Source organism: Chenopodium album, chromosome 17 (assembly GCF_948465745.1).
Source record: "Chenopodium album chromosome 17, dcCheAlbu1.1, whole genome shotgun sequence".
Lineage (NCBI taxonomy): Eukaryota > Viridiplantae > Streptophyta > Magnoliopsida > Caryophyllales > Amaranthaceae > Chenopodium > Chenopodium album.
The window spans coordinates 122,328-243,436 of record NC_137850.1 but is presented as its reverse complement, the minus strand read 5'-3'; the positions used below and the strand labels follow the sequence as shown (position 1 = coordinate 243,436).

At 36.9% G+C, this 121,109-nt stretch overlaps 4 protein-coding genes and 1 non-coding gene across 5 annotated transcripts; 4 read left to right on the top strand and 1 right to left on the bottom strand.

The window, feature by feature from the left end:
* Nucleotides 1-3,710: 3,710 nt before the first annotated feature.
* Nucleotides 3,711-8,307, bottom strand: LOC145587270 (transcription elongation factor SPT4 homolog 2-like). Its single transcript, XM_081644007.1, has 5 exons — nucleotides 8,145-8,307; nucleotides 7,947-8,038; nucleotides 7,248-7,303; nucleotides 5,007-5,068; nucleotides 3,711-4,049 (listed from the first exon to the last, which is right to left on the bottom strand). Exons 1-5 carry the CDS (start codon nucleotides 8,232-8,234, stop codon nucleotides 3,996-3,998), a joined length of 354 nt encoding a protein of 117 aa, XP_081500133.1. The 5' UTR covers nucleotides 8,235-8,307; the 3' UTR covers nucleotides 3,711-3,995.
* A 7,028-nt stretch (nucleotides 8,308-15,335) lies between these two features.
* Nucleotides 15,336-40,015, top strand: LOC145587269 (uncharacterized). Its single transcript, XM_081644006.1, has 6 exons — nucleotides 15,336-15,516; nucleotides 15,645-15,676; nucleotides 17,176-17,367; nucleotides 38,779-38,829; nucleotides 39,623-39,687; nucleotides 39,779-40,015. The coding sequence occupies exons 1-6, from the start codon at nucleotides 15,449-15,451 to the stop codon at nucleotides 39,857-39,859; spliced, it is 489 nt and encodes a 162-aa protein (XP_081500132.1). The 5' UTR covers nucleotides 15,336-15,448; the 3' UTR covers nucleotides 39,860-40,015.
* A 4,474-nt stretch (nucleotides 40,016-44,489) lies between these two features.
* Nucleotides 44,490-45,086, top strand: LOC145590183 (putative mitochondrial protein AtMg01250). Its single transcript, XM_081646938.1, has one exon. The coding sequence runs from the start codon at nucleotides 44,490-44,492 to the stop codon at nucleotides 45,084-45,086; it is 597 nt and encodes a 198-aa protein (XP_081503064.1).
* Nucleotides 45,087-57,081: 11,995 nt separating this feature from the next.
* LOC145590182 (uncharacterized) lies at nucleotides 57,082-58,624 on the top strand. Its single transcript, XM_081646937.1, has 2 exons — nucleotides 57,082-57,168; nucleotides 58,160-58,624. Exons 1-2 carry the CDS (start codon nucleotides 57,082-57,084, stop codon nucleotides 58,622-58,624), a joined length of 552 nt encoding a protein of 183 aa, XP_081503063.1.
* A 13,266-nt stretch (nucleotides 58,625-71,890) lies between these two features.
* On the top strand, nucleotides 71,891-71,997 carry LOC145590323 (small nucleolar RNA R71). The gene has a single exon (XR_014101950.1). It is a non-coding gene; the product is annotated as a small nucleolar RNA R71 (small nucleolar RNA).
* Nucleotides 71,998-121,109: the final 49,112 nt, after the last annotated feature.

Below are 121,109 nucleotides of genomic sequence, written 5' to 3'. Positions count from 1 at the left end.
AGTTCTTTCTTTTTGGTACCTAAACATGATACTACTTACAACGAAGTAGACATGTACGTACCTCGTATAAACAATCCTTTTGTGCCACTTTTAATCACTTAAAAGTCTCCTAGGGAATAATCACTTCCTAGAAAACAACCAATAACAATAAATTAATACTCAACCAAATTTCCAACAACTTAAATTTACTTTAGACTATTTAAAAAAAAATCTGAAAATTATTTAAAAACCCCTAATTAAACTCCTTTTTAATGGGTAATCACACCCTTTCATTAAAATCACAATTATACTACTTTAAATAAAATTCCAGCATTTTAAACTAATCAAAAACCCTTTAAACTCAAGGATAAAATTTAAAGCATAAAAAAAAAACTTCGTTAAAAATCAAAAACTGCCCGAAAATCATATTTAGAGGCTGAATTTGGCCACGAGAGGGTGGTGCTCACTACCATAAGTAGTGAGTCTTTCTTAAAGCATTGTTTCCACATGGAAAACACTACTTTTTTTTTTATCAAAATCGGATGAGTTCAGAACCTAATCGGGATTAAAACGGGATTAATATTAACGAATGGAAGTCTAAGAATTAAAACACGAATTTACGTGTTCAAAATATTATGGGATTAAGTTAAACTAATCAGTAGTTATAATCACCAAAATTTCAAACATCATTACTATAAAAGCCCTAAATCAATTGTTTGTAAAAACCCTAAAATCGTGATTTTCAATAATTAAAAACCCTAGGTTATAAACTTTACAAAATCTGAAAATTATGACATTTATAAAATCTGAAATTATAAATTTTAATCATCAAAATACAATTTGATACTAATTAAATTAATTTCAAACAATAAAATCAAAACCCATAAATCAATAATTATAATTACACAAATTAATAAAATAAAGGAGAAAATAAGACTAACCTTTTGCGTGGGGAAAATTTTGGGGATGTATGGGGTATTTATAGGGGGGAGAGTTGTAGGGTAAGTAGGAGTATTGGGCCTCATAAAATTAATGGGCCAATTAGGTAAATGAAATGGACTAGGCTTTGTTTGTATGGCATAGATTGTAGAATGAAAGCTCATAAAATAATTTGTACTAAAATAATTTTCGACCCAAATTAATAATTGGAAACTTTTTAAAATAAAATCCGGAAAAATACAAATAAATATTATAAATAAAATAAATTTTCATTTATAAAATATTTAAAAATACGGGGGATTACAGTACTAGACTAATCCTTTATTTACAATAAATGTAACTAATTTAATCCATATTTGTATTTTATCACATAATTTTTATTATAAAAACCTCATTTATAATATACATATAATGACTCGGGGCGTTTTCCGGGCCAAAAACTACTTTAAGTTCTAATTCCTATGTTTCTTACTTGTAATATTTACATCGACTTATGCATTATTCACATACTCTCTTTGAAACTTTATAATTATAATGAAATAAAGTTAATTTTATTGTATAATACGTAGTATATTATTGGATTAATTACAATGCCTACGAGTCTATTGTCTGTTCTATCTAGAAGGGGAAGAAATTCCTTCTTTTAAATCTTCACCTATTGCCTATCCCTAGCCAAGAGGTGTATGGTCTAATGCTATGGAGAACATATACATATATATATATATATATATATATATATATATATATATATATATATATATATATATACACTCAAAATTATGTGGGTGTTACTCGTAACTTTGTAAGTATTAACACATTCTCTCACGCAAAAGAAAAAGTAAAGATAATAAGCATATACGGTTAATGCCATGTTTTTATAGGACACCATTGTTAGTTGTGAATTTGTGATTGACTTTTTTAAAAGTAAAGAGAAGTGTGATCAAACTCAACTAGGGATGTCAGTGGGACGGGTCAAGTAGGAGACCCGCCCCATCCCCGTCCCACTTGGGTCTCGGTTTAACGGGTGATGGGGCGGGGATGAGAATAAAAACCATATCCATCATGGGTGATGGGGCGGGGATGGATTTTAAGTTGTACCCGCCCCATCTCCGCCCCGCCTCACCCGCCCCACTTCATACCCGCCCTATCCCCACCTCATACTCACATCTATATATTTTTAAAAGCAAAATTATATACTTTTATACTATTTTATAAAATAATTATATGAAATAAAATATTGATTATAATACTTTGTACTACACTTATATTATAAACAAAAATGTGTGTCATATTAAGAATGATTTATTATTATTATTATTATTATTATTATTATTATTATTATTATTATTATTATTATTATTATTATTATTATTATTATTATTATAATCCGTATTAATCATGTAGGATTGTATATTTGAGAGACGGAAATTAGGTGGGTCTTGGGTGGGGATTAGACGGGTTTTTGGTGGGAATTAGGTGGGGATGGATATCCAAGTTGGGGGTGGGGCGGGAATGGTTTTAGAGTTGTACCAGTCGGGGCGGGGATAGGGATGAATATTAGACCCACCGCGGGGATGGAGATGAAAATGTTAGATGGGGATGGAGATGGGAAGGCCAACATCCGCCCCATTCACATCCCTAAACCCAATCACTTCAAAGTATATCAAGTGTTGCTTGATTAATCGTGAATTCGTGATTGATTGAAGTACAAATGAGAAAAAACAAGTGGCCTATGAGTTTGTTGGCCTTGTGCCTCACGTGCACCACTTCTCCAACCATAGAGCATATATATATATATATATATATATATATATATATATATATATATATATATATATATATATATATATATATATATATATATATATATATATATATATATATATATATATATATATATATTATTTTTATTTTATTTTTTTTGAGAAAAAAAGAGCATCTATATTTTGGCATATACCTTATCTAAAAACTAAAAATTAAAATTATAGATTATAAATAATAATAATAATAATAATAATAATAATAATAATAATAATAATAATAATAATAATAATAATAATAATAATAATAATAATAATAATAATATTAGGCCCCGTTCACTTCACCTTATTTTACTGAAACAAAATTATATTTGCTGAATGTAAATTAATTTTACTGAATTGAAATTATTTTTACTGATTTTCTATTATAATTCTTCTTTTAGAAAACTGAATTTTACTGAACTGAACTTATTTTTACTGAACTGAATTAATTTTACTGAACTCATATTAATTTTATTGAACTGAACTTATTTTTACTAAACTGAAATTATTTTTACTTAATATTATTTTTTTAAAGTGTAGAGACTTACTCCGTAATTATTAATAATATGGCTCTTCACCTTCCAATCAAACTTTACCAAATATCTCTTTCAGCCTTTAACATCCTAACTCCTAAGTGGGCTAAGACTGTGAGAGGCTTAAAGTAGCTATCAACTGAAAGATCAAATGCACCAGAATATTCATTTATACATCCGTTTTGATCTTTCTTCTCCTCCATAATCCATACTAGTATACTAAACTAGGGATTTTTTTTTTTAAAAGTAAAGAGAAAGTGTTTTACCGGATCAGAGCCTCTCACAGGCAAGGCCCCTGGAACTGGTGGTGGTGGGGGGTGGCCTCTACTGGGGATTGATCCACAACCTCATGTTTGTGAGGTTACAATCCTTTCCACTAGAGCACTTCTACTCCTCTTTCCATGTATAATTGTCACAATGAGGCGGAAGGCGGCTATTCAATTATGACAAACAAAAATAGTAGGCTTGATTAATCCCATATACGCATACCATATTGACTTGAACCAATAAACAATAGTAATAGTTTTTCAAAGCCCCAACTTTATAAATTTCAACACATTTACCTACGCCATGGAACCTTCCACATTCAAACAAGTACAATTAAAAAGTATACATTTTAATTAGAAAGTTATGACACTAATCTTCCCAAACATTAGTTAAGTGACTGAGTTTGTAGCTTAGCGCTAGCTTGTGTACAACAGTCATTGCAACATCATCATTGCCATATCCACAAATATATAGCCTAAGACTTTTGCTTCGGAGGCACATATTGAACACGCTCATCTTCACAAATAGCCTGCAAAAGAGATGAGAAATCTATCAGTTCCTTAATATGGTCCTTGAACAAGTTACAGTGAAGAGACGGGGAAAACGGCAGGACTGTAGGAGTCAAGAATACATATTACTAAGACAGACTGATTGTTGCAATTGATTCAAAATGTATACTTTTTACTCGTTCACATCAAAATTCTATGTACACAACAATAGCTAAATTGCACACGTCATACAGGAAGGGACAAAAGGCACCCCTGATGTGAGTAAACAAACATGCTCTCTCTATCTTTGACTTTGAGTAAATTTCATGTCGAAATCTTTCACAATAACGCAAACATGACTAGAACCCACAAGCTCCTTCAAAAATATACAGATCCATTTCAGGAGATGAAAAGAGGTCATTTCACTATTTCACCTATTAAGATGCTTGCTTAACAGCTAAAGTTTAGTTCACACTAAAGCATCTCATTCCAGAAAGCATGGTTTCTGAAATAGCATATAGTCCAAGCTAGTTGTCAAACATAAAATCATATTTCAGAGGATAGAGACGTAAAATCATACAATAACATAAGAAAAAGGAAGTCAAACAGTAACCAATGTGGACAGTTGAGAGCATTGAACTAAAAGGGTGACATCAGAACCACCAAAAAGGAGAGGGTTGCATAAGAGGGTCAGAGGTACAGTATAACATGACAACCAGAAAGAGGGTGAAAGCCAATTTTTTATGACTTTTCTGAAAGGGAACAAAGAATTGTGTCCTCCTCAATTCATGTTTTACCTAAAGAACCTTAAAAGACCAAAGCTTAAATACTTGCACCAAAAAATCCAATAATAATCACACACACACACACACACAAAGAGGGGGGGGGAAGCTTATTAATTTCCATTTCACAAACATTGACAATTTTTCAACATAATTATCAGCATAAGTGTTCCAGGTAGAGGCTAATAGTTGCCAGGTGTAAACATCAATATGCACCTGGAATTCCTCAGGAAGTGCCTCTGATACAGCAAGGGTGTAGCATCCAGGAACAAATCTTCCTGAAAAACAGGAAAAACATCGTCATATTGTGCTCCACATCTTTTAAAACGATTAGATAGGGAAAATTGGAGGGCATGAGAGGGATTCAATATCCCTTGTTTGGATGTGACACTTCATTTTCAAAACCCTCAATTTCTTCCAACATTGAAAACCATATTTCCTTTTGGTATGTGTGTGTGTGTGTGTAGGGGGGGGGCGGGGGGGGGGGGGGGAGAGGGGGGGACAAATGAAAGAATTTCAACACAATTAAAAACATAAATAGACATCATGCAGAATATTTCTATTAAATTGTCTTTAATCACCCTTGAAGCACTTGTTACTTCAGAAATACATTACACTTTTTCCCTTTGATTTGTGCTGGTGCATAGCCATTCTATGATATGCTGTGTGGAACATGTGTAAACTATCCCCTAACAAGGCTACCATCCTAACTATTTTATAATGTGGACCACATTCAGATACAACAGATGTGAAGAAAGAAACCCAAGCAGACGACAATAATACAATGTGGTTACACAATCCCCCCCCCCCCCCCCCCCACCCCCCAAAAAAAAAAAAGAAAAAAAGACAAAAGATATAAAAGCACAAACCCGAGACTTTGAAGGAGGTAATATAGCAAGTATGACACTTCTGAGTTCTAAAGAACATTTAGACCCAATCAGCCTAATAGATCCACTTTTGAAGTTAGCTTCCTAATAGATAAAGGCATAAAGAAGTTTAAAATAAAGCTCATTCCAAATTATGTGAGACAAAACCGAATATTCCTTCAATTTCACAAATGACAGCTATGTAGAGCCCACAAATCAAGTACAAATTCTTAAAGAGCTTAAAAGAAATGCGAGTGGAAGATCCATTAATTTCAATAACTAAAATGATCAAGAAAAAGGAGGGGGTCGCTCCTAATGTAATGCCTGTCTGTTGAAAAAAGGCAGAATTTCCTACAATAATTGGTTTTCATCAAAGAAAAAAAGAATCAACTAGCACTAATCAAATTTTACAAGTAAAAAACCAATTTAGTTCGATTAGAAATCAGTAAGTTCATATAACAATACAACAATGGATCAAATCAATTTAAATCAGTAACAATAATAGTATAAATTGGTTGTTTTTACTTCCTCCGGTTCGAATTAGATGCATCACTTTAAAGCCCTAACATTTTTAGCAAAGTGATGCATCTTTTTTGAAACAGAGGAAGTAGTAAAAACCAATTTTATAAAAAATAAGGCGAAGAAAACAAGCCCTAAGCCTCTAGACATTGAAGACATGGTGCATTATAACGAGGATCCTATAGCACCATTTTATGTTACAAGATTCATGTTCTTGGCAACCTCCACTCTATAGTTTCAAGCAAGGACAAATAGTTATACTCATAAAGGAAGAATTAAATTGGCTAGGCCAAAATCTCACAGACACGTGCACCATAAGGAATCACTATTTAAAAATATCTTTATGAACTAATTGTGTATATAAGCCTAGAACAAGCAGAAAGTCAATGTCACATTATGGATAGAAATCAATGTAAGTTAGTGAATGAAAGAAAAGACCAAATCACTTATATTAAAGAGGAAGCAAAGAAAACTCTGAAGACAGAAAGGACAATTTATAATAGTTAGGGCAGCTTCCTAAAGATTAAGAGGAAAACAGATAGGAATTCATAGAACTGCTAGATCGAGACTGACCAAGCCCAGGTGATATAGCAGTAAAGAAGACAGACAATAAGCATGCCCTTCTCACAACATAAATATCACGTCATTATACCACATGGACTGTTTTGTTACACCATCACCTTTATGCTAATTCATTACCCAATCCTGTGGACAGTCTTCTTCAGAGTCCATACATAGTGTGTTACCCACCTAAACCTCAATCCCTCCCAATTCGTTACTGGAACACCCAAAACTCCATTCAAAAATTGCTCCTAACATCATTAAAGGTGCCCGATGATGGAAAATTTATCCACTCAATGTGCAGGGTTTAATTATTATTCATGAACACACACAAATGAGCCACTGGTAGTCCAATGAATCCGTATATTGTCTTCATATATATATATGAAGACAATAGGTCAATACTCAATAGGTATGGTTTTGAAGAAAAATCTTGTTTCAACATCAAAGAAATAACAAGGAACCCAAAAAAAAAAAAAAAGGAAGAGCACAAATGCAACAAGTGACATACCAATGCGTAGCCAGCGAGCAGCCCAGCTCCGACTTGGATCCATAACAGAAATTATCCTAGAAAAATATGATTCTGGAAAATCAGGAGTTGCACAAGGGAGTTTCTAACAAGTAGCACTACATGCACAAGTGCACAACACAACTCTAGTATGAATATAAAATGCCTTTTTCAATTCGAACATGAGATAGATGATAGAATCTTATCGAGTCCAACACTTTCAACTTTCAAGGGATGAATATAATCTACAAGAATCCACCTATCCATATAGCCTAAACAACTCTAAATGATTCTGTATGGCAAAGGCCTAATAGATAAATCGAAGAGCATAGTTGATCTTTGGTGCCTCAATGAGCAAACAATATTTTCCAGACGTTGCTGTAGTACTTTGAGTGGGTTACTAAAGCTTAATGTATCATTCACATAGAAGGAAATCCGGAAATGCAATTACTTGACATTAACAAAATTTAAAAACTGAGACAGACAGGAGCACTACTTCAGCAGGCAAGACCGAAATTGCAGCTTCTTGAAATCAACAAAATCAAGAAAAATGAAAGGGAAAAAAAAGGCATTGATATGGTATACAATTTGCAAATTCTAACCCCGAAGTTCGAAAACTATACCCAGAAACCCTTAATTCAACGCCCCCCCCCCCCCCCCCCCCCAAAAAAAAAAAAAAAAAAGTTTTAAAAAGGAACATACCCAGTGAAATTAGGAGTAGTACACTCAACAACACGCTCATGATCTTTATCCAAGCCAAAGAAGGGGCAATTTTCGCATCCTGATTCCCTAAACTGTAAAAAATCAAATTGGTGATAAACCCTAAGAATTCAAAAATAATATAGGAGAAACAAAGAATGAAAGAAGCCTGGAAATAGAAAAGAAAGAAAAAGAGAGAACCTGATCGTAGGTTTTGACAAGTCTGCAGCGAAGGCAAGCTCTAAGCTCATGTCCAAAGCTGGTGGGTATTTGTGCCACCACGCTTCCCATTTTCTCTCTCTCTACGTTGCCTGCCAATGGAATGAGTACTTACCTCCCGAATTCACAACAATGGAATGGAGTTACGACGAAATAGGAGGAGGTGTTCCAAATAGAGGGTTGTGAGACAATGAAATTATGTCTCGTAAGGGCAATGTAGGTATTTCCGACGTCATTTTAGAGATGTCACATTAAGCTGTCAAATAATACCACTAGAACTTCATTTGTATAAAATGCACTCTTACTAGTATAAAATTTTCACATTTACTGAATTGAGCTGAAATGAATTGAAGTGAACTGATTGGAGCTGAACTGAACTGATTGGAGCTGAACTGAACTGAGCTGAAATGAATATATTATGAGAGAGGAAAATTAGGAGCTGAAGTGAACTGAATAGAACTGAACTGATTAGAGCTGAATTGAAACTGAACTGATTGGAGCTGAGTTGAAACTGAACTGAAATTAAGTAAATGTGAACAGGCCCGTAGTCTTAGTGGTACTTAAAAAAAATTCAACTAGAATTTCAATAGAACAAAATATAGACTTAATGGTAGTGGTCTGACAGGCTAAAGTCGTATCTCTTAATCAAAAGTATTACCTAAGTCCTCTAACTAATGTAGATAGGGAAGTAGGGTCGAATTCACAGGGAAACAAGTCTTTCTATTCCTAATTAATTAATATAATCTAGATTATCAAGTAACCAAAATTGTTGTTGTTAAGGGAACTAAACTAAAGAGATCAAGAGTTGGGAGAAATCAATAATAAAAGGCCTAGGGTCATAGGTTCACCAATAATTAATATTCCGGGATAAAACATAACAATCAACAATTAACATTGCACATATAACATGATTAATAGGCTCTCGCAATTTATTAATCAACATAGATCTAACAGGCTCTCGCAATTTATTAGATCTAAGTTCCTATTGAAGCCTTTAATATCAAATTAACATCTGCTCGATTCATCAATTCAATATTGCTATACTTTTACAAGCAAATCACATCTGCTCGATTCATAATCTGGTTGTAAAGCGTTAAAACAATTCAATAAGAAATTATCATGCAATATCAATAATCAATAATAACAAATTATCCCTTTATATTAATTATGGATCCCTCAAAACCCTAGAATTAAACTACTCACACATAATTAAATCTAAACTAATCAAAGCAATTAAATAAGACATGATCAAAGCAAGAGATTAAATTACTGAGAGTAAAGGAGAAGAAATCGTTATCAAAGTTAAGGGAAATAAAGGATGGAATTAAACCAAGAGTTGTAGAGAGAGAAACAAGAGAGAAAGTAATACTAAGAGTTTAATTAAGAGGAGAAAGAGAGAGAAAAGTTAGAGAGAGAAAGAGAAAAGAAAACTAAAACTAAAACTAAAACAAATTAATAAAACTAAAACTAATACTAATGAAAAACAAAACAAATAAATCTAACTAAAACTCCCTCCCTACGTACTCCTACTCCATCCTTTTATAAGGAATGATGGCTAATCCCACTAACACTCAAACTCCTATCAACCAAATCCTAACAAAATCAAGACGCACGAATTCGGAGTAAGGCCCAAGGATTTGCAGGCCCAATCTCTGAAATAACCTGCTGAATATATCCGCCCGACCGGGCCAGGCCTCGCCCGATCGGGCCCGGTCAGCTAGAGCTCCGAAATGGGCCTCATGTCTTCGTTTGCTTTGGGCCATTACTTCTTTCCTTCATACTTGGTCCACAACACTTGATTGGTCCATGATAATAATATAACTTTGAAACTTTGGACCTCTTTACTTAATCGAGCCCTTAATCACCGAACTAAATTCCTTTAACTCGGTATTGGGCTTAAAATATTTGGTCGTAAAATACGATCCAACTCCAATATCTTTGTAGTGGTTCAATGAGCTCGGGAATCGTCATAATTCTGCAAATTCCTACAAAATAATACCAACTCTACAAAAATACTAGAAAACGTATATTAGTAATAAAAATAGCTCCACAAAGCTCAAATAAGCACAAATATGATCGTGGGATGGGGAATAAAATATATATAAAATAGACTTATCATGGTCCCAATAAATTTTTGTTCGTTTTGCACGTGAAGTGGGGCCCACACCACCTTTTCACTCTTCGTATCTCTCTCCTCATTTCTCTCTTTTCATTATACCTTTTTTATTTTTTTAATAGTTGTGAGACATTTCACTATTATGTCTCACAACATTCCATTTATACTTCCTTCGGAGTACTAGTATCGGTGTACAACATCCATCTTATGGTTTTAAAGAGTCGTTTGGTTGAATTAATTGGAATGGCTTGAAAATTTGGAATGGAGTTAGAATCCACTCTATCTAATGTATGTATAGTTGAGTTTTTTAGTAATGGAATCTCATACTTAAGGAGTTCTAAGTTAGAAAGGATTGGTAATTTGGTATGGATCCTCATACTTAGGTGAGTATGGATTCTATATCCCATATCAATCTAAAGTTGTTTGGTTTATTCATGGAATGAATTCTCATACTTAAGTTGTAATACCCAAATATTTAATGATTTTATATAATATATTTGATAAAAAAATTATTTATTTATTAAATAACTTTCCTAATTCAATCTCATATTTTATTTTAGAGTATGGAAAGTTTTAAACCCTATTAATATCTAGTAGGACTCTCTATTAACGAAACTACAAATATTATTTATACCCTAATTATTTTCAGCTTTGCCTCCATGTACTCTAGCTTTATCCTCTGTTGCTAATCGAATTTTCAAAAAAAATAAATTCTTTCGTGAACTTTTTGTATGTTTTGTGAAGCAAATCATCAATCATATTATCTAAAATCAAAGTCAACTCCTTTTTTTTATGCATGAGTATGCATCTCATATTCATGAAATTGTATAGTACGAGTAAAGGGATTGGGCGGCCTGCTCCTCGGCAAACAAAATCTTGGGTTTTTATTGTTTGAGATTTTAAATCCGTGAAAGGTAATCACACGATATGCTACCTTGGAGTTGTTTGTATAATTGTTTTATATAATTATTGTATGATATATTATTCATATGTATAATTCATGTATATAATTATATGATTTGATCAGATTTAATTGTCTTGTTACTATTGTTATATATGATTGATTGTTTAATTATTTCTAGGGTTTTTAGTGTTGTTGGTATAGAGAGTATTGTTTTATTGAGGTTTTATGGTTGCTAGTACGAAGTATTATTTTTTGGGTTGAGATTTGATTATATTTGGGTTATTAGTATTATTTCCCTAAGAGTTGAGATATTTATCAATCGAATTGTTATGTTATTGAATTTGGGAACTGTGTCATTATTGAGATATTATTTATTATCATGTGAAAGATTATTTGATCAATGTATGAGATCAAAAGGTTGAGCATATTATTTTGTTCTTGGTGTGAGGCTCGGCGTTATATACCTTAGTCATTGGCATGTTGGTAAGAGGATGATAATCATGAGTTAAGAATGAGGTACAATCTTTATTTATATTTTTCTATGGTCCCCTACAGTGGGATTTGACCTATATGTGGTCTGGTTCAAGGTGTTTTCTGGTTATTGAGAGTATTCAAGTTTTTATACTTGTTGGTTTATTTATTCGAATTACTCATGTCCAAGGCTAGGTATAGAACAAAGAGCATGACACACTTATTGGTTATGATGAGTTAATTGAGTGGAGGATTGTAGTATTATTCGAGGTTGAGTTGATAAAGGTTATTTTTAGAGTATAATGTGTGATGTAGTTCTAAACTACATTGTTTACGTGAGCTAGTAATATTAATTATTCTATTTTTCTCTGTATTCTGATATGTGATGATTACTCAGCTTTTTGCTGACGTGTGTGTTGTTTGTTTTGTTGTGCTATTTGTGTTTGCGGCCATGTCTTTTTCTTACAGTGGCCTTGCGACGATCTATTTTGGAATTTGTCCTTAATGGTGAGCAGTCAAGCTTGTATAAGCAGGTTTGATCAAGTGATCGTAGCTAAAGGAGCTCAAGTGTTTCGATTAATATGCTATAATGAGCTTGTAAAGTTGTATAAATAGCTCACCTAGTTTATTGGGTTGTAATTATTAGAATTTTGTAAGTCTTAACACTTGACAGGTTGTTGAGTGTGGCGGTAATACCTCCGATTTAAGTGTATGCTTCCGCGATTTTATTTAAAGTTGTTTATTTTCCTTTAATTCTTATTTATTATTAGTTAGTAAATCGGGATGTTACATAAGTGGTAGTATAGATTATGAATCATTAAGTGGGAGGTGGATATGAGGTACCAATGGAATGAGGTGGAGTTAGAATTCCTCATATATGAGATTCCATACTTTAAAAGCCCAACCAAACAAATAAAACTATGGAGTGGATTCTAAATCCATTCCAACCCATTCCAAGAAGTTCAACCAAATAGCCATTTAATGAAGTATATGGTTCATTATAACATTGAAACCAAAAAACTTTAGACTAGTATGAGTTTTGGAATTCAAACTTCTCTAGTATGAGATTTCATACCAGTCCATTCTAATATAATGAACCAAACATCTCCTTGTTTAATTGTGGTTATATTCACTATTCTTTTCGCAGTTGAGATCCAACAACAACAACCCTAATCGTCGTCACCTGAGAAGCCTGCGAGGCCGCGAGCAAGGCTGGCTATGGCCCTGTGCAAGCTAGTCCTTAGCACAGGGTCTCAATGGCCCAATTTATTTTAAGGACCCTAAATTGAAATAGATAGTATAATTAACACATTTGTAGTTATAATATGATCAACCTCGTTGATAGCTGGGTGGTAAAATAGATAAACAATGGTAATTGGTTACTTTAGATTTGAGGTTCGAACCTTATGTAAGACGAAGTATGATCTTTTTTTGGTTTTTTCGGCCTTCTTTGCGAATGATTTTTCTCATTTTTCTTTCTTTCGTCCCTCTTCTTTACTAAGGGTCTGTTCTGATTAACTGAAAATAATTAAACTGAACTGAACTAAACTGATTAGGGTTGAACTGAACTGAATTGAATTGAACTGAACAAAACTGAATAAAGCTGAAATGAATTGTTTATGAGAGAAGGAAATTAGGAACTGAACTGAAATTAAGTTGAGTTTTGTGAAAACATTCATGCCGTCATATTTTTCACTCTTTTAATTTAATAAAATATAAAAAAATTATCATGCATCTTTTGCCATTTTCGTACAATTTACTCAAAATATACTCAAAATAAATTATAAACTAGATGATTTTTTTCATAACAATATAAAGTTACAACATTATCTACGTCTTACATGTATACCACATACAAAGTTACATAGTATATGATTGTATTTGTATACCATAAATTCTCTATTTAATTTTTTTTTCATTTTCTTTTCATTGATACCGATATGTTAATTAAACTCTAAAACATTATAATAAAAATAGCACAAGGCCCCTAATTTGTATAGAATGGCCATGGCCGCGAGCCTTATACCTCCAAGTAGAGATGGGCATGGGCCGAGCCAGCCCCGCGGGCTGCACGGGCCCGACATGAAAAGGTACGGCACGACACGAGCACGCCAGCGGCACGATGACCGAGAAGTGGGCCGTGGGCCGTGTCGTGAACACAATTTCGAAAATTTGGCATGGGCACGGCACGAACTCGCGGGTGGCACGGTACTTTGGCCCGCGAGCACGCCACGTTCGCACGACACATGGAACGGCATGGCCCATGCAAAACGACTACTCATTCGCTGCTTCAAATAAATTAATAATAAAAATAACATAAATAATAAAGAACTATAATAATATAATAATAAAATAACCTACACATAAATTAATTAAATTATTTAAAAATTGTATCCATTTTAAAAGTTGTTCAAAAATATATCGATTTTTTTAAATAAAAAATAAACATGGGCGGCACGGTGACCGGTCCGGCACGGCACGCCAGGCACATGGGCCGTGCCGTGGGCTGGGGTGTGCGAAATGGTGGCCCGGCTCGCCAAAATGCAGGCTCGGCACGGCACGAGCCACGGACCGCGATGGCCCGGCACGGCACGATGCCCACCTCTACATCCAAACCTTCTTACCTTCAGCATACAACCTTTGTGGTTATTTGTTTTTTATCAAACTCAAAGGGACAACACAGTACTGCCATGTGTCACAAACGGAGTAAATTAACTACAAAATGTCGTTACTTTACACTAGTTAAAACATCTATAATATTATTAAAACTCAAAGGGACAACATGGTACTGCCATGTGTCACCCTTCTTTCTATATGACTTGGTGCCACATGAGCACTATGTGTCAACTTATGTGTCATTATTCAAATCACCCTAAAACTCTTCATATGTATAACCTTTGTACTTAATTTTCCCATAGAATGTAACTCCTAAATAATTATACATTATGACATTAATCACACACTAATTGTCTAATTTTGTGTTGATTCCTTGGATGCGAATTTCCTAAATTCAATACCAGTAAAACACTTATACAAAGTACTCCGTGATATTTACATAAGTTATTATTTTTTGATGGAAGTTATTCTTATATTTTATTCATTTATAAATATTGTTGAATACTTAGGGTTCGTTTGGCATTGCTGTGGTTTTTTGTTTTTTGTTTTTTTGTTTTTTTAAAGCATATGATATATGTCCCATAATGAATCAAAAATTATTTAAACTTATTAAAATCATGATAATTTTGAAAACTGACAATAGAAAAGTGGAAACACCTTTTTCTTGTTTTCTGTTTTTGGTTTTCAAAAAAACATGAAACTGAAAACCATAAATGATGCCAAATAAGCCCTTACCTTTAAAATTTTTGTTTTTATCAAACTTGCAAATTTATAGTGATCCGGAGCATCGCACGGGCCAATAACTAATTAGGGTCTGTTCTCATTGACTGAAATGAGATGAAATGAACTGAACTTATTAGAGGTGAACTGAACTGAATATTTTATAAGAGAAGAAAATTAAGAGCTGAATTGAACTTATTAGAGCTGAATTGATCTGAAAATGATGGCCAGGGCCTTAGTTTCTTTAATTCCCAATAAATCCTTGCTATCCTATGACAAAGTACGATGATACCCATGATAAACAATCCTCCGTGACACATAGTGGCGAACTGTATCTGGTTGAGTGAGAGTGTGAACAGAAAAGGCTCCAATTTGCGACTTATTTTTGGCAATCTACACTCTACAATTTACACAGAGGCGGCGGAAGGAAAAGAAAGGGGGGAAAATCGGGAAATAATAATGCTGGAAAACCCACCCGATAACACTCTTTCTGCTCCAATCAAGAGATATGCACCTCCCAATCAGAGGTATCATCATCTTCTTCGTTATCTCGTTTATTTTATTTATTATTATTATTATTATTATTATTATTTTTTTTTTATTTTTTTTATTTTTATTTATGAATCAAGCTCACTAATTTTCGATATGAATGCAGGAATCGTAGTCTCAACCGGCGCAAATCTGGAGGTAATTCTTGCAATTTCTTATTTGATCTATGTCAATTATTTTTTCTTAATAAATTAATCAAGCTGTTATGGAATCCATGATTTTCTTATGAGAAAAGATCTCATTAAAATGCTTGTTGCTGTTGCTGATGATGCCATCTAAGTGTATCTATCAACCTAACCATTTCTTTAAAAAACCTAGTTTTGTATTTGATCTATAACAGGCATCCTCAACTGGAACTGTTACCATTTACAGATTTACTATCATAGTATCACTAATTCTAGCATTGTCGTTCCCATATGTCTTTTCTAATGCATCTTAATTGTCATTAGGACTAACACAATTCATGTAAATATAAAACATTATGATAGATAGCAATACTGGCAAGGAATAGATCATAGGAGAGAATCCAAGGAATAGAAAAGAGCTAACACAATTTTGTTGGGTTCAATTTCTGAAATTAAACCCTATTTGTTTATTTTCTAGTCAGGTTCGGGTTGACCTTATTAGCCCTTTTTTTTTTTTTTTTTTTTTTTTTATCTCATGAAAACTCTAACCATTTAACATATCATTTTTGGGTAGACTTGAAGCCACTGAGTTGTACGAACTTGAAAAAAAAAGCTAATGAACTTGAAAAAATAGCAAATGAGCTAAATTGCCGGTATTGAATAAATAAAGTTAGAAAGAAAAGCTGAAAAAATAGGGTAGTCGGAATTGATAAATAGGGTAGTCGGAATTGAAAAATATGGTTGTTGATTTTAACCCTCTCTAGTTTCCCTAGTTGGGATAAGATTGATTTTCTAAGTGCAGTTGGGATGGGAATAATTTTATTAGGCTAGTTTGATGAGTTTATATGGGTCAAAAGGACATTTATTAGGTTGCCTCTCATTTCGAATTATAAGGTTAGGTGTCGTTTAATCCAACCTGTTTAAATATCTCGGGCTACATAGATCATTTTTGGTTGAAACTCTAACCTAAGCCATTTAATTTTAGGTCGGGTTTGGGTTGATCCATTTAATAAATTGGGTTAAAAAGCTCAACCGGTCAACCCAAACCCATTATAATGTCCGCGGTGGAGTGGCACAAAAGTAGTCTTATTGGATATATTTAATATTTGAGTTTGAATGTAATATGATCTATTTTATATAGGTAAATTATTAATTCATCCGGTAATTTTCTAGAAATTTAGGGTTTAATGTGCAGCTACATAGAGCCACACGATGTAAATATCAGACAAAGTTGGATGAATTAATTAAATTACTTTTGCTGAGTTTTTTCTATCATAGATGTATGGAGTTAAACCAAACATAAAACCAAAATTTTTGTGCATCTTGTTTATTACGATTGATAAGAATATGTTTTTGCTAGTGTTTTGCTAGTGTTTCTTGTCAATCGTGTGTGTTTGTGTGTGTGTGTGTGTGTTTGGGTATATGATATTTGTCGCTATGATCTCTATTGGTAGTTTCAAGTTAGAAGCTAAATTAACTCTTTTGCAATATGTGTTCTTGTTCTTACTCCAGATCGATCTGAAAAAACAAGCAATCTCCACTCAACTGATGGGGATAAGAACTTGGGCATTGGTTTGCAGAGTGCTTCGAGTATAGATCATTCTGATAGTGGGAGCAGCAAATGTGTATATGAGAGTTATCGTCCAAAGTTGATAGCCCTGAATGGTTGTTGTAGAAGTGAAGCTTCTCAGCTATTGCATGAACGTATGTGTCTTTATGTGTTTCCATATATTTTATATTCTTGCTCTATCCTATTTGTTGATCATGTAGGCATAATTTAGTTCTTTGAGGTTATGCGTAATGCACCTGTATGCTATAGCATTTTTATTATCTTTATTACTTGAGCTTTTCGTATTCCTAAAGTTTAAAGAAAGGGCAAAAGGACATTGATAAGACAATTGATCTTTGCACAGATAAATAAAAATTCGTGTTGGGCATATGGGTAGAAGAAACAGATTGAAATTTTGGATAAGTCTTGCTTTGCTACTAGAATTTAAAAGTATATTTTTTGTAGGAAGCACACGCAATGCCATACTTGGCACATTGTCACAGTAGATAAATTTGTTTATTGTTACATGTAATGTGTGTTTCGTGGAAATTAATTAATCTCACCCATGAAAAGCGATGTTAATTTCAAGAATTGGAAAGTATATTTAAGCATCATTGTCATAGAATTTGATTATCTATATCTTAAAAAAAATTTCTTAGAAAGTTATGTGATCATTTATAATTACCTAAGGACTCATATGTATTACCTTTTGTAAGGAACTTTGTTTTTTAGAAAACCTCACTAAAGTTATATGACAATAAATGAAAGGGAAGTCCTTAAGTCCATGCATAAGAAGCATAGTCTTCAATGAATGAATATTGTTGTTGCACAATTTTATTTTATTTTATTTTTATTTATTTATTTATTTTCTTTTTAAGTAAGTAGTTTTATTGCTCCAAAACTATTTTACAAACCAGTCCCTAACAAGGGAGCAGAACTTACTGGCAGAACAACTGCCTAAAACTCAGAGGAAGCCTATACAAATTGCTCTTGTAACCAATCCCTATCTACACTATTGATTCTTTTCGACTTTAAAGTTAACAATCTATCTCTAATTTCTATTTTTACAAACTTTATAACTGTATGTATGCACAGCACCTTAGACTCCCAAAACGCAGTATTCCTAGCCTTCTATATCCAATATACAGCTGCTAAAGTGTAGACTCTCAGTAGACATTGCTTGAATCCATCAGCATTCTGGAGACTATAACCTCTGCTCGAAGCACCAATCCAGCTACTAATCTCATCCCAGATTCTTCTACTATACAAGCAGTCAAAGAATAAATGAGCATGAGACTCAGTTTGAGCACCACATAGCAGACACTCACCAAACTGCTGCAATCTGTCCTTAGTCAGTAATCTGCCCTGGATAGCCAGCCATGCTATAAATTGATGCTTTGGGGTAGCCAATCTTTCCCAAATTAACTTGTCCCATCTGCATCTTCCAGCATGCATCAGCTCCTTTTAAAAGATATCCTTTTAAAAGATTGACATAATATTAGGGCTGACAAACAGGTCGGGTTGGGTTCAGGTCGACCTGTTTACATAAACAGGTCAGGACCCCCCAACCTGAACCCGACCTGTTTACTTAAACATGTCAGAAAATCCAACCCGTACCCGACCTGTTTATAAATGGGTTGACCTGAACCCGACCTGCCTTAACCTGATTTTATTTTATTTTATTTAAATAATCTTGTAATTTGCTTAACCTGTAATCTTTTTAAAGAAACCATTAAACCTGTAATTTTTTTAAAATTAACCTGTAATTCTTTTTTTAAAATAAAAAGTAACATTCAACAACATAAAAATATGAAATGCAAATCCAAACTTCAAAGCCACAAGCTTACAACAATAAAAAGTTCCAAAGTTCCAAAATACATCCAAAGTTCCAAGTCTTCCAACAGTTCCAAAATACTTCCAAAGTTCCAAACTTCCACATATTTGGCAAGTAAAGGTTTAAGCTAAACTCAAAACATGTCCAAAAGACCACCAAAATACTACATAAAACAACAACTATTTTTCAATAAATAAACACTACAAATCAGGTTTGACTCCCCATGGCAGCTGCTGGACTTTCAGGTGCACTTTCTGGAGGACTTGGGGTATCACCCGCATCATCATTGACTTTCATTGACATAATTTTTCCACTAAGATCTTGTAATTGCGGATCCATATTAGCTACAACCAAAAGAATATGTACAAAATTGATTTCAGCCTTAAGCATAAATAAAATATTACACAAAAGAAACAAATAAATGTAATTATTAATACATAAACTATTTTCATACCTTCACCAAAAGTCCAATCTTTGAGGCAAATGATAGCTTCTGCAGTGTTTGGTTTCAGCGAGCTTCTATAACAGTTGAAAACTCGACCACTTCTGAAGCTACTGTTGAAATAGGGATTTAGTATGTCCCTTTCCATCTTTGAAAGAATTGGATACCTCATAGCATTTGTTTTCCAATGATATAGGATGTTTATGTTGGTTGCACGAGGAATCAATGGCTCTTCCAAGTACATTTGCAAGTCAGATTTAGCAGCATCATTTGATTTGCTAGAAGAGAAGTTATCAAAGTCCTAAAAGATGTTCAAAAAAAAAAAAAATTACCAACAAAGCATACAAAAACAGAATTTAAAAAGTAGATTATCAAAACAAAAAGTGAAGTCTTAGAGTTACCATCATAAAAGAATCCAAAGCCACATCAACATGCCCATCATTAGGCTGTCTAGAAGAAGAACGAAGCCTTGATGATGGTGTTGTTGTGGAAGACTCGGTCACATAAGCAGCATACAAGCAACATACAAATAATCCAACCTTTCCTTGAACTTAACCAACTCATTTGTACCCTTTATTTCCCCATACACCTTCTTAAAAGCCCACTCCACAAATTCATATTTAAATCGAGGGTCTAAAACAACAGCCACAGCCATAATTATGCTAAAGTTGGTCCAATATTTAGCAAATTTCTCATTCATTCTTGCTGCCATCTTATGCTTGAAGTTATCAGAATTCTCGAGTTCCTCTTTCAAGAGCAAACGGATTTTCAACACATCTGGGAAGTATACATTAGCGGTAGGATAATTAGTACCCGAAAAAACATTTGTCACATCAAAAAAGACCTTCAAAAATCTGAATAACTTCTCTATTCTCCCCCACTCCTCATTACTTGGACAATGAATATAATTTGCATCAACCTTTTGAAAATGAAGAAAAGCCTTTTTGTAGTACAAAACATTCTCTAACATCAAATAGGTTGAGTTTTATCTAGTAGGGACATCTTGTCTCAATCCTTTACTTGAATCTAGTTCAACATGTGCCACACAAGTCAAAAAACGCTGCTTCCTAGCCTGAGATCCTTTACAATACTTCAGCCTCATTAATCTCTTTTAAACCATCTTCCACAATTAAGTTTAGGATATGTGCAAACACTTCACATGGAAATAATCCCCCCCACATATCAAATCAAGTTCATTTTTAATTACATCAGCAAACGCATCATTAGATGAAGCATTATCAAGAGTAATACACATGATTCTCTTTTGGATACCCCAATCTTTAAGCAAATCATAAACATGGTCACACATATGGACACCGGTGTGAGGTGGAGGCAAAAAACGAAATTTCAGAATTCTTTTTTGCAAAGTCCATTGATTATCAACAAAATGGGCAGTCAAAGACATGTAACCATCGGTAGTAATAGAAGTCCAACAATCAGATGTAAGAGAAATCGTACCCCGAACTACACTTAACTCCTCCTTAAGTTTCTCTTTTTCCCTCTTAAACATTTTAAGAACATCACCCTTCAAAGTATTTCGAGACACAAGTTTAACTTCAGGATTTATGTAATTAATCAACTTCCTAGGAGCACTATATTCAGCAAACTATTCAGTAAACAGAAAAGGCAAATCATGTTTCACCACAGCAATAGACAACATCTCACGAAAAACATCATAATCAATAGTAGGAAGCCTATTCATCATAGAACCAGAATTGCTTGAATCTTGAATCTATAATCATCTGACCTACATCTTTAAAGGTCCTTTTTTTACATTTCTTAATGTGTAACGGACTCAATGCTCAACAAGGGTCATGATTTGATTACTTATTCAAGAAGGAGAAGGAAGGGTCAGCAAAATAGAATGTCAGAGAATGAACAACAAGGCAGCCCCCAAGCCACCAATCAGAGGAGAGCTTTGACAGCTGCTACAACAACTTTTGTTGTTTTCTTCTTTTTGGCAGATTATGTATATATAAGAAAGGGAGGGTGGGATGTGCTAGACAGGCAAGATCATAGTAATTTCTAGAGCTAGAGAGTGGTGCCCTAAAGGTGCTAAATCAGAGACTAGTAGCCTCAAGCTACTCTTGTTTTGTTTCTTCCATTTTCATATTAATCAAAAGCTGCCCATTTTCCTCAAAAATCAAGTCTTTATTGCATAACTTAATATTAATACAAGTGAGTAACCACTAGAGTGTTACAAGTGGTATCAGAGCGGCGGTCCTGCGCCTGCCGGTACCGGAAACCACCACTCCGTACTCTGTTCTCAAAAAAAAAAAAAAAAGGTCACATCTGCAACACAGAGGTGCGATAACCTGGATGAGCAAATGGCTGGAGTTCAAGCTCGGTTGGAAGCAATGGAGGCGGCGATGAAAACACAAGAGGAAACACTCAAGAAGACCTTGAGTGAGGCCAGTGAGAAGCTTGATAATCAATTTGAGCTGCTACGGCAGCAGCAAGAAGCTCAGACCGCCGCGAACGCCACCACACAAGCCCAGTTTTTCGAAGAGCTGCGGAACTTGGTGAACCAGAGGCATCACGAACAAGGGTTAGGCTACAACCATGAGAATCACAACCTGAACGGCAGTGGTGTCTATCATTGGAGGCCGAGGAAGCTTGATATGCCCATATTCGAAGGTGCGGACCCGGATGGATGGATCCTTAAAGGGGAAAAGTATTTTCTCCACTACCATCTCACGGAGGAGCAAAAATTGCAGGCGGCTGTCTCGGCGTTGGAAGGGGACGCACTAAGGTGGTTCCAGTGGGAAAATCGAAGGAGGCCTATTGTGACGTGGGAGAGCATGAAAGCGCGGATTTTGCGTCAATTCCGGCCAACTCACGCCGGGAGCCTCCACGAGCAGTGGGTGGCCGCAAGCCAGGAGACGACAGTAATGGAGTATCGAAAGAAGTTCATCGAACTTTCAGCGCCGTTGGAGGACATCCCTGAAACAATCATGATGGGTCATTTTATACAAGGACTCAAAGATGACATCAAGGCTGACGTCAGACTCATAAACCCGTTTAACCTAGAACAGGCCATGGAGATCGCGGGTCGGGTCGAAGAGAGAAATCGGGTCGGCGGGTTAAGGAAACCACCCGGGTATTTCGATTCGGGTCGACCCACTACCAGTACAGCTGGATCATCCGGATCCAAAGCACCAGTCGGGTCGGGCCTAATTAACACTTTTGGTACCCCTGCCCAACATGCCACGACCTTCAAAGGGTGGCCTAAAGCTCCGATTATCACCCCCGAGTCTCAGGCCTCCGTTAACCTTCCCCGATCTACCACCAGCTCAACGGCGAGGTCCGGGGAGCCGCGGCGGCTGACCGATTTCGAGCACCAAGAGCGCAAAGCCAGAGGGCTTTGTTTTAGGTGCGATGAGCGGTGGAGCGTGGGCCACCGCTGCAATAACCGCGAGCTTAGTGTGCTGCTGCTCGGCGGCGAAGAAGACGTCGGAGCTGGGCCGTCCAAACCGCCAGAACTAGACTCCAGCGACGATGAGGTGGTGGCCGGAGCCACCCTCTGCTCCTTGGTGGGAATCTCGAGGCCGAAAACCATGAAATTGGAAGGGAAGGTCAATCCGAAGTCGGTGGTGATATTGGTGGACCCCGGAGCCACACATAATTTTGTTTCGGAGGTGTTAGTGGCGGAGGTGGGAATTCCGGTGAGCGGTGACCGCGAATTTGGAGTGTCACTTGGGAATGGAGATGTGATCGTGGGAAAAGGGAGATGTACAGGGGTAAGGGTGGTCTTGAATGGAGGTTTCTTGGTGGTGGATAACTTCCTGCCTTTGAAACTGGGGAGTGCTGACATGATTTTGGGAATTGAATGGTTAGAGAAGTTGGGGTCGGTCACGCATAATTGGAAGACACATATCATGAGTTTTATGGTGGGTGTTCGGAGAGTGACCTTGGTGGGGAATCCCGCGTTAGAGCACTCTAAGGTGTCGCTCAGGGCAATGTTGAAAGCCTTGAGGCACAAAGGAGGAGGTTTATGGGTAGAGATCAACCATGTGGAGATGAATTCGAGTGCAGAGAGAGCCGAGCCACTGGTGGCAGCACCACCCACGTGGTTGAGGGACGTAATGGAGGAATTTCAAAGTGTCTTTGCCGAACCTAAGGGGTTACCGCCCAAGAGGGGACATGAACACTCAATCGTGTTGAAAGAGGGAAGCAACTCGGCGAGTGTAAGACCCTACCGGTACCCCCAATTTCAAAAAGATGAGATTGAAAGGATGATTAGGGAGATGTTAATGGCCGGAATCATCAAGCCTTCGGTGAGCCCCTTTTCAAGCCCGGTTTTGTTGGTTAAAAAAAAAGATGGTTCGTGCGCTTTTGCGTAGACTATCGCGCTTTGAACCGGGAAACAATTCCGGACAAATACCCCATTCCCATCATCGATGAGCTCTTGGATGAGCTTCATGGGGCTGCCATCTTTTCCAAGCTCGACCTCAAGTCGGGCTATCACCAAATCTTAGTAAGGGAGGAGGATACACCCAAGACCGCCTTCCGAACCCATGAGGGCCACTACGAGTTTTTGGTAATGCCTTTTGGGCTTACTAACGCTCCCGCCACCTTTCAAGCCTTGATGAATGAGGTGTTCCGACCTCATTTGAGAAAATTCGTGTTAGTTTTCTTCGATGACATCTTGATTTATAGCCCCAACATAGAGAGTCATCGTGAGCACATGAGGGTAGTGTTGGAGTTGCTCAAGGAACTGGTGGTGAATGTCAAGAAATGCGAGTTTGGGCAGCAGCAAGTTGCTTATGTGGGTCACGTGGTGTCCAAAAGTGGAGTGGCGGTGGACATGGAGAAAGTCAAGGCCATGGTGGAGTGGCCTACTCCAAAAAATTTGAAGGAGTTGCGGGGTTTCTTGGGGCTAACCGGCTATTATCGCAAATTCATTATGGGGTATGCTCAAATAGCTAGGCCCTTGACCGAACAACTTAAGAGAGATAATTTTGGGTGGTCAACCGAGGCAACTAAGGCATTGGAGCACCTCAAGGCTGCCATGGTGGCTGCCCCTGTGCTGGTAATGCCGAATTTCAGCAAGTTGTTTGTGGTGGAGGCCGATGCCTCGGGCTACGGTTTAGGAGCGGTGCTAATGCAAGACTCTAGGCCTATAGCATTTTACAGCAAGTTATTGGGCCCTAAATCGCAAGCAAAGGCCACCTATGAGAAGGAACTAATGGCAATTTGCCTAGCCATTGTTAAGTGGCGCCATTACCTCCTAGGCCGTCACTTTGTGGTGAGAACGGATCAACAAAGCTTGAAGTATTTGATGGAGCAAAGAGAAGTGGGGGGAGATTATCAAAAATGGGTGCGCAAATTATTGGGTTTCGACTTTGAAATCCAATTCAAACCGGGGGCTAGCAATAGAGTGGTGGATGCCCTCTCTAGAAGAGGTGGCTCGGAGTTGGAAATGGCAGCCATGGTTTCTGTCCAGGGAATTAAGTGGGAAGATTTGGAAAGAGAGGTCGAAGAGGATAGCCTCTTGGGAAAAATAGCAGCAGCAGTGCAACAAGGGGAAGGGTCGTATGTGGGGTATACCATTGAGAATGGTAGGTTGTTATTTAAGGGGAGGGTGGCAATACCCAAGTCATCCACCTTGATTCCCAAGCTCTTGCGAGAGTATCATGATAGCCCCATTGGAGGACATCAAGGAGAGACTAAAACATACTTGAGAATTGCTTCGGAGTGGTATTGGATTGGGATGAGAAAGGATGTCGGGGAGCATGTGCAACGCTGCCCCATCTGTCAGCAAGCAAAGCACTCTCAAATGCATCCCGCGGGACTCTTGCAACCCCTACCCATTCCCGAAGCCATATGGGAGGACATATCAATGGACTTCATTGAAGGCCTTCCCAATTCGATGGGGATGAATTCTACCTTGGTTGTGGTGGATAGACTCTCCAAATATGCTCATCTTGTTGGGCTAAAACACCCATATAGTGCTGCCACAGTAGCTGCCATTTTTGTTAAGGAAGTGGTCAAGCTTCATGGGTTTCCTAGCTCTATAGTTTCGGATCGGGATCGCATATTCATGAGTATTTTTTGGCGAGAGTTGTTTAAGCTACAAGGCACGGAACTTAAGAGAAGCACCGCGTACCACCCCCAAACCGATGGTCAAACGGAAATAGTCAATAAGACCTTGGAAACATATCTAAGATGCTTCGTGAATGGGCAGCCCAAATCTTGGGGAAAATGGTTACATTGGGCTGAATTTGCTTACAATACAGCCCACCATGAGTCAATCGGGTTTACCCCATTTCGAGTGGTTTATGGAAGGGATCCCCCGACGCTAATTAAGGTGGGGAAAGGCCAAACTCCGGTAGATAGCTTGGAAGTTTGGTTACAAGAAAGGGATTGGGTGCTTGAGGATTTGAAGATGAACTTGCTTCGTGCACAGCAAAGGATGAAAGCAAATGCGGATTTAAAGAGACGAGAGGTCGAATTTCAGGTGGGAGATTATGTCTACCTTAAGCTTCAGCCATATAGACAAAAGTCTCTTGCTAAGAGGCCTAATGAGAAGCTCTCTCCGCGTTTTTATGGACCATTTCTGGTGGAGCAACGCGTGGGAAATGTGGCCTACAAGCTGAGTTTGCCTGATTCTTGCCGCGTACACCCTGTGTTCCATGTCTCTCAATTGAAGAAGGCACTTGGCAGCCAAGAAGTGAGCCCTACCATACCAACTCAGTTGACAGCAGAACTGGAGTTGCTGGCAGAACCAGAGCAGGTGCTTGCTGTCAGAAAATCCAGCAGCTCTCCCTCTCATTTGGAGGTGTTGGTTAAGTGGGAAAATTTACCCATGATGGAGGCCACCTGGGAAGAAGCTTCTCTCATCAACGAGCGTTTTCCTTCCTTTCACCTTGAGGACAAGGTGAGTCTTCTAGGGGGAGGGAATGTAACGGACTCAATGCTCAACAAGGGTCATGATTTGATTACTTATTCAAGAAGGAAAAGGAAGGGTCAGCAAAATAGAATGTCAGAGAATGAACAACAAGGCAGCCCCCAAGCAGAGAGCAGTCACCAAGCAGAGCAGCATCATCCAATCAGAGGAGAGCTTTGACAGCTGCTACAACAACTTTTGTTGTTTTCTTCTTTTTGGCAGATTATGTATATATAAGAAAGGGAGGGTGGGATGTGCTAGTCAGGCAAGATCATAGTAATTTCTAGAGCTAGAGAGTGGTGCCCTAAAGGTGCTAAATCAGAGACTAGTAGCCTCAAGCTACTCTTGTTTTGTTTCTTCCATTTTCATATTAATCAAAAGCTGCCCATTTTCCTCAAAAATCAAGTCTTTATTGCATAACTTAATATTAATACAAGTGAGTAACCACTAGAGTGTTACATAATGTGGCGTTTCAAATTAGCAGTTCCTTGCCTACTTTCACCATTATATTTCTGGCCGCATTTTTTACACTTGCAAAGAATATTACCTTGTTCATCGGGTTCATCAATAAATTCAAAATTTGCCCACACATCTGAAGTGAGCTTTCGTTGGCGCTTGAAATGAATGCCGGGCTTATTCAACGAGGTGCCATTAGAGTTTTTCTTCTTTGCATCCATTTGATGAGAATCAGTAACTTCATCATCTGATTCGGAATCCGGAAGATCAATGGGTTCAGCAGGATTAGAGCTAGGGCTATCAGCCATCTGTGATTAGGAATAAATTAAATAAATAATCAAACTCATGACAAATGCAGACTTAGAATCGCATAATCAGATGAAGAAATCAAATAAATTCGCATAACCTCACTCATAAACTCGTGAAAAACAGTGGTATAAACAAGTAATCAGATTAAATCTCACTCATAAACAAGTAAACAGTGGTATAAATAGACTTTTAGTCGCAAAATCTCACTCATAAACAGTCAAACAGACTTAAGAATTGCATGTTCAATCAGTTTACCAGGAACAGGGCTATCAGATTAAGAATAAACTAATTAAAGGGCTAACTCTACAAAAATGCAGACTAAGAAAATAACACATGCAGAAATAAATCACAAACGAACAGCATAAAATCGTATAAACAAATCATAAATAACAGCATAAAATCGCATAAACAAACCATACATAACAGCAAAAAATCGCATAAATAAATCAAAGAAATCATAAAATCGCATAATCAAATCAAAGAAATTGCATAAACAAATGAACTCATGAACAAACGAACTCATAAAAAAATCGAATAATAGAGCAACAAACAGCAAAAAAACACAATGAATGAATTGAAAAAATACAAAAATAACATTCAAACTCAACTAAAGAGAATGAAATTACCTTGAGAATGTTCGAGATAAAGCTTCAAGCAATTTTAATGGCAAAAGATTGAAAATAAGAGAGAGAAGAGAGAAGAGAGAGAAAGACTGAAAGTTTGAGGCTGAAAGCGGCGAGAGAAAGAGTGAGAAAGGTTTAAGTGTTTTTGCCGTTTAGGGTTTTAGGCTTAGGTAGTTTGGGCTTGGCCCATATTTTAAAATTAGGGTTTAAGTTAAGCGGGTTGGGTTCGGGTTGACCCGACCTGAAACTGACCCAATTAATTAAACGGGTTTAGGCGGGTTGGTTTCGGGTTGGGATTTCCAACCTGAACCCGACCCATTTAACTTGGTTCGGGTTGACCAAATTACATAAACGGGTTAAAAATCTCTTTCAAAACCCGTTTATTTCGGGTTGGGTTCGGGTCGGGTTGTCGGGTCGGGTCAGCTTTTGCCGGCCCTACATAATATACACTCTTGAGATTATCTTTCACATTACAGATCTTCCTCCAATACCAACTAGAATCCATACTAGGCTTATATTTATCCATTTTACCCAAAGGTTCTCTTTTCCTTATTGCCAAACATACTTCCCCGAGCTATATTCCGGGTCTCAGCATCCTTTGGGCCTAAACCTCCCTCCCTCTGCTTTCTTCCTGCAGACTTTATCCCGAGCAACATAACCAGGTTTCTGAACCAAGCTCTCATGCCATAGAAAGTTTCTACAGATTCCATTAATCTTCTCAAACACAGCTGATACTCATTAAGACAGAATTCACCAAGACTGATCTAGCAGCAAAGGACATATGTTTGGATCCCCAAATTCTAATTCTTGCACACATTTTATCTACCACGTGCTCATACTCAACAACAGTTAACCTTTTAGAACAAATGGGAACCCCCAAGTATTTAAAAGGAAGGCTGCCTTTACTAAACCCTGTTATCCCCGGATTTCCTGTAGAACAGTCATTCCAACACAGTACACTGCTGTTTTCTCAGGGCTAGCCTCCTGTAAACCAGTAGCTCTGGAGAAAGCATTAAACCCTCTCATCATTAACTTCACTGAATTCAGCTTACCTCTACAACATAAAATCAGATTATCAGCAAAACAAAGGTGAGTAAGACCAGCAGCCTTACACCTTAGGTGAAACTTGAAATTGGATTTAGTGCTCATCACTTTCAGAATCCTAGACAAGTATTCAATGCAAAGAACAAACAGCAAAGGAGAAAGGGGATCTCCTTGCCTAAGCCCTCTTTTTGCATTGAAAAAACCATGCATAGATCCATTAATTTTCAGTGAAAATTTATTTAGGAGTTCTGCATGACCAGCATAGTAAATGCCTAGGGAAACCCAAAGCATTCAACATTTCTTCCAGGAAGTCCCATTGTCATATGCTTTCTTCAAATCCAACTTGATAAGACAACTAGGCGCTGTAGAAGCTCTCCCATATTGTCTTACTAGATCTTGACAAACCATGATGTTATGCACAATGTATCTGTGTAAAAAGGCACTTTGGTTCTCTGTAATGATATCACGCAGCACCATCCTCAATCTGTCACACAAAACCTTTGAAATGCATTTGTAAATCACATTACAACATGCTGTTGGCCTGAACTATGTCACATTCTCAGGGCAATTCACCTTTGGCACCAATGTAATGGCAGTGTTGTTTATTTCTTTCAACATTTTCCCAGTTTGGAGAAAATTAAGGACTGCTTCACAAACTTCATTGCCAATTATATACCTGACCTTATAGAAATTGCTTCCTAATCCATCTGGAGCTTTATTTTCATTTATTGCAAACATTGCTTTTTTCACTTCATCCTGAGTAAAGAGAGCAATTAAAAGGGAACCTAGGTCCTCAGAAATCACAGGCCGGTCTGAATAACAGCAGCATGAGCAGGGATCATATTATCAGCATTTGTTCCCAACAAGAGATTATAATACTCCAAGAAAGCTTTTGGGACTTCACTTATATCAACCCTGTCCCCATTAAGGGTCTTTATAGTGTACACCTTGTTCTGCATGTTCCTTTTCCGGAGAGCTCTATGAAATAGAGCTGTATTTTGATCCCCATCAGCAATCCAGTCAGACTTTGCCTTTTGTCTCAGAAAAGAGCAATACACTTCTCTAGCACTCTGTTCCCTACTTACTAAATCACCGGGGTTAATATGCAAAGTATGCAAAGCACTCTTCTGGCAAAATCACCAGGGCAAGAATCCAGCTTTTGTTTAGCTAGATTATATTGAATTTCAACATTTTTACATCCAAATTTATTCAGCTCAATCAAACTTTTCTTCACATTCTTCAGTTTCCTCACAACTCTATACATAGGTGTCCCTTCCACACCATTCTGCCAAGCTTCAAGCACCACTAAATTCAAGTCTTTTACTCCACATATTAAAGTACGTGAAAGGTTTCTTCCCCATTTGTTGCTGAGGATACACATGAACAATACCAGGACAGTGATCAAAATCCTCTTCATTACTGAAAAACATCTCAGGTACAAATCACACCATTTATTGTTCACTAAACCCCTATCCAACTTAGAGAATATCCTGGCTTCATATCAGCCAAGTCACAATCTTTAATACAATTTCTAAAATCAGCCATTTCATTCCAAGAGACAGGAGCTCCGATTCTTTCTTCTACTTCCAGAACACAATTAAAATCCCAAGGACAATCCAAGGACTATCAATTGAAATGCTGACAGTCCTAAGATCATTCCAAAGAGCCATCCTTTCAGAATTAGTATTAAAAGCATAAATGAAAGTGCAATGAAAACTCTCACTTCTGCTTTTAACACTAACATAGCAGTGAATCAATTGACTAGTGCATAGCAATATGCTTACATACTAAGCCACAATTATTAGCAACGATGAATTGCTTAATCTTCTTTTGTTTACTGGCTAAGTTGGCTCCCCTAACATTTCAAGAGAGAATACTATCCATGACTGTGAGAGACCCTCTGTACCATGAACATGTTAAACTTCTTCCTGACCTATACCATCCAAGACAGCAAAAGCATTTTGAGTTACCACTTTTCCCACCTTATCTGGACTCTTCCTAGCAGATCTGACAGGTTTCTGGAATGCTTTATTCTGGTTTGGTTCAACCTCATTGACCTCCTTCTGCTCCTGAGCTCCAGCCTTAACAGGAACTATTGCAATACTAGCCACTTCCACCTTCTCATGATGAACAATTTTTGGGATCCATTTTTGTGTCTTCTTCCTCCTACACTTCTCAGCTGTATGCCCAAGCTTCATGCAAGTGAAACATACCACTGATCTCCATTCATACTTCACTTGAACCTCAATTCTAACTCCATTCTCATTAATGAAGGATATATTATTAGGCAGTTTCTGATCAAACCCCACCTCAATCATAACTCTAGCATATTGCAGCTTCTCCCTTCCTGCACTTGCATTATCCATTTTCACCCAATTCCCTAGTTTCCCAACTATTTTTTCATCGATTTTCTCACCCCAATACTTCAAATCTAGGTTACTGAGTTGAACCCAGATAGGAGTCACCTTTAATTCTTCCTGAGTTATAACCAAATCAGCAGACCAAGGTTTCAAAAATATTAGTTTATTATCAAAGAACAATTTTTGCCCATTCAATACCTTTTCTCTGTTTTCCATGGTAGTGAATCTAACCAAGAAAATTCGCTTATCTTTCTACGAGACCTTATTAACCCCCATATTCCTCCAAACCCTCCTATAGAAACCCTCCATTACGGCTAAAGGTGGGTTAGCACTGCGAACAACAGACGAGAAATCAATTTCTTCCTGAATATCATCCAAATCAATTTTAATGCAATTAGAATCATCAGAATTAACTCCAATTTCATTATTATCCACAATTTCCAATTCATCATCAAATTTCTGCTGCAGATTTTTAGAAGCAAAAATCGCATGCAAAACAGGGGTTTGAGTATCTGGGTTACCTTGCAATTGCGACAAAATCTTTGTACTCCCCTTTACTGCACTCACCCTGTCAGAAAAAGTTTGCCTTACCCTTTCCCTTTGCTCCAAATCCTCCATTGAAGCTCGAGGTGAGAGAATTTGCTCTTCCATGAACTTCTCAATTTCTGGATCTTCGATTCCACCATCTTCAATCTCTTCTATTCAATGCTTTTCTTTATTCTTCGTCCTATTTTTAAGTTTTTGTGAGAATTTCTGCTTGTTTTGACCAATTTCCAAGGAAGATTGAGTACGAGTACCCACTGCAATGGCCGCCAAGGTCGCACGCGCCTTAGAGAGAAACCACGCGCTCAATCCTCATTGTGTTTTTCCTGCTGCACAAATCTTAAGGAGGTTGAAATCGCAAAAGTAATACATGAGCAAGTTATATACTGTCCATGAGCTAGTAGCTTAATAGAAAAGTGAAAATTATTGCTTAATTTCTCAAATTCTTTGCAAGTGAATAAACAAGTAAATCAAATTGCTATGTACTTCGTTAATTTCGAGGGCTTTCTAGTGAGGTGATGAAAATAATGAAAAATCGATTTCTATGAGTGGATGAATGATTTTTTTCCCCTTAACTTAATAGGGTGTAGACACAATGCCTAATTGTTCAGAGTCTTGAGACTTATTCTACTTTAGTTCGATAAGGATACTAAGAATTATATCGTGTGATTGAGTTGTAGAATTGTGATATTCTAATTTTTGATGATATAATTTTCAATATAATAATATAATTCATATATCAGCCTAAGTACTAAATGTTTACTCATAAACTTCATATTTCAGTTCATCATATAAGTACTCCTAGATTGCTTGGATTTAGGAGCAATAATTCAATTGCAAATCATACACAAGAACAATAAACAACAAACAATAAGAGCCTTAATCCCTATAACGGGGTTGGTTACATGAACCAATAATTTATCTTCTGTACTCGCTAACCATAATCCTCCCCTTCCATTCCCTTATGTCCAATGTTATAATCTCCTACAAATCCATCTTTTGTGTGTGCTTCTTAACACCTTCCATATAAGTCATATTTGGTCATCCTTTGTCTCATCTAAGATCCCTTTGATCCCAACTCTCAACTTTCCTTTAAGACAATACTAGCTTAAGGTCTGTGCCATGCACGGTAAGTCTAATTTTTGTAAGAAAATTAGTTATATTCAACAAATAAAATTTGATAAAACATACAAATCAAATACGGAGTATATAGAAATTATAATGTCATAATCTATATTAATAGGCAAAACAAAAAATTATCTAAAAATGGATTTTTTAGGCTGCCAAACTTGAGAATGCGGGACTTGGTTTGATCAGGTCTAGTGGCCATATTAGTAAATACTTATTAATAAATGTATTTTTAATAAACACCAAAAATCAATCAAACAACAAACTAAAATCTCCACTAAAACTGTTAGCAAATTAAAAGTGCAAATATACACAAAATTACAAATACTATATCCCCTTTTATATCTAAAAAATCATTTGTCAAACACAACTTTTATTTTATAGCTATACGCCTATTCTATACTCTATAAATCCTTAATTTGTGATAGTATGTACATATGGTATTAAAATTTCGAAAACGAGATTGCAATTAACTAAAATATATAGTTATATTAAATTGAAATTGAAATAAAATATTAGCTAGTTGAGGTAATGGAAAAAAAAAAAATTTAAGTGATGTTTTAAAGTAATTTCTATAACATCTATTATATGAATCAATTTATTATTACTTTTTTTGACAAAATCTAATAATACTCCATTTGAAAGATAATTAAAAAGGAGTTGAAATAATTATTTAGGTAAGTGTATATAGAATAATTATGAACACCAAATAAAAAGGAATATATATTTGTCATAAACATAATATAAAAGATTTGGAATGATATTATTATAGAATCATATATCAACCCAAAAAAGAAAAGAAGGTTAAATAGGGAAGGAGAGTTTTGAAGGGAAAAAACATCAGGATGTGACACGTGTCATTTGTTTTAGTATTTAGTTATTGATTATTGTTGGTTCAGGGTTGGGTTTCTTGCTTCCATGTTGCCAATATATCTATGTTTTGATCAAGCCCTTCGGGATTTATAGATTACTTTTAGCTTGTCGAGCCTCTAGAAAACGAATTTTCGGTCTTTAGAAACGAGATTTGGAAGCTTTTTCCTTTGCTCTTGCTTCTTTCTCTTCTTCGACCTTTACAATTTTGTAAGAAGATATGTTCAATTTCTTTTAATTTACCTATTAGCAGATAATTACCCCCCTTCTAATTTTACTGGTCATTTAAACCCCCATTATATATACATATATATATATATATATATATATATATATATATATATATATATATATATATATATATTCCGAAAAAAAAACCACTTGATTACATATAATAATTATGACCAAAGTTGCGCCTCATATCCAAAAGGTGTGTACGGAGGTTCCAAGGACCGCCTTTCATGGCTTAGAACACAACAATAGGAAAATGAGGCATGTAATAGGTGTATGGCTTTGTTAGTGCCTCAGGAACTCCGTGATGATTCTCCGTTGCTACATTCTCATTTCCATCTCACAAAAACTTTAAATTTCTCTTAGGAACTTAATTTTAGGGGTATTGGTGGCGGGGTTTTGTTGAATATAAGAGAAAAAGTATAGGTAGTGGGTCTTGTTTATTGTTTTTAAATAGAGGTTAGAGAAAGTGGGCCTATAATGCTTAATGGAGTGAGGAAATTAAAGTAAAAAAAAAAAAAATTAGTAGATCAAATTCAAGTGAGAAATCAGGAGTTTATATATTGGACAAGCATTTCAAGAGATTTGGGAAGTTTTTGTGGGACAAAGGGAGTATGTTATGTGGGGAGTTTGGAGCAGTAGGACTGTAGGAGAAGTTGTAAAGGAGAAATGTTGTGATGGTTGTTTTGTGGTGCGTCTAGTTAGAATGGTAATGTATTTATTGTGTGATTCGTTTTGAGATAAAGTATCATTTTTAGCTTCCTTACAGGCTCATACAATTGGAGAATTTGCAAGTGTGTCATGTGTGCTAACTTATGTCAATATCTTCATGGACTCCCTACCCCCATTTTAAAAGTGCAAATCAACAAGCCTCCTTGAAACTTTCCTCCATTTTTGGCCAATAAATATCTCTCTATCCTCTTCACACCACCATATATTGTAAGCTTGAGTGATGTCACAAAGTTTGTTAGTCAAGCTGACAGCCAGACAACCAAACAAACTTCCTTGAAAGTTTCCTTCATTTTTGCACTATATTTCTATGTTCTTCGTACCACCATCCATTGTTTTTGACCCTTAAGCTTGAGTGATGTCACAAAGTTTGCTTATCAGGCTGAAAGCCTGGTATTACCCTTGCAGAAACTACCAAAAATGATTCTCATTAACTTCTCTCTGCTCTTACTAATCCATAGTTAGCCTTTCGGCTCTTTGCTACTTGTCTTGTTGCCACCTCTGTTTTCTTCCATTTCGACTATAATCATCGCCAACTATGTCACCAGCATGTGACCTATGCTACTGCGCATTTATCACTCTCCATTTTCTCTCTCCTCCACTCCTTTTTCAAGTTGCTTTCCTGGATTGATCTGGTAGAATATAAATGATAATCATATCATGTGCATCTAGGAAACCAAGCAAATGATGTTTATTTGTTGACCTTACACTTGTTGGATATTGGTTTAATTATTCTAAGGAATCTGATGATGTTGTTCTTTCACTTATTTATTTGATATTCAAGCTGATTGTTTAATTTTGTTATTATCACTATTCAAAAATCATGCTATGGCAGGATGAGTGGGTGATGAATTAACTGATGTTCATTGATAGGGCTTATAATCTGTGTGAATTTAATTGGATTCTTATTTTATATAAGTCTGTGTACTAATTTTAGGGCTTGTCCCAGTTTATCTCCTAGGGGTAAATTCGTAATTTTTGGTGTAAAATAAAGGATATATGAATATATCTGTAATTTTCACTCTAGTCATCTTCTTCCTCCTCCTTTCTCAGTTCATCTTTTTCCTCATCCTTACTTTACCCACCTCCATCTACTTTATGGATCTCTCCCTTTTCCTTCCTTCACTCACCTCCATCCTCTTCATCTATTTTTTGCCTTCGATTTTCACTCACCTCCGTCTCCTTCTTCAAGCTATTTCAATGGAGATTTCTGTTTTTGGTGGCGAAATAAATTAAACGAAAATCAACATTCGGCGGCAAAGTTAAACGAAAATAACCATTTCCAACAATTAATTAAACGAAAACCCTAAGTAAAAAGGGAGAAAGAAGAGTATGGTTAACCCAAAGGGTAGTAGAGCTTTTCCTCTCCATTGATTTCACCATTAAAATTGATATTGGTTGCTAGCTTCTCCATTGATGGTGAACCAATTAATTTTTTTTTTTTCATTTTTTTTTTCTAGATGTATTAAGGTGAGAAATCTATTTTTTTTATTATTGTTGCACAAATATCAAGACAAGAGATATTTCTTAAAAAAAAAAAAAAATCAAGACAAGAGATAAACTTGTAATGGTTATCTTGGAGATAAACTTGATTTTTCTCCTAATTTTATTATTGTTGTCATTTGAATATGATTGATATTTTTCATCTATTATCTATTTGATAACACGCATGCACACCCACGTGTGCAACTTACACTAGATAAAGGTAACAAGGCATTCCTATTTTTGGTCCGAAAATTGCCTTAGCATATTTTGAGTGAAATTACCCAACCACTGATGAAAGCAGTAATGCTCTCTCAGGTCTCACCTTTTCCATTATGACATTTTCATAAACTTGCAATTTAAATCTAGTTCACAATTTCTTTACTTTTTAAAGCGATTTACTATTAATTATTTTTCTCTACATTTAAATCAAATGAACAAAAACTTGTCTAAAACATTATTTTATCAAAGAAAATTAAAATTGTTGTTGTCATTGCTGCCTTTGGATGATTATTAATTGTTTTCTACTTGTCAAATATAAAAAAATGAGAGTTGTATGATTGGATGTTTACTATTGAATCAATAAATTTAATTTTCCATCCTATTCTGTGACAATAGTTGATGTTGATCCATGTACAGACAAGTTTTGGTTTCTGTCATTTACAAAGGGACATGCAGAGCCAGCAAACCTTTTGGTCTCTGTTATTGTCAAACAATAGAACACATCTAAGGCCTCGTTCTTTAGAGTTGCTCTGCTCTCTGAAATCTGCTCTGCTTTGCTCTGCTGAAATTTGCTCTGCTGTGCTTCAATCTGCTCTGCTGTGCCTGCTCTGCTCTGCTTAAAATTAATACTTAATATTGAATTATTATAATAATAATGTATATTTAATAAAAATAATAATAAATAATTAATACTTAATGATAATAATAATTAATATTTAATAATAATAAATAAATAAATAATATTTATTAATAATAATTAATATTTATTAATAATAATTAATATTTATTAATAATAATACTTCCTCCGTTTTCTTTTACTTGCAACACAGCCTTGTGGCACGTGTTTTGAGCTCTGGTTTATGTAATGTAAATGGACAAATTTTTCATTATAATTTTTACAAATGATACTTAACTCTATTCTAATTTTCGTGTAAAAATTATATTGATAAAATCGCTCGTTTACCCTCACTAATCATCTCCTAAAACTGCGTGCTTAAAAGGTGTGTTGCAAGTAAAAGAAAACGGAGGAAGTATATGATTAATATTTAATAATATAATTAATATTTAATAATAATATAATTAATATTTAATAATAATAATATTAATAATAATATAATTAATATTTAATAATAATAATATTAATAATAATAATATTAATAATAATATAATTAATATTTAATAATAATATAATTAATATTTAATAATAATATAATTAATATTTAATAATATTAATATTATTAATAATAATTAATTTTTAATAGTAAAATTTAATGATTATAATAATAGTAGTAGTAGTTGTAGTAGTAGTAGTAGTAGTAATAATAATAATAATAATATTTAATATTTAATAACAATAATAAAGTATTACAATTATTATTATAGTATTAGTAGTAGTAGTAGTAGTAATAATAATAATAATAATAATAGTAATAATAACAATATTAGTAATAATAATAATAATAATAATGATAATAATAATAATAATAATGAAATCTGCTCTGCTCGGCTCTGCTTTGCTCTGCTTCAATCTGCTCTGCTTGCTTTGCTGAAATCTGCTCTGCTCTGCTCTGCTTTGCTCTGCTGAAATCTGCTCTGCTCTGCCAGAAGCTCAAAAGAACAGGGCCTAAGTTGTTGATTCATATACAGACAAGCAGCTTCATCATATGATTATGTCAGTATGTAATTTTCCTTGAGAGAAGGAAACTTGATTTATATCCCAATGTAGTGTTACTAGGAGCCAAGTAAGTGGATATTTAGGATTGAAATTCTTCTCTTCAATGGCCTTAGGTCTTAGCATACAAAGTGAGATGTACTCTTGTAACAAATTAATACTACTGACAATAAAATTAAGTAGACTAATAGTTTGAAATAGAGCAGAATAATATTGATTCACAGACTACAGAATTAAAGCAGACTAATATTTTGATCTGAGGAGCAAGAGTTTTTTAGAGTTTTTTTTTTTTTTTTTATTGATTGATTGATTGACTGAGATAGATTAATTACATGTAGTGGCGTGCGGCCACATTATGACCTTTGACTTAATTTCTTTGCTTTTAAAAGAGGGAGTTATCTGTGACACTGGATGTACAAGATCTAACAATTAGGATTTTGCCTTTAGAGAAATAATTTCCTACTCTGTATTTGTTTTAGCTTAATAAGAGCCAAATAAATCAAGCTAGTGGATAACTAGGATGATTTTAATCCTTCCCTTTCCCGTCCTTGGCTCACAAAGTGAGAAGGTATCTGCAACACTGATGTATAGGATCTAAGGGTTAAACTCTGCCCTACGTATTGATGCTTTGTCTGTTTGTATTATGGTTGCTTTGATATTTTGTTCCTTTATGCTTTCGGACCGAAATTGCTATTCTAACTAAGTAACTATCCTGACTGTACTATATTGCAGGTTGGAAGGGAGCTATACATTGCTATAGTGATCCTACTGTAGATTTATCTGGTGAGTGATAGATAACTTCTTCTCTTCCCCCTTTTTTAGGGGAAAATGATTTTTGAAAAAGAGTTCAAAACTGCACCTTTTAGAGGTTAACTTAAAATCAGATGTTGAAAATAGGTTATTGAATCCCGTTTTATTTGTGGTCACCCTACATTAAGGCTTTCAAAATAGAATCCTCATTGTAAATCATGCCCCTTTTGACTTTCTCGTTGATGTTTGGAAGTATAATAATAGTAGTAACATGTACTCCCTCCGTCCCTTATTTAGTGGCCTATTTGGTTTTTTTTCACGAGAATAAAAAGTTGTAGATTCCTTACAAAAAGGTAGTTGGTGATTATTGAATAGAAGGAGAAAGTGTTGGGAAATGATGTCAAAAGTACATAAAAATAAAAGAAAAATGATGACAACTTATCGAAAGAGTGTTATTTGTCATAAAGTACACTCTGTAAATTGAAATAGGCCACTAATTTTGGCTACACAAAAATGGAATACATGCCACTAAATAAGGGACGGAGGGAGTACTAAAACTATGAAAGACTCAGGAAAAATCATACAAATAGGGCACTAATTTTTGCTGTTGTTGATGTTAGTAATACCACGTATTGAAATTATACAAGACTGGCAGCTTATTTCATTGTTTGGATCACCTTTTTCTGCTGTTAATATTCCTAGTGTAGGAACGTGTTTGATGATAAGTTTTGATTGGTTTTACTTTTGGTTATGTATTGTACGAATGTCATTTAGGTTGTATATTTCGTAATCCTTGAAAATGATTCTCTGATATATTTGCTTGCAGAACGACCAGTCATGTACACAGGAAGTGCTGCATCAGCTTGGGGAAACTTTAGACTTCCTCATCAGGTTTATGCTAATTATGGCATGTGTTTGTGTTCACCAACTTTAGGTGCTCTGGCATAGTGCTAATGTAATTTTTTTCCCCTTATTTCGGCAGTTAATGGCTCCCCCGCAGATGGATTTCATGGCGGAACTTCAACATGCTATCAATAATAATAGTTCAAGCTTGATGAACTAAATGGCTCTTGAGATGCTAGTCATGCACTCATGCTATAACATAATATCCGGTGATTTTACATCTTTAACCTGACTTATTAGATATTATTGACAAATGTTATATTAGATGTATATTTGAAGGTCTATCATGAGTTGAAGTGTTTCATCTTGCTTATTATTGCTTACTATTTTGGGCCATAGATTTTCTCGCTACCTAGAAGTTTGTTTATTTCGCTTTATAGAATACAAGTATATTGATTGAATCTTGGATCGGGCAGGCTGTCGGCTCTTTTCTAACTACCTTCGTTTTTTTAGTTGACACCGTTTGACTTTTACACTATTCACACACTACACTTTGACTCGATTTTGTGATTTATAGATACGATAAAATATAATCATGTAGGATCTTATTTGAATTGTATCGATATATATTTTATCAATATCCGCTTTTTATAATTTTACAATGTTGATAATTAGAGATATTAAGCGTTTAAAACATGCGTTGGCAAGCATGATAATAGAAAGGTGTCAATTAAATAAAAACGGAGTAGTATATTTTTATTTGGATCTGTTAAGGAAGCAACAAGTCAGAATAGAATGGAAATTGGCCTATTGTTGCACTGTGTTTGTAGTGTTTCCAGTTGTTAACTAGGGTAAGAACTAAAAACTTGTGTAAAGCACAATGAAGCGAAGATAATAGGGAAAAAAAAGCCTAAATAACAATAGTACTCCGTAATAGTATTGTTACTAGATTTAGTTCCATGTCACGCATAATGTTAATTCAAAATCTATGAAAAAATAATCCTTATATTTTTAAATGAAATTGAAAAAGTTTGAATCTTAATTTATATCTAGAATTGAGTTTTGAATCCAAAAGTAAAAAATATAAAATAATATTTTATAAAATAAAAGATTTGGAAAATAGGTGAATATTTTTGTAGGAAGTGAATATTACAATTATATGATTTGATAAATATTTTTTTTAAGAAAGTGAATCACAATTATATAAAAATTGAATTTTTTTTAAGTGAATTTAAAAAAAATAAAGAAAAAAAGTTTTGAAGGGAAAATACAACACCAAAAAGTGACACGTTTAATCCTTGGTGCTTGCTTTAGTATTATGTCATTGATTGATTGAAAAAAAAAAAAAGGTTTTTGATATTATCCTAATTCGATAACAGCTGAATAATCACTATAATCATTTAATTTTGTACTTTGTATAATAGTTCCTTTGCTCCAAAATGATATTCATGTTTAGACTTTGCATAGTGTCAAAGATGTTTGACCATTAATATATCTAAGGAAATTTGGCTTAAAATAATACTTCGTATAATTTTATTCATGATAATTTTTTAAAAATAATAATCTCATGTGTTGCTCTGATATATTTTTTTTAATCCTATGTAGTGATTTTAAAAAATTAATCTATGGCATATAATCGTATTGTAGCGTTATAAAATTATAAATTTTACGTGACGCTTTTTTTATTATAATCCTACGTACCGCTTTAAAAAAACTAATCATATACATAACTCTCATAATATACTAATTCTACATTACGCTATAATAATTTTAAAACAATTAAATCATTTGTGGCTCTCTAAAATCTTTGGAAAAAACTGCCCTTTATATAAATACAAGTTTTGTGCCCCGGGTGATGCCCAGGTTGTTTATTGAATTTTCGGATAAACATTTTTAGCTTGAATATTATATATGGTCATATAATCACTTTTGATTAGGCATGCGATGTCATACTTAAATTATTTTTAAAAGTATTTTTACCGATTAAAAATTATTTTTACTAATTCTCTATTATTTAAATATATACTCCCTCCTTCCCAAAAGTTCGACCCTTTTAGCCTAATTTTAGTCCCAAAATGATCGATCCATTTGCATTAAAATACCCACCAATTTACAACAATATTTGTGCAAAATTAGCTTTCCCATATAAAATTTTGTTTTTTCAGGTATTTTTAAATTTTAATACTTTCTCTCTCTACTTTTTTATAAAGCTCATGTAAATTTATTTTTCCAATATACTTTTACTTCTTTTTATTTAACTTTCTTAATATCTCGTTCTTTCCGGGATGGAGGGAGTATTATTTTCTATCTCGACTTTTTTGTAAACCCCATATAAACTTATCTTTTCAATGTACTTTTATTAGCTTCCCCATACAATTATACTTTCAACTTAAGTTTTTTAATACCCGTGAAAACTCCCCAAAAAGGTCGTTCTTTTAGGGACGGTGGGTGTACTAGCTTTGTGCCCCGTGCGATGCCCGGGTTATTTATTGAATTTTAAGATAAATTTTTGATCTATACATCAAATTTTAAAATATATCATTGATACCAAATTAGTTAGGAATTGATGTGCTTTTGTTACGATTTTCTATCTAGTAGGCATGTAATCACTAATAATAATGTTGGTGGAAATGTTCGATTTAATACATTAAAAAAATAAAAATTAGCAAAAAATAAATTAAATACATGTGCAAAGCCCGTTGGGTTGACCCGAACCCAAAACTTTGGACAACGGTTGAACATTTCTTGACTCGTAACCTGAAGTGATCCAATCCGAATGACTCATGATCCGACCCTAATTGACAGGTCTACATAGTAATAAAATCTATTAGATTGTGAAGTATATTATTTTAACCGATTGGTATATATTATAAAAGTATGTTTTACGCTTTGAATTACTTCCTTCGCTTCAAAAAATATTATGATATAAAAACTAAATTTATATGATAATTTTTGAAAATTATATTCTAATAATTTTTTTGAATAAAATTATAATTCAATTTGTACATATGAAATATTGGTATTTTATCGAAAATAAAACTCTAAATTAACAATTTTATCCTAAAATTCTATCCAAATAGAATTCTAAATTAACTTTTTTATCCTATGAAGTCTATTTAAATCTATCCAACGTGGCACTACACTTGGCGAAAAGCTGGAACGCCAAGTGTCGCTGTCTCGTGACCTGGCTAAAAGTTTAGCTTTATATATTAGTATATGATTATAAATGGATCTTATTTTAAAGAACTTTTTAAAAAGAATTTGATGATGGAAATAGAAACGAGTTATAGGATATTTATTAAAAGTTATGATTAATTTTGTATAGATGAATATTAGAATTGTATCGATAATAAAACCATATACAACAATTATATCTAAATAAATCTATCCAAAAATCTATTACATGATAATACCTATTTATCGCTTACGTGGCGCGACATTTGGCGAAAAACTGGAATGTCAAGTGTCGCTGTCTCGTGACCTGGTTGCGAGACTGACTTTATGTATTAATGATATGATATATATAAGTCTATATAGGTTAGAATCCGGTGAGAAGCCCATGTACATTGTAAATACATTGGAGATACATTGATGGCATACTACAAATACATTCGAAATACATTAAAAATACATCAATTCCCTTTCTTTTTAAAAATGAATCTGGGCAATTAAGGGCCTGTTCACATTTACTGAATTAAGCTGAACTGAACTGAACTGATTGAACCTGAACTGAACTGATTGGAGCTGAATTGAATTGAAATGAACTGAACTGAATTAAGCTGAATTGAATATTTTATGAGAGAGGGAAATTAGGAGCTGAACTGAACTGATTGGAGCTGAACTGAACTGAACTGATTGGAGTTGAGCTGAACTGAACTGAAATTAAGTAAATGTGAACAAGCCCTACATGTAGTCAACCTTTTTCTCTAAATCAAAGTGCACCATTTTTTTTGTTATTTTATCAAATCAAACCTCCATTAACGCAATCCTGCACTACCTTAGCTCTACAATTAGCAATACATTGAGAAACCAAGATAGATACATCAACTTAATACATTCAAATACATCAAGTTTTAATTATGGATACATTAATTAATAATTAAGATCAATTAAACAAAATTCAGATACAGAAAAAAGTGATATCATCAACCTAAGCTAATATGTTAGTTTGTACGACAATCGAATAGTTGAAGAAAAACATAACGATCTAAGCTTAAAGTTTGTTATACCGTTCGATTATCATCAATAATATCACAGAGATAAGTTTAATTGATGCCAGAGGAGAAGAAGTAGATGAATTCACGAACGAATTTCCAACGATGAATTAATAAGGAGGTGTCAATTTCATCGCCGCCGTCGGGTTTAACTGTTTAAGGTGGTAGCGAGGGCTTGATGTCGAGAATGAAGTAGAGCATGTTCAAGATATGCTTGCTGAAGGAGTAATAATTAAAGAAACAATAGAAGTAGAGATACTTTTAATCTTGACCGTAGAATCCTATATCTAAGCTCCTGGCTCCGACGGATTTCAAGCTTTATTTTATAAAAAAACCTGGGATATCGTGGCCAATTCTGTGTACGAAACGATACTGCCAATTCTTGATGGTAAAGGATTTCCAGAATCCTTCAATAAAACCTTCATTGCTCTCTTACCAAAGCTTGAAAAACCGGAGTTAGCATCCCAATTTCGCCCAATAGGATTATGTAATGTAGCTTACAAAATCCTAACCAAAGTCATCATCAATCATCTAAAGCCTATCCTGCCGAGTTTGATTTCAAACACTCAGGCTAGCTTTGTTCCAGGCCGCCGAATAACAGATAACATTGTGATTATGCAAGAGGTTATTCATACGATGCGTCGAAAGCAGGGTGTGAAAGGTTTTATGGCCATTAAAATCGATTTTGAAAAGGCCTATGATAGGCTTCGTTGGTCTTTCATCCGAGACACGCTCTTCCAAATGAATCTTCCTCTTTCCATGATTGGTGTGATTATGGAGTGCATATCAATAGCTTCTCTTCAAGTCTTATGGAACGGTGAACCTACTCAAAGTTTTGCTTCAAGTAGGGGAATACGTCAAGGTGATCCTTTGTCTCCATATTTATTTGTAATGTGTATGGAGAGGTTCTATCAAGTTATTGAAGAAGCAATTGTTGGTGGTCATTGGAAACCGATCAAGGCAAGTAGAGATGGTCCTTTACTGTCGAACCCATTTTTTGCCGATGACATAGTGCTCTTTGCCGAAGCTACTGTGCAGCAAGCTGAACTAATTAGCAAATGCTTGAAACGCTTCTGTGATGCATCTGGGGAGAAAGTAAGTCCACCTAAATCTCGAGTTTATTTTTCCAGCAATGTCGAGATTGAGATTCAGGGTCAGATTAGCTCGGCTTTAGGAATGGATGTGACGCAAGACTTGGGTATGTATCTTGGTATGCCTACTCTTAATACATGATCTGTACACCCGGGTGTACCATGCACATGGTACACCCGGTCACAAAAAGAACATCAAGATATGTTGCACTGAACATAGTACATCAAGATATGTTGCAGTGAACATAGTACATCAAGATATGTTGCAATGAACATGCTCACATAAAAGAACATTAGTAGTAAGAGGAAGAACGCGAGCTTCATTCCCTTAATTTTAGAAAAGATACTTTACCCCGCATTAATTGTCAAATCTTTTCAATAGTTTAGTTTTCCAAATATTTTTCTCTATCTAAAATTATTTTTTCCAAAATTAATTCAAGATTTCATTTTTAAAATTCAAATTCAAAATTTTATTTTCATTTTCAAATATAAGTTACCAAGATATTTTATTTTAAATTATTTTCTCTTTAAAAAACCTCTACAAAAATCATTCATATTATTTCAACAAAAAAATATCTTTATATTTACTTATAATATTCGTTTTAAGGATAGTCATATGTATATCTTGTGATGTTCTTTATATGATTAACAATGTTCTTTATTTGAATACATAATATACTTTATACTCCGTATTTGTTTATAATGTACAATTAATTATTAACACTATTTTTATTCTATATGTTCAGTATTATATAATACAATGATAATTATTATGGAGTTTATCTTTTGATAAATTATATTTTAAATGTCCATCATGTTCTTTAATCGTAATAATAATGTACTTTGTTGTCATATAATGTTCATTGCTTATTGTGTAATGTCCTTTGAATTTTATCTTTGAACCATGCAGCCATGCTAGTTAAATTTAAGTGATGTTCATTACATAATATTATCTTGTTTTTTTTTTATTAATATCATGGATGTTTTTTGGATCTAAAAATCAAACATCAATAGGGAGCTCCTAAAAGAATATGGTCATCAACCTTCATGATCCTGATTTAAAAAAAAAACAATTATTAGATGATAATTAATATATAAAAAAAAAATACATGAATAATAAATAATATTTAAGATGAATCTATAATTAATACTAAAGTAGCAACCGCTGACATCATTCTATTTTAAAATTGAACAGATGTCATGTTGTCATAGAAAATTTCCCTCCAAAATTATATATGATGTCATCATTTTGTTTATTCTATTTTATTAAAATAATAATTCTAATCAGCTAAATTATTATTAATATCAAATTCTAAAAAACGATCTATTCTTTTTAACAATAGTAATTTAATTTTTCTTCTTTAGGTACCCTTTTCATCATTTAATTTTTATATGAGCTCTATTTTTTTTTTGAATATTAGTTTTCGGAATATTTTTGTTTTAAATTTTGGTATGAAAGAATAAACAAATTTAGAAAATTTTATTTGATCAATTCGTGCATCGCACGAGACTAATCTAGTATTATAATATTTAAAAATGAAGTTTATAACTAATTTTAATATGACATGTTTATAACAAAAATTTGCATCACTCAATACCTCGAAAAACATAAGGATCAAAATCAAAAAACATAATGGATCGATCCTAAAAAACATACAAAATTAACAAAAAGAACAAGAAATCAAATAACATAAGGGTTACAATAAACAAAAATGAACATAAAAGAATATAATATTCAAGTAAAAGAACATAATTCGTATTATTGAGATCCAAAGAACAATTTTAATTAGCAAAATTCAAAGAACATGAGTTGTAACGTAAAGAACATGTAGTTCATATTCAAAAAATATATTTCATTCAAATCAAAAAAATAAATATTTTATGTCCATTAATGAATAAATAAATCAACAAACAATTAAAATTTCAATAAATTACAAAATGTTCCTTATAAAGTGACTACATTAGTGTTCACAACAAAAAGGTGACTACCTCAAAATTACGTTAAAAAGAATATGACTAATACAATCAATGAACATACTATATAAAAATACACAACATTCATTTCAAAGCCAACAAAAAAAAGCAACGAACATAAGGGTCACATAAAAAGAACTTCATCATCAACCTTCAATCCAATGTAAATAAAAATCTACAACATAAATACTTAAATATAAGGAATTAATACATACAATAAACATAAACATAAACATAAACATAATCTGATTCAATTCAGATCTTAAAATAACAATAATGAAATTAAGTTAACATAATAAGCAAAATTCTGAAATGAAAATCATATAAAAAAAAATTAAATTACCTTTTAGGTTACAATAATGTCCTCAAATTTACCACTATTGTGGATATCATCACTATCTTGAGTATCATTAACAAATCTCGTATATCATGGCGAAATTTAGAATAGTATGACATTATTTTGCTCTGTATTTCTTTTTCTATAAAATTCTCCATAAACTTCCCTCTAAATTCAAAAATGAAAAAATAGTTAAAATTGATTTTTTTTTCTTTTTTTGACATTTTTTTTTAAAATATTTGAAAAGCTGATATCATGCAACACATCGTTTAATTTAGGATGTACCATGCTCATGGTACATCCTGGTGTACTATGTAATTTTCAACTCTAACTAGCAGGGTCACTAAAGACACTTATAGTCCTATTTGTGAGAAAATTGATCGAAGGCTTTCGAGTTGGAAGTCTAAATACTTGTCTCTTGCGGGGCGTATTACACTTGCAAAATCTACCATTTCAACCATGGCTTTATACTTTATGCAAACGGCCAAAATCCCACGTTCGATTTTTGATGATATTGATAAAAAAACGCGAAGGTTTATTAGGGGTGGAGATGAAGACAAGAAAAAAGTCCATCTACTCTCTTGGGAAGTAATTCAAAAACCAAAGGAGCATGGAGGCTTGGGAATTCATTCGGCAAAGCAAGCGAATTCTGATTTTCTCACAAAATTGGGGTGGCGTATGCTAACCGAACCACATGCTTTGCGGTCAAGGGTGCTTCGTGCCAAGTATTGCAAGGGCCGTTGTGATGTGGATATGTTCGAACCCAAGGCTGGAATGTCCAATGTGTGGAGCGGTATAACAGCAAATTCAAAGGTTTTAGGAGCAGGAATCAAGTCTGCCATAGGTAATGGGTTATCGAAATTATTCCGGGATCACGTTTGGGTGACAGATCAACCATTAAGCAACCTTGTAAATCAACCCTTGCCTTTTGAAATTGCTGGAGCTACTGTTGCAGAAATGTGGGAAGAAAATTTCGGTTGGAGGTGGAATGTGTTCAGCCCGAGAATAATGTTTTGAAGTTAATTCAAAACCATGAAGTGAGGGCAGACCCGAATATTGGTGACCATGTTTATTGGAAAGCTAATTCGAGGGGTAAGTTCACCATTAAATCAGCATTGAACATTAAAGGGACAACACTGATTCTTTAGATAAAGAATGCTGGAACGCAATTTGGAAGTCCCCTGTTCAGCAACGTGTTTGCGCTTTTCTTTGGTTATCCTGCCATGACAGATTACTAGGGAACCTTAATAGGTTCAAGCGCAATATGACTGATAGCCCAAGGTGTTATTTATGTGGAGCCGAGGTGGAAAGCACACTTCATATCTTACGAGATTGTGCTGCTGCTAGGATGGTGTGGCGCAAACACCTTGATCAATCAATGCTACAACCATTTTTCACAGGATCTTTGAGATATTGGATTACAAAAAATATCAAGGACAAAACTACTTCAAGTCCTGAGAGTTGGCCGACTTATTTTGAGACTACTTTATTGTAATCCCCCGTATTTTAAAATAATTTATAAATGAAATTTTATTTTATTTATAATATTTATTTGTATTTTTTTTTCCAAATTTAATTTCAAAAGTTTCAAATTATTAATTTGGGTCGAAAATTATTTTAATATAAATTATTATATGTACCTTTCATTCTCTATTTATACCCATACAAACAAAGCCTAGTCCATTTTATTTCCTAATTGGGCCATTATATTCATGAGGCCTAATCTTCCTACTTACCCTGCAATATTCTCTCCTATAAATACCCCATTAATCCCCAAATTTTTCCCACATAAAAGGTTAGTTCCAATTTTCCTTCTCCTTTATTTTTATTTTCTTTTCCTTTATTTTCTTTTCCTTTTCTTTTCTTTTTTTTCCCCTTACTTCTTACGTGAGCTACTACTCACTTTGCAGCCACCGCAACTTAGCTTCTACTGCCACCTGTGCTCGCCGGAAACCGGCGCTGGCCTCCCTTGACCGCCGGCGATCAACCATGAGCCCGGCCTCCCACCGTGGCTGGTCTTCCTCTTCTTCCTTTCCCCTTGTTTCTACTCCTGTTTGCATAATTATATAATTATTGTTTTGGGTTTGATTAAATTGTTTGAAATTAATTTATTTAGTATCAATTCATGATTTTGATGGTTTAAACTTATAATTTCAGATTTATACTTGTGTTATAATTTTCAGATTTTATGAATTCTAAAACCTAGGGTTTTATTTATTAAAATTGGGATTTTAGGGTTCTTAGAATCAATTAAATTGGGGCTTTTGTTCCTATTGAATTTCTATTGATTAATTGAGCATAGAAACCTGTTTTTAAGGAAGTTTTAAATCAAGTTATATTGTTGTAAATTTGGTTGTTTGGGTATTGATTGAGATTTTGTTGTTTGATGTAGGAGAGGACCTAATAGAAGGTGTTTTTAGTTGGAAAAACGGTTTACCAATTTGTTTATTCAAGGTATGTACAAGTTACGAAATCTTGCCTTTAGAAGCATGATTAGGGATGTATCGAGAACTTAGTGTCATGTATAGAGAAGACTGAGCTTAATTGTTTGGTTATACATTGTGATTTCCGTATATTGTGTATGAGACATGTTTGAGATATAAGTATATGACTACGGTTGTGGGTGATGTATAAGTGATTTTCTTATCAATTGGATATGTTATGGTTGTCTATAAGTGGAATTAATTCAGATAATGGTTCCATGAGGTTAATTTTTAATACTCTTTCATGGATTAATTATGATTTGAGTAGAGGGAGTTTATTAAAGTCTTATAAGACGAGGTTAAGATTGTGGGGTGCTTTATGCACTCAAGGTGTTTATATACCGAGGTAGTTAAAGGAATAAATAATAAATATTGCTTGTCACTAATAAATCAAGAACTGAAATTGGAAACTTGCTTTACTTGATTGAATTGATATTGGATTGATTGTATTGTTTGCATATGAGTCATCACTAAGTCTAAACTTGTAAATCACGTAAAGTGCAAGATGGATGAGCAATAAAACTTTGGATTTGTGCACATCTGGAGTAATGACAATCAGGGGTTGGGGTACACGGGGTATTAGCCGTGCACTTTTCTAGAGGCCGTCTGATCTACGAGTCTCTTATTTCAAATACTTTTCAAAAACTAGGAGTTAGATGAGATCTCATACTAGCTACGGTCATGGAGTCGCGCCCGTGGTCGATAGATGTTTTATTGATGTTTCCGAAAGGAGGCATGGGGTTTTTCTTTTATTGATGTTCCAAATAGAGCATGGGATGGACAACCTTGTCTATTGCTTAATCCGAAGAATAAATGAAATGATTTAACTACTATTAACTAGTGAGGTCTTAGTAAAATTGACTATTGAGTTGTGTGTTGAGTCTATGATTTAATTGTGTGTGATGATTGAATATTAGTAGCATGTTAGGGATTTCTTATTATATTTCGCAGCTTGTATGTACTCAGCCTTGCTGATTGCATGCTTTGTGTGTCTTTCTTTGGTCATGGCTTTCTTCTTTCAATGACCCTGTGACGATCCAATTTTTACACTTGTAATATTGGGGAGCAGATTAACTACAGGTTCTTACACATGCAACATTCACATCTAGGTGGTGGGATTTTGAGTGGAGTGTTGGTTGCTTTTCACAATTTATCTTGCTACTTACTTTTGAATCTGTTTAAACTCAGTTTCATTTTATACTACTTTCACTAATTTGGGTTTTGAATAAGGGCCTTAATGGTTCCAAGTTGTAAGACTTAATTTGGTTTTGTTTATTAGTTTGAAACTTATTTATAACTGAATTAGTTTTTCCGCTGCTAATTTCTGAAATAGCCTTAACGTTTGAACATGTGGCGGTAGCATGTAGTAATTCTCTTGGATTTTGTTCAGGGTACACACAAATTTAAAGGGAGAATTATTGGGGTGTGATGGGGCTGGTATACCTTGAACTGTGATGAGGCTGCGAAGGGCAGTCCAGGTGCAGCAGGGGAGGGGGTATAATTCGTGACCATCTTGGACACTTAGTGACAGCTTTTCACGCAAATTTTGGGCATTTTACTGCATTTAGAGCTGAGATGGGCACTTGCGCGTGGTATTGAGTTAGCTCATAGCCTGCAGATTGATCAATTGGAGATTAAATTGGATAACCTTGCGTGTATTCAAATTTTACAGAAGGGTGAAGCAGGAAGGGGTGAATGCGCTCACGAGATTAATTTTTGTCTCAACAAGATCAGAGAGGACGGCTGGATGGAAGATCAAGGTTGCACAAATCTATAGGGAAGGAAATCGCGTGGCGGATTGGTTGGCCAACCGCGGAGTCATTCATGACACAAAATTTGTTTTAACTCGTTCGGTTCGGTTGATCTTAGTAGTATTATAGCGGAGGATGCTAGGGGAGTGGCCTTACCACGTCCCTCCTTAGTTTTGTTTAGTTTAGTTTGTTTTGTTTTGGTTTTGTGTTTTGTTTGTTTTATTTTTGTTTGTTCTTCTTTTATTTGGAATACATTTCCTCTTTTGGATAAAAAAACATAAGTTGTACTTCTCACATGAGATATACTACGTATATATAATAAATTTGGTCAATAATATATTGGTAATTTAATTTACAGTCGTTTTCCTAGGATTTTTTTTTTTTTTTTTTTTTGCACACGAGGAGCTGATCTCCACTGTTTTCCTAGCTAATTATTATCAATGTAATTGTAATCACTTTTAATTAATCTTATTGTATTTCTTTTGAATAATAATCATACCTAGTAGAAAAAAAAAACTACAACATTTCTTAAACATATATCAAAATAACTTAAATATGCCAATATTTTTTTTTATCTACTATAAAATATAAACTCATGCACAAACCAACAAAATTTGACCATGCTTTTTGGTCCACAGCGAGCTTTTCAGGTTGAGTTGGAATATTGGCGATGATTTGAGGTTGTTCAAAAATGCGTTTTTTACATGGGTTTGATCGTCCTAGCCAGGCAGGATATTTATGATCACCTCTAGACTAATTAATTTATACATTTTTTTACGGTCCTTTAATTAATATCTTTTATATTATTGACAATGTCTATTTATTCAATTAACTTTTCTATCATTGTTTTAGATTGTGGCAATTTGTGATTACATAAAGTCGATCATGAGCTATATTGCCTATATAGCTAATTAAATTAAATTAAGGTATTTAATGTTCTTACAAAAATCTATATCTATCTATTCTTAGTATTTACAAACATAAACCACAAATCATTCATATGCCACATCTCATTACATGTCACCCCACTCAATCTTTCAATTTTTGTATTCACTTTTTAATATAAAAAAAAAATTAAAATAAAAATTTTAGTAAGAAAATGAAGTATTTCATTTTCACCATAATAAAATAAAGTTGAACTTGTTTAGTGTAAAAATACACCCCAACACGTGGTCCAATCTTATAGTGACACGTGGCCCCATCAAGGGGTGACACGTGTCGCTATAAGAAAATGACGCGTGTCAGCTCTAAAAGAGCACCTGAAAAGAGAGTAAAGGGCCTTCTTACATTAGGAGGCCCAAATCCCAAGAATGTCGTGAAACGGCGCCCCCATCTGACATGTGTCGTCAGCTGATTGCGCAGCCAATCAGGGCACAAAAATTTAGGGTACAAGCCCTAAAGGGGCACAATTTCCCACTCCTATAAATACCCCAATCATTTATGATGGGAAGAGTGGATTGTGACATAACCTTAAAAAACAGCACAAAAAGCTCCAACTTCTCTCTCTAGTTTATTCCGTTTTCCGGTAACTTACCTGATCTTCGAAGGCGGATCTCCGATAAACCAGAGTTCTGTTGTTTTGCAGGTGTCTGAGTCTACTTACCGGCAGAGCATGACAAGTATCCCGAGGGATTCCAAAAATACCCTGAAACATTTGGTGCCGTCTGTGGGGATACTCGTCTGTTATGGCAATAGATGGTCAGACACCGGCCCTAGTCAGGACAACCATGTAGAAGACATTGTCATAACGATTCATTCTAGTGAACCTCTGACCGCCTTATTCCATGAGACCGAGGATCCTCCAGTTACTGCTGCTTCCCTAAAGGTCGCTCTGAACAAACTTCGAAAGGAGCTTGAGAGTAAAAGGGCATCTACCTCAAGACAGCCGTCCAGAAGTGATGAAGAAGGCGTCTCGAGGAAAAATCAGAGCAAGGCAACCAATGCTATGGATGCTGGGAACACCCCCCATTCCGACGACAATATGAAAGATCTCCCAGGGTGCCACGAACGAACCTGTCTAGGCTCCTTGAGAAAACACAGTCGGTTGGGGGGCAGACTTGACAACCGACCTCAAAGGGAGAACCTGAGCCGTCTCGGCGCTGGAGAGATGCAAGGGAATATATCCGGCACAAGAAACGGGAGCGGGCGGCCTACTCGAACACAACCTCTACTCCAACAATGCCGGATGAATTCACTAACCAATCTCTTTCCAAACATACCAGCTCGGCCAATACCAGTAGGAGTCAAGCTGTTCGTACTCCAATTTCTATTCCAGTTCAACCGTTTTAGTATCAGACCTCCTAGAATTTCAATCCTATTCTGCCGCCTAGGCCCCCTGTCTTTGGACAGTACGGGCAATATGGCCAGTCGTTTGATCAGACAGCTTACCTGGTCGGATCGGTCGCACCACCTCAGCCTATTGATTGGCAAATGCGCTTATTGAATATAAGTGACAAGTCACCTCCGTTTTCTCAAGAGATTCTTAACTCTCCTTAACCAGCAAAGGTTAAAAGTGTACTTGTGGGTGCCTATGATGGTACAAGCAACCCAGAAGAACACGTCACTTCGTACAGAAATCTGATGTATTTGCAAAGTGTGGACGATGCCACGTGGTGCAGGTGCTTTTCGGCCACCCTTAAGGGCGTGGAACAGGACTGGTTTAACAGTCTGCCGGCCGGGTACATCAATTGTTTTACCACTCTCAGTCTACTGTTTGCTGGAAACTTCTCATACAACATTTCCCCAAGGAAGACTAGCTTAAACTTGGCAACAATCGTCTAATGGAAGGATGAAGGTTTGCGTTCGTACATTCAGAGGTTCAGTCAAGAAAAGCCCAAATTCATAATCTGCTAGATGAAATGGCTTATTCGGAATTTCTTCGGGTATTAAGGCATTGTGGTTTCAAGTTTGATCTGGTCAGGAAATAAGTCCGGACATACGCAGGAGTTCTGTGGGAAGCTGAGGCCTATATTGAAGCAGCTGATTTCTGTTCACTCACAAAACCTGAAGTACTGGCCAAGGGGGTTGAGAATAAACAATCTTCTCAGCAAGACTCGACCGGGAAAAAGAAAGAAGGAAAGAACAAAAGAAAAGAAGTCTTGGTGGCCGACGGCCAGCAGACAACTGATTTCTGTTCACTCACAAAACCTGAAGTACCGGCCAAGAGGGCTGAGAATAAACAATCTTCTCAGCAAGACTCGGCCGCGAAAAAAGAAAGAAGGAAAAATCAAAAGAAAAGAAGTATGGGTGGCCGACGGCCAGCAGACAAAGTCTAAAAAGACCAAGACGTACGAGCATCAGTATGTGTTCAACAAGGATTGTTACTCAATCATGATGGAAATTAAGGATAAATTTGAGTTTGAAAAGCTCCAACTGTTGAGAGGTTCGACCTAGTACCGTAACAAAAACAAATACTGTCATTACCACAAGGACGTGGGACATGACACGAATGAATGCATCAACCTGAAAATATTGCTGGATAAACTGGCCGAAAAGGGCATGTTGAATTCGTACGTCTTGAAATCAAAATTCACTTACACTCGGATAGACAACAAATCCGAGAAGAAAAAGCAAAATGACAAGGAAGATGATGGAAATAGCACCGATTCTTGTTTAGTGGATGTTATATAAGGCGGCTTTGCTGCAGGTGGCCCTACCATGAAAGGAATCAAGCAAGACGCTTGGAAATTTGGCAAAGTAATGCATGCTGAAGGGGTGAAGGTCGAGCCTTTCCCCAAAGTGACGGTCAGTGAGGAGGACCGAGGTGAGGTCAAATCCCTACACAATGATCCCATGGTATTTCTTATGAAAATAGCCAATTTGAAAGTTATTAATAGATATGGGTAGCTCGTCCGATATTATCAACTTGGCCGCCCTGAAAAATTTGAGGTTCTCTGAGGACGCTCTCAAGGACATTTCCCACCCGTTGGTTGGGTTTGGGGGGTACATCATACATCCAGTCGGACAGAAAATGGCTAAGTAGTGTAACTAGCTAGCGGTAAAACCAACAGTACGCGGACGAGGAAAGCTATCCAAGCCAAAAACCGAAGAAGATCACTCCAAACATACCAGGTCGGCCAGAAGCACAAGTCGGCCATGGCCGACCAGGCATAGCAGTTAATGACCGTCGGCCGCCCAAAAGAGTTGAGGCCCCAGTCGGCCGACGATCACCAAGATATAGTGCTTGACCCAGATCAACCTGATCGGACGGTCAAGGTAGGCACTATAGCTGTGGGTCTGCTTGAAAACGATCTAGTAAGGATGCTGAGAGAATTAAAGATGTGTTTGCATTTGAAGTTAGTGAAATTCCAGGTATTAGCCCAGACCTGGTCGTGCATAAGATGGCCGTGAATCTAGTAATTAAACCCGTTCGACAGAAGAAAAGAAACCACGGGGAAGAAAAGAATCAAGCGGCCGCAGCAGAAGTAAGGAAGCTGTTGGACGCTAGTTTCATTCGGCAATGTTACTACCCTGACTGGGTAGCCAATTAATCCTTGTGAAAAAGCCGAATGGAACTTGGAGAATGTGTGTAGATTACACTGATCTGAACAAGGCATTCCCTAAGGAAAGCTTTCCCTTGCCCAAGATCGACCGCTTGGTTGATTTTACGGTCGGACATGCCCTTATGAGCTTCATGGATGCATACTCCGGATTCCATCAGATCCCTTTATGGGAAGAAGATCAAGAAAAACCGCATTTGTGACTGAGCAGGGGCTGTACTGCTACAAAGTCATGCTGTTCAACTTGAAGAATGCCCTTGCCACTTTCCAAAGATTGGTCAATACGGTCATTAGAGATCAGATCGGCCGGAACATGGAAGCATACATTGATGACATGATCGTCAAATCAAAAGAGCCGGCCGACCATCTAAATGATATCCGAGAAACATTCACCGAACTCAGGCGGCATAAGATGATGTTAAATCGAAAGAAGTTTGTCTTTGGGGTTGAGTCCGACAAATTTCTCGGATTTTTGAACGATCAACACGGAATTGAGGCCAATCCTGAAAAAATTCAAGCTGTCTTGGACATGAAGTCGGCAAGGACAATCAAAGAAGTACAAAGATTGACCACCTGTTTAGCTGCACTCGGTCGATTTTTGTTAAGGTCAGGGGATAAGTGCCGATACTTCTTTCAGACTATTAAGAAGAAAGCCATGTTCGAGTGGATAGAGGAGGCCGAGGACGCATTCGTATAATTAAAAAGCCATCTGCATACATTGGCTCGCCTCATGAGTCCACTCAAGGATGAAAAGCTATACATGTACCTTGCCATTTCAGAACACTCCTTAAGTGCCGTCCTGCTTGTTGAAAGGGACGACCACCAGATCCCAGTCTATTTTATCAGCCGCGTACTGCATAATGCCGAGCTTAGGTATCCACCCATTGAGAAGTTCGGCCTAGCCTTGTTTATGGCGTCATTTTCTAGCCCATTTAATAGTGGTCTTTAAAGACCAACAATTAAAGAAGCCGTTTGCTACTTTTGAGGTCAATGGCTGGATGCTCAAGTGGGCCTTAGAGATGAGGGGGTTTGACATTACGTTCGAGCCCAGGAAAGCGATTAAGGGGCAAGCCTTTGTTGATTTTTGGCTGAAATGACTCAGCCAGACTTGCAGCTGGTAGGGGACCAGATCTGGAAGGTTTATGTGGATGGTAGTGAAACAGCGACTGGAGCGATGCTGGTATCATTTGTCAATCTCCTGAACGAGATAAGTTTGAATACGCAATGAGATTTCAGTTCCAAGCCTCCAATAACGAGGCCGAATACGAAGCCTTACTGGCTGGCCTTAGAATGTGTAAGGCGGCCGGGGCAACAAAAATGATGCAAGTTCGGACTCTCAACTGATAGTCAGCCAAGTGAAAGGCGACTATAAGGCCAAAGAGCTGGCCATGATGAAATATCTACAGATGGTAAAGGATGAGGCCGAGGGCCGAGAGCATTTCTCGATGCAGCAAGTCCCCCGTTCAGAAAATCATCAAACGGACGCCCTCTCTAAGTTAGCATCCTCGGCATCATGTGATACTCCTAGATCAGTATTTTGGGAGGTAAAAGAAAAGAGGTGTATTGATGCCGAGCCCGTGCAGATCATTGATAGAGACTCTACTTTGATGGACGGAATCATCTCCTACTTAAGGGATGGGATACTTCCGGCCGATCTGAAAGAGAGTTGGCTGATGAAGAAAAGAGTGGCCTGGTTTGAAATGAAGAGAGAGGAATTATTCAAGAAAGCTTTTGTGAAACCATATTTGAAATGTATCACCCCGGAAAGAGGACATGATGTGTTGGACGACCTCCACCAAGGGCAATGTGGATCCCACATAGGTGGATGGGCCTTAGCGGAAAAGGCTACCCATCTAGGGTACTACTGGCCGAGTAAGAATTCGGACTCCATGAAAATGGTGAAAAAATGTAACAAGTGCTAGAGGTTTGCCACCCTTATTTACCGATCTGCAAATAGCTTGTCGGCCATAAGTAGTCCACTTCCCTTTGCCAAATGGGGCATGGACATCTTGGGGCCGTATACTCCTGCGTCTGGGCAGAGGCGATATGTGTTAGTAGTAGTAGACTACTTCACCAAATGGGTTGAAGCTGAGGTCGTCCGAGGAATAAAGTGGACGGATGTGTCCGCCTTTATCTGGAAAAGTATAATCACTTTCTATGGTGTGCCACAGTCAATGGTGTTCGATAATGGACCCCAATTTGAAACGCCCCAACTCAAAAATTGGCTAAGTGACAAGGGCATCACTCATTGTTTTGCCTCGGTTGGACGTCCGCAGGCTAACGGCCAAGTTGAGGCCTATAACAAGATGATTTCTAATGGCATCAAGCGCAAGCTTAAAAAAGCAGGCGAGCTATGGGCAGATGAGTTGGTCAATGTCTTATGGTCCATACGTACAACTGCGAAAAGTTCAACGGGAGAAACCCCATTTTTCCTGGTCTATGGTGCTGAGGCTGTGCTCACAACTGAAATGTACGAGCCTACTCTCCGAGTAATGTTATATGATGAGAACGCCAATTGGGAAGCTATGAAGACTGCCCTGGATTTCCTTCTAGAGAGAAGGGGCAATGCAGCGCTTAGACATGAAATTTATCGTCTCAGAATGACGAGATCTTATAATCGCCGAGTGTCTAAGTAGCCGCTAAAGATGAAAGACTTGGTCTTAAGAAAAATGGAAGCGGTAGGCCGTGCCAATGAGGATGGAAAGTTAACCCCAAACTGGGAAGGGCCCTACCGAATTAGAGAAGAAGTCCGAGATGGCACTTATCGTCTTGAAGCCTTAGATGGCCGTCCTATTTCTTGTACTTGGAACAAGGATAATTTGAAGAAATACTATGTTTAAAGTTTTCTTTTACTTAGCCAAAAAGCTGTATATACAGCTAGGTCTAGATGACCGAGCATTGTAATTAAAGCCATACGGCCCTAACAATGTAATTTTGACAAATTTATGAAAAAAGTCAAGCATTGTTATCTTATTTGTTTATGTCTATTTATTATTTAGAAGAAATGCCGAGTGAAAGTAATAACGATGCTGCTTGCAACATAGCCGCTCGGCCGCAAAAGAGACTAAACAAAAGACCGAATAAAAATGATAACGAAGTTACTTGCGATTTAGCAGCTCGGCCGCAAAGAGTACAACCAAGAGGCCGTGCAATTGCTTAGCAAGGGCATCCTTAAGTTAATTAATTCGGCCAGACTGAAAGGCCAAAGGAAGCGTCTGACCTCAACTAGGTTGGACGACCAGGCACTAGGTAGCTTAAATTTGCCTCAGGCATTTATTCCCAAAAAGGGGCAAGGGAATACCTAGGCATTCTAACCCAGCCAAAACTTAGAAGTTTTTAAGTTGAAATATTACTTGAAATTTCCTGATTATGTTCGAGCGATAGTTTCAATGGACGACTCATATAAAGTTAGCCAAGCGGCCGTATACCTAGTGTTGATTCGGCGATTTACCTAGTCCAAGGGCAATTATTACTATGATTTGATTAACTTACTAGTTGTCATACCTTCCAATCTAGGAAGGCATTGAGCTTGAGAAAAAGCTGCATGCGGACATAAAGAGTTAGTAAAAGCAAAATTGTGAAAAATATTCTAAGTATGGAATTTAAGACGGCAGAAACTACTAATGGTTACCTTGGCGCTGCAGTTAATCATAGGGACGAGGAAACCCTCATTTATTCCCCTAAGCTTATCGCGCTGCACTTGAGGAATGACCCGGACCATGGCTTCTCTCATGGCCTTTCGGTCAGCGCTAGTAAGTGACTGGCCGGGCAGCTTGATGTTCATCTCCTCCGCAATATCTACACGCGGCCATGAATGGCGTTAAATGAGTAAAATGGGCTTGTAAAAAAAATATTGTTGTAATACAAAAAAATTCTAACTAACCGTCTGAGAAGCTATGAGGAGAAGGAAAGTTGAATGGAGGGGTCGGCAGCGGCTCGTCACCTCCTTCGTTGATGCGGCTAGGTTGCTTTCCAGTTAGATGAGTGGCAGTTGCTTGTCAATCAGATTTGTTCACTTTCTCGACATGCGGAGTCGAGACAGGGCTGGTCAGTTTTGCTGGGGACGACTTACCCCCATCGTCCGCTTTCACGGACTCATCATGGACCGACTCAATTGTCAGATCCGCGGACTTGAAGTCCTCGCTTGGTGACGGCCGGGGTGGCTCTCCTTTGGACTGCTTAGGAGCAGTCCGCGACTTTGTCCTGGTCACCAGGTCAGAAGGGGTTTTAGATGCACCCGTCTTCTTAGTCTTAGACGCCTGACCGTCCTTGGAGGCAGTGGCTGACTTTTTTTGTTTTGTTCTGGGAGTAGGAGTGGCCAACTTAAAAAAAAAGAAGTTAGTATGAAACAAGAAACGAAAAAATGAATCAAAATCCGTGCAAAAAAAGAAAGGGGTCTCTTCCTAACATACCAACATGGACGAAAAAATGAATCAGCATCCGTGCAAAAACAGGAAGGAGTCTCTTCCCAACATACCAACATGGACGAAAAGTTACTGGCTTGAGTTAATTGACCGTACCTCCTTGGTTTGCTCGTACAGTTGCTGCCGAGCCTTATATTGTGCCAAGTCTAGCTCGGACATGTCAAATTCTCCCTTTTGCTCCTTGTTCAGCATGGCGAAGACTCTTTCTGCATAGGGAAAGAAGAAAAAGATTTAGAAGAATTTTCAATAAAAAGCTAGCATGCGAACGATAAAAGTTTCAAAGCCCTACCTTGGGGAATGTTCTGGTATAGGCCGCATGCCGACATAAATAACGGGTTCCGAAGCCAGCCGGCCAAAGGAATCAGTTCTTTGGCACGACCACCGTCTTGCCGCCCCTTCGTACCTTCTTGACACCAAAGTAGTCAAGTTGGTAAGCCTAGCTAGGGTGGACGGGTGGTTTGTATGGTTTGTGTTGCCCCCGACCAAGCTGGATCGACTTAGCATTAAACCGATTCATCCGCAAGTTAAATTCAACGTCCTTTCTCTTGATGCGGTAGAATCGGTTCTTCCAATCTCGCCATTTTGACACACGGTCCATCACCACCAAATAATCTCTAGTGGTTCTAAGGATGAACCTGCCGTTCTTGTGTTTCTCCAGGCGAGTCATGGAGTGCATCTCACAAAACACCCGAAAGTCAGGCTTGAAGGCCTTCCGGATGCATGTCACCAGGTAGCCAAAGATATTCAACCAGTTATTCGGCATCAGCTGGAAGAGAGCAATTTTATACTCGTCCAGGACGGTGCGGATGAAGGGATGAAGGGGGAAGCGAAGTCCAACATCAAAAGTAGCACGATAGACGCTGAAAGACGTTTGACGCGGCCGCTCATCTTCCCAGGCGGCCACAGAAAGAGAGCGCTTGGGTGCTTTCAGCTTAAAACCTTCTCCCAGTTGGAGGAATTTCCTATACTCCTCCAACCCATCATGAAGGTAGCCCAAGGCCGTGCTACCAACCGTAGAGGCGTACGGGTCCTTTAAATTATCAATATTGGCGACGGTCTCCTCCGCCGCTGCCTCATTCTCCGCCTCATTATATGCCTTCTCTTCATTAGGGTGAGGGGCAGCTCCAAACTCAGAGGACAAGACATTGTCCAATTCAGCGGCCTCGGCCGAGCTCCTGCTCTTGGAGCCCTGGCCGCCTCCAGAAACTATGACGCCCTCAGGTGCCAAGGGACCTTTGCCCTTATCTTTGCTTGCGCCCGCCTGATTTCCCGAAGGATGAGTGCTATGAGGGGGCAAGTCGGACAGTTCGACAATCATAATTCAAGTTCTAGGTCTGTCCGACCTTCTATGTTGGTGATAGGGTTGTTTAGGAATTGGGACGGACAGTCCAGTGTCCGCCCGAGAAGAGGAAGGAGGCTTCTCCTGAGATAGCAACTCGACCGTATCCATAACCGAGTTGGAAAATTGGGGGAACCTTAGTTTCGGAGTTTGCCTAGATGTCCCTCTAACAGAAGAGGCGCCTTGTGTTCTTTGGCGCTCTTCAAAAGAAGTGGTCACTTCGACCACAGAACACTCAGTGCCACTAGTTGTGGCCGTATAGGTGGTCGACTCAGTCTCTGCGTTCGTGTTGTTTAGGTCATAAGGGACCCTTGGGTTTACCAAACTGTCGTCCGGATTTCTAACGGCGTGCTTGTCGTACGTTTGCATCTTCCGGGCCATTTGCGATTGCAGGGATAGAGAAGAGTAGGTGGATGAGATTTAGTACACACTAGAAATGGACCCACTCATTGAAGGATAAATCTCGTCCCCGTCCACTCTAGACTCCTTAGCCCCAAGCGAATGTCCGGCCTCATGAAGAGAAACGGATGATGCCGAGTGTTGAGCCAGGTTTAAGCAAAAAGAAAAACTAAGGCAAATAAAAAGAGAAGTAAAAAGAGCAGGCGACTTACCTCTGTATGTGTATAAAACTTTGGAAATTCTTGGAAGTCTTGAAGGTTGACTGAAAAACTCAAAATATGTGACCGGAAAACTCAATCACACGTTAGAGCTCTTGAAGATTAAGGGGAAGTTCACTTTCTCTCTCTAAAAAGCTCAAACTTCTCTCCAGAAATCTCTAAAGTTAAAAGTGCCAAAATGAAGTCAAACCTCTTCTATTTATAGGCTGAATTTATGAGGGCAAAACGGTAAATCCACCTTTCCCGCCCAAGAATTCAAACGATTACTATTAAAAAAAAAGTTAACCTAGAATTCGAAAAGGTTAAATGCTGATTCTGTTATTTCGGACGGAAAAAGAGATGAACGGGTTAACGGTACATCCAAATAGACGGCCAAGTCAGCGGAGTTAAACCGCCATCCCGAAATCCTGGGCGTCCGAGCTTCCCTTTAAAATTTCAGACGACATTGACTGTAACACCCTAGAAATTCCTTTCTTTTAAAATACCTGTTTACCCTGTTTAAAACTTTAAATAGGAATATCTAAGACATTACCGCCACCGTGAAAACGGCTAAGGCAACTATCAAAGACACACAGCGGAAGACTAATTTTAAAACCATTCAAAACAAGTCAACTTGAAAAGTCAATCAACGAAAGTAAAGTCAACCCAAAGTCAAACGAAGTAAAATAAAATCGACCTACAACTTGGAACCATCATAGGCCCTTATTAAAACCAAACCAACTTTAAAACTTTTGCGTTAGGCATGCATAATAATAATATCATAAATAATTAAAACATTAAACATATCATATACTTATAGAAACTTGCATGGTTCGCTCGTCACTCATGCCCATTCATGAATATGCTTCATCACTTGAAAAGCTTCTCTCTACTTGTTTCAACTACTCTCCATTAAAAATGGGTCATCATAGGGCCAAGATAAAGACAAGGCCAACAATCACACAAAACACACAATCAGCAAAGCTGAGTACATAAGCGTAATTAGCACACTAACATGCAATTACCTATCAACACACAACTTACCTTGTTGCACATGTTCTTCAAGCATACAATATTCAATAAAACTTCTCACTAGACAACTACATAATTTATTTGGCGTTGATTACACATCGAACGGGTTTCCCCACTTACCTCCCCAAAATAAATTGAGGTTACTGACACGGGAGCTAACCGTGCCAGCATCAATAACCACTCGTAAGTGGCAGAATTCCTGCGCATAATAATAATAAAAGGAATGTACAACGTCATGTACTCCAGTAGAAGTTATGATCAAATATAAAGTCACATAACTCCCCCCACATGTTCATACTCAAGGTATATACGTTCCAAGAGTTTTGGTGCGTAATCTCTTTCACTTTACGTTATTTACAGATTATTAAACTTGGTGATGACTCTCAAACCATAATCATTCAATCAACAATAATTATTCCGACAATCAAACATACCAGTTTAATTCTGGAATAATTAGTGACCACACAATATTTAAAGTTGAACCCTTTCTTAATCTACCTCAGTGTCAAAGACACCATAAACGCATATTGCGCCACAAATCCTATCCCTCGGTGTTGAAAACACCTTAAGTGCACTAAGGCACCCACATATAATTTATTCCTTGTGTACTTAGACACTTACATAGCTCATTTCCCATGCTCAAAGCATCAATAAAAATTATATGAACCATAATAAAATTCCCTTTTAATATTCCAAACCAAATTAAACATTTAGTTTAATTAAATACTCTCTCTAACATGCCATAAATAAAAGTGTGGTTCATAAACAATATTTCAAACTATAATTTTCCAACCATTAATCCATCACAAATAATTCATGCTTCAATATTCAATCACCAATAACAACTAATTCATAATTTCCATTCCAAATCTAGCATGATACCACTTGTACTCAATTAAACACATTTAGCATGCTACTACATCAATAACATTATGCTAAGTACGCGAACGTACCTTGAATACGATCTTAAAATCGCCACGACTAATAGAAATCACTCACTTCGAAATCTCCTACAATTTAAAATCATAGAAGAGTATTAAAATCCTCTCTACACAAATTTCCAGCAATATATACTATTATAAAACCCCTCATAATTTAATTAAAATAAGCTGAAATTATATTTAAAACATCATACTTTAATCGCAATTAATGGGTAATTGAAATTCCTTAAAGAAACTTGATTTTTAATGCACTACCAAGAATTCCAGCATTATATTTTAATGAAAAGTTACTGTAATTTAGCCTTGAAACCCTTTAATCAAAGGTTTAAACCATTATATATCATAATCTTTCAATAATTCATGATTCAAGAATTTAGGGTTTCAAAAATTGGGGCTTTTCAATCAAAAATAAAATCTAAAAATTAATTTACATAATACTCATAATCAAACATCAAAAATCAAATCACAAAACTCATAATTAATAATTAGATCTAAGATTAAACTAGTTTTTAAACAAAGTTTTAATTTTTTTCTTTTTTTTTTGTTCGAAAAAGGGTGGTGGGTGGCAGCGGCAGCCACCACGCTTGCTGCCAGCGCCAGTGGCTGCCTGCAGTCGGCGGCTGATGCTGCTGGCGGCCGGCGGCCACCTGCTGCTGGTGGTCGGTGGTGAAGGGGGGGTGGTGCCGAGAAGGGGGAAGGGAAAAAAGAGAAAGAAAAAGAAAAAGAAAAATAAAGAGAAAGGGAGAGAAGTTTACCTTGGGTTTTCTCCACTGTGGGCAAAGTTTGATTAGCATCAAGTGTTGAATATTTATACCCCTTCTCTAGAAACCCTTTTCCCTAAACTTTCCTTTTTTTTTTTAAAAAAAAATCTTTCCTAATCCCTTCCCTAATAAAACTATCCTAAATTAAACCCCAACTTAAATAAAATAATTAATTAAATAAAATTTCCTTTTATAAAATATTTTCAAACTTATTAAAATGAATAATTAAAATACTATAAATAAAACATTTCAATTTAATTAAATACTTCTCAAAATACTTATTTTAAATAAAATACGTATAAAAATATGGGGTATTACATCGACCGTCCGCCTGTCCCCCAGACTCGAGTGTCCCTCAGAGGAGTTTCAAGCGGACAAAGCAATGCATCTCGCCCAAGGTAGCCATCCCCTAAATGGGCGGACGACTTCACCCGCCTACTCAAAAGAATGCTCTATCTTTAAACACTCGGACACATCCAGACGAGTAGAGAGTCAAAGGAGGCGGCCCGTGGCGTACGAGTCACCCCCTTTGAGGGGCAAATGTTTAGGGTAAAAATACACCCCAACACGTGGTCTAATCTTTTAGTGACACGTGGCCCCGTCAAGGGGTGACACGTGTCCCTATAAGAAAATGATGCATGTCAGCTCTAAAAGAGCACCTGAAAAGAGAGTAAAGGGCCTCCTTACATCTTGAGGCCCAAATCCCAAGAATGCCGTAAAACGACGCCCCCATCTGACATGTGTCGTCAGCTTATTGCGCAGTGATATGTCTATTTTATATAGTGGTTTACCTCCGTCCCTTGGTCATAATTAGGAGTATTTTTGGCTCTTTTTATTACTAATTTGTGCTTTCAAGTGTTTTCATAGTCTTGGTTATGTTTTATAGGAAATTGCGTATTTGGAGCATTTTCCCGGGATTATTTGGAGCAACTACGAGCATTGGAGGAGCACGACCATCTTTTGTAGCCAAGACCGATTGGAGTCATCAAATTGGTGATTAAGGGCTCGAAATATGAGAAGTCGAGGCTATGGACCGAGTATTGACAGGGTAAAGTCGTATCCCCAAATCAAAAGTAATTCCTAAATCCTCTAACTAATGTAGATAGGGAAGTAGGGTCGAATCCACAGTGAAACGAGTCTTTCTATTCCTAATTAACTATTATAATCTAGATTATGAGGTAACCAATATATATATTTGAATAATAAAGTAGACTACGGAGATCAAGAATAAGAAGAAAATAATATATAAAAGGATCTAGGGCATAGGTTCACCAATAAATAATATTCCAGGGTTGAATATAATAATCATTCATCAATGCATAATAAATCAGATCATAAAGGGCTTTCGCTACGTATTATAATCACACAATTAATTTACCGGTATTAAATCTCATCTTTCGAATCTCGACTTAACCATTTATAAATTAACCTGCCTATTGAAACTAGACCTAAACATTAATTCTCATCTGTCGAATCTCGAATCAATATTGTTAAACTCATGCATAAAAGATCAGGCCTAATCTAGTCACAAAGCATTAAATCAATCAATAGGAAATTAATCTAGCATTGACAATTAACAACAATAATTTACCCCTTTATATTATTTATGGATCCCCACAAACCCTAGAAATAGAACTACTCACACATAATAGGAACTAAACTAATTAAAGCAATAAAACAAGACATGATCAAAGGAATAAAATAAACAACTAAGATTAAGAGAAGAGAAATAGTTACCAAATAAATCTGGAATTAAGAGTAGATTAAGAACAAAGGTATAAGAGAGAGAAAATCTAAGAAAACAATTAAGAGAGTAAAGAAAGAGTAAAAGAGAGATCCTAAAATCGTATTACGGAGGAGTATTTATACTCCGTACAAATCCTAAACTAAAACAAACTAAAACGACGCTAATCTTCTCCTAACAATAACACGTGGCCGATCGGGCGCGCCTTTTTGCTCTTCAGGTTGAATCTCGCGCCAGGCCGGGCGCGTCACCGGGCGCCGACCTCTTTGGCCGGGCGGCTCTCTTAGGCCACTAATTGGACTACGATTGGGCTCCAATTCTTCGGGCCAATCTGGGTTTCCTCTTCGGGTCTTGAATACTCGGTCCAAATGCCCCGGTATCACACATACCGAGCCCTTAATCACCGGTTCGATGGCTCTAACCGGCCCTGGGCTATAAACTCTGGTCGTGCTTCTCCAATGCTCGTGATTGCTCTAAAATATCTCGGGAAAATACTCCAAAAGTGTAAATCCCTGCAAAAGTCAACCAAATCTACGAAAACACTAGAAAACACCAATTAGTAATAAAAGTGGCTCTAAAGAGCCAAAAACACTACTAATTATGACCAAGGGACGGGGGTAAATCACTATATAAAATGGACATATCAAACTCCCCCAAGCCAAACCTTTGTTTGTCCCTAAGCAAAGAGCTCATCAATGAACATATAAAACATGCCTCACCCCAATAATCAAAACAAGCACAAACGATTCAAGGCAAATCTAATGAACATGCTTCAACATCAATCAATCTCATTCATCCAATTACCTTTCCTCCCGTACAATTGTCAAATAGAGCAAACAACAAGAGCATATAGAATTCAAGACTAGCGCTCACACACTCAACTCTCATTTATGTGGCGAGTAAAAGATGTACTCGATCGCTCTCTAACCAACCCTTTTATGTGAACAGTGCCCTCCCAACTCACACTCTCGTGTGTATAAAGCAGTGAACGCTCAACCTACTAGTCGACTCGAAATATGTCAAATCATAACTTGCATTGATAAACAACACTTTCACATTCATACAATTCTATGCACAAGGTCGGAAGGTCTTTAAAGCTCGTAATGTAAGGCTAGGGTAAAGGGTAGGATAAGTTTGGGAATAAGTGAGAGAAAAGCTATTCTTAAGGGAGCAAATCCTAATAAAGCCCATGATCAAAATAAATAATGATCAACATCTCCTACATAACCAACTCTAACATCAATCCACCAAGTATACTCCAATCATAATATCACTCATAAAATATAATAATGAAGAAGTGGAGTGAATAAACAAACTTTATTTCCAAACTTGAATTTTCCATTGAAGCTCTATTTTTTTCTTTTCTTTTGATCAACCTCCAACTAGAACATTTGAACATTGAACACTTTTTTTTCCTTTTTTTTTTTTGCTCTTTTTTTTTCTATTGAAGTTCACTTATTTTTTTCATTCATTTTTTTCTTGAACTTCTCTTTTTTTTTCATAACATCATGCTTTATTTTTTTCAAGAAAATATAACTCTCAAACTCATCAAAAATAAACATGATCAAAAACAAAACTACTTCTCAAAACCCACCCAAATTGTGCAAACAATAAGCACACTACAGACTCCCTCACCTCACTCACTAATAGCTCCCCCAAGCCAAGCTTGGGACTAGTAACCAATGGGGCAAAATAGGCTTGCAATGTGGCTAATAAACAACAAAAAGTCAAGGCAACAACATGGGTAGCAAGAAGGGAACAAATGTATCTACAATCATCTGGAGGCTACCTAAAAGAATGAACGCCTTCGTCCTCCTCAATGTGCATAATAATGAATCATATAAACATTACTTATAGTTGCAAATCAATACTCAAATTCATTGACATACCGGGAACTAACACACATTCCTAACCAAATCAACTAGTCAAGCACTATATTCACAAGTAGTTGGGAAAAATTGACGCATGTTAAAGTTTCAAGGCAATCAAACATCAAATCATGATCAACTAATCCACAATTCTTATCATCATATGCCAAGAATCAAAACAATTTTCTCAAGTAAGGGGCACAGGGAAGCATGATTTACAATTCATTGGAACGTATTTTTGGATTTTTTTTATTTTTCAATTTTTTTTGTATTTTTCATATATAAGAAAGCAATAAAACTAACCCAGAAAGAAATAAATCTAACCTAAGAAAACACACCAAAAATAAAAGAAACGAGAAAAAGAAAGATACCAAATCCAAAATCTCCCCCAAGCCAGAATCAGACAATGTCCTCATTGGCTCGGGAACTAGCCCAGCATAGCTAGTCTTTGAAGCCATGGTAGAAACGGGTATGTAGAGGATGAAGAGGGGATTAAAAATATGTAGAAAGTTTTGAATTTGGTTGAGGAATGAAGGTGAAAACTTAGAGAAAAGTTAGAGAAAATTTGAGTTTTAGAGAGAGAAAGTTATGGAGGAAAGAAAAATGAAGGAAGAAAGAGAAAGGAAGAAGAAGAAATACGCAGACTCCTCTCGCGCCCGGTCAAGCGATCTGATGAAATAATTTTCGCCTCTTCTCGTGCCCGGTCGGGCCAGATTCGCCCGATCGGGCGGACAAATATGTCCGTATACGACGAGTTTCGCGCCCGGTCGAGCGAAATTACTTGATTTTGAAGCCTAGCTCTCGCTCCCGGTCGGGCGAGCTTCGCCCGGTCGGGCCCGAGGCCAATTGTCGAATTTCTTACTTTTTTCTTTTCTTCAAATTTGGCTAACTCTTTTCCTTCAAAACTGTACAAAAACTCATAGAACTCATTAAATTCCCTCTTCTCTCCTCTCATAAGAAAAAGAAAGAAGAACTAGTCTAAAAATCATTAAAAATACGGGTTGCCTCCTGCAAAGCGTTGGTTTATCTAGGTCCCGCACGACCTTCTTACCAAGTACAATAACTAGGACCCTTGTCCAAACGCTTGATCGGGCGGTTTCTCACCCGGTCTAGCGGTGTTTTGGCTACGACGCGGCTTCCTGACATGCCCTGTGGGACGCCAATTCACTTTGTCTGGTGGATCCTCTTTGACTTGGATTGGGAGTTCTTCAATGCTGCGCACCAAAGATCCTTCTTTGATCGAGGGTTGCTTCAAAATGTCATTGCATTCAACACTTGCAACTCGATCTGGCGGAACACTTACCGTAGGCTCGAATTGCACAACTTGCTTGATTGATTCCACCTTTTCGTCCTCAAAACCAAGACCAACAGTGTAGAGTGCTCTTTCTATTGCATCAAATTCCTTCTGCCATCTGTTTATCTCATCTGAAAGGGATGCAACACAAGATACCGCCTCCAAGGGATCTTTTTCAAGAGCTTGGGGCTTGTTAGAATAATTCTCAACCATATTAACACTAAAGAACTTCTCCTCTGTCATGGGGCTTTTAGGGGTATTATTAAGATTAAAAATAATTTTATCATCCCCTACTGATAGTGTTAATTTACCACTTCTCACATCTATGATTGCTCCTGCAGTGTTAAGGAATGGTCTACCCAAAATAATCGGGGTTTGCATATCCTCAGCCATATCAAGAACAACAAAATCAACAGGTATATAAAATTTACCTACTCTAACGGGAACATCCTCTAAAACACCTAAGGGGTATTTGAAAGAACGGTCAACCATTTGTAGAGTAATATTAGTAGCTTTTAATTTACCCATATTCAGTTTGGAACACACAGATAATGGCATAACACTAACGCTAGCACCCAAATCACACAATGCATTATCAATCATTAGATTGCCTATATGACATGGGATAGAAAATCTACCCGGATCTTTTAATTTAGGTGGAGATTTATTCTGAAGTACGGCACTACACTCTGCAGTGAAAGCTACTGTCTCTACCTCACTAATAGACCTTTTTCTTATCAATATTTCTTTCATAAACTTTTCATATGAAGGAATTTGTGTGATTAATTCAGTGAAGGGAACTGTTACCTTCAAATCTTTTACCATCTCCAAGAACTTACCAAACTGCTTATCCAAGTTTGTCTTCAAGTGACGACTGGGGAATGGAAGCTTGATAACTGGCTTTGGAGCATTATTGCTCTTATCTAGAGTAGCCACCTTCTCTGGAGTCGTACCCTGCAATGTAGAATGAGATATATTAGTACTATGCTTTAATCCTGCAGGGCTATTAGCTGCATTGTCTAGTTTAACGGAATCAAGATTAGCATTATTTAGTGAAATAGGTTCATCAATTATGGGCATAGGGGGCCCTTCATAGTTTGAACCATTCCTTAGAGTAATTGCGTAGGCTTGATCCGTAGGCCTGGTCGGCTGTGCCGGCAGAGCTCCCTGTTGGCGGGCTTGTAGAGTGGCGGAAAGTTGCGCAATCTGATTATCTACAATTTTATTGTGCGCTAGGATTGAATCAATTTGCGCATCTCTACTCTCCATATGCTTCTGCATATTAACCAACATCGCTCTAATTTCCACCAAAGAAGGGTCGGAAGATGAGGAGGATTGTTGTGGTTGGTTTTTCTGGCCAGCATTGGGATGGTAATATTTCTGCTGCTGTTGCTGTGGCGCCTGTGGTTCTTGTGGCGGTGGATTTTGAACATTGGTACTCCGGTAGGAAAGGTACGGATGATTCCGATACCCAGGATTGTAGGTGTTGGAGTATGGGTTATTCTTCCTATAAGCTTGAAAGGCATTAACTTGCTCCACGGAACTCCTGCAATCTTGTTCCCAATGACCTAAAATTCCACAATTTTCACAGAAAGCCTCATTAGAATTATTGTTAGTTGCAGAAACATTAGCTACATTAGCAGTGCTAAGATTATCTAATTTTTGGCAGATAGAGGTCAATTGAGCTTGCAAAAAAGATACAGAGTCAACACTATGCTTCCCCTTGTTAGCAAAGCCTCTAGGATTCCCATATTGGGAATTATGTATCGCCATATTTTCAATAACCTGACCTGCATCATCAACATTGAGATTCATAAATCCCCCACTGGCTGCAGAATCTAAAATTATTCTAGAAGAATTTCCAATGCCATTATAAAAGGCTTGGATTAACTGCCATTGTGCTAAATTATGATGAGGGCATTCTCTTTGTAGGTCCTTGAACCTCTCCCAAGCCTCATATAAAGATTCATCGGCTTCTTGGGCAAAGTTCTGAATTGCACTCCGTAGTACGGCTGTTCTCTCTGCAGGATAATACTTGTTATAAAAATTCAAAACATGAGTTTCCCAGTCAGTTATACCAAGTGCAGTTATATTTAAACCATTAAACCACAATTTAGCTTTTCTAGTTAAAGAGAAGGGAAAGAGAATCTCCCTGATTTGGTCTTGTGTGACCCCGGCTTGCCTGATGGTATTACAATATTGACAATAGTCGGCAATGTGAAGATTTGGGTCTTCACCCTTGGCTCCACTAAATTGCTTCCTCTCTATCATCGTTATAAATTGGGGTTTAATTTCAAATTGTACCCCATCAAGAGCCGGAGTGGGAGTGAGATGTGGAAAATCTGAGAGCTTTGGTTGTGAGTAATCACTAAGCTTCTTTGGAGCCGTCATCTCTGATTTTGGATCTGATGATACCCCTAAATCGCTAGAACCAGTTGGGGGGTCTCGGTGATTATTATTATCACCGGAATCCGCCAGGATTTGCTTGTAAAGGTTTTTCTGCCTATGGAAGGAACGTTCGATCTCAGGATCGAATAGGATGTACCCTGATCTGGAACACCTGGGCATAAACAAAAAAAACTAAAAGTAAATATGAGATTTGCCTCAAAGAACTAATGTTCTCTGAGACAAAAAGAAATAACCCAGACTACAAAAATAATCAGAAACAAAAATAAAATCGTTTCCCCGGCAACGATGCTAAATTTTGACAGGGTAAAGTCGTATCCCCAAATCAAAAGTAATTCCTAAATCCTCTAACTAATGTAGATAGGGAAGTAGGGTCGAATCCACAGAGAAACAAGTCTTTCTATTCCTAATTAACTATTATAATCTAGATTATGAGGTAACCAATATATATATTTGAATAATAAACTAAACTAAGGAGATCAAGAATAAGGAGAAAATAATATATAAAAGGATCTAGGGCATAGGTTCACCAATAAATAATATTCCAGGGTTGAATATAATAATCATTCATCAATGCATAATAAATCAGATCATAAAGGGCTTTCGCTACGTATTATAATCACACAATTAATTTACCGGTATTAAATCTCATCTTTCGAATCTCGACTTAACCATTTATAAATTAACTTGCCTATTGAAACTAGACCTAAACATTAATTCTCATCTGTCGAATCTCGAATCAATATTGTTAAACTCATGCATAAAAGATCAGGCCTAATCTAGTCACAGAGCATTAAATCAATCAATAGGAAATTAATCTAGCATTGACAATTAACAACAATAATTTACCCCTTCATATTATTTATGGATCCCCACAAACCCTAGAAATAGAACTACTCACACATAATAGGAACTAAACTAATCAAAGCAATAAAACAAGACATGATCAAAGGAATAAAATAAACAACTAAGATTAAGAGAAGAGAAATAGTTACCAAATAAATATGGAATTAAGAGTAGATTAAGAACAAAGGTATAAGAGAGAGAAAATCTAAGAAAACAATTAAGAGAGTAAAGAAAGAGTAAAAGAGAGATCTTAAAATCGTATTACGGAGGAGTATTTATACTCCGTACAAATCCTAAACTAAAACAAACTAAAACGACGCTAATCGTCTCCTAACAATAACACGTGCCCGATCGGGCGAGCCTTTTTGCTCTTCAGGTTGAATCTCGCGCCAGGCCGGGCGCGTCACCGGGTGCCGACCTCTTTGCCGGGCAGCTCTCTTGGGCCACTAATTGGACTACGATTGGGCTCCAATTCTTCGGGCCAATCTGGGTTTCCTCTTCTGGTCTTGAATACTCGGTCCAAATGCCCCGGTATCACACATACCGAGCTCTTAATCATCGGTTCGATGGCTCTAACCGGCCCTGGGCTATAAACTCTGGTCGTGCTTCTCCAATGCTCGTGATTGCTCTAAAATATCTCGGGAAAATACTCCAAAAGTGCAAATCCCTGCAAAAGTCAACCAAATCTACGAAAACACTAGAAAACACCAATTAGTAATAAAAGTGGCTCTAAAGAGCCAAAAACACTACTAATTATGACAAAGGGACGGGGGTAAATCACTATATAAAATGGACATATCAAGTATCCAAGCCCCAAGGAGGAACTAGCGTTTGGGCCAAGTTAACAGCCCAAACGGAAGTCCAAAGAAGAGCCCAAGGCATTCGCCTGTCCGGATGTGGCCTCACCCGAAGGCGCGCCCGGCCGGGCGTGGCGGAAGATTAAGGAAGCTGCTTCGCCCGATCTCGCGCCCGGCTGGGCGCAAGATATGCTCATTGATGAAAAAAGGTGGGTCCGGCTGGGCGAGCTGGCGCCTGACCGGGCGTGTGTTTTGGAGCAAGGATTCGACGTTTTTTTACTTAGATTTTAATTAGGATTTTTATGTTTTGTATAAATACGTTTTAGTTGCTTTTGATACAATTATCTCTCTCTCATTAGTTTGATCTTCTCTTAAGCTTAAACTTCTCTCTTGTTTCTCTCTCTACAACTCTTGGTTTAATTCAATTCATTATTTCCGTTAACTTTGGTAACAATTTCTTCTCTTTTTATTTCAGTAATTTTTTTTTTTTTTTGTTCATCATGTTTTACTTAATTGCTTTGATTAGTTTAGATTTAATTATGTGTGAGTAGATTATTTTCTAGGGTTGTGGGGATCCATAAATAATATGAAGGGGTAATTTATTATTGTTGATTGTCAATGCTTGATTAATTTTCTATTGATTAATTTAATGCTATGCAATTAGATTAGGCCTGGTTTAATTGTATGAGTTTTGCAATATTGATTTGAGATTCGATAGATGAGAGTTGATGTTTAGGCTTAGTTTCAATAGGAAGTTTAATTTATAAATGGTTAAGTCAAGATTCAAAAGATGCAATTTAATACCAGTTGATTAATTATGTGATTTTAATACGTAGCAAAAGCCCTTTATGATCTGATTAATTAATGCATTGATGATTGATTATTGTGTTTTACCCTAGAATATTATTTATTGGTGAACCTATACCCTAGGATTTTAGTATGTGATTTTCTCCTAAAACTTTAAGCTTCGTAGTTTAATTCTTTTCATATCAATAAATTGGTTACCTAATAATTTAAATTATTTAATTTAATTAGGAATAAATTAACTTGTTTCCTTGTGGTTCGACCCTTCTTCCTTATCTGCATAGTTAGAGGACTTAGGAATTATTTTTTATTAGGTGATACGACTTTATCCTGTCAAAATTTGGCGCCGTTGCCGGGGGAATCGGTTTTATTTTTATTTCTGATTGTTTTTTGTAGTCTAGATTATTCCCTCCAATCTCAGAGAATGCAAGTTCTTTGAGACAAAATTTCTCATATTTGTTTGTTTAGTTCCGTGTTTATCCCCGGGGGTTCTAGATCAGGTTACATTCCATTCGATCCTGAAATCGAACTATTTTTTCATAGACAGAAGAACCTTTACAGATAGGTATGAGACCCTTTCAAAGTTAATCTACCTTCGAAACCCCCATCCGATTCTAGCGATTCGGAAGTTTCTTCAGAACCTGAATCAGAGATGACGGCACCACCACCTCCTCCAGCTCGCAAGCTTAGCGATTATTCGCAGCCATCCCTGACGTATTTTCCACATCTTACTCCTACTACAGCTCTTGATGGAGTGCAATTCGAGATTAAGCCCCAATTTATCATGATGATCGAAAGAAAGCAATTTAGTGGAGCTAAAGGTGAAGACCCTAATCTTCACATTGCAGATTTCTGTCAGTATTGCAATACTATCAGGCAAGCTGGGGTCACGCAAGACCAAATTAGGGAGATTCTTTTTCCCTTTTCTTTATGTGGAAAAGCTAATTGTGGTTTAATGGTTTGAATAGAACTGCACTTGGTATAATTAACTGGGAAACTCTTGCTTTGAATTTTTATAATAAATATTACCCTGCACAAAGAAAAGCTTTACTGCGGAGTGTAATTCAAAACTTTGCCCAAGAGCCAGATGAAACTCTATATGAGGCTTGGGAAATATTCAAGGATCTGCAGAGAGAATGCCCCCACCGTAATGTAGCACAGTAGTAGTTAATTCAAGCTTTCTACAATGGACTTGGAAATACATCTAGAACAATTCTAGATTCTGCAGCCAGTGGGAGGTTTATGAATCTTAATGTTGATAATGCAGGTCAAGTTATCGAAGATTTGGCAATTCATAATTCCCAATATGGGAAACCTAGAGGTTTTGCTAACAAGGGGAAACATAATGTTGATTTCGTATCCTTTATGCAGGCTCAATTAACATCTATTTGCCAGAAATTAGATAATCTTAGTACTACTATTCCTAATTCTGTAGCTAATGTTTCCGCTGTCAATAATACTAATGAAGCTTTTGTGAAAATTATGGAATTGTAGGACATTGGGAGCAAGATTGTAGAAGTTCCATGGAGCAAGTTAATGCCTTCCAAACCTATAGGCAAAATAACCCATACTCTAACACTTATAATTCTAGCCTCCGAAACCACCCATACCTTTCTTACCGGAGTACCAATGTACAAAATCCTCCACCTCCACAACAACCTTAACAACAACCACCACCACAGCAGAAATATTACCATCCTAACTCTGGCCAGAAAACCCAATCACAACCCTCCTCATCTTCTGACCCTGCTTTGTCAGAAATTAGAGCGATGTTATCAAATATGCAAAAGCACATGGAGTGTAGGGATGCACAAATTGATTCGATCCTAGCTCATAATAAAATTATGGATAATCAAATTGCGTAGATTTCATCTACCCTACAAACCTATCAGCAAGAGCCCTACCATCGCAACCAATCCACCCTACGGATCATGCTAACGCAATTACTCTAAGGAGTGGTTCACACTATGATGGGCCTCCTATGACCAAGGATGATGAACCTATTGCTAATCCTGATTCCCTTGTACCAAGTGCTAATGTTACTAACCCTACAGGGCTATAAGAGAAAACTAACTCTTCTAATGTTTCTTTGCAGGGTAAATCTCAGGACAAAGGTGGAGATGTGCAGGGCCCAATCATCAAAATTCCATTCCCAAATAGACATTTGAAGAGTAATTAAGTTTGATAAGCAATTTGGTAAGTTCTTGGAGGTTGTGAAAAATTTGCAGGTAATAGTTCCTTTCACTGATTTAATCACTCAGGTTCTTGCATATGCTAAATTTATGAAAGATATTTTGACTAGGAAAAAGGCCTTTGATGAGGTAGAAACTGTAGCTTTTACAGAGCAATGCAGTGCTTTATTGCAAAAAAAAATCCCCTCCTAAATTAAAGGATCCCGATAGTTTTTCTATCCCTTGTCATATTGGTAATGTATTCATTGATAAAGCATTATATGATTTAGGTGCTAGTGTTAGTGTTATGCCATCGTCTGTGTGTTCTAAATTTAATATGGGTGATTTGAAAGTTACTAACATTACTTTACAGATGGCAGACCGTTCTGTTAAATACCCCTTAGGTATTTTAGAGGATGTTCCTGTCAGAGTTGGTAAATTTTTTATCCCTGTAGATTTTGTTATCTTAGACATGGCTGAGGATACAAAAATTCCCATTATATTAGGTAGGCCTTTCCTCCACACTGAAAGAGCCATAATTGATGTGTAAAATGGAAAACTAACCCTTTCTGTTGGAGATGATAATATCACTTTTAATTTAGGGAAGGTTTTGAAAAGACCTATGTTAGAGGAAAATTGTTGTTTAATTGATGTGATTCATATAATGGATGATATTTGTGAGGAAAACTTACCACAAGTACTTACAAGAGATCCCTTGGAGGAAATTCTTTGTGGTGAATTAACTACATGTAATGCGAGTATTTGGAGTACAGAGGTGGATGCCACAGAAAAAGCTCTTGCAATTGAAGAACTTTATCCTATAGAGAGCAAGAAGGTAGTAAAATTAGTTCAGGAATCAAAACCTGCAAAGGTCAAGAAACCTGAATTAAAACCTCTCCCTTCTCATTTAAAATATGTTTTTCTTGATGAGCAGGAACTATACCCTATGATCATTAGTACTGCACTTGATGACCCACAAACTTCCCAACTTCTAGAGGTTCTTAGAACCCACAAAAGGACAATATGGTACAGTATTGATGATCTCAAGGGTATTAGCCCTGATTTTTGTATGCACAGGATACATCTTGAGGACAACTATAAATCATGCATTCAACCCTAGAGGAGGTTGAACCCCAATATGCAAGAAGTAGTTAAGAAAGAGGTTATGAAATTACTTGATGCAAGTATTATCTATCCTATTTATTACTCAAAATGGGTAATTCCTGTTCAGGTGGTTCCTAAAAAGGATGGGATGACTGTTATAAAAAATGAGAAAAATGAATGAATTCCCACTAGAACTGTTACAGGGTGGCGTATATGCATAGATTATCGTAGATTAAATATCACCGCTAAGAAAGATCACTTCCCTCTCCCCTTTATTGATCAAATGCTTGAGAGGTTAGCAAATCATAAGTTCTTTTGCTATTTGGATGGGTATTCGGGATTTTTCCAAATTCCAATTCACCCTGAAGATCAGGAAAAGACTACGTTTACATGCCGTTATAGTACTTTTGCTTATCGTAGAATGCCCTTTGGTTTGTGTAATGCCCCTGCCACCTTTCAACGTTGCATGATGAGTATCTTTTCTGATTTCATAGAGTCTATCATGGAAGTCTCTATGGATAATTTTAGTGTGTATGGTTCTTCATTTGATGCATGTCTTATTAATCTCACTAAAATTTTGAAAAGATGTGAAGAATGCAATTTGGTCTTAAATTGGGAAAAGTGTCACTTTATGGTGACTGAGGGAGTAGTTCTTGGTCATATTGTATCTGATAAGGGTATACAGGTAGATAAAGCTAAAGTTTCTGTGATTGAGCAATATCTCCTCCAGTCAATGTTAAGGGGGTTAGAAATTTCTTAGGTCATGAGGGGTTATATCGTCGCTTTATTAAAGATTTTTCTAAAATTGCTAAACCACTAACACAGCTTTTACTCAAGGATGCCCCATTTATTTTTACTGATGAGTGTCTTGAGGCTTTTAACAGGATTAAGCAGGCTTTGATATCGGCACCTATCATATTAAGCAGGTTTTGTTGTTCAACTCTAGACTTAAACTTTTTTCAAGAAAGTTGAAGTCAAGGTGGTCATGTCCTTTTACATTAAAAAGGGCAAATAAGTTCAGTTATGTGGAATTATACGATGATCATGGTAATGAATTCAAGGTAAATGGTCAAAGACTCAAGCTATACCATGAAGGGGCTACAATTGGTGTAATTGAATTACTTTACCTAATTGATTCTGTTCCATCTTGATAAACATACGGTAAGAAGGTCGTGCGGGACCTAGATAAACCAGCGCTTTATAGGAGGTGTAGACACCCAAATGTGTCTCCCCAAAACCAAACCTAGTGATGAATACCTTTCACGTCTTTTGATGAAAGTCGGTACCCTCCACAAAAATAACGGAAAATTTTTTCTTTTCTACATTTTGAGTCAAGTACATCACAATACAATGCACACACGAGTCGAGTCATGCACATTGAGTCATGTCGTGTCATATCACATCGAGTTGAGTCTAACACGCGTGTCAATCACCTTGAGTCAACCTCGAGTCAAAGCAATCATAATGTTAAGCACAACAAACCTTAGGTCAACCCTAAGGAAAACATAAGCAAAGTCTTCCAATCCAAAACATATATGCAGGTGCACTAAGTCCCAGACAGACAAGTGATCTTTACAAAGATATAAGACAGAAAATGCGAATTTTCAAAGACATGCAAAGCTATCACTTCCAAGGCGAGGAGATGAGAAAAGGCGTAGCGGTCTTTGACGACATTCCATAGGATGCGAAAGTCGTCACCCTATTTGAGAAGATAGCTCAAGGCGAAGCAATCTTGGACGGTGCGCCCCAAGATGTGGAGGTTGTTAAATAAAACAACTTTGATTCAACAAAAATTAATTATATCCTAAGGCACGAATGGCTCGCACAGCAAGTTTCTCAAGGCAAAGAGACCCATAATTTTCGGACAAATTTTCCCAAGACGGAGAAAAATTGTCTATTGATGCACACTTCCCGAGGCGTAGAAGTTGGAAATTGCATCCCAAGGCGTGGGTACTTAGCGGAACTTCAATAGTTTATTGTTCCCTTTTATTTGGAAGTGAGGCCTTGACAAGTGTCGTGTTTTACTTGGTCAATTCCATTAAGCCTAAACACATAACCCTTAAAACCTTACAAAAATTACCCTTAAGTGTTTGTAAACCCAAAGTGAGATTATACAGTGAACCCTTACAGTTTCACTCCAAAAAATACCTTGACCCACTAAAAAGTCGTCAATTAGGACGCATTTATTGAATTGTCTTGTTCAAAAGACATTTTTGGTGATCACTAATCAGGGTGATTTTCCTCAACCAAGGTGGTTCATTTTACTTTTATGAGTGAATTCGTCAAAGACCACTAAAATCCCACTTACAAAAATGACTTTTATGTCAACTACCCAAATTAAAAACCCAATGGAATTGGTTACTTAAAATATGGCATCTGTCCGAACTACGAAGGTTTTGATCCGTGAGTGAATTCAAAATCTCACTATGATCGGTACATAGTGCAACTTTGGTGCTCAAACCTACCTTATATTAATTATTATGTCATTTTACGTGATTAACATGTTTTAAAACTTGACTTTTAGCAACGCAATAGTAAGAGCCCGTTGATATGTCTATTTTATATAGTATTTTACCCCCATCCCTTGGTCATAATTGGTGGTGTTTTTGGCTCTTTAGAGCCACTTTTATTACTAATTGGTGTTTTCTAGTGTTTTCGTAGTTTTGGTTGAGTTTTGTAGGGAATTGCACATTTGGAGCATTTTCCCGGGATTTTATGAAGCAACTACGAGCATTGGAGGAGCACGACTACTTTTTGTAGCCCAGGGCCGGTTAGAGTCATCGAACCGGTGATTAAGGGCTCGACATATGAGATACTAAGGCGTTGGACCGAGTATTAAAGCCCCAAAAGAGGAAATCCGGATTGGGCTTAGAATCAAAGCCCAATCGAATGCCCAAGAGCCTCGCCCGATCAGGCCGCCCTTGGCCTGAGGCGCGCCCGACCGGGCCGGGCGGAAGAAGAAGAGAGGCCCTCTTCGCCCGAACTCGTGCCCGACCGGGCGCGAGAGGAGCTCTACGAAGGAAAAAGGCGCGCCCGACCGGGCGGTGCCTCACCCGACCGAGCGCGTGTTTTGAAGGGATGATTTTCGACGATTTTTACTTAGTTTCTAATTAGGATTATTAGGAGCTTTGTATAAATATGTTTTAGTGTTTTTGGATACAATTGACCTCTTCTCTTAGCTTTTCTCTCTCTACTTAGTTTTTAGATTAAACTTCTCTCTTGTTTTTTTTTCTCTACAACTCTATAACTTTATTCTTAATTCAGTCCATTATTTCCGTGAATTCGGTAACGATTTCTTCTCTATTATTTTCAGTAATTTAATTTCCTTATTTCATCAAGACTTGTTTAATTGCTTTGATTGGTTTAGATTTAAGTATGTGTGAGTAGTTTTCTTTCTAGGGTTTGTGGGGATCCATAAATAATATGAAGGGGTAATTTATTGTTGTTGATTATCAATGCTAGATTAATTTCCTATTGATTGATTTAATGCTATGCAATTAGACTTACGCAGGCTATTATGTATGAGTTTAGCAATATTGATTCGAGATTCGAGATATGAGAATTGATGTTTAGGCTTAGTTTCAATAGGCAGATTAATTTATAAATGGTTAAGTCAAGATTCGAGAGATGCGATTTAATACCGGTAGATTGATTCTGTGATTGTAATACGTAGCGAAAGCCCTTTATGATCTGATTAATTGATGCATTGATGATTGATTGTTATGTTTTACCCTGGAGTATTATTTATTGGTGAACCTATGCCCTAGGTCTTTTATTCATTGATTTCTCTCTACCTTTAATCTTAGTAGTTTAGTTTTCATTCGATATTAATAATTGGTTACTTAATTTTTTAGATTGCTTTAATTAATTAGGAATAGAAAGACTTGTTTCCCTGTGGATTCGACCCTACTTCCCTATCTACTTTAGTTAGAGGATTTAGGCAATACTTTTGATTAGGTGATACGACTTTATCCTATCACCTGTTCCTTAGAACGGAAGGGAAGACGAGTTCCAGACGTTCGATTCTCTCAACCTAAACCCCGAACCTTGTGCCTTGTTTCTTTTTATGTGTAGACACCAAATTTTGATCTTACTTTTGTAATTATCACTATTAATTATCTTTTATTATTATAGTTATCGTTTTTTGCAAATAATTATTATTATTTTGCTAAATACATTTTATAAACTTAATGACGTTTGTTTTATTATTTAAAACGAAGAAAACAAGGTATAATAATCATTTTTATTTATAATTTCCAAAAACATGTTATAATTTGTACTTCTAAACTACTAAATTACAAAATATAGAAGTACAGCTAACACTACATGTATTTTTACCCTACTCCACCAAAGTAATTTTCGGGTTTTACTTGTGGAATTACAAGTAAATTAATACAGCCATTAGGTGGACCACTAGCCCCACAATGTACATGAAGTACACCCTTATAATCCTCATGTCTTCCTCAAAGGTGAAGACAGGCTGATCTTCCTGGTTTTCTCGAAACATGGTGGCCGAGTTTTAATGGTGTTTTTTTTTTGTTGTTTGGTTTTTTTTAGGTAAGGAGGAAGATGGAAGAAGATAAGAATTAAGTGGTGAGTGGAGATTTTGGATAAGGGTAATTTCTTTTTAAAGTAAAAAGTAAGTATTTTAGACCGTATTTTTATATGTATATGTATAATAATCGTATAGTATAAACTACAATATTTTTTGTCTCGCCAGGGGATTATGTCATTTTCTTTATAAACAAGCGTTATTTACTCCTTTAGAGTATAATAAGTATATTCGTATGTTCACTTAGACTGCTAGAGTAAGTTTTATTCTTTTTATTTTATCTAGTGATTTTTGCGATTTGTGCAATACTCTATTATATGACCAGTTTACCTAAGCTATAAAGTCCACTACTCTAAAGACTCATGCCCAACCAATATAGGGAAATGAAAAACATCCCCACACCTAAATGGGTACTATATGTTGTAGTGCTAAAGGGACCTCCTTTTATGTACGCTTGTTATAATGTCTTTGTCTTTTTGTCCCGCAGTTAATACTTGATCCGATAAATATAAGTTCGGACCAAACCCATCGATATTTATCTAAGGATAATTGAGTATTGTATGGACGAGAGTAAAAGGGAAATACTTGTTGTGAATACAACGCGTAGTAATAAGTATGTGTGAATAGTAAAGTCGGCGTAGAATTTGGATCGTGTGCCTTTAACTTAAGTTTCTGTTATTGTGCAATGATGTTTGTCTTATCCATACTTTAGTCTTGTTAGTTTCCCCTTGTTTCGTCACAGCAACATAATGGCTCTGTCATTCCTTTTTTTTTTCCTTTTGTTTTTCAATCATTCTGTTTTGCTTATTCAATCTAGTTAGTGTATTCTTCTATCAATTTTTGATGTACAATCGTCAATAGTGAATTAACGTTACCTTTTTTCTATCCTCCGCGGTTAATATTGTATCCAATAAATTCAATTTGGATCAATTGTATCAAAGAGTTCACCTTTTTTTTAAGGTCATTCGGTCAAAGGAATATAGTTTACTCTTGACTACTTGAAATTTATGTCGTATGACTTAATATTGTATGATTTTACATGGTGTATTTTCACTTTGACCATGTCAATCTTATGATTTTATATGATTTACCTTACTTTATACTTTTAGTAAGGGTTATTATCTGTAATGCTCGTACTTTTAAGGTCTTGCCATATGTTTAGATGTTCTTGGGTAAATTTATATGTACTGTCTAATAAGGGCAGGGGTTATTGTTTTTACTTTTTATATAAGCTCTGAAATATTTTGTCCAATCCTATTAGTATTGTAACCTAATGTCTTTGTGTAACTTTCAGAGATGACATCTCAGAGCTAATATTTATTTTATAAGTGTTGTTTTAATACCTTGGTAAGTATAATAGTCACTAAATAAATTTAGGCACTCTGCTATCATATACCATGTGAGTATTACTGAGTTGTGACATAACTTGATCATATATTTTCTTTTTTTTTTTAATACCATGGCATTTTAGAGCCTTTTTATTATGTGAATATTAGAGTTGATCTTATTACGGTTTTCTTTATTTTATCAGTTTAAGTATTGTAAAACAGATTAAGTAAGTTTGTTACATATAAAACGAAAGAATTTAATATCAAGATTCTCATTATTACCAAAATCTTGATATTTACCAAAATAATCCTTGTTTTTTAATTTATTTACTTTTTTTATTAACAAATTAATCCCTTTATTTTCCTATAAATACCCCCCTAATTTTCAAGTTTAGGACACACCAAAAATTCCTACAGATTCTCTCTCTAAATATTTTCTCCTCTAATCTTTGCTTTAGTTAAAATCTCTCTAATTTAGCTTTATCCTTAAATTATTAGCTTATTAAAAGCATCTTATAATTAAGTTGATATTGTTATTTTTATTTAAGAGTTCTTATCATCTTTAATTCCTATAAAAAATAAAAATAAAAACACAAAAATATTTCAAGTTCAAGCATTATTTTTTTATTATCCTTATTAAAAAATATTAGTAAGTCTATATTAAAAACCAAAAAAAAGGGGTTTGTTTCTCAAGATTTAACTTTATTTTTCAAGTTTATTTTCTCTAATCAAAAATCAAAAAAAGTTCTTTAGCTTTATTTTTGCATTAATTTCCTTTAATATCTCAAAACTCAAAAAAAAATCACTTAGTCTCTTTTATTGCACTTTAATTAAGGAGTGATTATCTTTTCATCCTTGATAAGTAAGAAGGGTTATCCAAAAATTGCTACATCTAGTTCGAGGTATTATCTTTATTCGTTTCTTAATTTCCTTAATTATTATTATTATGCTAACTAATGTGTTTGTTTTCATGTGATGTTACCAATAGGGGTAATGATGATATTAGGTGCTAAATTAGCCCTAAATCTCTCATTACTCCACATTAGAAAGCCAAGCCTATTGGTGAGGTGATAGGTTACAAAGAGGGGGGTTAATTGTATTTTGCATTGCATCTCTTTATAATGCATTTTAAATATGAAAGTTTAATACATTCATGTGACTGCCTAATATATATTTTAAAGAATGATTTATTTCTTAAAGTGAGCTTAAAGACCTAAGGAATTAAGAGTTTTTAAGAAAAGGTTGTTCAAGAGTAAAGAATTACTTACCACGACCCAAAGATGGCCTGTGAAACAACCCTTACGACCATAATCAGTTCCATTTATTTAGCTCAAGTTCTAGAACATTTCAAGATCTTTCCAACCATATCTCACAATAATTTTTTTTTATTTTTCTATGATTTTTAATGATTTTTTTAGTTCTGTCTATCAAAAAGATGAAATATGCACGTTTTTCTCTTAATTGCTTTTTAAAAATTGTATTAATTTATTTTTAAAAAACTAATGGTGGTATGAAACCTATATTACACTATATTATATATATATATACTTCTTAACTTATGGACTTTTAATTAGAATGTCTTTAATCTTATTTTAAAAATGACTTTAGAAATAAGAGTTTTAACCAGTCTTAATTCTAAGTGTTATTTTAAGAATCTTTTATTTTATTTTAAGATGACTTCAGAAATAAAGTTTTAACAAACGTTATTTTCTTTTATAATTTCGTGAACCTTTTTATTTCAAACCCTTTTGTGACCCAAGAATGAATCATAACGTTGTTTGTTGATTTCTAATAATTAATGATAGTTAATATAAGGTTATGGCCTTATTTCCAAACATGAGGTTAAGATTAATTATTTAGTTGTATAAGGTTGTAACAATTGTCCATCTCCATAAAAATAAGCTTATATCCCGTCATAATTACCCGATGGATTAATTGGCAATCGGATATGATTAAGTAGTTTATTGTTCCCTTTTATTTGGAAGTAAGGCCTTGACAGGTGTCGTGTTTTACTTGGTCAATTCCATTAAGCCTAAATACATAACCCTTAAAACCTTACAAAATTACCCTTGAGTGATTTTAAACCCAAAGTGAGATTATATAGTGAACCCTTACATTTTCACTCCGAATAATACCTTGATCCACTTAAAAGTCGTCAATCGGGATGCATTTGTTGAATTGTCTTATTCAAAAGACATTTTTGGTGATCACTAATAGGGGTGATTTTCCTCAACCAAGGTGGTTCATTTTACTTTTATGAGTGAATCCGTCAAAGATCACTAAAATCCCACTTACAAAAATGACATTTATGTCAATAACCCAAATTAAAAACCCAATGGAATTGGTTATTTAAAACATGGCATATGTCCGAACTACGAAGGTTTTGATCCGTGAGTGAATTCAAAATCTCGCTATGATCGGTACGTAGTGCAACTTTGGTGCTCAAACCTACCTTATATTAATTTTTTTTAATGTGGTTTACATGTCTTAAAACTTGATTCTTAACAATGCAATAGTAAGAGCCCGTTCCTTAGAACGGAAGGGAAGACGAGTTCCAGACGTTTGATTCTCTTAACCTAAACCCCAAACCCTGTGCCTTATTTCTTTTTATGGAGTTAACAGTTGATTTTTTTTATTGACTGTATTAAAATCCGTCCTTATTCGGATAAAAATAAGGTGGCGACTCTAAGTCTTTAATTATACGCTTATCAAACACTTAAGTGGAACCTTTTATAGACTAATCTTTGTCCACTAAAAACCAAGTACCACAGTCTGGCGACTCCACTGGGGACTTTCTTTTTATATAAAATGTGTAGTGGTTTAAACCTGAATTTGCGTTGTTAATTTGTGTAAGTGTACTCATGTGGTCATTCATCAACTGTCATGAGCATGAGCATTTTTTTTCTTCTCTTTTTTAGGCCGACACCTCTGCCTATTGGTAAGGTCGGATTTAGACAACAAAATTAATGAATTAAGGGCGTAAACCTACATTCGTGCGCTATTGCAATCGGCTCTGTTAGGAACGTCCACCCTCGGTGTTCACAGTTGGAAGTGATACGAGGCCACTTGGTTAATAATTTCCTCAAAATGGATTGACCTTTAGATTAAGAAACATGTGCATCAATACATGCATGGAGTGTCCACGGTCATTTGTGTTAATGATTCATTCGTGTTGTCATGAAAGTTTTTTTTTGTGAAACTTTTTTTTAGAAAGCTTATTTATGGACCCAATAATTGACTAAGAGTTATCCTTAGACCTTCCTTCATAGGATCCCAAGAGAGTTTAACTTTCTAAGACTAACAAACACCACATGTGGTGCATTTTAAGCGATGCCAAAATCTCCCTTTAAAATCTTTTCAACTTAAAGAATGGTTTAATCATTATCGATGGGTTAATATATGAATTAATGTTCTTTTCAAAGTAAAGTCTTACACCCCTCAATACCTTGAAGGTTTGCTTAACCATGTTCTTGAATATTGCATTTCACTTGTTGTTTAGAGACCGAGAGATGGATACAGGAGCACAAATGTGTAGTGCAGGAAGCCGTTGGGGTTCTATTCGCCAGATTTACTCTAGGAGGTGTGAATCACTAAGTGCTATATATCATCGGTTAAAGTTACAAGGTTTCCTCAAGTTAAAACACAATAACTACACTATGCCGTCTCCTGGGGCTGATATGGGAAAGTATTGTAACTATTGTCATGACTACGGACACAAAACAAATGTTTGTAGTGATCTGAGATTGTGGACTATTGATGATGGGAAAATTCCAATTCCAAGATTGTGGACTCCACCTACTCTACGATTTACCGATGCAGATTTGCCGAATGACTACAGTAATGATCGACCCTTGTCCATTACCTTGGTATCGGATTGTTACAAGGTCTCAGGAATTTTGGTAAACAGAGAGTCCACATTTAACATCTGTAGCAAAACCATTCTCAAGAAATTAGGGTGTGAAGACGCTCCTTTAAGACCCTTAAAAAAGGTGGTTAGAACAAGCGATCGCACTCTCATGTGGGCAATTGGGGAAATCACCTTACCATTAGGATATCATGATTGGGTTTGTAATGCTGAGTTCCAAGTAATCAATGACCCGGAAAGCCTCACCTTTACCCTAGGAAAATCATGGTTATAACACATAGGGGCAATTTCCTGTGCACTCCATCAGAAAGTTAGATTTTCAACCCCGGGCGGTGTAATAACCATTCATGGGGATGCAGTCTTACCGCACATGGCAACCACGGTGTGTAATATGGTGAGCTTTGGGGAAGGTTCGACTTCAAGACCAAAGAAGGAGAATTGTGAAAGATCATTATGGGACTTACTATCAAATTCCTCAATGTATCGTAAGGCTTTTAGTGATTATCTCAAAAGAACAATCATAAACGCCTCAGCCCCTTTTAGAGATTTGAGGGAAATCTTCAAACTTGATCCGCACCAGGTCAAAGACGATTTGATTAGAAAGGGTTTTATAAATGACTCACTGGATCATGCAATGATATGTCATAACATCAAGTATCATCATGTTCACATTGATGAAGAGTCTTCCATTAATATGTGCCCGTACCATACATTTTTTGATTGGGAATTCGAGGAGGAAGAACTTAGACTTGTAACAATAGATGATTTTTGTAATAACAACGATGTATATGAAAATGTATGTGGTAAAATTGATGCAATTGTTAAATACAAAGGTGTAAGTTTCACCACAAGTTTCATAATTTGTGATATACCAGTTCCCTATGATATCAAACTTGGTCAGCCTTGGATTTACCAATTTCATCCCCTCATGTTAGTTCAATCCCAAAAGATGCCGGCACAACTTCGTGAATCCTTAACCTTCCATGATGGCTCTAAGAGTTTAACTTTACGACCTGAATCTCCAAATGATAAAAGCCCGCATCCAAAGGTTTCCACTATAGAACGATCCAAGGCCTCTCGCCAAGAAAACACTGCCCCTCATTCTCGTCAAACTAGCCTCGAATTATTATATGATGTGCCTATCCATGAATTAATGTATTCTAAAAATGTATTCAAAACCTTAGATGCTTTTCACTCTTCCTCACGAAAAGGGAAAAACGTCGAACATCACGATGTTGATCCAGGGCTCACCTTTAGAGATAGCGATTTACACCCTAATCACTATCATAATGAACCACTGCATATCACTCTTCGACACGGTTCAAGTTATATCAATCACATATTGGTTGACACCGGATCTGATGTTATTCTCTGTTCCCGAGAATACCTGTACGAGCTAGGGTACAATGATTTACATATCACTTACCGCTCCATTCTTCTCAGAGGTTTTGACCAATTTCCCAGGGAAGTGACGGGGTCTACAGTCTTACCTTTGGTACATGAGAATGCTCTGTTCAGCATAGAGTTTATGGTAGTGGATTTTCGACTCTCATGCAACTTGTTACTAGGGAGACCTTGGTTGCACGGGTGTAAAGCAGTCTCGTCTAGCTTACATCAAAAATTGAGAATGAGAGCATCATGGGGCATCATCACTATATGTGGTGACTATAGCAGGGGAGCCTATGAAGGAGAAAGCCCGTTGCAGTATGGTGGTTGGATAAACACCGTAAGCACAGCGGGTCATTGTATAGAAAATAATGAAGCTGTTGAAATAAGGCGCCCACCCTTTGCAAAAAGAACAATATATTTTCCTATTCCGGAGAATGAACGGGACAAGCCAAATTGGATGCCCAATAAGGCAAAGGCCGATGATATCCGAAGAAGGTTTAATTGTCTTTACGACCAAGATATAGCAGTTCCTTGTGAGGGGGTTGAAACATCTGTAAATAAAGTGGCATCTCTTCGAGAAATCATGGAACCCGACATCTTCCTCGACAACATTGACCTTTTTACAACGGAATCGTGCACGGTAGTATGTAAAGCATGGGCATCATGGATCTTGGACAAAGAAGATAACCCCTTTCTATGTTGCTAAACGGAAAGCTGTTTGGGAGAAGAGACTTTTGAACGGGGAAATAGATGCATGGTAGTTAAAGTTATCTCTGTAAAAGTTTTTTTTTTGTAAACTACGAGCGACTTGATCCCTAAAAAAAAAAAATTAAAAAAAATGAAAAAAAATCTTGTAACAGGGTACGTAGGCAGCTCGCTTTGAGTGCAGTCGCAAAAATTAAAAAGTTGGTTTCCTTATTGTGTCGAACTACGATAGGCCTGATTTCCTGAATCACATTACACTCAGCACATTTCCGCACTCAGGAATACGTAGACAGCCTTCGGGCCCGGCCACTAACAGTTTGTTATTGTTGCAGGTTTCACTTATTTATTTATTTATTTTTCTTTCCTTCATCATGAGGTGGAAAATAGACAGAAAAAACATTAATTCATATTTACATAGTAATACAACCATAACAGTGAATAAAAAAATACATAATGCAAAAGTCAAAAAGGCCCTAACTGAATCTCAGGAGACGGTGGAGCTTCGAACACCTCTGTTTGACCCCAAGTAAACCCTTGGCAATGATCAACCATAAGGCAGACTCCTCGAAGCATGTCTTGAGGGGAATGTCGAATACTAACTTCCCAACCACGAGAGCGCATTAGGAGTAGTATGTCACATAACTTTTGCTCGGTATTTGCTGGGTAGACATTAAGCCTAGTCAGAGATGAGATGAAGCGGTTAACGTCCATCACTACTTCTAATTGTTTCACCTCTAGATAGCGAGCCTTTTACAACCCATTTTGCAGTAAACAAAGCGAGAAAAAGGAAAAGCTAGGCCTTGAACCAAAACCAAACTTCCAAACATGCCCGGGTTCTCGCAATATATACCCACCTCTACATCCATCTGAGCCATCCGATAAGGCTGCTAGAGATAGAGTATGAGGATCCTCTTGTGACCAAGGAGTAGTCGACAATGCCCTAGTTAATCTATCTATTATTATGAAGAGACTCCTTTGACCTATTGACCATAAAGTCTCAGGGAGACGAGATACATAACGCCTATGACGCGGAGGTAGTTTTTGAAGAAAATTCTCCTTAGATTCTCGATAGTTTGAAGGACCACCCATCATCATTGTTAAGTGATTATAGGTTATGAAATCTGATATACCCAACCAAGGATGATTAACTGAGCTTTGGGACGGGCCTCTCCCTTGGCGTGAAGAAGTCCCAGAGTAAATACTGCGAGGGGTATTGTAAGCCGATATGGCTATTGATCCTTCAGACAATCAAGTGAGTGAAAAGAAACATGTGTCACTCCATAGGAATAGAGTTGATGGGAGAGAATTATGCCCTGCAAGAATACAAGACTTTGTTACGTCTATATTTTCAGAGACCTCCTTGCCAATTGACAAATTAGAGATGAGTAAAGTAGGAATATAGGTTTTGTGTAATATGGAGATATTATGTAATATTTGACTTGTACAGTACCCGCGAGCATTCCAAAACAATAACCTGAGAGACGAGTACATAGGAAGGTTAAAAGGGAAATATGGTGGCAGGTTTGGACTCTCTACGAGTTGGCTAGCAAAAGGGAGGTTTTGTTGACTTATAGTAGCTATGATAGGGTAAAACGAGTCTCTAGAGAAACGTAGGAATAGAGACATAGCTAGCACCATTGTATCTGCCACAAATAAGGAGAGTGACTCTGGAGAGCTATTTATCTCGAATACCTGGGGTGGACCAGTCACTAGTGCAAGTTTCACTAGAGGAACTGAAGGTGGGATAGCTGTAGAATTTCGATCATAAGGGAGAGAGAGGTTTTCCCTAGAAAATTGAGATGGATGATCTTCTGGCCGTATTGAACTAAGAATCTCGTTGCGTTCTCTCTCTCGTAATTCTTGGAGGGAGGAGCACGAAGTGTCAGAGAAGAAGTGAATTAAATCTCTAACACGTGAGGCATTAGGATCCATAACTCAAATTTAAGCAAAGTGAGTAAAATCTCAATAGAAAACACTTGAGATTTTAGAGAGAGAAGAAGTTTAGGTGAATAATCCTTGTTCAAGTTTTAGTTTTTTATAAGCCGAGAACCAATGGTGTGTTCAACACGTAAGGAATCTTCGTAATAGGGTCCAAGTTTTTTTTTAAAAAAAAAAAAGGGGGTGTTCATTTCTTTTAAAAAAATCTTTTATTTTTTTTAGCTTGCCGAAGAAGTTTTTTTTTGTACTGTTCCCTTTTTACCCCAGGAAATCTACCTGGACCCGCAGATCTAGGCTTGTTCGGTAAACCTCTTCTCATAGTTTACAATCTGATTTAGTAGCTTTCTCACCGGGTCATTCGACACCAATGGAAATTCATTCTCCGCCACCAAGCGAAATGTCTGTGATTCCTGGCCATGAAAGTTCGCTAAACCCTGATCCAGCTAATGATCTTCGAGGAATGATGCAAGCTATCCTTGATCCTCCTCACCATGATTCAGAGGTAGCTTCACCATTGCATTTAGATGATGGAAATGGTGATAGAGAAGCTCCTACCAAAATTGAGGAAGATGTGGATTGTCGATCGTAGAAAAGTTCTTATGACAGATTGTTACGAAGCATTGGCAACTTTTCCCAAAATTGGATTTTGGCAAATTTTCCGAGATACGGATTGTCACTTCATCGTAGCAACATTTCTAAGGATGGATTGTTATGTGGCATCGAAAACTTTCCCTAAATCGGATTGTCATACATCATACAAGAGTCGTGTTGACAATTGTTCCTGAAGAAAAGAGGATTGTCATCACCCAAAGCATCAACAGCAAAATTCAAGCAGCATTAAGGATTGACAGGTGTTGATCTTCGATAATTTTCTTCGGAATATTATCGCAACAACTAAGGATGGCTTCAGGCGAAGCAATCTTCGATCATGTTCCCTGGCTTGCGGAAGATGGTCACAAAGCGGTAGAAGATCATTTCAAGAGAAACAATCTTCGATAGTATTCTCTGGCTTGCAGAAGACTATCACAGCGGAAATTGAAGGCAGCTGCAAGCGGAGTAGTCTTCAGGCGGTATCCCCTAGCTTGAGGAAGATCGTCACAACAAACCGGTTACCTCTAAAGACGTGTGCTCGACGGTGCAAGATACGCGTTTCTTAACTCTCTTATCTGTTTTAATTAACGCTAGTTTGCAGGAATCGGCGTTACAAGAATGATTTAGGATCGCAGAACGTTCTGAATCATTCTCCGTCCCTATCGCTACTTTGACTTTTGTTTTCGAAACATAAGTTTCTCCAAACTCAGTCAAAGTGGGGGCTTCTGTAGACACCCAAATGTGTCTCCCCAAAACCAAACCCAGTGATGAATACCTTTCATGTCATTTGATTATCGAACAAAGCAAAAGTGTGAAAAGTCTAGTGTTGAGGATGTTTTTATTAAAATATCTCTTCTTTCTGTTTTTGAAAATATTTCTTTTCTTACCTATTTGTGAAAAACGTGCAGTCAAGTTTAGTTTGGTCCATTATAAGGGTCCAATAATGGTTTAGTTGGATGGGTCTTGAAAAGACCTTTCCAACGATATATTATAAGCCCAATTCCAATGAATAATGAGGAAGTTATGGTCAAAATACTAAACCGAGCCCAAACCGGATTTTACCTACGACTCAATAACCATGTGGAGGGTCCAAAGGTTTAATCCCATTCCTAAACTAATTAGGATTTATTAGAAGCTTCCATAAGTTTCTAAAAGATCTTAATTATACTTTTTGAAAAGATAAGATCATAGAATTTGAAATTGAATAAAAACTTTCCTTTTTAAGTCCTAATTCTATTCGAATTTAAAGATGTTCAAAGACAGTCAGATATTATTTTCGTACCTCATAATTTTTATCCAAATCTTATATGGTTGGATAGATCTTGAAATTATATTTCCAATGATATATTATAATATTAATTATGAGCTATAACGAAAAAGATATGAAAGAAATACGAAACTCTATCCAAAACTGACACCGTTCCACTATTTCGGCCATATATTTTTATCTAAAAAAGATTTTAATCTGATTCTAATTGGGTTGGAAATTAGACTTCAAGATCTTTCCAACGACATATCATGTAACTTATATGGACTTCTGGATCAAAAGTTATGATAAAAACAAAATTTGCAAAAACTGCTGACGGACAAGTTTTATTTCGATTCGAATTTGGATTCTTTTCTTATTCTTCGACTCTCTTTTTTCCTATAAATAGAGGTCATATCTCCCCTTTTTTTCAATCATCAACTCTCATCTACAATCAACAATCACCAACCAACTCTCATCAAGAATTTCTTAATACTCTCTCTCTCTTTCTAAACCAACTTTTCACAAACAAAATTCCGCATTCACAAGATCTAGACACACCTAGCCCAAGTTCGAAGTTGCCTTCGCCCTAGACGTAAAAGGTTGATAATTTCTGAGGGTTTGGTCCCTAATCTCTATTTCAATTATTTAATTTAATTGTTTGATTTATTATTTTCCTTGAAGTTACTAACGTGTGTATTTTGTTATTAGAAAGAGGTACGAGGCATCGAAGTAAGTAATTTAATTGCTTCATTGATCTTTTGATATAGAAATCATGCTTAGATTGTTTTGTTGATTCCTAGTATCATGCTTAGGATGTTTTATTGCTCTAGTATCATGTTTAGGGTAATTTCTAATATCAAGTATGATTAAAAGAATGCTTCCTATTTTCTTTCCTAATAGCATGCTAGTGTCATGTTAGGGCTAAAGCTTTGATTTTTATTGTTTAGTGACATGCTAGGATTTTTTATTAATCTTGTTAGTATCATGCCTAGGATCTTGCTATTATTATGCTTTAACATGATTATTTTTATAATTATTATGATTTATGATTATCATGTTGCTTGATGCTTATTCATTGTTGTTGCTTGATCACGCCCTCTCTTGCATGTTTAAAGGGAATTTGTACTTATAATCACGCTTAATAAGATAATTAATAATCTTATTTAGGGTTAATATGATTATAATTCAAGTGATCACCAATAATAGATTTGCTGGTGCATTAATATTCAACCAACATAGATTAAACAGGTTTAGGGTTAACCTAATGATTGTATGTTAGTCAGAAAGCGCACATGAATACGAGCAGAATAAAGTAGAGGCCTATTTTTAGGGCAGGTTCAATCTCTTTTAGGTTGGATTTGTACCTTCTTCCCCGAACACCAATCACGGTTCCAGACCTATTGGATTTGATGATCTCATGGATCGTTAAGGGGTGTAACCTTCACCTTGTGAACGGTTAACAAGTTCCTAAAACTTGTTGGAGACTCTTTTGCTCTAGCTTCCTTCCCTTTGGACGCCACCATGCTTAAGTGTATGATCACAGTGGGGCTCAAGTGTGGGATGGCTTGAAATATTCCCCACAACGACCGCATCATAAGACTTTTCACATTTTCGCCTTGTTCGATAATCAAATGACGTGAAAGATATTCATCACTGGGTTTGGTTTTTAGGGAGACACAATCAAGTGTCTACAGAAGCCCCCACTTTGAATAAGTTTGGAGAAATATAAATTTCAAAAACAAGAGTCAAAGTAGCGATAGGGACGGAGAATGATTCAGAACGTTCTGCGATCCTAAATCATTCTTGTAACGCTGATACCTGCAAACTAGCATTAGTTAAACAGATAAAAGAGTTAAGAAACGCGTATCTTGCACCGTCGAGCACATGTCACTAAAGTAACCGAATTTTGTTGTTGTATTTGTTGTGACGACTTCCACAGTGCCTCATGAACGCCATCTGAAGGTAACAGTGCCTTGCTATCTTCATTTGTCTGTGACGATCCTCCACAGTGCCTTGGGAACATTGTCGAAGGTGACTGTGCTTAGCCATTTCCAGAGTTGTGGTAGTACCTCGCCGCTATAGACAATCTCCTCTTTGCTTCGGGACATTGTCGAACAATGCTGCTTATAGCCATCTTCAGTTTTGTTGTGACAATCTTCCTAGGAAGATTATCGAAGACCATCGCTTGTTAATCCTCCGTTTGCTAGTGCTTTGCTTATATATTTTGCTATGATTGCTTGATGTGCCAGTACCTCGACGCATTGTATAATGAGTCGGTACTTCGGCGCTTGTGCTTGCTGGTGAACCAATACCTTGGTGCTTGTGATGAGCCAGTACTTAGGCGCTTTAAGTAAAGTGAGATGATCGTCGTCAGGCCGATCACTTACTGCGACTATAATCGAGCTGACTACTAATCATGTCCATTTGCTTATAGGGGCTTACTAGTGTACCAACGAACCCAATTTGCTGAATAAGGTCCACATAACCATTTATGGGGCCTAGGAGTTGCATCGCTGAGGAAAGGAGAGCCAGCGCACAATACCACGTGTCATCGCGGCGTGCCGAGCTTCTCTTTCTTCCTCATTTCGTCGCTGTTGCTTTTTTTTGCTCGGTTTTCGATCAAACCTTCAAATCACTCGTTCTTGCTTGTTTCTCAACCAAATTCGCTCAAATTTATTGCAAATTGAAGCTCTTGATCTCTAGTTTGCCGATCTATGTAAGTTTTGCTCAAACTCCTCCTAGTTTAGAAGAATTTCATGCATTTTTATTAACGAATTTTCGAAAAATCCGAATGCATTCTTGCTTGTTTTGCTTTGTTTGTCAAATTCCTTGCCATGAAATTGCTTGTTTATGCTTGTATATCACCTTAGGAGTTTTTTGAGACTTGTTTAACTCAATTTGGTGAAGAAACGAACGATTTGCCATTGTTAGGCATTTTGAGTTTGTGAGAACAATGTGGCTTGTTCTTCGTGTTTTTGCTAGATATTCATGCTCAATTTGTCACAATATTTGTCATAGTATTACAAGAAATTGTTTGTTTGCTTGAAAATGCTATTTATGCTTGAATCAAAAACATGCTCTGTTTAGTACTACGTACTCTGTTCTTTTTTACGAACATAGTATCATGCGGCTAGGCAAACCTTAGATACTATAGAACCTTTTATTTACTGTTTGCTTGCATAATTAGCATGTCTCAATGACGCGGGGCTCACGCTCTCGTAGGGCTCACCAAGAGGACGAGTCCATCGACGCTGACGAGGGGACTTCTACTAGCCTTGGGGAGTTCCCTGAGTGGGATGGGCGCACCTTGTACTTCGCACCCCAGTTTCATATTTCAGATCGCGTTCGGCTCAGGATGACTGACGAGCGAGTTCGTTGCCACAATTCAGGCAACAACACTATAGGGCAGCTGTACGATTCTTACTTTCGCAACAACGAGGAGTTGCTTGCACTATGGGAGTCTTGTGGTCTGACTCCATAGTTGCAGACTACTCGGGCTCTCTATTCTTTGAAGTCGAGTCATTTCTTGGTTTGTGCTTTGGTGGAGTTCTTTTGGGACACCACCAACACGTTCCACTTCCCTTGGGGTGAGATGACTGTCACTCCCCTTGACTTCTCTATCATCACCGAATTGGAGTTTCGATCCGATGCAGTTCCTTTTGGTAGTGATGCTACCCTTTTCTCTCCTGAGGTAGAGGAGCTACTAGGCCCTATATTCGGGCCCGCGGTGAGTCTCGAACATTACAGATAAGTAACCGGACGATTTGTCGGTATGTGCTAGTAGAGGCTTTTCAAGATGATGCGACCACCTCGGAGCAGCGGGTGCACATATTCGTTTTGATTCTTCTGTCAGGGTCCTTCTCTCCTCACAAGGGTAGCCGAGTGCTGCTCTACTATTTGCTTGCTCTTCGCGACCTTCGAGCGGTCGGGACTTTTGACTAGGTCAGCCTGGCCTACGCTGACTTCCTGTTAGGATTGCGACTCGCCTATTGTCATCGCACCTTCGACGAGGAGGTCACACTTTCGAGCTTTTGGAGGATCGTAGAGGTATACTCTATTCCTCTCTGCAATAGGTTTATTTTTGTCATTTAGCTTTGCCGACATTTCCGTATTGTTAAAGGTATGGTTCTATGAGTATATGCCATCTTTGGCGCCAGGTAGGCCTTCGCCTCGAGGGCTCCCTGTTACTGCTAGCTGGGGTGGATGTTACACTGACCAGACTGCTACTGCCCTCGTTCGAAAGTCGCTTCTCTTAGTATGCACTGTTCGTCATTTTTGTTCACTCTTCTGAATAGGATTCCTACTCATGAGTGTTTGTCTTGTAGGGTCCTGAGGTTTACTTCCGTTCATGGGCTGATTTTTACGTCCCCGCGCTAGCTGTCCAGTACACAGCTCAGCGGTGCTACTTCCAGGGGACATATGATGTTGTGGTGTACCTAGGCAAGAGAGTTGCGATTCAGCACTCTTTAGAGTCTTTTGTCGTTCCTACCCGTCCTCCACGACATATGATGGATTAGACGGACCTGAGAGTTTACATGGCCAGGTCGCTAGCTGGTACAGAGTGGTAGCGTCATAGCCATCGGAACCGGAGTTATGGTGAGAGACTTCTGCCACGGCTCACTCCACCACCTTTCCCGTCAGAGGAGGCGGAGGTATATTTTGCATCATTTGTATTTGATTTTTTTCCTTTGAGCCCCCAAGAAATTCTGATTTTATTCTTGCAAATTGCGACGACGGCTGGCTATAGAGTTTGTTCCTCCACCAGTGTCCATTACCTATCATGGGTCTTTTGGCCCGATTAAGGAGATGATTCCTCTGGCCCATGAGGAGTGTTGCTTTGTGGAGAGGTCGATACCTCGCCACCAGACCTAGGTGAGTCACCTATCATCATTTTGTTTGTATGCATGTTCTTTGACTGTTTCTGACTTTATTGCTTGACAGTTTTCCTGCGAGGTGATGACGAGGATGGCGAGAGGCATGGACACCTTTCATTATCAACTCGTGAGATTGAGTCACCGAGCTAGCTATTGTCGTGCGAGTGATGGCACAGAGGTATTTCTCTTTGACTTTTACTTTATTTTTGCTTCAATTATTTTTCTTGTATTTGACTCGGATTATTTTTTTATTTCAGCTTGTTCCTCCATCACGTACTTGTATGAGACCCGAGGATCGGAGAGAGAGATCCGGGTCTGGCTCGAGGCGTCGTCGCACTTCAGTTGGGAACCAAGGTGGTCGAGCAGAGTCGGATCAGACTGTGGTAGTGGAGGGTTCCGGGTCTTCTTTCGAGGGTGCATCGAGGAGGCCGACTGGTCAGGGAGACGCGACATCAACTCCTTTTGCAGGTGGTGGGACGTACGAGGTTGGCTCGTCATCGCAGCAACCACAGCAGCCTCATCAATTAGGCCCTCAGTAGGGTGAGCCAGGATGGTCTGGCCTTTCTCTTTTGCTCCCGGCCACTAGTGATCCCGAGGGCAGTGAGGGATTGACTTCGCAGACTGTGCAGTTCTTGGATACATTTGGTGTTCCTCCGCAGTTGCGTCCTTCGGCACCTTAGTTGTACCTGTATTTTTTATTTGACTTTATAGGACTTTGCTTTGTACTATTGTTGGATATGTTGTACGTACATCCTATTGATTACTATGTTATTTATATTTTTACATTTTTATTTTTCATTTTATGTGCATGTAAGTGTGTGCAAAATTGTGATTAATTTTTGCGCAAAAATTCCATCATTTTTATTACTAAATGGAGGGTATCCGGCTTCCTCCCCCAAAAATAAAAAACTGAAAGATAAAATTGAGTTTGACGAAAAATATGCTTAAAATTAATTAAACTTAAAATAATTAAAAGGGGATCAGTGTTTTGAAAGAAAATGGCCAAAAATAAGGTTGGATAAGGCTTTGAAAAAGAATCAAAATCGTGAAGTCAAAGTACGAATCCGAGTCAAAGTCGGATAACACACAGTCAGCTTAGTGCGTTATTCTAACGCGGTAAAAATGAACCATCGCGGCGCGACACTCCTGTCGCGACGCGATGGTCTTATTTCTCCGAATCTTTTGGGATTCGGTTTGCGTCAGGTTCTGTTTATAAAAAGCCCCCAAATCCGTCGATTACAGCATAATTCGAGCAGATTAAAATTATTTAGCTTATTGATTTTCTCTCAAATAACCATGTCTAAGACTTTTACCGATTTTACTCCTGAGTGGTGCCAGTCTTTGACTGCCAAAGAGAGGAAAGAGCTTAACTTTTTTCACTTGGGGGGTTCATATGCTATTAAAGGGGTAGATCTTGACATAGATTTTATTCATACCACCTTAGAATATTGGGATTCAATATTGGGATTCAAATACCCATTTCTTTAAATTTGGATATGATGAAATGTGCCCTTTACCGGAAGAATTTGGTGTCATTCTTGGCTTCCCCTCTTTAGATCTTGCGGTAATTCCTAAGGTGAGCGAATATTATTATAAGGATTTTGAGTGTTTCCTTAACCTTAGAGATAGGGACCTAAAAGACATAGTGCATGGGAATGTAGTAAATTTGAAAGAATTTGCACGTTTTTATTTTGATAGACCACGCTCTAAATCTTTTCATGTTTATAGGAGGAGGGCTTTCCTCTTTTGCATGTTTAGCCAATATCTTCTTACTAGTTGAAACATTTATGAGGGTCAAGCAATTTTAGCATCTGTCATGGAGCAAATTGAATCAGGGAGAAATCCAATGCCATTAATTGTTGGAGAAATTATGCTTAGTTTAGATGAACTAAAAAGAGATCCGAAAGCACCTCTTAAAGGTTCTCCAATTTTATTACAGGTAGAAAATCAATACTTTTAATTACAGAAATAAAAAATATTTAATTTTGTATACTAACTTTTTGCATTGAATTTTTGCAGATTTGGCTAATGGAAAGGCTTGAATTAATTATCCTTCCTGACAATATTGAAAAGTATGCACCAAATTGTCTTGTGAGAAGGAAGAAGCGTATCCATAAAGATGGGCCGCTGGGAGTAGAGTAGAATCTTTGAAACTCGCGACTTTGCCATTAAATGGGTTGTTCCGTGGTGGAAAATTGAGAAGATGGTTTGTGTCAATAAACAACCTTTTTGCCGTCTTCCAAGTTTGTCCAAATTAAACTTTTATTACCCTTCTAGAGTAAAAAGACGATATGGCCTTGCTCAAACCGTTCCTTCCGGGGATCTACGTCGCCCTTATGAATTTCCCGTTTCACAAGATGTAGAAAGATTTGATGACTATTGGTGTGCTAGACCTTTGTGGGAATTTGTTACCTAAAAAGTTCCTCCTACTTTGTCCAGAGATGTGAAGCAGTGGTTAATTAATAGATCTCAAAAGGACAAGAACAAAGTCTGAAACATGCACAAGACTAGTGTTAGAGATCGCCTAGGAGATAAGAAAATTCCTCCTAAAGATCATCTCGGTGCAAGAGTTGAATTCAAGACTCCTATTATGCCTAGAAGAAAAATACTACTAAGGGCAAGGAGAAAAGAAAAGCTGACTCCACAGAAAAGAAAGTATGGGTTGAAAAGAAACATGGTGTAATGTCTATAGGAGAAACTATTGATACTAAGATTATGTGCAGATCTTCTAAGGGATCCTTATTGGTGAAAGAAATGGACGATGAAGAAGAGGCGGAGAAGAATTGGAAAAGGGCTAGAAGATAGATTAGAGCATTGCTTTTACTTCCAATTTATTAGTCAATTTTTATTTTCAAGTCAATTTTATTTTTAAGCCTTAATTTTAATTCCATCAATAATGTAATTTTACTTTTATTAATACAATTTCCAGCTTTAAATTAAATTGACTTTATTGAATTATTTATTAAAGCAATGAAAACGACTTGAATTAATTTCGAAAATTAGTTCGAATATGGAAGTCGAAAATTTCTCAAAATAAACCGAAATTTGCCTAGATTGATGAAAACGAACTGGCACTGGAGATTTGAATTCATCGCGGCACGACAAACCTGTCTCGGCGCGATGGCTTTGTCACTGTGCGACAGATCTTGTCGCGGTGCGCTGGACTTGAATTCTGCGCTTCGTTCGCTCTGTGTTGACGTGTCGATGCAGGAGTGCGAGTTTTGTAAAATTTAAAGTGGTCGCGCCCCATAAAGGGTTGCCTATGTATCCCTTCCTTAGGAATCAGGCCAAACGTAGCTCTTTTGAGTATATTACTCAAGTTATCATGGGTAGAATTTCTTAAGTTGGTCAAGATTCGTCATGTTTGAGAATTCATTACCATCCATATCAGTTAGTTTTGCAGCACCTCCTAATAGGATAGTTTTGACGATGTATGGTCCGGACCAATTAGGCCAAAATTTGCCTCTTGGGTCTCGAAAATTTTTCCTTAATGCTTTTAACACCAAGTCTCCTACTTTGATGTGTCTTGTCTTGACCTTTTTATTGAAGTGTCTAGCCATGCGAGTTTGGTAGCATCGAGTATGATGTAGAGCTTCTAGTCGTTTTTCATCGAGTAGAATTAGCTCTTCATATCTTGCTCTAGTCCATTCGACCTCATCGAGTTTACTCTCCAACACGATGCGTAGGGAGGGTATTTCTAATTCCACGGGTCGTACGGCATCCATTCCATAGACTAAGGAAAACGGCGTATTTCCGGTGGATGAATGAATTGACGTGCGATAACCCCAAAGAGCAAAATGGAGTTTGTCAGGCCAATCCTTATAGTTCTCTGTCATTTTTTCGATGATAGTCTTTAAATTCTTATTGACTGCCTCTACCGCGCCATTTGCTTGAGGCCTGTATGGGTAACATTGATCATGTTGAATGCCATATTTCTGAAGCAATTCTTCGAATTCCGCTTGGAAGTGAGTTCCATTGTCACTTATCATTTCATGTGGGACTCCATATCGACATATGATATTCCTTTCGATAAAAAGTGCTACATGTTTTGCGGTGAGTTTTGCATATGATGATGCTTCAACCCATTTTGTGAAGTAATCAATTTCTACTAGGATGTATTCATGGCCTCCTGTCCCAGGAGGAGTGATTTTTCCAATAATGTCTATTTCCCATATTGAGAATGGCCATGGTGATTGTAGACACCTGATTGTGTCTCCCCAAAAACCAAACCCAGTGATGAGTACCTTTCACGTCATTAAATATCGAGCAAGGTGAAATGTGAAGAGTCTCGTGAATTCTTCTGTTTTCTAAAATGTTTTAGTAAAAATAATTCATTTCTGTTTTCGAAAATACTTCTTTTCGTATCCTATTTATGAAAAACGTACAGTCCAGTTTATTTTGGTCCATAATATGGGTCCAATGTATAGTTGGATGAGGCTTGAAAAAACCTTTCCAACGATATATTATAAGCCCAATTATGATGAATAATGAGGAAGTTATGACCAAAATACTAAACTGAGCCCAAACCAGATTTTACCTACAGCCCAATGATCATGTGGAGGGTCCACTAATCTTAATTACATTCCTAAACTAATTAGGATTTATTAGAATCTTCTATAAGTTTCTAAAATATCTTAATTATCCTTTTTTGAAAAGATAAGATTAAAGAGTTTGAAATTGGATAAAACTTTCATTTTTTAAGTCTTAATTCTATTCGAAATGAAAGACGTTCAAAGATAATCAGATATTATTTTCTTGAATAATAATTTTTATCCAAATATTTTATGGTTGGATAGATCTTGAAATTATCTTTCTAATGATATATTATAATATTAATTCCGATCTATAACGAAAAAGATATGAAAGAAGTACGAAACTCTATCCAAAACTAATACCGTCCCACTATTTCAGCCATATCTTTTATTTTACAAAATATTTTAATCTGATTCTAATTGTGTTGTAAACTAGACTTCAAGAGCTTTCCAACGACATATTATATGCCTTATTTGGACATCTAGATCAAAAGCTATGATAAAAACAAACTCTGTAAAAACTGCTGACCGTCGAGTTTTATTTCGATTCGTATTCGGATTCTTTTCTATTGCTTCGACCCTCTTTTTTCCTTATAAATAGAGGTCATATCACCCCTTTTTCAAGCATCAACAAGCTTGATCATCAACAAGCTTGATCATCAACAATCATCTATTCTCTTCTCTTTAAAATGTAACACCCCCAAATCTCCCTCTACGGAAATACTAGTATAATACGTATAATTATACCGTAGAGATAGACTTAGGAGTGTTACCGTCGCGTGATTACGTGAGGCTACTCAAAATACTTAACTCAATAACAAAACTTGCAGCGGAAACTCAACTTTCTTTTATTAATACTTATAAAAATAGTAACATTGTTATGAATACTCAAAATAAAGACAAGACCAACATTCCTAAATTAGGTGAAGCAAATCCCGAGACTCCCATATGCTCATTTATGAATCCACCTGAAAATAGTCAACACTGCTTACCATTACGGTAAACAGGGCGAACCAAAACAAATAAGAAATATGGATTAGAAAATTATGCTAAGTACGATAAGTGCAAGATAATGTAAACTCAATTTATTTGCAAACATGCTTTTAAAATCAATTCCAATAATTAATCCAATAAATTCAAAACTCATTATTCCAAAACCGATTTCAATGATTCAATATTCAAAATAATAGTTAATAAAACCAATTCCTTTATTAAGAACCAATTTCTTTTAATCTAATTCCTCACCCAAGTGTGCACACCCCCCAAGCTAGTCTCCTTATATTACAAGACTATTCTTGAGGAAAGACCCGGTCATACAAAGTCCAAGGCCTTATCAATAAACTAAATCCGCATAGTGGGATTACCAACATGCTTATAAAGCTTTAATAATAATAATTCAATGGTTCAATAAATCCTTTTAATATCTAATAAATTCCAATATAATTCAAACTCCTTTTTAATAATCCACATACTTTCAAAATCAAAACCTTTTAAATAGATACTTGAGAATAAAATCTCATATTAATAACTTTTCAAAATCAATAACTCTTCCTTGAAAAACCTTTTATTTAATTCAACAAACCTTTTTAAAATCAATTCCTTATTTAAATATGATAGGTAATTCAAACCATTCATAACATGATTTAAAAATCAATCATTCAAAATACCTTTATAAAACAAATTAAATATTAAAATCAACACCTCCAAACATAATTCAAATCAATTTAATTCAATCACCAATAAAATCATATAAAACATGTTATTCAAACCAATCACTTTCAAAGGTATCTAGCCACCTAAACGTACCTTGATCCTTGCTAGAAAAACCACACAAAAAGAACCTCAAGAACCTTGATTCCGAATATCAATCAACACTTCGCACTTTCAAAGTTCAATCACGAATACACCTTGCAAATAACATAACCATAAGGTTATCACAACATAAACTCAAATCTAATGTGCATGGACTATAAAACTCTTTTAAAATAATACTTTAATATAAAATTATAGCTTTGAAATAGGTATTTGTATTTTAGAAAAATTAACCATGAAGAAGATAAAGGAATAGGATTAAAGAGAATTGAATTTTCGTTGGAAAGAATAGGCAGAATTTGCAGAAGTCATAACTCCTTCAATATAACTCCGAATTGGGTGATTTTTGAGCCTAACCTCAAGGATTTTTTAAGAGGAATAATTTTCTGTGAAATAGCAAAACCCCAAAACTGAACAGAAGTGCCCGAAAACTGGCTTTAAAGGTGTACGGGATAATATTTGTATGAAAAGAGGAGAATAAAAGTATAAAAATGTTTAGGGAAAAGAAGAATAAGAGAGAAGAAGAGAATTGAGTTTTGGTGTGAAGAATATGAGAGGTATGAAGGGGTATTTATAGGCTCATGAATGAGGGAGTTATGGTAGGAGAATGTAGGAAGAATTATGGTAAAAAGAATTAAGGAATTACTTGGAAAGTGAATAAAGAAATATGAAAACTTTTGATATTAAGGTGATTAAGAATAATAGAATTTAGGAAAGTGTGTTTATCATGAAAATAATATGGCAGAAGAGATTACTTGGGGAATAATCAAAGATGAAATAAGGTAGGAAAATAAGATGATCAAATCTTTGTAAGATGAAAAATAGGAATTAAGGAAATAAGGAATTTGAGGAAGATAATTAAAATACAAAACTAACAAAATAATTAACCCAAATTTAGCATATGGTGGTCGAAAATATTGAGCATATCTATGCTCATATTTTCGGACCTCCACTTATAGTTTTAGGGAAATATTTGCTAGATTTTAAGGATTAAAAATGATTGCGTAAATAATATATTTTGTATAAAATAATTAATTAGGAAAATACCAATTATTCGGTAAATAAAATAACTAAGAAAATCAGATTTTCTACACGTAGAAAGTCCAAAAATCATAGTTAATAATTTAGTAATTTTCGGCCCTTTTAAATAAATAATAAAATATAATTTTGTTTAATTAAATATCCGAAATATATATAAATAATCTGGTTTTTAAAATAAAATAAATGGATAATAAATCTTATCCAAAAATAATAATTAAGTTTTAAAATACTTTAGGTGCCAAAATTCAAATATCATTTTGGCTCCAAAATTCAAATAGTAAAATAAATTACTAAAATACCCTTTTTAGGAGAATACTAATTAGAAAATACATTTCAAAAATACGGGGTATTACTTAAAAGCAAGAAGCTTATTCTTTCATTCTTTCTGGATTTTCTATGCCTTGCCTTTTCAAATACAACATTCCTCCTTCACGAGTCTTAGACACACCTAGCCAAGTTCGAAATTGCCTTTGCCCTAGACGTGAAAGGTTGATAATTTCTGAGGGTTTGGTCCCAAATCCCTATTTCAATTATTTAAATTAATTGTTTGATTTAATATTTTCATTGCAGTTACTAACGTGTGTATTGTTTTGATAGAAAGAGATACGAGGCATCAAAGTAAGTAAGTAGATTGCTTCTTAATATAGAAATCATGTTTCTTATGTTCTATTAATTCCTAGTATCATGTTAGGATGCTTTTATTGCTTTCTAATATCATGTTTTGGTTGCTTCATATTTTCTTCTATCATGTTAGTATCATGTTAGGGCTAAAGATTTGATCTTTATTGTTTGGTGACATGCTAGGATTTGTTATTAATCTTGTTAGTATCATGCCTAGGATCTTGCTAATATTATTATGCTTTATTGAATATTATTATGATGATGAGTTGTATCGATGATATTACATTGCTTAATTATTATTGTTATTGCTTGATCACACCCTCTCTTGCAGGATTAAAGGGAATTTGTACTTGTAATCACACTTAATAAGATAATTAATAATCTTGTTTAGGCTAATATGATTATAATTCAAGTGATCGCCAATAATAGATTTGTTTGTGCATTAATATTCAACCAACATAGATTAAACAGGTTTAGGGTTAATATATTTATTGTATGTTAGTCAGAAAGCGCACATGAATATGAGAAGAATAAAGTAGAGGCCTATTTTTAGGGCAGGTTCAATCTCTTTCAGGTTGGATTTGTACCTTCATCTACGAATATCCAGTCATGGTTCCAGACCACTATAGAGTTGGCGATCTCATGGATCGTGAAGGGGTGTAACCTTCACCCAGTGAACGGTTTACAAGTTCCTAAAACTTGTTGGCGACACTTTTACTCTAGCTTCCTTCCCTTTGGACGCCACCATACTTAAGTGTATGATCACAATGGGGCTCAAGTGTGGGATGCTTGAAATATTCCCTACAGTGATGTATAGGTGTAAATAAGTGATGGAGGAACATGTTGTAGGTTAGCGTATATTTGGCATTTAGGGTATCTTTTTACATATTGATGGAAATCTCTATTCATGGTAGTCCAATAGTATCCTTGGCGCATTACTTTTTGGGCTAGCATTTTGTCATTCATATGAGTTCCACATACTCCTTCGTGGATTATTCTCACTGCTCTTTGATAGGCTAAAGTCGTATCACCTAATCAAAAGTAATTCCTAAGTCCTCTAACTAAGTAGATAGGGAAGTAAGGTCGAACCACAGGGAAACAAGTCAATTTATTCCTAATTAATTAAAATAATCTAAACTATTAAGTAACCAAAATTGTTGTTATAAAAGGGGAATTAAACTACAGAGATTAAGAATAGGGAAAATTCAATAATAAAGAAGACATGATTAAGATTAAAAGAAGAAAATAGACAATAAAGGAGAGAAGAAGGAATGCCGAAAGAAAGAAAGGAAATATGGAATTGCACTAAAAAGGAAAGAACTTGAGTTTAACAATAATCACCAACTAAAAAGCTCTCTAAAAGTTTGATTATGAGAAAAGAGAATAATGAAGGCGTAACTAAAAAAGATTACAAAAAGAGTATTAAAACTAAGCTCGAAAATTAGCCAAAACAAACTCCTAAACCGCCTGAATTTACTCGCGCCCGATCGGGCCCGCCTTTTCCTCGAACGCTGCTTTCTAGGCAGCCGCCCGATCGAGCCAATGGTCGCCCGATCAGGCCCGACTTTTGCCTTGGTTGTCCTTGAGCTTCTCTTCTAAATCGTTTGGGATTCAAATGACGAGACCCAACACCTCTTCTTGGTCCATTGCTCGGACCAATTTCACGAACCAAGCCCTTAATCACCAATACGATCGATCTTGGGCTACGATCAACGGTCATAATGTGCTACAAGCTCCAATATCCCGTAGTGGCTGGATAACCATAGGAAAAACCAACAAATCCGGGAAATTCCTACAAAACAAATGCCAACTCTACAAAACACTATAAACCGCACATTAGCGCTAAAAATAGCTCCGAAGAGCTCAAATAAGCATATAAATGACCGTGGGACGGGGGATAAAATAACATATAAAACACGAATATCACTCTTTGAGCTTCCTTTTTGCCTACACATAGGAGAGCTCTACCTTTAGGTACCCTTTTATGTAGCTCATCCTTTATGATTACATATTGGGAAGCCAAAAGTCTTGGTGCTCGTTTCGCTCTCTTGTCAGCGTGAAGTGGATATTCTCCTTTGATGACATAGTTGAGGATGTTAGTATACCAAGGTTCTTCCTCCTCTTCTTCTTCTCCTTAAACTACTTTTTCATCTTCTATGGCTTGGATATAAGCTGGTTTATACCTTTTTTCTATTGTTAGAGGCATTTGCTCAATTTCCTTGGGAATACTAACCATTGAGGCTAGTCTTGCCAAGGTATCGGCGAATTGGATTTTCTTCTCTTGGTAGATATGTGTATTCTACCTTTTTGAGTTGATCGGTAAGAGTTTCTAGGTATGTTTGATAAGGAGCTAAGCTTTCACTCCTTAACTTCCATCTTTTGGAAATCTGATTAATGATTAAAGAAGAATCTCCGAATATTCGAAATTTCTTTACTCTTAATGCCAAATCTGTTTCGAGGCCTACCACACATGCTTCATATTCCGCAGCATTATTGGTAACGTCGAAATCTAACTTTATGGAGATTGGGACGTATTCTTCTTTAGGTGATACTAATAATACCCCTACGCCACATCCTTTTTGGTTTGAGGCTCCATCGAAGTATAATGTCCAAGTATCATCTTCCGTAACCATCAAGTCTTCATCTGGAAAATCATTCTCATGTATCGTGTCGAATCTTCTATTGGGAAATCTGCTAAGAAATCCGAGACCACCACTAGTAGAAAAACAGCAAAGGGCACCGGTTCAAACCCGGCCTAGGCACCGGTTTGAACCGGTTACAATGTGGGGGGTGCCAATTACCCCCCATTTGCCACCGGTTCAAAACCGGTGCCATAAACCGATTTTGGCATCGGTTAACCGGTGCCTTAAATATAGTCCCGCGCAATTTTTTTTGGTGGCAGCAGTTTTTGGCATCGGTTAACCGGTGCCTTTTCAATTATATATATATATTTCCTTTTTTCTTGCAATAATATTAAAAAAAAAACACCCTGTTATTCCAGCAATAATAACCTGTAATTCCAGCAATAATATTAAATAAAATAATTAATAATATTATTATTATAATTACTAATAATAATATTATTATTAAATATTATAATAAGATACAAATAATATTAAAAACAAGAATTCATATATGTATAGATATAAATATTCCCAAATGCAATACAATGAAAAAAAAAAGGTGTTATATATATATATATATATATATATATACAAATGATAGTAAGTAAATAATGAATAATAATATATAATTAAAAAGTTAACATAAATTTACAATTAAAATGACATTTACATGTTGAAGGTGATAAAAGATGCCAACATGTCACGAACTTCATTAAGTTCCTTGATTGTCAACGGACCATCCTTTTGTACCTTGCAAAACTTGAAATACAAAAAAATTATGTTAGAATTAATTAATTAGGCTAAACAATATGTATTTTATCAAATATGACCTATATGACTTCTATTTAGCCCATTTCCTACATTTCTTATCAAATGAACTATTTTTTTCTCAAAACATGTCAATGTCACCTAGTTTTATGTGTCTAAGCCCTAAAATTGAATCAAAAGAGCATTTTATTAAGGTTTAAGACGCTTTTTACTCAAAATGGCCCAAATATGGCCTATATGACTTTACTTTGCCCATTTCCTATATTTCTTATCAAATGAACTTTATTTATCTCATAGCATGTCAATATTATCTAGTTATAGGTGTATAAGGAAAGAAATCACATCAAAAGAGCATATTAACACAAAATGGCCCAAATATGGCCCATATGACTTATATTCAACCCATTTTCTACCTTTCTTATCAAATGACCTACTTAATTCTCATAACATGTCAATGTTGGGTAATATTAGGTGTCTAAGGCTAGAAATCACATCAAAATAGCATTTCATTAAGTTTTAGGACTTACCTCATCAAGCTGTTGACTGTCCGTACTATGAGTCACTATGTCAAGTATGAATCTCATCACATACAAAGCACAATCAAGTCCATTTTCTTGTTGTGCGCACTATCATATGACGAACAAATCACATCAGTGAAACATGCAAAGGAAATTAGCAAATATTTACTAATGTTTGGAGGATTATATCCAACTTACCCCCCTAAAAAAATGACGGAAAACATGCGCACACAAGACTCTCTAGACATGGTCATGGTGTACGTATTTATAAAGTGTGTGCTTAAGAGGTGAGTAAAGGTGGCATGCTTTGACACTTGTGTAAGACCATGGAACTATGTGCTTAGACTCAAACAAGGACTAAATACAGCTTCTGCCGTTAATAAATTGGTTAATTAGACTCAGCGTGAAGACTTAAGTAGAAAACTGGACCGTTGCCAAAGCAACGGCACTGTTGCAAAACCCCAGGTTCCATCGCGGCGCGATGATAGTATCACGTCACGATGGACACTGTTGTGTCGCCACAGGTTCAACCTTCGCGTCATTACTGATGCGTCGGTCTGGGCCTGTTTCCAACGTTCTACTTTAGAAGGATAAGCCTAAAGTCGTACTAAGTCAGTTTAGTCAATTTATTAGACTTTAATCATTCATGCTAATTAATTAAGTAAGAAAAATCTTATATAGTTATGAATTAGTTTATTTAAATTCTTAAACAAGTCAAACAAACGGTTAGTGTAAATATGCACAAGCAAAGATGCACAAGTAGTCAAGTAAGCACAATATGATGCAATGAGTTTGCAACCTAACCATGGCTCTAGTTTTTTAAAGTTCAAGGATAAGGATTAGTCAAATAGGGTCCATGGTTATGAGTCCGGATGCATTGCGCGGAAGCCTTACCTTTAGAAGGGTTGGCGCGTATGGATGGGACCCCACAAGTTAAACTTGTTTCCATGGTTTGGTGAATTCACAAACTCGGATGTACCCTTCGCTGCAATGAGCGTTCGATTGGGTAGATGGAGCGTGAATTCCCAGAGGGTTATGGTCATATGTAGAACACATATGGGTTCAGAAAAGTGAGAAAAAACTCAATTAGGAAGTAAAACCGATCAAACAGTACTAGAAACAGTCAAAGCAAGAACGTAGATTTCTAGCTTGGTATTGGAAGAACTACATCGCGAAACAATAGCCCTGTCGCATCGCGATATTGCTATCGCTTTGCGACAGAGCCATCGCACTGCGATGGGCACTTTTTTCTCAGCGCCAGTTCCTACATGCCTCGACAACTTTCTTTGTTCTTAGAATTTTCCAGTTTTTCGTAGCGTTTTTTCGATTCTAGTTGTGAAAGATATTTCCCAAATTTCCAACGTGCAAAAATCCTATGTTTTTGACGCATTACGGATGGTCTATCCAATGCGGACCTTTTTCATGCTTATGCCCATATTGTCAATCAAAATTACGCACATGAATACTTAGAACGTTTCGAGTCTCATCCACTCATTCTAAATCATTGCCAAAATAAATTTTAGGAATTAAAATAGAAATCCTCCCCAGTGGAGTCGCCAAAAATCCCACACTTGAGCCCCACTGTGATCATACACTTAAGCATGGTGGCGTCTAAAGGGAAGGAAGCTAGAGTAAAAGAGTCGCCAACAAGTTTTAGGAACTTGTAAACCGTTCACAGGGTGAAGGTTACACCCCTTCACGATCCATGAGATCGCCAACTCCATAGTGGTCTGGAACCATGACTGGATATTCGGGGATGAAGGTACAAATCCAACCTAAAAGAGATTGAACCTGCTCTAAAAATAAGCCTCTACTTATTCTTCTCATATTCATGTGCGCTTTTTGACTAACATACAATCAATATATTGATCCTAAACATGTTTAATCTATGTTGGTTGAATATTAATGCACAAACAAAACTATTATTGACGATCACTTGAATTAAAATTACATTAGCCTAAATAAAATTATTAATTATCTTATTAAGCGTGATTTCAAGTACAAATTCCCTTTAATCCTGCAAGAGAGGGCGTGATCAAGCAATAACAATAATAATTTCAAGCAACATAATAACATTAATTGACACAACAATCATCATCATCATCTCAATAACAATCTCAATCTCAATAAAGCATAATAATATTAGCAAGATCCTAGGCATGATACTAACAAGATTAATAACAAATCCTAGCATGTCACTAAGCAATAAAGATCAAAGCTTTATCCCTAATATGATACTAACATGATAGAAGAAATAGGAAGCAACCTAAACATGATACTAGAAAGCAATAAATAACATCCTAACATGATACTAGAAATTAAAATAATCTAAGCATGAATTCTATAGATATAGCAATAAAACAACTTACTTTGTTGCCTCGTATCTCTTTTTATCAAAACAATACACACGTTAGTAACTTCAAGGAAAATATTAAATCAAACAATTAATTTAAATAATTGAAATAGGGATTTGGGACCAAACCCTCAGAAATTATCAACCTTTCACGTCTAGGGCGAAGCTAGAAAGAGGGAGAAAGAACAAGCTATTGCTTAAGAGAGAGAAGAGAATCAGATGATTGTTGGTTGTTGGTAATTAAAAACGGGAAAATACGAACCCTATTTATAAGGAAAATAGTCCTTAAACGATTAGAAAAAGATCGAATTTGAATCGGAGTAAAATTGCTCCCATCGCGGCGCGACAGTGTCCATCGTGGCGCGATGGAGCTGTCGTTTCGCGATGGTGAACGCGTTATCTAAAATCCGTACGGAATCCTTAATCTAATTAAATTAGATTAATTAAAGTCCGTACTTATCTTTTAAAATCAGATTTAATCTTTCAAAACACTTGTTTTATTCCAAATAAAATTCTTTATTTTCTAAAAGATGTAATTATTAATCCTAATTCCATTAGAATTCAAGATAACCTTCTATATTATTCTAGAAGATTAAAATCAATCCTAATGATTTTAGGAATATTAATTAATGGGTCCTGTAGGCGTCGTTTGAAGTGCGCCTACGTAGAAGCATGGTGTGAATATGCTTGGCACTCATAGGAAGTGGGAATTGACATATACGATTAGGGACAACGATTAGGGACAAGGAAAGTAGGGAGCCGCCAACAAGTTTTTAAGGAACTTGTAAACCGTTCACGGATCATAAAAGGCAACCACGAAAAAGGGACAACGAAGGCAACAACGATTGACCCGTGAAGGTTACACCCCATTCATAATCCATGAGATTACTAACTCCATATGGTTCGGAACCACGAAAGGAGGATCGGGGATGATGGTACGAAGTGAGTCATGGAGTCACATTCGCCCGTATTGGCCTCTACTCGATTCTTATAGTGAAAATTATTCCTGTGATCTCAAAGGCATACAAACAAAATATTCAATTTGCTCCAAACTATTATTAAGCTAAATTGGTTAAATATTAATGCAACACATAATTCTATTATATTAGTGATCACTTGATTAAACAACAAGATTAAAAAGGAACCTAAACCGATTGTCCAAATTATCTTATTAAGCGTGATTTTCAATTACATATTCCCTTTAACATGCAATACGGTGATCATAATAATAATAGAACAAACATTAATATTGGAAGCAATATAGCAACAATTCCAACAATAAAACCGTTAGAATAATAATAGAAATAAAAGGAACATGATTCCTTACTTTGATTTTGCTTGCTTGCTACTATAAAAACAATAAACGCGTTAGTAACTTCAAGGAAAATAATTAAACAACAATTAAAATGAAATTAAATTAAATTAAATGAGAATTGATTTGGGGCCAAACCCTCAAACAGTTCTACCTTTCACACCGTGGCTTAAGGACAGAACCTCGGGTAAAGTACGGACTCCTGGGAGTGCTTAAGGAAGGTATTTTGAAAGAGAAGGGTAGGCTAGTGTTTAGGCTAGAGCATAGGAGAGAAAAGGAGAGATTCTTTGATGCCCCGTACATCAGAAATGAGGGGTTATTTATAGGGAAAATGTGCTGAGGGAACACACGGAACCCTAAAATGAAAGAAACCCTAAAACAGCATCCTGTGACACGGCAAAGCGTACCGTGACACGGTAAATTCTACCGTCAGACGGGAGAAATTCCCGTGACACGGTGCACTTTTGTGTGACACGGGATAATTTTTAACACACGGGGAAGAAAACGCGTTAGGGTTTACGCGGAAGGGACACATACTGTACCCGTGTCACATCAGGTCTCCCGTGACACGGGAATCTTTGCCGTCAGACGGGAAAGTTTGCCGTGGCGCGGGATTGTTTGCCGTGACACGGGACAGTTTTGTCCTTTTTTCGTCTAAATTCATTTTTAACCCTAATTTTAATCAGCATTTTTAGGTGCCGATTGATAATTTCGGGCCATTTTTCTGATCGGGCTAAAATAATAAATATATTAAAAAGGTTTGGGCCAAAATTAAAACTATGCTTTTACCAAACATCAAGACTGATCCACGGGCTATTCAAAAATACGAATTTAATTAAATATGATTTTTAAGCACTCTCGGGATTAAATACTAAACCCGACCAATAGTGGCGGTGAAAGGTTGTTCATCATCGGGTTTGGTTTTGGGGAGACATTTCTAGGTGTCTACAGAAGCCCCCACTTTGACTGAGTTTGTAGAAACGTCAGTTTCGAAAACGATAGTCAAAGTAGTCGATTGGGACGGAGAATGATTTAAGACGTTCTGCGATCCTAAATCACTCTGTATACGCCGATACCTGCAGAAAAATATTAGTTCTACAGATAAAAGAGTAAAGGGATAGAAGACATATCTGACACCAGTGTATCGGTGACAAATGAGTTTGGTAGCTTCCTATGCTTGAAGGAATCCACCAGATGATACTTCGCTGAAATGCTTTCCATGCCTGAGGAAAGCCGACTGATGAATTTGGTAGGTTTCTACGCTTGAAGAAATCTACCGGAGAACATTTTCCATGCTTGAGGAAAATCGAATGATGATTTTGGCGGTTTTCTATGCTTGAAGAAACCCACCGATAATGTTTTCCATGCTTGAGGAAAACCGACAGATGAATACTTTCCACGCTTGAGGAAAGACGATAACTGAATACTTTCCACGCTTGAGGAAAGCCGATGAATGAATACTTTCCACGCTTGAGGAAAGTCGATGTGATGAATGAAATAATCGTTGACTTCTTCGTGTTGAGAGGTAGCAACGACCGACAATTTTCCATGCTTGAGGAAAAACTTGTCTATTGAAATTACAAGTCTCTGTGTATCGAGAACCTTGTGCCGGAATGATAGTGGTTCGATTGTCCCCGAACGTGGGCCGTAAATGAGTTACCTTCAAGTCGACTCTTCGACCATATTAGGTATTAAAAATATCGAAGAATTAACTCTGACACTTGCTAGGGGTAAGATAGTAATTTTGGTCTCCTTTAAATATCAGTTAGAGCCTCCACGCTTTTTCCGTGAGAAAATAACTGTCCAAAAAAACCTCGGAAAAAGTTGCTCAAACTGATCAAAAATGCCAGGAATATTCGCTGACACTTCGAAAAGTTGCAGGTGACACGTGTGGGACCACCGTGTCACGAGACCAATCTGCCGTGACACGGGAATATACCCCGTCACGCGGTAATCAATCCCGTGACGCGGGATTTTGCAGACCTGGTCAAACAACTTGGATTGTTGTGCTTTTGACCCGCAAATGACTACGCGAAACGTCAGATATTACCGTTACTTAATAACGGACTCCGTGGCACGTGAAACGGACTGCGTAACGGTAATATTTCAGCTTTAAAAATCAGTCCACTGCTTCACCATTTCGCCATTTCTGCTGCTATGCTTCTCCATTTTTCATTTTCATTTTCACACAAATTATCGAGCCACGGTTTATTTTACCGGCGTACGACCACCGTTACCGTGACACGGGTAAAGACGCCGTGACACGGCGGTTTTCCTTGTCGTCCTGCTGCGTCGCTTAGCTGCTGCCAAGGCTTGAAGTTGCGTATACTGTGCTGCTGCTTCCGGAGCTTCACCGCCAGGGCTCCAAGTTCGCCGTCGATTCCGAAAACAACCGTGACTCGGCTTGCGACCACCGTGTCGCGGCGTTGCTGCTCCGAGCCGCGGTGAGGAGCTGCGGTCTTCACGGTTTTCTTCGAGCTTTTGGAGCTCAAATCTCCATCAATTTTCCTCTAATTTTTGCTACTTTCCTCATTTTCGATTCTCTATAAGGATCCATGTAAGTTTCTTTTGATTCTTGCCTCGAATTTTAAATGAGTAATTTCATGTAAAAACCCTTAAAAATCAATTTGGGGATTTTTGATTTTGAGTTTTTATGTTCAAATTTTTGCCATGGAATACCATGGAAAATTTTTGGGCTTCTGTAGTATTAGTTTGTCATGGAAAAAACTTAATACTAGGAATAATTCTATTATTTTGCTAATTTTTAGCCTTGAGGTAAAATTTAGCGTATAATAGGAAATGCGACCGGAGATAATTGATAATAAATAAATAACTAAATAACTTAGGAAATGATGCTAAGCCTTTAGATTTTTATTTTTGAAATAGCATGCCTAGACGGCGAAATTGCGATCTTTCCACACGTGGCCGGCGTCAGGCTTTTCGGGAGGATACTCCCACGGTTCCCGAGGGTGCAGAGGACGACGCCCTGGATACCGAGCCGCGCGCTTCTTCGAGTAGAGGTAGATGGGTTCCGCCTCCTTGGACGCCTGATCAGTTGGTTTTCTGTCGTGAGAACCACGTTTCTCACCGTCCACTGGCCGGCATAGTCGATGGCACGCTTCGCCATCATGGATCCGGAGCTGGAGATCTTATTCCTCGACTGCATGACATTATCACGGGGGATCCTGTTACGAATGCCTTGTGGGTTTCTGCCGGTTTAGTGGATTTCTATTCTGCGGTCGTAGGGTTTCGCAGCCTCCGGGGTTGCGGCCCGACAGTTGTTCGTGCATTGTTGGAGTATTTCTGGGATACTACCAACACCTTTCACTTTTCCTGGGGGAGATGACAGTGACCCCTTTGGACTTCAGCATGATCACCGGTCTGCGTTTCACCGATCAGGCCGTACGGCAGCTTCCTGACCTTACTTGGGGGGCAGCTGAGGTAGCGGATCTATTAGGTCCGGTCATTCAGTATATTAGGACTCGACCGGTATCTCGAGGTGGTCCGAGGAGCGGGCGATCGGAGCTGGCCTCCGTTCTGGCCCAAGGTTTTAACATGGAGGAGACGTCTCCTGAGCAGCGGGTGCGGATCTTCATTCTGATTCTGATTTCGATGACGCTTTCTCCTGATAGGAGTTCACGCGCGCTCGTCTGCTATCTTCCTTCTTTAGTTAGGATCAATGAGATAGGATCTCTTAACTGGGCTGGCATTGGATATGCGGATCTTCTTCTGTCGTTGCGTCATGGCTCCAGGCAGCTGAATGACCAGTCCCCGGTGACTGTTTACGGCTTATGGAGAGTCGTGGAGGTAATGATCTTTCCTTCGTTTGTTTTGTTCGAATCTGTTTGGTTCATGTGCTCAGATATTACCCTCTTATTGCAGCTCTGGTTCTACGAGTATTTCCCAGGGTTGGCCCCTCGTCGACGTAGTGGAGCGGTTCACGACTTTCCAGTTGGAGATAGCTGGCGTGACCGAGGCGAGTCACGAGTGGAGTCTGTCTCCACGTTGCGTGGGTTGTTACGCCGAGGCACTACTTCTGTTGGTGTAAGAGTTAATTTTTGCAGCCTTCCTTTCTTCATCTCGACGTCATTTTCATTATCTCATCGCAACTTTGTATGGTTTTCAGGTGGCTATTGACATCCAGTATCGGCCTTGGGCTAGGATGACTGACCTTCCTGAGGCCCTGCAGCTTTCAGCGCGCCGTACTGTTTTTGTTGGTACTGGTCGCTTCGTTTGGTATCTTGGAGAGCGTGTCGTTCGCCAGCACAGCGATGATCGCTTCGTGGTGCCTTTGTCTCCACCAGAGTCGATGTTGGACTCACGTCTGCTCAGGGACTTGATACACAGTGGAGAGCAGTTCACTTTCCCTTAGCAGGGTCTCGTGCACATGGGGGGTGATTACTCGCGGGACGTGCTTCCCCTTTTGGCTCCTCCACCCCGTCTTCCCGAGGTATGATTTTCTTTTGAGCATTTTATCACTAGTCTCTGTTTAATAGTCGAATAACTTGATTATTCGATCGTATTTTCAGACGACTGTTCGTCCTGTGGGGAGGATTGAGATACCTCCTCAGTCTGTCCGTTACCCGGGGCCTATTGGTATTACTGAGGACCACATTGCTGACGCTCCAGAGGGTTACAGACAGGCACAGGAGTCTTTGCCTTACGTGTTTCAGCCGGTAAGCTTTTTTATATATTGTTCGTCCTTTTTAAGACCTCTTATTACTGATTTTCCTTTGTTTTGTTCTCAGCCTGACCACCCGGAGATGATGGGATTCATGAAGCTGGTTGACGCCTTGAAGTATTGCATCATCAAGCTTCGGCGTGGCGCGAGTTGTCGAGGCGGTTCTAGTGACGTCCTTGAGGTATGTTCACCTTTTTTATTTTTGCCATTTGTTTTATTTTGCATCATTGACCTCTTTGATTATATGTCTTTTCAGGAGCGACGGAGGTCCCGATCGCGCTCGAGGCACAGAGGCTCGGACGAGGGGGAGCCTAGTCGTGGCAGACGGTCTCCACAGGTTCGTCAGCATTCTCAGTCTCAGCGAGAGACGCCGCTTTCCCAGCCGTCTCGTGAGGCTCAGTGGCAGCAGCATTCATTTTCACGGCCTTCACGGCCTCAGTTTACTCCAGTCATCACTCATGTGGATCGGGGCCTATATTCATCTCCGTTACCAGGGGGGATACCTCCACTTGTGTCTAGCTTGTTTTCAGTTCCACTGTCTGGGACGATGCCTTCACCGACACTTCCTACTTCATGGAGTCAGTCTTCACCGTTTATCAGTTGGACGGGCCCCGCTCTGACCATGTCTTCTACTGGAGTTGTTGGGACTAGTAGGGACACTACTCCTCGTACTCGAATGACGGAGGGACTCTTTGGTTCTCAGCCCCCGTATACTCAGGATACACAGGTTGCAGATGATACTGAGAGTAGTTCTAGGGACTTCTGACCGAGGGTTTATATTTGTACTTTTGTTGGATGACACTTGACACTATTTATGTACTGTGACTTACTTTGTATATTTTATTCACACGCTTTTATTTTGTTCAATGTGTATGTTAGTGTGTGCTTGGAACTAATTGTGTGTGCTGTGTGTTTATTAACGACGCAAAAAAAATACCGTTATTTCGTAAGTGGAGGGTACCGACCTTCTCCCAAAAGAAAAAAAAAACAAAAGAAACGAAAGAAAGCAAAGGCAACTTTCCCAGAAAAAATAGAGCAAGTTTAGCAGCTTCCTCAAAAATAAAATAAAATAAAAAAAAAAGCAAATAAAAATAAAGCAAAGAAAATAATAAAAAAAAAAATAAATAAATAAAGGGAACTTTATTGGGAATAAAACTCTCGGAATAAGAGCGGTAACTAAAATTATCCGGAAAAATAGGTCAGGGATAAAAAAAAAAAAAAAAAAAAAAAAAAAAAAAAAGCGCGTGCGCACCGTGACACGTAATATTGTACCGTGTCACGGTAAAATGTCCCGTGACACGGTAAAAATTCCCGTGTCACGGTGGTAAGTCCCGTGTCACGGTGCAAACTCCCGTGGCACGGGGACAATAAACTGCAGCCGTATGTCATATGCGTGTAACTTGATAAATTTATACACGTTCCGCTCCTTTTCGCCTATAAATATGACCGACAATTCATGATGTGCATAATTACAAAATACAAAATAAGAAGAATTTTATATTTCGATAATAATGTCTCAGAATTTTGATAGCGTGTTGCGTGATTGGTCGTATTCTTTGACCGCTGCTGACAAAAGAGAATTGGAGTCGTTTTATGTGAGAGGTTTACTGGCCCTGAGACATGTCGCGATTGAGCATGATTTTCTGAGGGCGGCCCTAGATTACTGGAGTCCAGAAACCCATTGCTTTAAGTTTGATTATGATGAACTATGTCCTCTGCCGGAGGAATTTGGTGCCATCTTTGGCTTCCCTGCTAGGAACCTCGTTGCCATGCCTACTCTGCGCGAATATTATTACCAGGATTTTGAGCGTCATCTGAATTTGAGAGATCCTGATTTGAATAGGATTGTGTGCGGTAATGAAGTGGATCTAGAAAAGCTTGCAACTTTATATTTTAATCGCCCTGTCTCTGAGTCATATCACGTATACCGTAGGAGGGCGTATATTTTTTGTATGTTTAGCAAACTTTTATTTGCGAACGGTAGGGTAGGACATGCTTGTTTAGCGTCTGTGCTTGAACATGTTGAATCTGGAAGATCCCCTATGCCTACTTGCCTTGGAGAAACTTTGCGCGGCCTTGACGAAGCAAAATCTGACCGGAAAGCCATCAGGAAGGGCTCTCTAGTACTGTTGCAGGTAAAGAAGGCGTCGGATTAATTCCCGTGACACCTGGCGGGCACCGTGTCACGGTAAACCTCTCCCGTGATACGGTACAACCTGCCGTGTCACGGTGGAGAATCTG

Bases quoted from the DNA above. Each gene is read 5' to 3' on its own strand.
- LOC145590182 (XM_081646937.1), top strand. From the start codon at position 57,082: ATGACTCAGCCAGACTTGCAGCTGGTAGGGGACCAGATCTGGAAGGTT. The intron at 57,169-58,159 runs GTATCATTTGTC...GGTGTGCCACAG, and splicing joins CAGCGACTGGAGCGATGCTG to TCAATGGTGTTCGATAATGG.
- LOC145587270 (XM_081644007.1), bottom strand. From the start codon at position 8,234: ATGGGAAGCGTGGTGGCACAAATACCCACCAGCTTTGGACATGAGCTT. The intron at 7,304-7,946 runs GTATGTTCCTTT...ATATTTTTCTAG, and splicing joins ACTACTCCTAATTTCACTGG to GATAATTTCTGTTATGGATC. The intron at 5,069-7,247 runs GTATGTCACTTG...CCTGTTTTTCAG, and splicing joins TGCTCGCTGGCTACGCATTG to GAAGATTTGTTCCTGGATGC.
- LOC145587269 (XM_081644006.1), top strand. From the start codon at position 15,449: ATGCTGGAAAACCCACCCGATAACACTCTTTCTGCTCCAATCAAGAGA. The intron at 15,677-17,175 runs GTAATTCTTGCA...TTCTTACTCCAG, and splicing joins CAACCGGCGCAAATCTGGAG to ATCGATCTGAAAAAACAAGC. The intron at 38,830-39,622 runs GTGAGTGATAGA...ATTTGCTTGCAG, and splicing joins TCCTACTGTAGATTTATCTG to AACGACCAGTCATGTACACA.
- LOC145590183 (XM_081646938.1), top strand. From the start codon at position 44,490: ATGCGTCGAAAGCAGGGTGTGAAAGGTTTTATGGCCATTAAAATCGAT.